The 144,179-nt window shown below is 42.9% G+C and overlaps 4 protein-coding genes and 1 long non-coding RNA gene across 9 annotated transcripts; 2 read left to right on the top strand and 3 right to left on the bottom strand.

Moving 5' to 3' along the window:
- Window positions 1–6,571: 6,571 nt before the first annotated feature.
- Window positions 6,572–11,329, bottom strand: LOC117731875. Of its 2 annotated transcripts, XR_004609565.1 has the most exons (4): window positions 11,219–11,329; window positions 10,356–10,524; window positions 7,898–10,233; window positions 6,572–7,077 (listed from the first exon to the last, which is right to left on the bottom strand). It is a non-coding gene; the product is annotated as an uncharacterized LOC117731875 (long non-coding RNA). The 2 variants fall into 2 exon arrangements; XR_004609564.1 differs by having other exon boundaries at window positions 7,898–10,524.
- On the top strand, window positions 11,293–17,003 carry irak4 (interleukin-1 receptor-associated kinase 4). Of its 3 annotated transcripts, XM_034534401.1 has the most exons (12): window positions 11,293–11,413; window positions 11,551–11,649; window positions 11,800–11,945; window positions 12,736–12,900; window positions 13,607–13,770; window positions 13,864–13,928; window positions 14,227–14,341; window positions 14,422–14,531; window positions 14,884–15,070; window positions 15,607–15,669; window positions 16,069–16,233; window positions 16,623–17,003. In XM_034534401.1, exons 5-12 carry the CDS (start codon window positions 13,639–13,641, stop codon window positions 16,683–16,685), a joined length of 900 nt encoding a protein of 299 aa, XP_034390292.1. In that variant the 5' UTR covers window positions 11,293–11,413; window positions 11,551–11,649; window positions 11,800–11,945; window positions 12,736–12,900; window positions 13,607–13,638; the 3' UTR covers window positions 16,686–17,003. The 3 variants fall into 3 exon arrangements, 2 of the variants coding, with proteins under 2 accessions (XP_034390292.1, XP_034390290.1); XM_034534399.1 differs by having other exon boundaries at window positions 11,296–11,649; XR_004609563.1 differs by lacking the exon at window positions 16,623–17,003 and having other exon boundaries at window positions 11,307–11,649; window positions 15,607–15,831; window positions 16,069–16,141.
- A 473-nt stretch (window positions 17,004–17,476) lies between these two features.
- Window positions 17,477–24,988, bottom strand: LOC117731874 (twinfilin-1-like). Its single transcript, XM_034534402.1, has 9 exons — window positions 24,869–24,988; window positions 23,112–23,192; window positions 22,780–22,958; window positions 21,701–21,796; window positions 21,401–21,505; window positions 19,461–19,586; window positions 18,819–18,969; window positions 18,584–18,705; window positions 17,477–18,192 (listed from the first exon to the last, which is right to left on the bottom strand). Exons 1-9 carry the CDS (start codon window positions 24,891–24,893, stop codon window positions 18,031–18,033), a joined length of 1,047 nt encoding a protein of 348 aa, XP_034390293.1. The 5' UTR covers window positions 24,894–24,988; the 3' UTR covers window positions 17,477–18,030.
- Window positions 24,989–26,900: 1,912 nt separating this feature from the next.
- tmem117 (transmembrane protein 117) lies at window positions 26,901–67,628 on the top strand. Of its 2 annotated transcripts, XM_034536138.1 has the most exons (8): window positions 26,901–27,279; window positions 28,856–29,163; window positions 45,246–45,378; window positions 54,801–54,900; window positions 57,576–57,673; window positions 59,930–60,089; window positions 63,244–63,373; window positions 64,384–65,045. In XM_034536138.1, the coding sequence occupies exons 2-8, from the start codon at window positions 28,884–28,886 to the stop codon at window positions 65,043–65,045; spliced, it is 1,563 nt and encodes a 520-aa protein (XP_034392029.1). In that variant the 5' UTR covers window positions 26,901–27,279; window positions 28,856–28,883. The 2 variants fall into 2 exon arrangements, with proteins under 2 accessions (XP_034392029.1, XP_034392030.1); XM_034536139.1 differs by lacking the exon at window positions 26,901–27,279 and having other exon boundaries at window positions 28,884–29,163; window positions 64,384–67,628.
- Window positions 67,629–74,864: 7,236 nt separating this feature from the next.
- Window positions 74,865–143,122, bottom strand: nell2a (neural EGFL like 2a). The gene is made up of 20 exons (XM_034535346.1): window positions 143,071–143,122; window positions 142,665–142,793; window positions 133,887–134,037; window positions 132,318–132,491; window positions 130,875–130,971; window positions 128,049–128,121; window positions 127,030–127,112; window positions 126,481–126,609; window positions 124,706–124,808; window positions 121,706–121,797; window positions 120,073–120,178; window positions 119,450–119,578; window positions 103,869–103,994; window positions 95,991–96,113; window positions 94,478–94,573; window positions 83,087–83,227; window positions 81,943–82,136; window positions 79,450–79,626; window positions 76,175–76,399; window positions 74,865–74,947 (listed from the first exon to the last, which is right to left on the bottom strand). The coding sequence occupies exons 1-20, from the start codon at window positions 143,120–143,122 to the stop codon at window positions 74,906–74,908; spliced, it is 2,442 nt and encodes an 813-aa protein (XP_034391237.1). The 3' UTR covers window positions 74,865–74,905.
- Between the last annotated feature and the right edge of the window lie 1,057 nt (window positions 143,123–144,179).

The raw sequence follows: 144,179 nt of genomic DNA, 5'->3' as shown, positions 1-144,179 counted from the left end.
ATGACAGATAAAGCACCGGTGGGTATCTCTCTCCCTCTTTTGGCCTCCGTCTCAAAACACCTCAATTTGTCCTCCTTATCCCCGAGGACCTGTGCGTTGGTTATGTGAATACCTGTAGATTGTGATGAGATATACTGTCTACGGCAGCATGAGATGCTTTGTCTTCATTGACCTGCTCGCTAACCCCCTTTGTTGAATAGCAATTGTCCAATCGTAGCTTTGAAACCATAGCTAGGCCCGGCAGGGCTGTCATGCTTTGGATTTCATCACACGTTGAAGTGATGAGCATGGGGCTATAGTAAGAGCAACATTCTGCAACTAAAGTGTCTGGAGAGTGGTTTCTTTGTCCTGGTTGACCAGCAGGTATACTTGAAACGTGAGATGACTACACAATGCCTGTGTATTGTTGCCTCAGTGTTGGGGGAGCAGGCCCTGGATAGTTGCCCAAGCAATAGTTAGTCTTCATAATTTAACGCTTTATAAGCATTAATCTAACGTTGCTGCAGGTTAAGCTTCCAAGGGTTACCATTTATTCTGATCTCACTTTTTTTCTCATCATATTGCACTACATGCACCACACGACTGACTACAAGGGCTAACTAGCTCTACACCGCAATACATGAACGTTGCTGCCCCTTTACTGATGTCTTCTACACAAATCATCAACAGGTGAGGATGCTTTTTTTCTGGGATATGGAACTGAAAGGAGGCGAGAGGAGGGATTAATTGTCCTGGTGGTCCAGCAGGTCTTCTTGAAACGTAAAGAGAGTTATCTGGATCTGGATCTGACTCTACTTCTCTTGCTCCTCTTCTAACTGTACTAGACGCAGAGGAAAGTAGGTGACCAGTGCACTACAGAGAGCTAACAGTGTTATCCAGCCTCCTCGATAGACTGGGTGTTGCATGGCCATCCATATTCTTGATGGATGTCGGGGAGCCTGCTGGACAAACATTCAACGTGATCTGTCAGGAATGGAAATGGAATGACCGTAACATTAATTCACCTGTAGTTTGGAGTTTCTGTGAATTGGGCCAGTGTGTGCCGTCTACATGACACCGCTTCGGAGAGTTTTCAGTGCATTTACCATTAATATTCTATCATACATTGTACATATTGTACTTATTCTATTGTAAATTATATTGGGTAAATAACTCTCCAGAATTCCAAAATCAGGCTTATCGAGTTAAATTTTATTTCACCTTTATTTATTTAACGATAAACATATATTAATGGACATTTAGCTCCAATTAAAATATATGTATATAGTTAGAAAACAGCAGATTAAGAGGAAACAAACCAGAGGAAATATATACATTAAAAGGTTCTCCTTACGGATTTTAGAGAATATCTATTGCATCCACGCAGCTATCAATTTAGAGGCAGCTGAGCCGGTGGCTAACAGCTAACGGTGCTAATAACAGCTAACGGTGCTGACAGAGCTAACAGTGACTGGGGGGCGGGTGGGGGGGGGGGGGGGGGGGGGGGGCGTGGGTACTTCACTGTAACTGTAAGAGTGGTGCAAAGTGGCTTCTGTGAGCTAGCTAATGGGACACAATCACATCGACTAAAAAGAACGCACAGAGAAGGTCGCATCACAACACACAGGAGGACTCCATTATCTTAGTAATAACTAGTCGAGTTGCAGTTTACATCCATGTATGTCTCAAGAAATCATCCCTTTAACGCTTCATTATTTTTATCTACGTAGTCTTGAGCTCTGTACAGACAGACGAATGGACACTGCTGTTGCAGAGGCTTAAAGAAAATACAAGATCATACTGACTTCTGACAATAATTCCTACTGAACATAATGAACAACACAATATCTCTTAACTTCACCCTCAGATGTCATGTAATCAGTACAGTATCACCAATGCACCTCGATAAACCCAATGATGTAGTCCAACCTGTGTATTGTTAAAATCATTTGAGGATCAGTCTCCTCTGGGCAGGATTTGCTTCTCACCCAGCGACTCTCATAATGATAATCCCAGGCCTGTAATCTGGAGGACTCAGTTTCCCAACAGTGCCACAGTCTGTACTTGCAGCTCCCTCCGTGGACTCTGACAGACTGACACTCGTCTTCGGCGAACACTTCTGCCTCGGCTTTTGATCTACTCTTCAATTATACCATGTAGCAATCATCTCCGCATCCCAAACATGGTGATTGAAGTTAAAAGGATTCACACTCATAATTTACCAACACACTCGGCTATGTTAGGCCGCCACATTTCAGAAAGCGGAGATTTGAGGGACTTTACAACTTTTCTTTTCTTTTTTTTTTTTTTTATCCTGTAATCTATAATTGTAGATATTTACTTTTCCGGTTAATTTCCGTGCCCTACAGAAGTACCTGCACTAGGCTACTTACTGTAAGCAGGACAGAGCGAGACAACGCCGTGTGTTTTGGTTTACGATGACACCCTTAGATTTACATGACAGCTAAGTGCTCGGAAATGGGGCCCCTGTGTGAACATCCACAAGCCTTCCTTTATGTGGCAGCTTTTTCCAAAGGTGCAAAGGGGAAGCAGGAGTGACTTAAAATCTATTGAAAGAGTCAGACCTCTTCCCGAGGGAAACAAGAGAGGGTTTAACATACAGAAATGCACATGACAGGATTAGAAACGTTGTAGGTATTGAGAGGATTATGAAATGTGTGATGCTGCCATTGATGCCCAGGTTCAACTTTGAAGGAAACAATAAATCTTTCTACGACATAGGTGCCATTTTTGTTTAACATTAGCAGGCTATATGACAACTGCTTAGCCGGCGGCTCGCATCGAATGGTGCTAGCAGCGCAAACAACAGCAACAGCGCTGGCAGAGCCAACGGTGTTGACCTGAGCTCCAAACAGTCTACACACAGGTTGATTTTTAAAACTGAGAACACAGCTGATTTTGATCAATTTGAACTCTCTGCCAAATTCAGGTTTGCACTTTCCAAAGTCCATATTTCAAGACATCACAAAGAATACATCACAAAGCTTCAAGGCTCATCCCAAAGGCCTCGAGAAATCTGGCTCTTTTTTGAGATGCCTATCCTTTGCATCTTTGTATCACATAATCCATTGCGATGTGTTCAGTTAGCTCGTGGACTGTTCAGGCGATCTTCGCCAGCTCCCAGATTCAGAAAATGTAATGTGAGCACATTATATTTACCAGATGTATAAGGTAAAAACACAAAAGCAAAAAAACAACTGGACCAATGGCAACGGTAGAACATTTGTGCAGGATGTAACTTAAAGAAAGAAGATCTGAAAACAGAGTTAAATTCAGAATATCCTAAACGTTATACTGCTTGTGCCGTTTTGATAGAAAATAAAGAAGAAATAACAGACTCTGCATGTGCTCGTGATGGGAGGCTGCATCAACAGGAGAGCCATTTATTTCTATATCTCGCACACATAACCATCCTGTCCACCATTGTTGTGCTGTTTAATCCATAGACTTAGTCTGTGCTCAATCCTCCATATCATCCACAGCCCCCTTTATTCTTATTTATAGTCCACGAAGCATTGCCACCAACTCACTATGGATAAAGGATAAATCCATGGGATTAGAATGATTCAGCATTTTAAGAGTGCTTTACAAGGACTTGTCGGGCGTTAACTCCGAGTGTAATCAATGCACAACACAAAACGGCTTTAGTTCTGGAGATTGGGAGGGATGAATCGCATGATGAACACTTACAATCTTAAATATAATGAATGGAAACTTGTGCTTCTGATGAGTGATTATGAGATTTATGATTTGACCACAAAGAACAAGCGGGTCGCTGAGGAGCTGGGACTTGGGTACTAATATTTTCTTTTGTATATCCGTTATTTATTACGGATAATGGAAGTAGTAACAGAGAATGTTATTCAAAGAAAGCATACAGGGTGGGCCTAATTCCATGACCACCAACTGATTTAACTATTAAGAATACACCTAAAAAGATTAAGATCTTTACATTTCTATAAATTGTGCTGGTACCAATTGGCCAGGACACATTAAACTGATATTTCTGGGTCATCTGCAAGTGAATCATTAAAAAGTATTCTACGCTGTATTTGTGCGACACATTATTTCAACTAGAAGAGCAAACATGTTTTCCAAAAGTGCTTGTCAACCTCTTTTTTTCCTCTTCATAACCTTTTCATTGGCGTAGCCCTTAACCCCATCCATCAACGTGTCGCAACAGGCTTTCAAGAACGAGTGAGGAACAAATAAGCTACGCATTGTTTTATAGCTTGAAGAATAAACCACCTGTGGCAGTCTTTTGTCATTTGTGAGCCGAGAATATTCTCAAGACCTCAAAGCTGAGGTCTAGACCTGCTTTGAAGTCTCAGAGGAGCTCATTGTGAGAGATGGGAACGACCACTCCATTCCGCCTTGGGTTATTTATCCAACTAAAGAGGGGTATTTTCAAGAGCATTACACGTATGACAATACAAGGGAAAAACCAAGAAAAGAGAGATCAGAAAACCTTCAACAAATTAGGAATTTGTAAACCATTAAAAAAAAGAAGAAAAAAAAAGAAAAACAGCTTTTGTATGTAGAGGCTCCTGCAGATTAGTGTACCAGCCCACCTGGGGTTGAACACCCTCTTGACATCTTTAAACATCTCAAAGAAAGTTCCTTGCCAGTGTTTTGGCATTTCTCATAGAAACCGGCATGGCACGAGAATGAAAAGGGGGAGAAACAAACTCAGATGTCAGTGACTTGACCCTTGACTCCTCGCAGCCCATCAGAAGCAAGCCATTGTCTCAGAGGGAAACCTCAGAAAATCATTTTTTAAATTGAGTAGCAAGCCTGTTTGTCCCCCCCCCCCAACTCATGCGTATCGAGGTTCCTAGTTGGTCGTCAACGTTAGCGATGGAAACCCATGTGCCGCGGGTCTCTTTGTGGCATTTGAAGCTATGGATTAGCACTGACGAGCGTTGGATTACAGGGTCGCGGCTGGGATGTCAAAAGGCCACGCTGGCTCCTTTCACCTCCGCCCTCAGTGCAGCAAACCATCAGTGGCAGGGGTTACCTACCATCAATGATTTGCTTCAAGAAGATCAGAAGGCCTTTTCAGCATTCAGGGTCAGTATTGACCTGCAGCAGCCCCCCCCCCCCCCCCCCATTCCCATGAATTACGCCCCAGCTATATCTTGGCGAGCCCACACAATAGAAATCTGGATCCAAACAATGAAGGTTATCGGCTCAACGAGAGCTTTGACCACAGGGAAGTGAGGCCTTGTGGCATTGTGTACAGACAATACATAGATACAGGTTTGTAGCAGAGAGACTCACGTTTATGAAGTGCAAACAATTGTTGATTAAAGTAAACAAAAGAAGTAAAGTATTTCAATCCTTTAGTTAAGTAAAAGTATTAATATCGCACTGTGAAAATACTTCACTACAACGTAAAAGTCCTGCATTCTAAATCTTACTCAAGTAGAAGTATGTAAGTGTTATTAGCAAAAGTACTATTTATTTATGTTTTATTATTTTTATTATTATTATTATTATTTAGTTTCTATATGCTGCATTCATATATTGCATTTTACTGCTGTGGATGTTGACGGTTGTGCAAAATATAACTCTTTTATATACCGTTATAAGTAGTTTAATAAACGGCAGTGCATCCTATTCTATAAAATCCTCTTTGTCTACTTCTCGTGAGCTCAGAAAAAAACTTTATTTTCAGCTTTGTTTGTCTAATCCAAATAGTTTATTTAAAGAAGTTGGAGAATCTCAACACATAAAGGAACACTTAATCTCTGTTTATCAGAAACATTCAAATCACCAAATGTGCTATTCACTGAACGGGGAAAGTATAAAAAATTTTTTTTAAAAGTGTAATCTGAAAAGTAACTAAAGTTCGCAGAGACAAATGTAATGGAGTACAATATTTACATCGGAGATGTAGAGGGGTAGAAGTATAAAGTTGCATTGAAAGTACCTCAAATGTGTACTCGAGTACAGCACTTGAGTTAATGTACTTAGTTACATTCCACCGCTGACCTATTATATCCTTCATTAGATCTGTATCGGCATCAAGGCAGGAAACAACTAACTTAAGCTAGACAACGTGGAAAACAGTGAGAAATAACCTTAGTTTAATAGGTTTACCAGAAAGAAATGGAGGTCAGGACCACGGCATCAAACATCTTGGATTAGATCCATTCATCTCAGTGGATTACCCAATGCTTGATGGGTTTTTAAAATTTTTTTATCATGAAACACGTCCACGGGTGAATGTGTCATCATACCCAAATCCTCCAAGCCATCACAATGTTCTTATTTTCTTCACTTTTAAACATGCATATGTTTTCAATGACAATACGCCACGGTCTGGGCTTACGACATTCAAGGCTAGCGTGGCCTTGAGGAACTTGCAGTCATCACAATTAAAAATGGGAACAGAGTGCAATCTCTGGCTGTTTTCATCGGATCGAGTCTATCTGACGTCTCTACGAAGACACGTTAGTAGTAGTTACAGCAAATGTACAATGTATATTATAGTTGCATCCCCCCCCCCCCCCCCCCCGCCCCCTCTCCCCCCCCCCCGTGTTTTAAAATGAATGAATGACCGATATAAAAATACAATCAATGCATCTCGAGGTGTGTGTCCATATGTCTTGCCGTGTTAGATTCAGGTGCTTGCGTGCATGGCTTAGTTGCATTGCACGACTCGTGGCCTCTTGCCAGACGTTCCAGAATACAGCCGACTAACAAGAAGCCTTCGAGCAGTGGAGATGCCAGGGGAGGCATTCCTCTTTCTTTTCTTTTTTTTGTTCTCTTCCTCATGCTGGTGCGCTCGGCTGGACAGATCATTTTGGGATTGTGGCCAGAGATTTTTTTTTGAGGGAATATGAGAGGGCAACCTCCTGCAATCAGGCAGTGTCGGTGACCACTCAAGTGCGACGCAACGGCGAGCTGCCACTCAAGATGCCGCCAGATCCTCCCTTAGATGTCGACTCCCGATGAGCTGTTGGTGTGTGTGTGTGTGTGTGTGTGTGTGTGTGTGTGTGTGTGTCACAGGCCCAGGGAAAAGACTGGAGGAGCAAACAGCTGCTACAGATATTTTCCTGGATGAGCAACAACCTAAAGAGGAGAAATGAGAACGGGCTTAATTTCTGACTCGAGCCATATTGCCTCGCATTACACGAACCACAGTCATTTGTAGGCTCTGCATAAAATTACATTTTGTTTTCGGAGATTGTTGCCATGTGATTGTTTGATCCATATCCGGTGTTCTGCAAGTCTAAGCATGTGTTAATGTTAATCACAAATGGTCAATTAGAGGAAGTTGCTAGCCACTACTGCCCTCTATGTGTCACACAGGTAACTACGCTCTTCTCACTGGAACAAAACCAGCACACTAAACATTGGACGGCGTGGTCGGGCTCTTATTGTAGTGTAAACGCAGCTGTGAATGTTCTGGTATGGCGATAAAGCCCATTCAAAACTAAAGCTAATAAACTGCTGTAGAATCCCAGGGGGTTTCCTTTAGAAGAAAAAAAACTTTAAAAAAAGACATGAAACTGACTCAACAGTGTTCCAGTTCGAGAGGAGACTCCCAGCAGTAAACTCTCAGTGTCCATCAGGGCTCAAAGCCTTGTGTGGACAGGCAGTGGGCACGCAGACATACATTGAGGCTCCTCTATGCGACCCCGGTGCTGGGCCCATACCCCCCGTTGCTCCTCTCTGTGCCCCCATGCGGGTCCTCCCATTCATTTGGCTCATTTGAATTCCGACGTGGGAGACCTCCGATGAGCCGGGTGAACTGTTACACGACGCGACGAGACTGCTAATTCATCACAGCGACTGTACACATTGCCCGTGTGGCGTTGACTCGTGGAGATAAACTCTTCTTTCGTTGTGTGAATTGAATCAAATATACGTCACATCGGGCACCACCCACCTTTGGATTACCTTCTTACTTTCAACTTCTTCATTGTGTGCAAAACGGAATATTTTGGGCCAGCAGAGTCTTTTTGAGGATTTGGGTTATACCTTTAAAAACAAAAAAAGGTCTTTTGAAAGATTGCCAGAACAACAGACGTGTAATGATAGTAGATGAGAGGCATGAAGCTGGCCTGTTGTGTCTCGTAGCAGCTCTCAGCTCATCTGTCCTCGTTTACGCTGGAGGGTTCCTGGACATCATATGACTTCCTCTGATCACTTCCTCCACCTGCAGAGTTTCTCCCTGGTGATTTAAGCCACTCTGGCACTTCTCCGGCCTGCGCTCTTGTTCCCAAACCGTGGGGGGACCTCCCTCTCCGCTTTCCCTCGCAACCTTCCTCCCACCTTTCCTCAGATCCTCTCGCCCTTTTTTCTCCACTCTCATAGGTATTGTGTGTTCTCTCTCTCTCTCTCTCTCTCGCTCTCTCTCTTTTTGCACTTTTCTGTTTTTGCTACTTCGTCTCTCTCCTCCCTCCCTCCCTCCCCATCAGCTCACTCCATCTCCCGGCTCACCACAGGAGAGCCCAGTTTCTCCGTGCTCCCCATCTCTGCGTGTGAACTGTGTGTGCGGCGTTGGGATCCTGCCAACAAGGTTAGAGGAGGCATGCAGGAGACGATTAGGCACTTCAAAGAATCTCCTGTGCACAGGTGTGAGGGCGATCCCACACCAGCAGATGCAATGACACGCACACACGCACACACACGCACACACACACACACACACACACACTTAATCTGAGAGCTCAGTGGCTTGTGGTCGCAGGTCCTCGTCAAACGTGAGGCCCCTTTGAAGGTCACTGGGAGACCAGGCAACATCTTTACATTACAAACATCACACCCAACTGCTCACCCCGTCTGGCTTGTGTTTACACCCCAATGTAGCAGACACACACACACACACACACACACACAATGCACCCACAAGCGTTCTTGTGAGGCATGATTTTATGATTATGTAGTAAACAACAGGAATAAAGAGGAGACACACTCTTGGCTGCCACAACTGCAGTAATGGCTCATTACGCTGTTCCAGCCAAAATAAATTAATTGCAGTTTGTTTACACATGTGGAGAAGTCTCCTTTTTATGTAATTCAGGCCATGTGCCTGCATTGTCAGACGATATAAAAAAAGAAAAAAAAAGTCCATTAGGGACTTGCGGCCTCTCTGAGTTTATGACTCACTAAAGAATTACATGAGAGCTTTTATGAGGCAGAGCATCATGCTTAGGGTCATCCACCTGAAACATAATAAGCAGGCCTGTGTGCCATGTGACAGTGGACTCTCTGCTTAGATCACCACTGTGTTTGCTCGAGGATGAACTGAAATCATGCTCGTTTGTGAAAAACCATATCGAAAGATCGCTTGTCCGACTTTCTTCAAAAGCAAACGTGTCATTAAAAGGATTGTTTTTGCGTGTGTTGTGGGGGCTTTTGTTCCATAAGCCATATGCTTTTGATCAGCGTTTTCCACTAACTTCATACTGCTTTTCTAAAAAACTAGCGCACAAATCCGTATTATGAAAAATACGGCTTTTGAAATTGCTTTTTGAAATTGCTTTTCACTCCATGTGCAGCATCACAGAGTGTCTTCGTTGTATTTCAATGCGTCTGCTTGGTTTATTTAGGTTTGGGATTTTAGCTGTGATTTCACTCAAATAAAATGCTTTCACATGGATCATTTTTTTAATATAATATACATCACACACACACACACACACACACACATGGAACTGATCGCAATTCAACAAACACTGTGTAAATAGCAACTAGTACGCCATAAACAGATCAAGAATCGCTGCTACACATAAAGAGTAAATGCACTCTATGCACTTTAGAGAAAATGCTTTCATTTGTTGGCGGATCTTTCATATGGGTTGGGTTTGAGGAGTTATTTTATTTCATGCAGCTTTAACATTTGAAAGAGGAGAATGAGTCAGGGAGGGTTTTCCGCTTGTCAAGTGTTTGGTGTACTTTGCCAGCATGGCCCGTGGTTTTAGCTGAACCAAGTGACCCGCTCAGGTAATAAAAGTACAGAGTTGTACACGTCTTACCCGTTTTTTAAATTTTTTTATATAAATCAGCCAATCATACAACTCAGGAAAGTACTGCTAACATAATAAGCAGAATCAAAGCGGTTCCAAAGTTTCATCTTTAGTGCCACAACTGTTCTAAAGTGTTACATCAGTTAGATTAAGTCTGATAATTTATTACATCGGTTTTCTTGCCGAAACAGCACAGCTGCATGTCCACTCTTCTTTCCAAGAGTTGTTTCACTTATTTTTCCCCCTCGTAAATCTGCATTGTGACGGAGTGAAAAGCAGGATTTTAGATGTCTTTTGCTGAACTAAAAACTAAGACCCGTGGCAACGATAGCAGCCTCAGCTTTTCTTGGGTGTGACGCATCAAGCATTACACACCTGGATTTAGGGATTTTATGCAGATCCCCTCAAGCTCTGTCAGGTTTGGATGGGAGCCGTCGGTGGACCGACCAACTCCAGATCTCTACCGGGATGTTTGATTAGGTTCTCCTCCCCACAGCAGGATGTTGCTGCCACCGTGCCTCCCCGTTGGGACGGTACACGTTTCCTTCAGACATGACAGGAGTCCAAATCAGGGCCAATCAAATTAAATTAACCACAGGTGTCCTCTAATCAAAGTGTGGAAACATCTAAAAAATCATCACCTGAACTAAATTATTTCCTATCATGGCAAAAAGTATGAACACTTATATCTCAATATGATATTTCAATATAGATTTTAGCAAGTTTGCAAAGTGTTCTAAAATCCTGTCCTTGTGTTGTTATTATGGGGTAATGAGTGCCTTCTGATGGGGTCATTCTGAATAATCAGTAAATGTACTTTTAATATTGTTGGTGCATTTTGTTACCAATACTTCATAAGTTTACTTAGACACAACATCTGAATCCTTCCTCCTCACCGCAGGTGCAATTAACACAAAAGTTCACAGGAGGACATTGTAGCACGTGTGGTATGGTTGCGTCATAACGGGTTTTGTTATCGAACAAAGACTCACACTTTTCACATTAATCCGCTTAAAGAAAGTACTGTCATAATAACTTGAAAAAATATCATAAACTCAAGGTGGTTGAAAAAGTATATTCCTAATGATGTCCACCAGAGGGCAGTGTCATACTTCAAGTAAGTTATGTAGCGAAGCACAAGATATATCTCTCTGTTTCTCTTTTTTTATTGTTCTGTTGCCTCCTAGTTAAAATAAAATAAATACATCTACAGGGTGTATTACAACTTGTGCTCTTACCGCGACTTCCGGTCACCGCTTGTATTTCCGCGTTGAAGGTGGAGACTAAAGTATGACGGGGCTGCTGGTGTTACGTTTGGGGAAGTTGCTCAATATGGGAAATACACACTTTACGAGACTGCGAGCAAAATATCCGTTTGCCATTGTTCTGCTTTCACTTAATGGCGGATAACTAACGCTCCTATAACTTGCGGTGTAAGTTGAATACCATGTCGGTATAACTGTCAGACAAAACACAAAGTGGGGTTGTGTACATTTTCTCCTCGTAGAATGAATAACTCAGTAACTTCCGCCACTTACATTCGCAGCCTCAGTTATAGTTTACGTCGCAGGTTGTCCGACTTTTTGGACCCCCAGGACCGGTGGAAAGATGTTATTACCGCGATACGGAAGCCGAGTGGCGATTTGAGGTACTCTCAGCTTCATGTCAGGTAGGTGATCCTAAGCCGGTGGCACAGCAGATGCAGATGTATTTATTGTTGTATTGCTTCAGTTTAGATGGAGCATGCTAGTATCTATCCATCCATCTATTTATCTATCCATCCATCTATTTATTTATCTCCTGTATTCTTAATTTCCAGGAGGTTCGAAGGCCTTGTTGCACAGGGTAAAAGTCCCACAGTGGAGCTGCTGGTTGACTGGGGCACCACTAACAGTACAGTGGGGGAACTTGTGGACATTTTGAGGAGTCACAAGTTATTGGCTGCTGCTAGTGTCCTGCTACCTGGTATTTTTTGTGTGAAAAAATGACAATATAAGAATCACAGTTTACATAATACGCCTATAATCCTATTTACAGCCAATGGTCACACTTACACTTACACCATGTTCATCAAAACAGACATCCAATCTTCTATTTTTCAGATACTTCTGTTCAATGATTTAAGTAACTAAGTAGACACATGTGCTTATCAAATAGATATATACTACATTTATTTGTCATGGACTCATCAAGTAGAAAAGGCTTGAATGTCATACTCAGGTTTCGTTCCAGATGTTCCATCTACAGTCTACAGGCAGGTAGACACACACTTTACTAGGTCATAATATGGACCTTAAAGGTCAAGATCCCAGTTTAATGAGATGCAAAACTACGACAACAATTTATTGGTACAACTTTACCATGAAAAAAAAGAACTGCTTTCATAATTGATGGCGGAAGAAATGAGAAAAAAAACATACAAATACTGAATATCCAAACAGAAAACTGACTTTTTTGGTGTGTCATATAATGAAGTGACCTGTTTCATGTGGGATTACACAATGACATACATTAATAGCCTACTATAGAAATAAAAAAAAAAGTGGGCGGGGGGAGTATTATATACTTAACATATACATAGAAATGCACATCATAAAAGCTTCTTATACGTGCATTATTTATTTGTTTGTGTCGGAAATATGATAATGTGTAAATGTCCATCTGACAAAGTAATTCCAACCATTTTAAGGTATTAAATCCACTCTCTTGAGTATCAACAAAATAGCGTGCTGTCTTCTGTTTTGTCCCCACACAGAGGAAGAGGCCGTCTCTCCAGAGACTCAGCCGGCCTCTCCAGCTGTGAAAACAAACAGTCTGCTTGAAACTCGACTACTGGAAGAGACGGAGACCCGGCCGCCTCCTGAACTCTCTGTTCTGCAGCCACAGATTCCACTGGAGAGCAGTGAGCCAGGACACACAGGTGGTGCACTTTCTTTCCCCTGCAAACTCAGTTGCTCTATATTTTAGGATGAATTTGCATTGAATATGGCTTTTTTTTATTTATTTACTGTAGTCGTGGTAATCTGTGTATGAGAGGAGGTTGTGAAGCATATGGCATTAAACAGACTGTCATTGTCAGTTGAAAACCTCAACTTCATTTTTGATTACCGTATGTGCATGTTTTGACTTTTATTAAAATATCATATCCCCTTTGTGTAAGGAAGAAGAATTTGGGTTGATAACATTACAACATAATAATAATAATAATAATAATAATAATAATAATAATAATAATAATAATAATAATAATAATAATGCTAAATTTAAAGTTACAAAGTGCGTTAGATGGGTGAATCAGAAAAAATATTACAGATAAATTACAAATCATACAACAATACAATGGAATAAAATACCCAACAATAATATAAGTTAAAAACAATAAGAATAATACGGAAACAGATAACAAGATATGTTTGAAATAAAGCATTGAGAGCTGGCATTTACTTCTAAAAGTAGTGGAGGAAGAAGCATTTAGATGTTTAACATTTGTTTTATCTAATTTCCGCAGAGGCAAAATGATAAATGATGCCGGTTCTGTGAGAAAAAAAAAATGGATGTTTCCAAGATGTACCAGCAGGTGGCAGCAATGGGACCTTTAACCACAACAGTTTCTGTGTGTCTCTCAGTCAGCTTCTCCAGTTTCTTCTACAATGAGCTGATGAGGATTACAGGCAATTTTGATGACCGTCCCATCTCAGACGGCGGCCGCCTACTGGGAGAGGGAGGCTTCGGCACCGTGTACAAAGGCCTCCTGAACGACAAGCCCGTTGCCGTGAAAAAGCTCAATCCAGTAGGTGAAAATATTGTCGTGCCGATATCAATACTCGATGCAGATCTCACTTAAATTACAACGTAATAAAAAAAAAATACCATCTCATTTAAGATGGACGACATCTCGGTGGACGAGCTGCGAGTGCAGTTCAACCAAGAGATCCAGACCCTGAAAGCGTACGTTTTGTCCTCTGTCCTCGTCCTTGTTCATCAGGTTGGTTTTGAGTGACTCACCGCCACCTCATAACCCTTTTTTGTTTTATTAGCTAGAGCAGACATGCTGCGTCTGAAAGCAAGACCTCCTTATCAAAGTGATGGAATTTAAGAGCGAGGAAGCATTAAAAGAGGTTTCCTCGAAAGGGCAGTCTGGGACAAACAAATACCTTCAGTTTTAATAAGGTCATTTCCCAAAATGTCCTATTATTTCTTTCAGCCCCAACATAAGTTAACATAATGATGCATATATTTCCCACAGGTTGAAACATGAAAACCTGGTTGACATGGTGGGATTTTCCTGTGATGGACAGCACCCGTGTTTGGTGTACGCCCTCATGGTCAATGGGTCTTTGCTAGACCGCCTGGCTCGCTTGGTAAGCACCATCGTCACCACACACTCTGACTTTCCAGCACTTAGATCACTCGATCGTATACTTTTTGTCCCCTTTTTCAGGAGGGAAGTCTGCCGTTGTCATGGCGACAGAGATCCTTGATAGCTGAAGGGACAGCGAGAGGCTTGGAGTACCTGCACAGCAACCATCATGTCCACAGAGATGTCAAGAGGTATATGACAGCCCCTTTTCCCAGTGGACGAAAAAGAAAAACACAAACTTACATCTGGCGTTTGTCTTTAGCGGGAAAGGTTACGATCGACATGCAATCCCGAGACAAATGACTCTGCGGTAGTATTTATCGGCCGTTCTCCTCCGCGTTCGTGACCTTAAATGTGACACCTTTCGCCCTTTTTAAATGATCTTTTTCGTAAAGCAATAGTTCCACATTTGGGGAATATACTAATTTTTTTTGGGGGGCGGGGGGGGGGGGGGGGGGGGAGATCGACTCCCACTTCACGAGGTAGTCCTGATGTTTCACGGCTCTCTGGGCTCCGAATGTACTTTTTCTTCTCCTTCGTCAGTGCAAATATCTTGTTGGATGAAACATTTGTGGCAAAGATCTCCGACTTTGGGCTGACGAGAGCGTCGGCCAAGCGCACGTCGACCACCATGATGACGGAGAGGATTGTGGGTACCCGTGCGTACATGGCACCCGAGGCACTCCGAGGAGAGATCACACCTCGATCTGATGTCTTCAGCTTTGGAGTGGTAGGCTTCCTGCAGACACACACACACACACACACACACTCACACACACAAGCGTGCACGCACACACAGACGGGGGATATTATGTCAGGAAAGGAGAAACTGCAACTGTCAGGGAAAATATAGAACACGACTCTGCAGTTTAGTTGGAGTGCAAAGTTTTATCAAAGTACTGACACGCGCATAATCGCCGGACATAAACATTACGGTGTACATTTCTTCCTGTTTGTGAAAATAGAGCTCTTTGTTACGTATCATCTGTCATTATTTTCTACTAAGGATTCTAAATCAATTGAGTACCACAGGTGTACTGTATTAGCAGCTGTACATATCGAATATATGATCCATTTTATGGGATCAGCAGTGTATAAAAGCACCTGACCTTCCACATAGTGCAGTATGTACAGCGTATATGACTTAGGAGGACAGCTGCGGAAACACTGCAGTGTCTGTGCAGCTACCTGGCGCACGCTGGAGGAACGGAGGTTTCCTGTCGTCCGGCGCCATGCGATTGACCCCCCGACTCTCTGCATCCACAGGTGCTGTTGGAAATATTGTCTGGACTCCCGCCAGTCGATGAAAAGCGCGAGCCGCAGTTCTTGGTGAGCGGCACAAAAGGGGCTTTCACTGCGTATCCTTCAAGCTACAGGTTACAATTACAGCGCATTAAAGACTGTGCATTTAATTAGCAAGGCCACATTATCAGTGAGTCACCCTTTTAAGAGGATTTGAGCCAGTTTCCTCTGTGCTGCAGCATCCAAATGGTAAAACACACATTTAAGCAATATTTTATATATACATAAATATATATATATATATATATATATATATATTTAAAAAAAAGAAAAGAAAAAAGAATATATATATTATATACATTATATATATATATATATATATATATATATATATATATATATATATATATATATATTATATGCACGCCAGTTTTTAAGGTCTGCCTTCAGTCACCTGTAGTGTGATGCCCCCGCCCCCTCTCCCAGATGGAGATGAGGTATGATATAGATGATGAAGACGAGGAGCTGACCTTTGAGGACTTCCTGGACAAAACGATGGGAGACTGGGACCTGAGCCAGGTGGACAGTGTCTACTCTTTGGCCTGTAACTGCCTCCACGACAGGAAAAACAGACGGCCGCTCATCAAACAGGTAGCGGCAGATTTATTAAGATGAAAGGTTTCAGCTGCTGCTGTTGGCATCGGCTCTTCTTCTTCTGTGTCACCTTGAGCCAAATAGCTGTATTGTCAGACCCAGGAGCACTCATAAATCTGGGCACATTTATCATTTTGGGACTAATTGTATGACAAAGCAAAAATATATTTGGCCTTCAGATGTTATGTTGTAGTTATTATTTGGTAGAGGGCCGATGTCAGGACACAAAGAACCGTGAAACAACAGTGACGAATACGAGAATAATAAATATAGCGTGAGATTTGCTTCGATCCTTTCTATTTTTCTATGTTTTCTGTATCTGATGTCAGGTTTTACTCATTTGTTGACAGTATGTTAGTAATTCATATTCATATCTGTCTTAACAGGTCCTGCTGGAGCTTAAAGGAGTTGTCAAAAGCATGTTGCTGGATTTTAAGGCGCAGGAATGAAGCGGAAAAAGATTTCTGAGCCCGCTTTAGTCACGGTGCACACACTGACAAATCATTTTTCTTCACAACCTTTAGAGAAATTAATGACTTTTTTACTATGACTGACCAAAAAGGTTTTTTTACATCAATATTTTTTTTTTTCTTCCTGCATTTAAAAAAAAAAAAATCTTGTTTTTAATGATTTACTGTAAGAGGAATGCAACTTAGTAACAGTTTTTCTACAGCATTCTGTGAGGCTATTTTGTCGGGCTTAAAAATACCGAAAGCAATTATTCTGTCATGTATTTATTGTCAAAGAATAAAAAAAAAATGAATGAAGCAGAAAATGAGTGATTTAAATATTTTATTTTTTTTTCTTTAAAAGAAAGATTTGTAAGAAAACAAATAAGACCAAACATGACTTTTTTTCTATTAGAATGACACAGTATGAATATAAAGGAAAGGATTTCCCCTTCAAATATGAGGTGAGCTTAGTAGTTAGCCTAACAATAATAATAATCAGTAGACCAGTGGATGTGGCAACATTTTGATCAAGGTACTTCTAGTATTCCCTTTCCTATCCGCTTGCTTCGCCCTCTTGTATGGGAACCAGTTTGAGTAGCTTCCTCTTAGTGAAATCTGACGAGTGTGGATGTAATATTTCTGGAAGTACGTTCTTTCCACTGTGATCCTCCCCGACACACAATCACCAGAACAGACCTGACTGCTTCTTAATCATAGAGCATCACACAGCTACAGTATGTACATATACAGCACTTGCATAGAAAAATAAGTTTCTCAGCAGATGATTATTTTTTTTTTTGTTCATGTAAACCACAGTTATATCAAAAAAGAAGTCAATTTTCCAATATAAAATGCACTGTTAAATCAATAAGACGCAAGTGGGATAATTATATATGTTCTGCTTTGGAGCACCGCGTCGCACAAACAGTAGGAGACGAATGTTCAACACATTAGACACGGAAACATTAATTGACATAGTCTTAAGGAATGCAAGTTAAGAATTTGAGCACGTGAACTCAAAATGAGGGATTTTATCATATTGGCGCAAGTTCACATTAGTCGCACTAACACTTTTTTTGGGACTCTTTGAATCATTGTAAATTAGTTCTTGCGACTGTGCTAACATACATACATATGTTTCCATTTGGCAAGCTACAAATGGAACTTCTGAAGTGTGACATTGCTCAGTTGTCCTTGGCGTGCATAGTTGGGTCTCTGGGGAACTTTGTAGTTGTTGTTGTTTTTTTTATTCTTTTAATAAACAAGCGTGTCAAATATGATTTCCCCCCAATCGCAGGAATGCTCCACTGTGCAGCGTGCTCCGGGGGTGGAGGTGGCCTGTTTAATCTTGCTCCTCCTCTGCGGGTGGCCGGGTGATGCGGCGGCCCCCCCTCTTCCCGGGGCCCTTGGGCTTGGCGAAGGCCTGCTTGTGTGCGTGCTGCTTGGGATGCACCTCCTCGTACAGGAAGTCACCAGTCAACTCATCCCCATCGTCGATCTCCAACTGTAAACGGACAAAGAAATATGAGACGCAGAATCGACTTAAACTTAATGCTCTTTTCGACAAATAAGCTTCTACCTTCATGAATTTACTTTCCCATAGAGGCTAATAGTTAAAAAAAAAAAAAAGCTTCAAAACAGTCAATTGACAATTAATTATCGAAATAGTTGATAAATCTTCCTTCAGGTGACAAATTGTTGCAGCTCTAGATCAAACACATGCATATACTGCTGACAAAGCACAATTAAATGATGAATTATACCTCATTATGTTAATTCAGAAATATTTCAAGATTTAAAAGCACGTTTTCGAGGGCTTAAAGTTTGTAAAGAGAAATGCTAAAGATCTGTGTGGTGTTGACCACGGTCTTTTATCATGGCGGAACGTTTCTCACCTTTTTCTCAATCTCAAGCTGGAGATCGTTCTCCACCATGTCCACCAAGGGATTTTTGCAGCTGGAATACAGCATCCTCTCTCGGATGCTGCAGTTGTACCCGGGCATAGAATAAATGAATACTGCAAAAGAAAAGAAAAACAATGAGAGGAGCGGACACAGAGTACCATTCAGAGTACCATAGAAACAACACAGCTGCGTGTTTCAGCCGTTCATATTAACGTAAACTATTCACCTGTGGACTGTAAGTAGTCGCCTTCGTGGGAATGTTTGTAGAGGAAGAAGTGGTAACGTGCAGATTCTTTAGGGATTCTCAATGGCAGGTCTTTCAACTCTGTCGGCTCAGTGTTGCACAACCGAATCAGCTCCTGTTTAGCGTCTACTTCCTGTTGACAAAGGAAATGAAAGGTTACTCTTCAGGTTGGTAGCTTGCACTTGTGACCAGGAAGTGCCTGCACTGAATTCCAGACGACTTAGCAGAATCTTGACAGTGAATCAAAATAAATAAACAAAGAAACAAACATCTCCCTTTGTTCTCAGGTGTTCGAGTTAAACATTTACTCATCAGCAGTCGGGAACAAAACATTCTGCCGTCTTTAAAAGCTTTTATGGATAACAGACAAAAAGAGAGGAACCGAGACAAAGCAGCGGCAGAGCCACAGCCGTCCCATTGTGATCGGATCTTGTGACATCAACCCTTTGAATGTCAATGAGAGGAACAAAGGCTTTTGGTGCAAAATGAGTAACTCATTGTGTTGGTCATTTCTATCTCTCCAAACAAAATATATAGGGAAAGACACGGAATTCATTTGTCTAATCAAATTATTGATCGAGCAAAGGTCACCTCCTCCGTAATGATTTGCTCCTCGGGACTCACCAGTTGTACGTAATTGATTCTTTTGTCCCTGAAACGTTCGAGCGCCGCAACCGCGTCTTTGTGAACGGGGAAGGCCACTCCCTGCAGAGTCTGCTGCTTGGTGTCCACACTGATGTCCGTCTGCACCTGAACACACCGCAAAACACAGACCACCAAACACAGTGCACTTTAGCTTTGCATCAGTCCGCATTGGACACATTACTGAGGATATTAATAAGGCGGATGAGTGCATTATTGGGCAAATATTGGCACGTAGGTGGCTTTTACATGAGTGCTATCAAAGATGTGGTAATGGGAACGTGTGGTATCCAGTGTGTGTTGTCTAACATGTTCTTGACTTATCGTGTTCACAAGCGTGTGTCGACATACACACACGCCACGGTACGACGGTACGTCATCGTGCCGGTGACATTATGTCATAATGCTGCGGAGGTCAGCTCTGATCTTTAAATTCAGTAATACGGGGAACCAAATCAATGTTTACGTCAGTGAGGTTTCCACTCATGATACCGACTTGTTTGGTGAAATACAATCTAAATTCTTCACTCGAGTTATCGGAAAGCGCAACAAGTAGCTGGAGGATTGCATGAGGTGTTCGTATCCGCGGTGACGAGGCGCCACGGAAAAGTGGAAATGCTGGGGGGGGGGGGGGGGGGGGGGGGGGGGGATTACGCTGATGGATTGCATCTATTTTTAGAGTCCCGTTCCCACAAAATGAAATGCCGTGCGAACATGATTGAGCTTCCGATGTTAGCTACCTCGCATACCAAAAAGGGATTGCGGTCCTTTTATCCATCTGCTTAGTAAAAGTCAGGCAGTCTCCGAGGCCCAGCAATGATAAATATTTCAAAGCCTCTTTTTTCATCTAGGCGGTACAGATTAATGCTATATTATCTTCCTTCAACAGCTGGTCAAGTGGGACAAACACAAACCTCACTTCACCATTTGCTCTGCTGCTTTTAAATGACCACACGTTTGGAGAGGCAGAGCACAACTCAAGGCACTTCCATATTTGGTAAGAAAGGCCGCGCTTGTTTGTGTGCGGCGGCAATTAGAATAGGTAGTTTCTCCAAAGAGAACAACAGTTTACTTGAGGTTCATTTATATTAAAGAGCCCCACGAAGCCTGAAAAGTAAAACGTTTTTTTTTTCTCCTTTTATCTTCCTTTTTTCCGTCCGGTGGAGTCCATGTGGTACGGCCCTAAAGCCCTTCACGTCATCGGCAGCATGCAATGGATATCACGTTACAGAGTTTCTTTATCTTATCACTGCAAACAACAAAAGGCAAAGAGCACAATGACAGAGCGCACCTGTGATTTTTACGCAAAATCACCGGCGAGTACTCAAATTTGCGTGTCGCTCTCCCGACATGGAAATAATAGATTTGAACACCCATAAAGAGCTCTTCTTTAACCACTTTGTTGCTCGGGCTGAGTCGGGTTTGTGAACTGTAAACAAGAGTTCTTGTGGAGCTGTGGGTGTGCGTGTGCTGGCTAAGCCTAATGGATTCCTCTCTGCCAACATCCTGCTGTTCTAATGCATCAGCATCTTTGCGCTGTGTTGATACTGCCGGGCAAGCATATGCAGAGGTGCACTGCCGCTGACCTTGTGCCGTTTGAAGGGACGCATCGCTGGCCTTCATTGATACTCCACGCCGCTTCTCATGCGATTCAGACCTCCTCGCACACAAGGAGACGTGATTAGGGAGAGAAGCCTGCTGGGAGCTGAGGTGAGCTATTTTTAACTCCACAGAAGCTCCAAGTCGAAGGATGACGTAGTGTCATCCCTTTTCAGAACGGAAACAGAGAAGCAGCCTAATCCATGCCCACATCGGGCCAGACGCAAGCCATACAACACGATGAACTCAAAATGGAAATGATGACCAATAAATAAAGTACAAATGTCTCGTCTGTGTGTGTGTGCGTGTGCATGTGTGTGTACCTCATTTAGCTTAATCTTTCTCAGTTCCTCCTCTGCAGCAGTGAGGGGCAGGGGAGCAGCCTGCAAGGTCAGATATTTCCTGTATCCGATGAGAGTCACTTCATCCTGACAGGAAACAGCACATTCACACATCATACAGCAATATAGACGGACTCATTAATACATCGTTTCTCATGTCAGTTGCCATAAAAGGTATACGACTGAAACTGGACTTCTGGCTTCTGAAGGTTTGGGACTGAAACTTGGGGCCACGAAAGAGCTTTTTAACATCAGTTCAAGTGCTGCTGTCATAGAACCAACCTTTGCGGTGCCGAAGATCTCATCCTTGATGAGCCCTCCTCCAAACTCCTTCTTCACTGTGGCTCTGGTGGCAGCATATAACATTTTATGTCGCACCTGTCGGAAAATATAAGACCGGTTGGCGAATCGATATATTTAGAAAGCTTGTCCACGACGTAGATCAGTTACCTTTATTCATGCAAACATTCTACACCCAAGATGCAACATCTTCACATGGCAGCAACCTTCTTCTTCTTTTTCTTCTTCTCTACCTCTGCTGCTGCATTGCAACATTTCATGATAACGGGAAGCCGCTCATTAAAACATTGCTCCACAGCACCATGACTGGTCAAAGACTCCACATGGGACCTTTAAATGCACATTGAAACTTTGTTCTTCTTTTTACTTAAGGCTATTCAAATAGTTTACTCAAATGAGCAGCAAGCACTGCAAGGTTGTGAAAGGATATTTGCAACTTCCAGGCAAGCCTCAACCTGAAGCACTCGGCTTTGAGCGAAAGGGCAGGAATGTTAAGCGCCGTTATGGCAGCTAGAAAGTGGATTCAAACGCAATTCCACCGTGCAGACACAGTGCCGCAAACATCCTGCGTGGCACTTTATTTCAGGCACGGATCTCTCCTTGCAACATTCCTCCCACCACTGCGACAGAAACATTGAGACGTCTATTCCATCGTGGCTATTTCGAATCGCGGTCACTATCCCATAAGTGGTTCAGCGAGTTTGAATGGGACTAAAATCCCAATGATTTAGGAGACATTGTACGAGTCAAGAACACGCAAAAACATACATTTGCATGACAAGGAAACCTAAAAGTTCAAAGTCACCGATGGGAGGTTCAGACCGAGCACCGTGTTATTTTGAAAAAGACCATAATCTCTACATTTGTTTAGATTTCAAGGTCTGTACGGAAATAATGAATGCACTGTTGTCCACATGTATCCAGTTTTCACCAGCATACACAGAATTGCCTTCCTTGATGTGGTCACCCCACCCATCTGACACTCAAAGCAGAGGGGGAGAAATGCTGGGAAGTATGGAAAACTATTCATTAAAAAGGCGGTCTGGGCTGGGTTTTCTTACAATGGAGGTGTCCGGTGACCAGGCCAGGAAGATCCACTCATAGCCCTGGTTGTTTTTGGAGTCCAGCCGGTACAGAATATAGCAGGGCACGTCGTCTTCCAGGAGGGGCAGCACCAAGGAGTCGTACTCCTGGTCCCACTTCTTTGACGCTTTCCTGGTGGTGTCCATCGTCAGTTGCTCTGGAAAGCAGATGTGCGCAAACAGAAAATTGTCAGCAGCGCACGGACGTGTTAACATTCTAACGTCATTCTGAGTACAAGACACACGAGTGGAGCGTTTTCTTGGCAGAAGAAGCTGTAAGCAAACATTAGGACTTCTGGGACACTACTCACCGCCATCGATGACAATCTTTAAAACTCGATATTGGTCGCCGCTCCTGGCGCTGGCAAAGACGTCCTTCACATCATTACCCGCTGAGAAAAGACAGAGAAGGCGTCAGTCTTCAACTATTCTAAATAGATGCCGGCTCGGCAACAGCACACTCTTGCTTACATGACCACTTTTAGCCCCTGGGAGCGAGTTTAACCCAAAAGGTTTTGTGAATTCTACTAACCTGTGAACACACATTATACAAAGACCATAGAATGAGCTTTATTAACTTGTATACTTCTAGATGTTGGCTTCAAACAGACTTTTATTTAGTCCTGGAACAGTGAAACGGCAAAATAATATATTGTTTATAAGTTGTTATGATACCCAGAGGGTTGTTGGGTTTTACTGAGGAACCCTTCAGTGGTACAGATGTGACTGAAGGATGACCACCTTTGACCCCAAAACGCAGGCACAATAAAACAGGTCACTACTTCCTATTCAAATCAGCATATTGACGGCAGTTTTCCTGTCTTACAACCCTACCAAAGCTGTGGATCAAGTAAACTACAAATATATTATATATTATATATATATATATATATATATATATATATAATATATAATATATATTTTGTTTTTTTGTTTTTGTTCTTCAGAAAAATCACACAGAAAGGAATCGTTTCCTATAACACAGACACGGATGTAAGCTATAGTGGTTAAATACCATAATACATTATATAAGCAGTTTTATCCACAGGGGCTTTGTCCCTTTCGAGCACTGGGATTAACTATAATTTTTTTTAAATATACATTTCTAGTCTAGTCAGCCATAGACAGGTATGTGTGTGTGTGTGATTGTAAGCCGTTTTAAGATAAGATACAATATGTACTGTATTCATCCCCAGGGGGAACTTTCTTTGAAGCAGCAGCAAACATGTTTACATATATACAATACAATAAAATAGCAGAGCATAATACAATTTTTAAATTTTTTTTTTTTTTTTTAAATGAAAGTGTTTTACTTACTTTGGCCCTGCTCTGCCCTCATGTAATAAATTATCTTAAGAGTTTGGGATGATATAAACTTAAGTCTGCTTTGATAACGTGACTGATGTTGACAAGGAAAAGGGGGGGAGGGGGGGGGGGCATAGGAACAACACAGCTGATTATACCCAATGCATTGTATGACAATGTATATTTAAAGAAAAACTATGTTGAATGAAGCATGAAGTTAACAGAAACGTGTATAATCTGCACATCTCCCCCGTCTGTCATTAAACTGACATAATGTGCACGTTGCCCTGCTGCAAGCTGCTGCTGCTGCCCGACAGGACGTCACGCCCTGCGTGTTTAGAACAAACACCGCGCAGGTATCGCCCGGTGTCTATTCACATCCGTAAAAGGGGAACATCGGCTGGTGTGTCAGGTCAACAGTTTGTTTAAAACCGAGGCGTCACCCGTTCATTCAGAGGAAGAGAGCTTCATTGTGAAACATTTACCAAGTAGCCGCGATTACGGTGGTTTAGAAACGAGTGGCTAAATACTCGGGGATTAGACCTCGCAGTCCTCAAAGTGCCCCAAACACACACACGCGCGCGCGCGCATACACACAAACACACGTATCGCGGTGGCTCAAAGCTAGCTACGAGTGGCGAGCTAACTTGACGCTAGCTTCTCGTTGCAATGAATTGTTTGCGGACTGTGCTTGAAGCTCGCGCCGGGAGTCGCACGCGCGCACGAACACACAGCGAGGGGAGGCATTGTAAAAAGCGTCTACCTTGAATGCCCGTTTGATGTGACATTGTGTCTCTTCGTCGGATAAAGGAGCTGATGCAGCTGTTCAGGCGAAACCAGGGCAGAGAAGCAGGAAGTGGACTACATCGACACGACCCGCCCCGAGTGTGTCGTCATCGACATCAAGATCACATGACACTGTCAAACTATGTGTTTACTTTTTTTTTTGTCATTCGTTAATAGTACTAGTTTTAATAGTCGACAAGTAATACAAAATAAATAAGGAGAATACAAATGTCAGTGGGAGAGAAAGTAGAATATTATATTAGTACTGCAGGTCCTTCCTGCTGCTGTCAGGCTGCACAACCATGCTCTGCTCCCAGTAGACAACACAACCGTGTGCAATATAAATACACTATGCAATAAGCTATTCTGTCTGTAGATATCATATTTCAGTTATTGTGGATTCTTTACTGTATTTGTATTACTGTTTTTTATTGCTTTTTTATAATACTTTATTTTTTATGATGTCTCTTGTTTGCACTTTACCATATGCTGCTGTAATCCTGTACATTTCCCCACTGCGGGACTAATAAAGGATTATCCTTATTTGATCTTATTTGATCTTATCTTATCTGATTTATATGGATAAACTTGCAAGAATGCATTTTGTTTTTGTAGCCCTTAGTCGAGAGGGGCCAAATAAAAAATAGTGGAGTAGACGTGTAAATGGAAAATACTCAAATAAAGTATCTACAAAATGTACTTAAGTTCAGTAAATATACGTAGAGACAATCCACCACGCAAATATAACTATACTGGGCAAAGCAGGCAAACGCCTTGTGACCTCGGACCCCAGGGTGACAAACAACCCCTGTTTCATGTGTGTCGATTGGTTGACCGTCATTAATGTAAAATTAGCTTAAGTGTATATTGAATACATTATCAACTCGGGTGGGTCCTGCCTTATTACCTAATAGTGTGGTCCTGTCTTTTAGAGAGGCCATGGGTCAAAAACCTTTTCAAGATTATATTTCAGTTTACATTGTGCTCACATGTGGCATATTCCTCAAATAGGTAGTGAGCAAACTCGATCAAACTGGGTAGTTTCCTGGATTCTTTGTGGCCTGGATTTTTTACTGTGACCGGTGATCCATCGAGCCCAACAGAGGTTGTTTTGCCTAGGGACCTTCTACTATAATAATAATAATAATAATAATAATAATAATAATAATAATAATAATGTGCTGCAAGAAGCTAACAAAATTAAGTCAGCAAGTAGTTTTATTTAAATCAATATTAATAAATTCATTTTAAAAATCGATAAACGATATCTGCTTTTAATTGCGTATGTTAAAATACATTATTTCTCGGCTCGGGTTTTGCTGGCATTAGCATAGCCTACAGTGGTATACTAAACATTATTAGATTGCTTCTTCACATATTTAACTGTGGTTGGAGCATGATTAAAGTAAGTCCGTTATTTTTCCGCTTTGATTTAGGTTCCTGATGTGTGACAACGGGGAGATTTCCGCCTCTCGTGGCAGCAGATCGCATTTGGCGTGAAATCCTGCAACATCTGGAAGCCACCGGGCTTCCTGCCTCTGCTCTATGTCCCTCCTACTCATAGCTCCACCTCCACGTCAATAAATAAATAAATGAATGAATAGATTTTACAGCAGCAAAATCATCCTGTCACCAGAGGGAATATCAGGTCTCTGGGTCAGAACCGGTCACAACGCACAGAGCAACACCGGAAACAATGTCGACCCGTCTTCAAAATACGAGTGCGAATCCTGTCATTGAAAAAGGAGCGAGTTAGTGAAGTCCAGTGCTGCTGGTGATGCTACAGCTAAAATTGACATTTAAGCATGCATGCATATCAAAGTTTAGAGTGCAAATGATCCATTGACGTACGTACGTAATACGTTATATTATACTGAGATAATAAGATAGATAGACGAGCCAACCTTACTGTCAAAAACAGTTTAGTTTTATTTTGAAAGGTGAGAGCGGAAGTTGTCCGCGTGTACTGTCTCTGACTTGACGCTGGTGAATAATGCGTGTCGGCTACATTGCGTTGCACAGATGCTATGCTTGCTGTGTGGAGCCAGCTATCTCCATCCGCCCCGCAGCAGCAGCAGCGTCCTGATACCAGCCCAGAAAAGGCACCGTTCTGCGGGAACCCGCTGACGAGGCGCCCGCCCGCCTGGCTGAGCTAGCCCGCCCGGGCGCATGGACGCTCCATCACAATGGCAGAGGATTTGGGGGTACCTCTGTTGTGTATCAACAACAGGTCGCGTGGATAATCCACTCCGCGACCCGCCCACGTCATCTCGCGTCTGGGATGATTAAGAGCGTCGCTGTCGGCTTGATGTGACAGGAGAGCCGCGCGGGACCGGGGCTTCTCGTCCCCTGGCTTGTCGAACCGAGAGCAAACACGGCGTGGAGCAGGTGCGTCCATGACGGCGACTGGGTGTGTGTGTGTGTGTGTGGGTGGGGGGGGGGGGGGGGATGTCGCCGGGGTGCATCGACATTAAAGTTGTGTAATCAGATAATTCCAGTCCAGCTTTGTGTTATCTCCTGAGATATACGTGTGGTCTGTCGGCCATGTGACATTTGGCGACGTCCCCTCTGACATTAGAGGGTGCGTGCGTGCGTGCGTGCGTGGTCACAGACTTATGCTCTTAGCGGGGCAGTCTATTCAGGAATTGACAGATCTGGCACGAATTGTGGGGCCGTTCAGTGCATTTTCCTGCAGCACTTAGGAGACTGTTTCTGTTGGGTCAGTCCAAATGTAATTTGTGTGGTTTTAGAGAGGAAAGCCGGGGAGTTCAGAGGATGTTATTATAAGCAGATGGGTGATAAGGAGGAGGCAGAATGGGTTGCATTCCCATCATTCTCTCCGCCATAGCCCACTACCACATGAGGCCTTTCTGTGTCGTGTTCGCATGTTCTCTCCTCCTGTTTTTCATGGGTGTCCTTTGGGTGCTCTGGCTGAGTGCCTCTCCATGCACGTGTGGGACTCTTCTGGCCTCCAACTGGGAGCAGGTTCCCTCTTTTTAATGGTTAGAATGGTAACCCGATGAAGACAAAAAAGTAATTTTGCCAGGATGATTTGAGTCATAATCCCACCTCCCTATTAGTGGAATCCCTTCGCTTTGCACAACCCCAAGGTGGCACATAATGACAAGACAAATATGATGCCATGGGAAATTGAATAGCCACACCGGGGGGGGTTCACTTTGGCGGCTCTATTTCTGAAGCTGTCGCATCATCCCAAAATCCCCACAGGGGGGTATTTTAGGAAACCGTGTCAAAGCAGGGAACAGGTTTAAGAAGTTGAGTCCAGCAAAGTCCGAGCGGTCACAGTGGGTTATACAGCGAGGGAGTTCAGGGTGGAGTTCATGGGTGAATGCATGTTGTTGGCTTTACATAATCCAGAGGGGTGGACTGTTGGGAAGTTACTCAAGCGGGGCCGCTGCTTGGCTGGTGTTCCAGAGCGAAGCGTCGGCGTAAAGCTGCCACCATATTTTTTTTGGAGTTTTGTTGAGGGGAGCACAGATCAGACAGGCTGAGAGGATAAGCCTCTCCAAAGCCAGCGCTTTGCAGCTAAGAGCTTCAAGATTGTACCTGATCCAGGTATGACACTCGCACCCCAAACCGGATTCATGACCGTCGGAGAATGAAGTCCTTTTTAAAGTTTAAACTTCTCTTGTTTTCAGAATTTGCCACCAGCAACCAGACGGATCGAGACCTCTCTGTCACTGTCGATAATCTTAGAGTTGATGGGGAAAGACGTCTCCATGGGGGTGCATGATTGACACTGGCGCCGATCGGAGTTTTTCTGAATTTAGCATAATCCCAATCTGCACCAAACCTCGGTTATATTCCTACCACTAATCTCAGTCTGAGGGATGTTTTCACTCTAATCTGCCCTGCTGATTCAAGTGTAATGTAATCTGACTGAAACAAGCACTCTCTCTCCTTTCTCTCCCTCTCTCTCTCTCCCTCCCTCCCTCCCTCCCAGGTGTAGTGTGGCTGGGGGGCTCAGCAGGATGGAAATAGATGCCCGGTTTCGCTACTATTTCCAGCACCCGTGGTCACGTCTCATCGTGGCCTACCTCGTCACCTTCTTTAACTTCCTCATCTTCGCCGAGGACCCCATCTCTCACAGCCAGACGGAGGCCCACATGATCGTGGTGGGCAACTGCTTCTCCTTCCTGTTCAACAAGTACCCGGGCCGCGGATGGAACGTCCTGAAAGTAATATGCTGGATACTGGCCATAATCATTGGCATGGTAGCCGGCAAGTTTATATTCCACCGCCAGCTCTTTGGTAAGTCATGCACACAATAATGCAGGGGAATGTGCAGAGTAATGTCTCTGCTGAGGGAGGGGACCTTCCTCCTGAGTTGTTTGTGTTGTGGCCGTTCACCAGTGAAAAGCACTTTCCACTCATACTCCATTTTCTTTTTCTTTTTTTTGTTGCAAAAAATGATGAAATTAAAGACAGTTCTCATCTTTGTATCTGTGCTCCCACATCCATCCTTTGGTTGTAAACTCTTTTCTGCCTTTCTTCTCACTTATCATCAGATCTGGGTCAAACACTTGCAAATCCTTTCGTTTGTTATTGCTCTCTGGCTCAAGAAGGGATGCGGCTTTTATTTATTTATTTTTATTGTCCAATCCTGATTATTATGATTTGATATAACATTTTCTTTTCTCCTCCACAAATGTCAGAAATGGTCAAATACGGCCTTTCCAAACGTTTTTTTTTTATTTTTGCTTAAGAAATACTCATAATAATAATAATATGACCTGAAATGACTAAACTGATTAATCCACTAATTGTTTCAGCTCTAGGTTGTATTAGATAAGTGAGGCCACTGTGAGGTTAAATCATTACAATTATAATAATATTCCGAAAACGTAACAAACTCTATAGTGTACATAAGCCATTTATCTTGCTGCGGAATAGATTTATTATACTGTACATACTGTATATCAATGCATTACGCATATTTGAATGCGGAAAATATTAGTTTCTGTGTCTGGGGAGAATGTTGACTTTGTTTTCAGGACTATTTTTCCCGTTTGTATCTGATTGGTGGTTCTTCACCTTTTGTGGCTTGTAACCCACGTTAACGAGTCACGATCTAATCACGCCCACTCTCCCGCTGTGGGCTGCAGGGAACAACACAAAGGAAACGACAACAACAAAAAACTTTATTTTAATCTGTTATTTTTGTTTAGGAGAGGAGTTTTAGACATGAGAAAGCACTTTGTGTCTGCACAATAAAAGAAGAGAATGATTTGATTGGATTTTACTTTAGTCATCTCCAGGGGGAAATTTGTTGAAGCAGTGGCAACACTTTTTTATACAATACAATAAAATAAAGTATAATGAAATAAAATTGCAGAATGATAGAGTATAATATACTTTATTTAATATCCCGCACAAGGATTCACAACAACTCAATAGATCTTTTTCCACTGGCAGACATTTTGACATGTCTGTGTGTGTGTGTGTGTGTGTGTGTGTGTGTGTGTGTGTGTGTGTGTGTGTGTGTGTGTGTGTGTGTGTGTGTGTGTGTGTGTGTGTGTGTGTGTGTGTGTGTGTGTGTGTGTGTGTGTGTGTGTGTGTGTGTGTGTGTGTGTGTGTGTGGGTGGGGGATTGGTGGAAATTAAAAGAACATTTAAAAAAAAATATAATAAAATCAATGCAGTAGAACCAGAGATATCATCTTTTTCATGAACCAGATTTTTTTCTTCTTCTTCCTGCCGCCCACGTCACGTCACGCTATTAGCCGGTAATGTGACCTCAAGCTGTCAGTCACTTGAGGCAAGTTTTCAGATGTTTTGCATTCACCCTGCGGAGCAACAAAACCCTTTGACACAATGTTATTTTCACATATGCAGTCGTGCTCACCAAGAACCGTAAACATCACTTTATTATATGCGTGACATCGGTGGAGGTGGAGTTCCCTTTTTTAATAACGTTCTTCCCGTGTCAGCTCACGAGTCTAAATGTCTTGTCGTGGAAAAGGAAAGTACTGCGCATCAGCAATGGCTTCTAAATGCAATGCGGCCGCTATAAATGAATGTTTCTTTTGAGACGTGCTTTTCCTGCTTTGATGGAGCCTCTGCAACACAACATCCATCATCACATCCGTAAGCCGCATTTCCTTCTCAAATGTCCCTCCTCCTGTTGTTCACTCGTTCCACCTCTCGCACCTCCTTGATGCATTACCTCTTCTCTCTCGACCTCCTGCCATCTTCCTCACCTCGCCTTTCGACCCGAGCCCTTTTCTCTCCGCTCGCTCTCTCTTGACAGCTCGACTCTTTCCATTTCACTCTCCTCTCACGAGGCCGTGACTCCAATTTCAGCGGCCCGTCATTTGTTTCAACTGCAGCAGTTCGCAGGCGCTTCCTTCTGAACTGACACATTTCATTTCCCAGTCACTTCACAACTCACTTAGGCCCGGATATTATTGGCCACCCTGGCTTATCTCTTTGGGATGAACCATTAATGACTATAATTGGAGAGCACAGAGAAAAAGGGGAGGGGAGGGGAGGGGAGGGTCTGGTGCTGAGTGATCGTCTTTTCTGAGCGTAAATAGAAAGCCACGAGTGCATGATGATACTTTCTGCAAATACAGAATCCTCCCGGAGAGGGGAAATGGCTTTTGAGGACCGTGGGTCTGATGGGACCAGCTGTTCTGTCTCCGGTTGCAATCGTTTTCATTGATTATGATGTTTCCTTTCTTTCGAATATATATTCCTGTGGATCGGGATGACCCGTATGGGATTACTTGATGCATAAAAGTGTTTTAAGGTTTCTGGGGGTGAAATGGAGATTTATGAGACTGAAATAGAGAAATTAATTTGACGTAGTTTTAATTAGTGTGTGCGTGTGTATATATATATGTATATATATATATATATATATATATATATATATATATTTAGATACAAAATGTCATGGCCCATACAAAATTGCTAGCGTCATGAGAATCTGGGTTGAGAAACACTAATATATGATGTCAGTAGATACAGTATAAACTCTGAGAGTTCGCTGACCCAACTTGCAAAACAAAATCTCACTTCCGTCTGGTGTTATCTATCCATGCATAGTTTTAAGCTTCTAAGAAATACACTTTCTTCCTTGGAGTTAGATGGGAAGACAAGATATTTAAGCACTTTAACCACAAGGTCGGTGGTTCAATCCCTGGCTCCTCCTTATGTCGTCGAGCAAAGGACTGGGGAGTAAATGTGAAGAGACAAGTTATTGTTCAGACATCTATGAGATCAATAATACAATTAACTATGCAGATGCATGACAAGTCACCATTAGAGCTTGATGAGGATGTTTTCATTTGTTATCATATAGGAGACCTGCCCGTTTTTAAAACATCATTTATATGTCCCGCTTAACACGAACAGAACACCAACACTGTGCAAGCCGGAGAACCTCAACATACTACTGCACACTTTCTCATGTGCATGACTCGCGATAGTAACAGTAGGTGCTTCATCACATGTAGCAGCTCTCAGTGCGGTGTATCTGGATCAGGGTCTAACCACTTACATTGGCTTCAGGGTACAGAGGACAGAAAAAAGTGCAGCTCATCCTGCAGCCAGGTACAACTAATGCACTTCAACAAGCCTCCAAACAGATGGTGTGTGTGTGTCTGTGTGTGTGTGTGTGTGTGTGTGTGCTGTAAAAAGGACAGATGAAGTGAATCTCTAGTAGAGAGGGAAAGGGATTGTTGAGAGGCGGGATGTGCACAACATTTCAGTGAAGCAGTTATGTAATCGTAACCCAGGTAAGGCATAAGCTGTGCTGGAGCGCCGGGCCCACTGTGATATCTGTCATGTATTATGAATCTGTCACCCAGAGCCCGCATGGCCCACCTACTGCACATCACGATGTCTGTACCGATTGCCCTGCAGACCTGCACCCGCATATGTAGGCCGCCAAGTGTGCACGGGAACACTTCTGGATAGTAAAGATTTTTTTAAAAAAAACACTTTTAAATGTTTTTTTTTATGCCATTTGATTAATATATATCACCTCGTATAACCCGGAGTAATTTTCCCGCTCATTCTGTTTGCAAACTGTGGAGACAGACATTGTTTTTGAAAAGCTGACACATCGCCTGCATCATCTATCATTTATAAATGGCCTAGAAAACATTTCACAGGGAATTGCACCACCTCCTCCCTCTAGCGTTTTTTAGCGTTTTTCCTTTTTTTTTTCCTTCTTTTTTTCCTTTTTATCCCGTATTCGGCACAATATACCATTTACCCCTTCAGGATCTCGCACAGATGTTAATCCAGTTGTCGCATATAACAGATTCTTTGCAATCCTTGTATTCAGTTGTGTTTTTGCCCTCATGTTGCTATTTAGAGTTGGCAGAGGTGCACGGTATTGTTCTCTGTTCTCTTGTTGACGAATAGCTTGTGACAGATTATGTGATTTAAGACTACATTTGAGATTCAAGGAACAACCTATGCTGTTCCATTCAGCCACTCAAGGCTATGTGTGATCTCTAATGGGGTGGGCCGTAGCCAGTGACTTCTGGTCATTCAGAGGGAGACTAGCTGTCATTACACATTTGCATTCAATCTTAGGTCACTGGGTTTGTGAGCTGTCCAGTTCGGGTTTGAATGTGGTTTGTTTGCGTTTAGCCGTGGAGGAGGTTGAGACACTTATTCCAATTTCAAGACGTGGACTCCTTTTGGGCCAATCACGGGCAAAGACTTTGCTGTTCACGTTTAGTGGAGGTGCAGTATAAGCACCATCTGATTCTACCACATGGCAATCGTATGAAAATGTTCTTTTAAAACAAAAATCTGCTTGTGGCTTCGCACAAAATAAAGACGAGTAAGTAACAATTTATTAGGCTTAATTTGACTGTAAAAGTGAGCCTGGAAGTTAAGTAAAAAAAAAAATCACTCCTCGCTCTTACAAGGCTCGAATACTACAAAATAGATCTGGATTTTGAGAACGTTTTGAAAAAGTCGATCTGGGTTGGCAGATGTCGAGCTGTTCCGTAGTGGAAGTGACAGCGAAGGAGGCTTGAACCTTCACTGACAACAGCCACGAGAACATCAAAATAAGAGCGCTACAGGTCAAATGATGTGCAGATGGAAGATTTGAAATCCATTGACGTTGAAAAGATATCCAACCTACGAAAGTTAAAGGAATAACTTCGCTTAAAGAGTATTACCAGTATCGCTTGGCTCTGTCCATGAGATTAATACTTAAAACAAAAATTAAAAAAGTCTAAAAAGGAGTTTTCTATATCAAGTTATATAATTGATCAGCTCATTGTCATTATGCATGAACAAGAACAACACGTGTCGCTCGCGACCTGATCTGTACATCCTGCCCAAATGGTACGGCTAACGTCGGCAGAGGTTGCATTGAGTTACATTACGATGCGTTCAAGCTCTATTCAGTAAAAATTTGTGTCGGGCAAAAGTCAATTTTTACTTTATCATAATGTCTTTGAAAGTCAATCTTGTACAATTTAATTTTTGGATAGCGAGTTCAGATATCGGTAAGGAAAGAAGAAGGAAAAAAAAGTATTGAATCATCTCTATTAAAGAGTGAGCTTTGAGGACGGCTGTGTCCCTACTTGAAAGAGCCAAATGAGAGCGGTATCGATATTTCCCAAACACATTCCTTTAAAACTAAACATTTGAACATTACAATTGTGACTCATGAAATCTTAGTATTTAAGTCTTTTTTTTTTTTTTTTTTTTTGAGAGCAGTCATTACTCTGATATCTTTTCTTTGTTGTCACCAATAATCTCTCAATGGGGTCCTAAAAACGAAGTATTTTACCATTTGAATTGATCAATCAGGTTATCAAAAATTAAACATCAGTACATTTATCAGAGACGTCATATTTCTAACAAGTGTCTCTTACATAACTGCTTGGTCCTTCTGCAGTGGTGCAGCACCACATAGCAACACAGCTTTACACGGTAGGCCTACTCTCAGTAAATAACTATCTCACTGCCCATCTCCATAATTGGAAGTGAAACTGCTTCTCATTTCTTTCTCCTGCTGCCTCAGTCCTTAGGTGAATATATTATGCTAATATATCTCTCTCCAAGGCGTTGCAACTTCTAAAAGGTAAATTGAAGGCTAATTCTGAGTCTCGTGGAGCGCCGTCCTAACCGGATTAGACCCTCCTTTGCATCTTATTACAGACACTTACATTCAATCAAACGCTGACCCCTCATCTCTGCTTGGAGGAGTCATTTAAGGCTCCGGAATAGCACGAACGGCACAAGGGGACGGTGATGGTAATGTAAGAAAACCGTTGAACACGGAGCTGTTAACGCCGTCGGATTCTCTGCAGAGCTCTGCGTTTGTGTGCGTTAAGGAGTGTGAGATATGTCATTGGTTGCTCTGTTTTTGGACAGCCTCTCTTCCCCTTTTGCCTGATCTTGATGAGCGTAGCCTGCAGGATGCCATCTGGGTTCTGTCATATGTTACTGTGCCACGCAGAGGCTGTGTGTGTGTGTGTGTGTGTGTGTGTGTGTGTGTGTGTGTGTGTGTGTGTGTGTGTGTGTGTGTGTGTGTGTGTGTGTGTGTGTGTGTGTGTGTGTGTGTGTGTGTGTGTGTGTGTGTGTGTGTGTGTGTGTGTGTGTGTGTGTGTGTGTGTGTGTGTGTGTGTGTGTGTTGCTGTTGAAGGGGAATTAATGTCTGTCTATTCATACTGCTGTCGAAACAATTAGTCTTTCAATTTGTCATCGGGGAATTATTCAACAAGGATTATGATAATGGAAAACATTTCCGAGTTACAGCTTCTCTGTTTGGGTTTCATACCATTGCACATTGAATACGTTGTGGTTTAAGAGAAATGAAAAACATATTTATAGACATCACTATGGGCTTTAGGAAACTGTGATTTTTGACTAAAGTGTCAATCGTTCAAGATAAAAATGTAACTGATCAATTGCTAATAAAGAAATAATGATTAGTTCCAAGTTTACAGTTCTGGTCACAATTATTGGCACGCATGACATTTAAGTACATCGTATAGAATATCTACTGAAAAACAAATCTAGTGAAACAGCTGGTTGGTCTGTACAACAAATGTAATTGTTAAAAAACAACTTTAAAAACTGAGAAATCGCCGTGACCGTGTAATCACTTCATTAGCCAACGGTTTTAAATCCTGATCTCAAATCCCATTGAGAATCGTTGGAGAGCTGAGATCTGCCATGAAGTTTGGAGGCCAAAGAGTGTGCAACCAAACATTAACAAACACGTCATTTGAAAAAAATATTTGTTAATTGTTTAGTTTTTTTATCAACTTCTTTGGACCTCCTAATAAAATATTCTGAAGATACAAATGTGGTACATTTCCAAGTTGTGCAAAAAATTTCAAGGGTGCCAATAATCGTGACCAGAACTGTATGTGGTGTGTGTTTTTTGTTTGTGGAAGGGAAAAGCTAAAACCACCTCTCTGTTGTCATAAACACCAATACGTGTTGAAGATTTGTAATCTACCATTACGTCTGTTTCAAAAGTAACTCAAATATTTAACAATATTTAATATCATTTCAGTAATGCATCATACTGAGGTTAAAAGCCATTTTTAATCCATATTTAAATGGGTTCACATAAACATAACTCACACATTTCCAGACATTAATCTTCAACTACAATTATCTTTATTATGAATTATTCTGCTGAGAGGGTTCAGGCTTATCCTTTCATAAATGTCTTGCCAATAGTTTCAGATACATTTTCTGTTGATTGACATGAAACATTTTTTAGGCACTACATTGAGGTATATTATATCTGTACAGGGCACCTCCAAGAAATCCACGAATAGCAATGTCACCCGGTCTGATCCATACAGCTGTTCAGCAGTTATAATTATCAGCCTCATGACTATTATTAGTGGCAGTGCAGCTTGAATTTATACTTCCGTCTTACTGTGCGAGGATGTTGACGTCTTTGAAGATTTTGTGTGTGGTTGGATTATTATCTGGAAATCCAAACCATACAGTGGACATTCCTATAAGGTGATATTTGTCCGATGCGTTTTGCACAAAAAAGTAGAATTGTGAAAATTAAGTTTCAAATCAAAGCTGCTCTAATCACCATTTTTATATTAGCAATAGAAAAAGAGTGTAATATGAAAAGACATTATTTTGGTTTTTACATTTGCTAACACGTCACTATATCAACTTTAAACGATGATAATAAGTCAGTGTTGCGTTCACAGCGTGTTGCACTGCCCCCTGGGGGCCACGAGCGTAACCAGCGCAGTTTAGTTCTTATCTTGTGTACAAATCATTACAATGAGGTTAAATTATTAAGTAAAAAACATTTACATTTTTCACCCCAAAAATGCATTAGTACTATTTCATAAACCATCAAGATACTTTTTCGTTGTCAGAAAGACGTTATCAATACACTTTACTTTAATGTCCATGTGCTTGCAATAAAGGATAAAACACAAAGGTGTTTGCACAGCACACAGGAGAGGCAATAACTCCGAGCAATAAGGACGAGAGCCACCAAACAAAAGAATCCAGCCAAAAGGAAATTGCTTACTCCTGGTCTGGAGTCGAGCCATAAATAATAAAATGAACTGATCTAACAGGCCTCTTCCAGGAGCAGCTTTCCCTGGTGCAGTGGCCCAGTGGCCAGCTCTCTGTGGCTGGACTCGACCTGCCGTAGTCTCCCCGCGGTGGAAGTTCTGTTGTCAAGTTTTCCCCGGCTCTGATTTATTGTCCAGACGCTTTTAGTTACAGAGGAGTTCAGCTCTGGGGTCGCTAGTGGCCGTAGTCATGGCTATTCCCTAACCACCCTGTGATGCTGCGGCCCAGTCAAGGTGTGATGGATGGGGATGCCACAGTGGGCACGTGCTAAGATGCAGGCAGGGCTCAGGCTCTCTGCGCTCTGCGTTTGTGTTTGAGGGATCAGGATGTTCATTAGGATCCCTGAGGAGGGCAGGATTGTTGTTCTGATGCTTCAAATGGAAAAAAAAGAAGGAGAAAAAACAGGACACAGAAGAGATGCATGCTGAAACCTAAAATAGATGAAATGAAAGTACTACAGAGCAGAGCTGGCCCGTGACTGTAATAAAAAAAACAGTAATTGAGATGGAAACATTGCGCCATCAATGGTTCAAGAATCAACATGGCTATTGATGGTATTCGCTGTTTGTCCAGACACAAGCCATGTTTTTGTTTTCCAAAGCCCAAGATTTACTGCTCCCATTGTTCATATTTTCCATCTCCAGTCCAAAACAGTCAACATATTTGAAGAGGAGGTTGCTTTTGATAAGCCTATGACAGGAGTTAATCCCACCAGCTATGCAAATAGATAACAGGGCGATGTATTCGTTCACCTGTGCTTTCTGGTTATGATACAGGTGCAGATGGTGTTTGTCGTTTTGCCCCGTATGAAAGCATCTGCACCCCTTTATTCAAATTACCCCTTTAATTTGTTACCCGTCTGTATGGGATTGAGCAAATGGGTACACGCACACTTTTTGTGTGTAGAGCTGAAATCATTAGTCCATTAATAAGAGAAAAATTAATGTGCAAATATTTTGACAATCTGCCAATCATTTTTGTCGTTCATCAACCAAAAGAAATGGCAAACATTCATTCATTGATGCCAGCTTCTCAAATGTGAGGATGCTATACTTTCCTCTGCTTTATATCTTAAAAGATTGAATTATTTCGGTTTTCGTTAGCCGGATTAAAACATAGCAATATGTTAATGTGAACTTGGTCTAATATTAGGAAGGGCATTTGTTACAATCTTTGACATTATATTGACAAAACCATTAGTCAAGAAAATAATCAGCAGGATAACTGTTAATTATTTCCAACGGTACCTTTTTATTAATGCCTTTTGACAATATTTATCAATTGGACTACAGATGATGATTTATGTGGTAAAGCACATCTGAGGGTGCAGAACACTTCATGTCATCAAGTCCAATACATTTGAAAAATTGAATTAAATGGTTTTATAATGCAAAACTTTCCATGGTGAGGTCAAACCCAGATTGTATCTGATTATTTATCAGCCACGGTAGTTTCTTTTTGTCCTTCTCCATGCCATGATATATGTATCATTAACGTCTGGCACATGTCTAACAGGAGTCAAGCCAAAGTAACTAGCCAAAATGGCCATGCACTCAGTCAACCAATCACCCCAACCCTCCTGCTGGCTCTGCAGCACAGCCTCCGGTACCCGTCTCTTTTCAAGGCCAGCAGCTTCCTCTGGAACTGCTCACTAGCCACAATGTAGAGCACCGGGTCCAGGCAGCTGCTGACGCTGCACATGGCCTCAAAGAGCTCAAAGGAGGCGTAGAGAACGTCGGCGTTAGACGGAGTGACCCGGTCATCGATCCTCATGAACACCAGGGTGACGATCATGACGTGGTACGGCACGAAGGAAACCACGAAAACGAGTAGGGCGGCGGTGATGAGCCGCAGGGGCTTCCCCGCCGCCCGCTGGTCTCCCGTGGGCCTCCTGCACCTCGGGAGGCGCCTCAAAACACAAACCGTCTTTATGTAAAAAGCCAGCATGACGGCGAACGGCAGCAGGAATCCGCCGATTGTTCTGACGACGGTGATCGTCTTGACGTACGCGAAGGGGCCCCGGATGTGGTCCATGCAAACGGTGGCGTTTTGCGGCCGGCGAATGGCGAAAGTCGTGAATAAGTCGGGGATGGCACTCAGGACCAGCGCGGCCCACGCGCAGACTGCGCACAGCTTGGCTTTACCCACGTGCCACCAGCGGCGAGAGCTGATGGGGTGCACCGTCCCGACGTAGCGGTCGAAACTGATCAGCGTGAGGAAGAGGATGCTGCCGTATATGTTGATGTTGAAGGAGATTTTCTTGAACTGGCAGAAGGTCTGCGTGTCTTTGAGGTGCGGCCTCTGGACGGTGAAGTATAGGGTGAAGGGGAGGGTGAGAATCCAGGCGGAGTCGCACAGGGCCAGGTTCAGCAGGAAGAGATGGCTGGTGCTCGGGGTTCTCCTGAAGCAGGAGTAGTTGATGATGGCCGCTACGTTCCCCAGGATGCCCACAGGGAGGGCGAAGGAGAAGAGAACCAGCAGGATGTAGCAATACCACTGGCCGTTCTCAAATTGGCTGCAGAATACTGTTGACTGGTTCAGGAGCTCTCGAAGCACCTCTGGGATTCAAGGACAGGAGTCAGATTTGCTGGTGTATTATTATTATTATTATTATTATTATTGTTAATACCTCAGCATCTTAGTAAAAGAGCATTTTAGTATTGTACTCCCAAAGAATTGGAGGGCTTGTGAGAGACAAATTACTTTTATGCAGGAGAATGGAGTTAGCTGTGCACCCGATCATAGAGGTGCAATTATTTTTTACGTTTTTATTAAACCGTAACCACAATCGTACCTGACGTTAATAAAGTGTGTTTGTTATGTGCAGAAAATTTACTTTTTGAAAACATTGGCATCACTATATCTTGACTTTTAGTTCCTAGTATAGTAATACGGTTAAAAATAACTGGTTCCAGCATTTCCCATAATTAGTTTCGATACCCACTTCTTTCAGACTTTGTGTTTCCATAGACTGCAGAGTCATCTTTGTGTCTAGAAAATGTATCTCGTTAAAAATAGACTCCAGAAATCCAGTCAAACAAGAGTGGCAGTTTATTTTTAACTGTGAAATAAGGGTATGTTAATGCATACAATAATTCAGATCTGCCAGGTAACGCACAGACAATTCTATCAACTTATACTCTCTTTTAGGTGAGCCGTTTGGCACTACATCATTTCTGCTATTTAAGTTCTATATGGCATACTCATTTGAGTTGGTTTAAATAAGATTTTAATAACTTCCAGAATGATGCCGGTCTCACTCTGCGTGATTGAGTCTGTCAGTAAGCCCTGCTGTCAGACAGTAGTTTAGGTAAGATGTGCTCACCCTCTCTCTCTCTCTCTCTCCAAGGGCCCTTTTGTTATTTACTGTAGCTATCGCTGTGGTCTCAGAGCGCCATCCAGGAAGCGAGAGCTCGACCGTCTACTGCGAACAACGAAAAACCTGAGGACTCTTGATCTATCGCCAATGTCACAGATAATAAATCCATCCGACCTTTTTGCACATTTCAACCTTCAGCACACCAGAAAAGGCAAATGTTTGATGTCCTGTTGCGATTTAAGGACTTTTTGTTATCGTCATACAGCTACACAGTAAGTATAAATTTGTCGCCAGTATAAGGGTATTGTTGACACAGTAATTACATTTAAACAGTGGTGTCAGGAAATTGAAATAAAAATGACAATTAGAACAATAATAATGATAGAATAACTCATAATTAAAATAGTAAAGTGTGTTAGATCCTTATTGTGTCATACATTATCTGGAATAGTGAATGGTTACCTCTGTTTGCCGTGTCAGACGTTTTGAGGGGCGATATCATGATGAATGGAGACGGTGATCACATCTCAGGTCGCCTTCACGCCTCCTCCGCCAGCTGTGTGCTTCTCATCTGTCAGGAGCTACTGCTGCTGCACTCCCCTACGTGTGTGTGTGTGTGTGTGTGTGTGTGTGTGTGTGTGTGTGTGTGTGTGTGTGTGTGTGTGTGTGTGTGTGTGTGTGTGTGTGTGTGTGTGTGTGTGTGTGTGTGTGTGTGTGTGTGTGTGTGTGTGTGTGTGTGTGTGTGTGTGTGTGTGTGTGTGTGTGTGTGTGTGTGTGTGTTACAGGAAGTCACTGTTAAAACATCTAAGATACATTCAGTAATTGCTTGTCTGTGTGCTCCAGGCTCCGGGTCTTCTGTGTGCCCTGTTGGTTGATGACTTTGTGATCTCATTATCAGACGGGTAACCATAACGTTGGCAGTTTGATTAACGGAGACAATGGGAAATCCTAAAAACGTTGTAATGCACTTGTGAATGACAGTGAATTTGAACGTACACTCAGTTGCCGGTGTTTTTGTTACACCGAAAAAGGGATATAGCAGTGAAGAGTGGTGTTTCTGCTATTTAGCCAACCCTGCTTGATATAAATAGGTGGGACAAATTAATAGAAACACCTGTCAATATAGTGCAAAAGAGTTAAAAAAACAACACAATGATCATACAATTTCAACAAAAACTGAACATTATAACCTTCATGAAACTCTGATTTATTGCAGGACTTTTTTTATTAGACTGCATTAGTAAACGGTATAGTGTACCTAATAAACCTGTCAGTGAGGGTATAAAAGGCACTCAAGCCCCAGCTTCTTAATTTAAATACTTCTGTCACTGGGTTTGTAGGTGCTGATTTAAACAAGTGTAATCTTGTTAAATATTGTGTAAAGTTTATATTATCGTATCTCGGCAGCTGCTTAGCCTAAAGTATAGAGTGTAGACTAACGTCTAGAGATTCTTCTGCCACTGCAATGTAAACGGAACAAACAGCGTGCAATTTAACACTTTGACCTATTTTTTTTCCAATGGTTTTTCTGTTCATTGGTTAATTCATTGTTATTTTGAAAGGGAATTGTGAACGTGATTTATACTAAAATGGCAGCATTGCGTTCATTAGTATCAACAGAAATGGGCCGTTGAGGCTATAAAGTAGGCCACATTTATACATCAATGGAAATAATTCCCAACACTGCGTTTGTTTTTCCACTAATGTGAATCATTTTGACAACTTGACACTTGAATTCAGACCCAGATGTGGCGTTCAGGTGTCACAAGAGGTCCCCGACCTCAAATGGTCCAATGCTTTTCTGCCCAACGTCTACGATCGTACTGCGTGTCCGTTCATCACCACTAGATGGAGACACGGCTACATGTTTGATTTTCATTCAGAAGTGGATATGAGCTCATCTCAAAACAGAACCCTATAAATAGCTTTAAAGGAACGATTCTGTAAATTACGGAATCAAACTGTAATTGCATTGCTCGTGAGTAATACAGCAGCCTGGTCCAAGTTAGTGGGGGCCGTTTGCAGTGTGGGTGAGTGAAAGTGAGAACGAGATAAAACATATGCCCCTCATAGTTTGTTGTGTGCCAGTGTCTGGTTGTGGCTTCCTTGTCAATGTGTGTTGTTGTTGTTGTTGTTGTCGTCGTCCCCTGCTCGTGAATCACACCTTTTCGGGCTCCTCTACTGCCGTGAGGTGCGGTGACTCAAACGGCTTGGCTGAACAGTCTTGAATTACCCCGCTAGTTAAACCCTGCCCACAGAGGCTGTGAGCGGGCGGCTGTGCCACTTTAAAAGTCAGATCTGCCGATACACACTGTGCTCCTACATCTAAGCCATGGGCTCATTGGCACTTGAGGCAATTAAGTTTACCCATGCAAGTCAATTCAATTATGCATCTGTGATGAGCCCTGAAATACCACCGAGCAAGACGTATGGTGTGGCCTCACAACCAGCCACCTTGCTTTGGCTAAAACACCCTCAACATGTATGGTTAACTTGTGTTATTAAGAGAATATTCAACTTTAATACTCTCTTCTGCAAAGCTCACAATCAGTAAGCAACCAAAGGTAAAACTATCACCGCAGACGGAGCTGTCGTTCAGTAAGATGGAAAGGCTTCGTCTGCGTAATATATTTAAACCTACAACAGGAGGTCCATTCATTATATCTCCTCATCTCCATAGGAATATCAACATCTTTGCTTTTATGTGAGCAGTGAGAGAGAAAAAAAAACTAAAAGTGAGCAAGCTGAGATTGAACAGCATGTAAAACTATTGGAGAGTGAACCAGCCAGGCTGTAATGGGAAAATAAATGGAGCATTCTGCTCTGCTGTGTGTGCGTGTGCGTGTGTGTGTGCGTGTGTTTGTGTATGTGTGTGTGTGTGTGTGTACACACAATGAATTCTCAGAGGAGCTGTAACTCAAAGAGATGCTGACTGAGCTGGAGAAGAGAAAAACAAAGAGTTGTTCCTGGGAAGATGGCACCGGATCACAGCTGAAGGAGAGCATCAACGTGTGTGTGTGTGTGTGTGTGTGTGTGTAGACAGTTCAGATCATATCAGGGAGTCAAGTTTTGGCCCCAGCCTTTCCTTTTAATAGTGGGTATCTGCCAATAATGAGTAGATACTTATATTTATCTCAATGTTGATTCAATATGTATTCACCACATTTAGATAGCAGGTGTAGCCCTCTAAATGTGGCCCATCGGATTTTAAGGTGCTACTTGATCCACATAAAGACCCAATAAAATTCATACGCCTTAATTATTAATACGGGTGAAAGTTTAACTGGGAGAATGAGACCTGAAATTAAATGGACTCACGCGGCTACAGAGCTTGGAGCTTGGAGTACAGCAACAAAGTTAGTGAGTGCGGTTTTGAGCTTTCGATTTGAAAAAACAAAATGGTAAAAGTGGACATAACCGTCGGAATATGATGAATAAAAAGAATGTTATTTGGATATATCTCCGCCTCCGTAGCTTAAATGTGGACCATTAAAACAAAACAAAAAAGAAAAGTCTGTTTGATTTGTATCCATTTCATTTGCAAATCCTATTTGACCCAAGTCTGAGTGATGCTGGTGGTAACAAACACCCTAAAGTGGATTGCTTCTGTTCCACGTCGCAGTATTGGAGGTAGATCAAGGACTGTTGCATTAGGCGATTACATTATGCACCCCTAATTGCATCACACATGCTATTATTCAGATCGCTCAATAATTTATACTTTACTTATGTAATGCTTTTTCATAACGCCACCCTGACTAGAAAAACATGTCCCCAAATTAAAGATATAAATAGGCTTTTGTTTGCCATAAGGGAACCAAAATAAAGATTAGTCTGTCATCATATTTATAGCTAGCCACGGAGGCGCAATAAGCACCAACTGCAGTCTTTTCAAGGTACAACAACAAGCGAAAAGTCCTTGTTGTCTTCGCCAGCAGAAGAAACGCGCTTGTGTGAATATGCTTTCTGTGCAGAGGCGCGCACATCTGAATCAATCTCATGCTCTGCCGGAGAGATGTATCTCAATAATTTGATTGCAAGCCGGGATTGTATGAAACAAAAACAAAAAACACCACGGGTCACAATTAATTTCTCTAATCATGCAATAACTCACATCACGAAACAAACGGCGAGCGTTAATCCACCGACATCATGTCCACAACAGATGCATGACATTATGCGCATGTGGGAATATTTTTTTGTCTGTTGGGCTCGGTGATGAAATGGTGACAGTCGGAATTGGTTCGGAAAATAAGACAACCGCTTGGAAATGACGCCTCCGAAAGTGGTCTTTCATCTTAATTTCAGGGCTTAAAGGGCACGTGTCTGACGCAGGACGACATTATTGATCTGTGTGACTAATTCTTCTGCTTTCATCTTCATTTTCGTGGCCATACATGTTTGACATGCTGTTTGAACCCCCCCACTGACAGCAGTGTCCTTGTCATGCCTCCTTTTTTTAGGTCGATACCTGCGCCTGAAAATGTTCCGCGAGGATCATGGCTCCTGGATGACCATGTTCTTCAGCGCCATCCTCTTCCTCTTCATCTTCTCACACATCTACAACCTTTTCCTGCTGATCGCTGGGAGCATGGAGTAAGCCATTCAATCTCTCTCTCTCTCTCTCTCTCTCTCTCTGGCCCTTTTCCCTCATCCTCTGCTTCCCATTTGTAAGAGCCACTGTACGGCGGGCGTGATTGATCTAAATGTCTTGCCTGAACAGAGAGTCAATGGCAGTATGATTAATCAGCCCGGACTTTAAATCACAGGTAGGCGCAGGCAAGAGGAAGGTGGTTAATCCTGAAAGATCACCTTCAGCATCCCATGATCTTGACTGATTTTGATTTTTGACCAAAAAAACCATTGATTTCTTTTTGCCACAGCTCTCCCAGCTTCAAATCCCTTTTGTTTTGGCTCCTGTTGCCCCGGCCTACCTGCTGAGAAACCACTACGCACTGCAGCGCTTGACACACACACACACACACACACACACATCAAGCCAGTGACAGGAATCCGTTTATGCATTTGCAATGTGTCCGTCTAGAGGTAGGAAAACATGCCCTTGAAGCCAGCCAGCCAGACACGAGGTTGCCACGAGGTGATTTACCATTGTGTGTGTGTGTGTGTGTGTTTGGGGGGCTGTAAACAAAAACAAAAACAAATTGTGTGGCAGGTGTCTATTCAGGTACAAGGTGTAAAGAGGGAGGCCGTGGCTGTAATGGGATCTGTCCATACAGTGCTGCTGCTTCTCCAATTAAACAACACACATCAGACTATCCATACCGTGCAGGCAGATGAAGGCTATTAGCTTGCAGGCAAGTTGTGGTGTTTTTCTCTGGCCAGAGGGATGCGTTTGTGTAATCAGGCCCATCTGTCACTCCGGCCGGCGCGGCGACACCGGCATCCATCTTGTCCCTTCTCTCATGGTCGGCCGAGAAGAAGGAAAAAGACCCGAGCGGAGAGGTCGCAGGTCCGCCGAGACGAGGAATGCTGCTTGCTCAGGGAAAAGTTACATTTGCAGTCGCACCGAGTGCATCCGTCACAAAAACGACTTTTTTTTCTTTCTTATACCGCCTCTCATTTCTGCCTTGAAATGCCAAGAGAAAAAAAAAAGGGGGCCCATTTTGAGTTTTTTTTTTTCCCCCCCTATATGACATTCAGATAATACTTAAGGAAAAAATAATGAGTCACTCAGGCATTTTGAGAGACGAAGATGAATAATTTACAGCACCATATATCATTTATACCCATCTAACATGTGCAAGTCACTCTGCTCATATTAGCCGCATCACTTGTCCAGATGTAAAAAGTAGCAACCGTAACAGCCTATTAAACAATTAAACTGGGGCCCGCACGACACTAACACTCAGCCGGGGATTATTTGCTCTGGATATACGTGGAGCAGCGTTGTCGGTTATCCGCCAATGTAAGGCGCTCCCCGCAAAGACAGATGGTGCTGTTGTAAAGCGAGTGAGCCCGCCGCTGCCAGGACACCTGGTTCTTTATCTGCACTCCAAAAGCCCTCTCCTCTCTCCTCCCCCTCCCGTACCCGTCCCGCTTGTTTCCTTTCTGCTCCGGCAGTGTGTCCACCGAGGACCCGGGCCCTGCCAACAACCATTAGTGTTCACATCTCTGTTCAAGACCGACATGTAAGAGCAATGTTCACACTCTGCCAGGATGCCCCTCGGAAGACCGTCTCCTCGGCTGCGTTAGCATGAATGCAGCAGAGTGAGCGACAAGGGGGGGGGGGGGGGGGGGGGGGGGGGAGGGGGTGCGAGAGGATGGTGAGTCCGGGGGGGGGGGGGGGGGTCCAGCCCCGATGATGCAGTGAAACTTAAGTCTTTTGATCCATGTCCAAAACCCCCATTTGCATCGCCCCCGACACCACTCCAACCAATCCCTCACCCCACAGCAAGGAGGTTGTGGTTTTCTCTTTCGCCACAAGCACAAAGGGAAAGTACAATATCCCTTTGTGACTGCAGCGTGGGAGTGGATGGTGTTTCTCCTTTTTTATTTGTACCAATAGAACACGCCGCTGTGAGCCATTATTACTGCCAAGGGGTTTGAAAGGGTAGGTATTGTGGCATCGCTGGCTTTGACTTCTAGCCATGATGGTGCACTGCAGGGGGATGCTCTTCTGGTGACTAGACAGTGCGACCCACACACACACGCACACACACCAACCACATATTGTTCACGTCTCGCACCTTGCTGGGTTAGCTGGGACGTGTATGGTGTATGATGAGAGTGAGAGTATGAGTTTGTGTATGGGGGGGGGGGTGTTGGCGTCTGTCTCCCTGCTTTCTCCCTGACCCCGATGCCCTTCGCTCATTAATACGCTTTACATTTCTTGATGCATTTCTCAATATCTCGAGCTTGATTTAATTAAAACCCGCGACACATCAGGACTGTAAACAATCACCGATAAGGGGTCGCCTATCTTTTCGGATGACACGTATTTATTCATGTAAAAATGGATTCATCAGAGCCGTTATCGCTCAGCTCCAAGAGATTTCCCAGACTGCGTAAACCTTACACATGTCCAACAGTGCCAATATTTAAACGGCCTCGTCTAGGTCAACAGCTATCAACCTGTTACCTGGCTCGTATCATGGCAGAGAAACAAAGCCTTTTTCATCGTGGCACCCTGGGAGCTGTAAGCCTCACTTGTTACCAAACCCTCACATCTGGGCTATTTGCATTTTAATGTAACTGTCAGATTAGGAAGGGGGCTGTTTGTGTGAAACCAGGGGAGTGTGACCGCCCGGGGCGTTTGACGGACTTCATGAATGTTTGGTCGCGCCGCACGATCCCATTCCGCCATCTTACGGCGCCATTACCAGGCGAAATCGGCCCCTAATTATACGGCGTTATTTAATTAAGGCGGCCCACTGCGCGGTGTACACATTAATCACGACTAATTTAGAGGAAGGGGGTGGTAAAGGACGTGAAGGTGGAGAGGGAAGGAGGGAGGGAGGGAGGGAGTTTGCTGGGATGTAATAGGGAGCCGGAGTGGGCCAGTAAGGCTGTAAAATGACTTCCATACTTCTCCTGTTACCCAATAAAGAGAATGTCAGGAAAGGGGGATGAGGGGGGGGGGGACGAGGGGTAAGCTGAGCGAGGGGGTGGAGGGAGGTTTGCAGCTGGCGGATATCTTTGATGAGGAGCAGGGACAGATGGATGTGGCATTTGACTACAGTGATACCCTAAGTGGGATTAGACCCCATCGTATGAGGGCAATTGTTTACTTTGTGTACCATGATCCTTTGTGCCGAGTGCATGCTAGTCCCCCTCGTCTGTCTGTTTGCTTGTCTGGCACTAAGCTGGGGTAATACCGTGAACAAGTCGATTTAAAAGGCTGAATGAATGGCACGTTGTGGTATGTCGACGCCTCCTGTTGCATGCGATCCCACATGGGATTCGTAGTTTTTTTTTCTTCTCTCCAACAATGGGTTCTATGATCTGGCTTTTTTACTTAATGCCGAAATGTACGCCAAACAAGCACTCTCTGGGTAGTTTTCGATATGCACATGGGCAGCGACGCGTGACACGGGATTACTTTTCAGTAGCGTAGGTGGAGGGATAACAACTTGAAATTCAGCAATTCGGTCTGTTCGTTGTGAGTCGACAATGTGTTTTTGGTCTCTGTGTCGGCAGCGGACAGACGTGGTTTGTTGAATAACACAATAAGGATTTATTGATTTTGACATGACCCAAATTTCGTGGTTTATCCCACTCAATTGTGATATTTCTCTTTTTTATTATTATTTATTCTTGTGAAAGAAAGTGTAAGCTTTTGGAGGATTAGATAAAACCACAAATATTGTGTTCGGTCTTAAAAAAAACAATGTCAGATTACAATTTTTTTAATCATTTTTGTTTAATCAATAATTCAAAGAAAAAAGGGTGGGAGTACAAAAATGATCATTGTCTGCAGCCGTGAATGAAATAATTCTTCCTAATTTCTGTGTTTGAGTGAACTGGTTTGCTTGTCATAATATTTGGGACAACACCAATAGATCGTGCTGTACCACACAGCGTTTATTATTTAGACTCGATATAGAAACCTGTTGCTGTATGTAAATCGCAGCAAAATGTTTAGATTCATTGATCGTTCCTCGCCTTCCTCGCCTTCCTCTCTCACACTTTCACACACCCACACGCTTACTTCTGCTGTCTTTCACACTCCTACGCATGCACGTTTCCATCGATATCGTGGAGAAATGACTCATTACTTATTTAACGAGTGTTTAGTAAGTGTAAAGCATTCCCTCCTGAAGTCATTTTCTCATCTCCGAATACCCCTGAAACAGACGGTGTGTGCTAGATGAAGCGGTGAAGTCGGTCATTTCCGCTCTGATTTTATTATCCTGCTGTTTTCTGGGACCGAGGGGAGGAGCATCCGCTGTGGCTGCAGCACCAGGTCCTCCTCATACCTCACTGTCACATAAAAAAGGAACGGCCACATTGTAAACAATAAACATCACAACCTTGGCGGCGGTGCGCGTCCACCCGGGAATATATATACGATATGTATTATATTAGAGATGAATGTAAGTGTGTGCGTATGTGGAAGGTGGGGACAGCAGGCCAGATGGATGGCCCATGCATGTGTTCCCGTTAGTGTGTAATATCACACTCTCTTCACCAGTACTATTGGGATGTGATAAGATCCCAGTTCCAGTTTTTCAAAGCTTCACATTTTCGTTACCCGTTGTCGAAAAAAGGCTTTGAATTTTAATGTTATTGTTGAAAAAAATATAATTTAAAAACACAGTGTTTTTTCTGCTAGTGATAATGTGTGTAAAGACAAACATATTTAAGGTAGTTTTTTTTTCTTTTTCTACAGTTAGTATCTTCAGATTTATGAAACAAAGAATATCGTATTTACGTGAGCAAAATCAAAATGTTCTCTTAGCATAACTAAGTGGTTATTATTGTAACCATGATGAGAAAGGTCCCCTAACCTTAACTGAGTACTAATATTAACCCAAACCATGATGTTTCCCTGAACACAACCAAGTCCTTTTGTGCCGAAACCAAACCTTGAAAATAGCCATTGTCGCATCATAAAACAGATTTATTTTTTGCAACAGTGATGTGTGACTCTTTTTGAAAGGCACAGATAAATAATGTTGTCCTGATAGGGGTGTCAGGTCAGAAAGCCGCTCTCTATATTGTTCTAAAATGACGTATTGTGTTGTTAAATTTGACAGAGGTTACTAGTGTGCTTGTAAATCAATGTAAAGATACAGGGAATACCTGGTTTTGGACCTTTCTGGAGGGCCTGAGACAGGGCTGCCCAGGATATTGCCCGATGGCGTTCGCTCCTGCTCCTGAGCTAGGGGAATGATAAGAACTAAAAGACTCAATCTCCATCCAGTATAATGCAAAATGTGAACTCATTCCGTGCTGAGTGATGAATTGAGATTGAGGTACTAAGTTGCCTTGATAGATGCTATAGTGATAGTGAAAAGAGTGCATATTGACAGCTTTATGCGCCCTGGTAACTAATGCTGCTCAGTGTTATACTGTATATATGAGGTTGTTGTGCGTGGGTAGGGGACAGGCAATGCATTTCAATGTGGAGCCAGCCAAGGTTGCAATTTAATGTTCAAAATGAGTCCAGCCTTTACAGGGCACAAGAGGTCACTTAGTTGCCACGGTCACTAAATCACTGGCTGCCTGACAGAGAAAACAAGATTACACAACCCTGCATGAAGGCATATACGTCCAAATGGACAGTGAAAAACATAATGGGAATAATAATGGAAATCTGAGTATTGATGACTGAAGTTCTGTTTCATAATTAATTTAAAAGGCTCCCATGGGCCTTGTAAATCCTTGTGTTGAGAATTTGATAAAAAATAATTAATTAAACCATAAACTTTTTTGAATATATGGAATATTTGCAAGTGCTTGGTTTATTGCAAAGCACGACATGGCCAAAGTGTGTTTGGCACTACGCTCGCAGGTTGTTAAAGATAACTGTCGGGGAAAAGCTTTCAAAGGTTTATGTATTCAAAACTTCTTGACACGGCCAATCCATGAGTCCTCTGTTATGGGAAACTGCATGGTGTCATGCACCCAGAGTACGGACACATGTACAGAGGATCTACTGCGTTTATAGTTTATGATGCGTTAAATATCAAATATATAAACACCAAATCAATGGCAAACAAGTTCGATAACTGATTAAGCTTCTGATGAAGTGAAAATCACAGACATTGGCATCTCAATGATGATTTATATCATTGTCAGTGGTATAAGAGCCGGAATAAATTGTCAATAATTAATCAGCAAACTGAAAATAAATGGACAGTTTCTTTCAGTGAAAACGGCAAAACACAGTGCATACGGGGAAATTATTTGTTAAAATAAATTGATTATTTGGGGTTTGGGACGGTAAATCAAACAAAACAAGCTATTTGGTCTGACATTTCCTTTTGGATGGATAAATCAATGAACTAATCTGCAGAATTATCAATCATAAACATGATCTTTAGTTGCATCAGTGAGTTAAATATCTTTGGGGGTTTGGACCGATGGTCCGTTAAAATGATTTTAAGACATCACTCTGGGCTTTGGGAAATTGCATTTGGGCCATTTTCCAATGAACCAACAGATTAATCTATACAGAAAATAATCATTAGTTGCACCTTATTAAAAAGCAGCATGCTCCAACACAATAACACAGAATTACTGCCCAGTGTTTCAAAACTTAATATAAAACAATATTCAACTGATAAATAATTATAAAAAGAAAAAAAACCAATCTGGTGCACAGTAGGAGATCCATTTGACTGGAGTGAATATAGATGGAAGAATTACGATATGAATATGTGCGGTAATAGCTAAACAGAGTACGACAAGAGGAGCACTGGAGGAAACTGAAGCTTTATCAAACTCAAAATGTACGAAGTTTGTCCACATGTCGCCTCATCCTCTTCTTCACGTGGCAGTTGTATTGCTGAGAACCCAAAGACATGCAGAGCAGGCCCTTGAGATCCTCTGGACATATTTATTAGTAGTGCAGAACAGCGTTTTGACTAATAACTGATGCACTACCTAACGGCGCACTACCATATTAACTGTTACACCGCTGAACTGCATGCTGGTTGCGTCCCACGAGTCCAAATAATATCCAAAGAAAGCGATCTTACAGTACTGTCTACAATATCTAACCAAGCGATCTCATAACCATGTCTTCTTAGCACTTAAGATAATTGAAGCAAAAAAAATAATAAAAAAACGCAATGAATGATCCTGCAGATGACCACTTTAATGTAACAGTTTAAATGGCCTTTCTCGCTGGTTAATGTCACACAGGGGTAATGTCCAAACTCATAACTCTTTGACTCTGTACCCTCTGTAGCGCAAAATTGTAATTTCTTGCATGTGATGGAACAAGACTTTGAAAGGCATTGAAATGTCCTTGAATATTTTGTCCGAACAAGTGTGGGAGACCTGATAACATTCCACAGGGGGGTCGGAGCCGGCTGAGCCGGCCGTGCTGGCACTGGCACTGGCACTGGCTCGACGATTAAGCCACGGGGGCCATTTTGGGCATGATTATTCATGGTGCTACTGTACTGATGTTCCACTACACTGAATTCTCTCATTAGGTCATCCGGCTCTAAAGGCCATCACATTTTCAGTCAGCATGAATAAGTCAGAGAGTTCTGCCTCTGATCATGCAGTTAGAAGAGTTCCCAAACTCATCATAGGTGCTCTGCAAAAAATAAAACCATCTCTTTCAGCACAGGGGTAGTAACATTTGCTCAATTAAATATGTGAGAAGGGCAGGGGTTGGGTACTTTTTCTTTTTTTGATTTAAAGCCTATAGCATGTGGTGCCAGACAGCATTTCCAGAAGTATCGATCTGGGTTTCGCTGCGGCTAAATGACTCCCAATGGGATCTCCTTGGTAACTGGAGCAGTGCCAAGCCGCTGAATGTCGAGCTGACTTAATGCGGATATAAATCGCCATTCCAATCAAGGCTGTTTTTATTTGCAGGCTTGAGCGAGGCAATACGTCACCTGCGGTAGTGCACGTTCTCGTCAATAACACCCTGTCAAATCTGTGAAATGCACGCTGCATTGACGACACGTGATTTATACTGTTTCCTTCCAAGGAAGAGTATTTTGCACGCAATTGCAGTCAACGGATAGTTGACATTTTGGGTCACCGGTTTGCCACAATCCGTCATCATAGTTTTGTGTTGCCCACGAGCATTTATTATGCTTCTCAGGTCGAGACGCGTAGATAATGGGAAAAAAGGCACGAGCAATTAGCATTAATTAAAAATGAACACCTATTAAAGCTGCTACGTTAGCGAATAGCTTAAAAAGATTACCATCCATTGCTCAAGAGATGGCTTGGACCTTGTCGACAACGACTCATTTACAAAGTGAACAGCACGCCAAATAGAACTCCTAATGCAATCAGCTAAAGGAGAAATGAAAGTGAAGCATTTATAGAGAGAGGGAATTAAATGTGTACGCCAGCAGGTTGTAGGTTGAGTTTCCAGAGCTCCATTGTGCAATAGAAAACATTTTCATTGGTGTCTGCTGGCGGCCAGAAAATGACCCGGGGAAAACAAAGACGAATGGAGCCATTGACTTCAAATACAACCCCTTGAAAGCACAGCCAGAGCCCTATCCATCGCCGTCTATTATATTCATGAGTGTGACCTGTAGGGGGTGAGCCGGGGCTCGAGGGGGAGGTGATGGGTGCCCACCTGCTCCACTCAGCTTCTAAGACACTGGCTGCCAGGAGATCAAACAGGCCTCCTCGCTCCCCTCTGTTCTCCTCCTCTCCCCGGCACGGGTCCCATATAGGAGGCGACTGACCCACTTTTACTCCCTCCCTGCGCTATTACCTGGAGAAAATGGAGTGATGTCGCGTTTGTGTGTGTATGTGTGTGTGTGTGTGTGTGTGTGTGTGTGTGTGTGGGGCTGAACAAAAGCTTCTCTTCTTCACTTACTGTACAGAGATGAATGCGTCGGACTCCAAAGAAAGCATGTCATTTCTTATCCCATTCTCTCTCTAATGGCACGTCTTGACCTAGTCTATGTTTTGCTTCTGTGCTGCTGCAGAATCAGATCTAGTGCATTAATGTGTGTGTGTGTGTGTGTGTGTGTGTTGGTCTCTTTGGGATGCCAGTGTTGATTCGAAATCAACTAGACATGAGACAAATTTGCCCAACAAATGGATAATTTGCCCAACACTACAGGACCCAACGAGAGCGGTGATAGTGCATAAATTCCATCGCGCTGGTGTAAATTGTTTGCGATCCTCAGGGCTTTACGGAAGGTAGAGCCATCGCTCATTGTTTTCCTAGCATCAGATTGATATTGATTGACTCTGACAGCTTATCATGATACTTAGCGGCGGCGACCACTCTCCCTCTATCGGCTCGCTCCGCGAGTCTTGTCGCCGCCTTCCTTTTACTACCCTCATAACATCTACTTCATTTTATTTATGTCCTTTTCACTCTCGCTCTTCGCTCCTCACAGGCCTCACATGGTGACGGACTACATGGGCATCAGGAATGAGAGCTTTATGAAGATCGCTGCGGTGGGGACGTGGATGGGAGACTTTGTCACCGCCTGGATGGTGAGCTTCCAAAAAACGTTCCATACGTTTGCATTCATGAAAGAAAATGTGACATTTTAAAATGTTTATTTAAGCAATAAAGTACGAGAGGCCGTACTGTATCGTCAATAATGTCCTGTTCAAGGGTTAGGTTGTTAAGCTCGATGCGTAGCAATGTAAAATAAAGTACACCCCGTGACTCACTCTCAACCAATCAGAATGCTGGATTTCATCTACCCGTATTATAATTTTAATTATTAAAAGGACTGATATAAATTGATCTTTGTGTGCGCCATGCTAGCTGCAAGGTTTGGTAATGTGCAGATATTCATGGTTTCCAGATGATGAATCCTAATTATTTTGGTGATAATCCCCTAATGTACCATCCAGTTCCAACAGGGCAACATTTCCACTTTGATTGCTAGATAATTCTTAAATTCAATAACCCTTTGCAATAATAAAATTATTGCCGCTGTTTTTGAGATAAAAGCTCACGTTGAAGGTGCTAAACATGCTAAACAAGTACTGTTATGAAAACAGCATTTTTTTCTATCACTAGAACTAATAGAAATCTTAAATAGAAACAGTAAATTGCTTTTATTCAAAATGTAACTAACAATAAAAAACAATAACATGCACAGTAAATGTAGAGAGCAAATTGATAAACTAAATGTATATATTTACATATATTATCCATCCAAATGGCGTGATCATAAAACACATCGCATTCTCAGACGTGGTTTTAGTTAATGTAGCAAAAATAAAACCACGTCCGAGAATGCGGAGCCAAGTCTGAGAGGGTGAATAGGAAATACCTTTTCAGGGCCAGAGTACCATGGATATACATCTTATGAATTAGCAACAATGGCAGTCCTCTGCTAGCTCAGGCCAAACTTACATTTAATATTGTTCAGCCACAGTTAATTAATAGGTATGAAATCATCTGGAAGATACATGGTTTAGTCATTCTTCACACGCTCCTATACGAGGTCCGATGCATTCGCTGGCCGTGCCGATCCAGTTCACTCTGCTACCGAAGTTTGATCCTAGATGGGTCAGAGGAAGCAATGAATGCACGGGGAGGTACAGAGTATGTTGGAGGAGATGCACACCTCTGTTCATTTGTCAACATGAAGAGAGGAGGAGAGCTCCAGCGGGAGTGGACTACCTGTGGTGGGAGGAGTGGGGCTCTGGCACCGAGATGCACACAGCTGAGACAACTTGACAAGATCCCTCACTGGTCACATTAGTATTCTAGAGGACATACTGCAGAGAAAGAGAGCGGGTGGAAGGAGAGACAGGAGGAGGGGGGGGGGGGGGAGAAACAGAGGTGATGGGGAAAGGGAAATGAAGAAGTCTGGTCAGAAGGGAGGCAGGGGAAGCAGCAAGTGAGAAGGGAAGGTGAATCAGGGAGACAGGTGTGTGTGTGTGTGTGTGTGTGTGTGTGTGTGTGTGAGAGAGAGAGAAAAAGTTGGGCCAAGTCAAAGTGCTGATTCCAGAAATTACCCACAAGGTTTTTTTCCATTCGATTAATTCAACAAGGCACTTTGAAGATGACCTCTGTGTGTCCTCCGCCTTGCAGATTTACAGTGTGTCTTCACTTGTTGGGCGAACAGGAAAAGTCTGTTTTTTTTCACAACGCTGCAACGGCAGAAACAAACTCCCAATACTTGATGCCTGATTCAATTCCTCCATTTCAGCATGAGCAACAGTAACGGCAGCGAGGCGCTTTATTGACAAACTGACTTTACTCCTGTGGCTCCGCTCACAGAATATAGATACAACTCCGTCTCCACTTAAGAAAGTCCACTATTTATTATTAGTAATGGCATTAAGATGAATAATTTGAAAAAAACAGTGGAAAGACAGGTACAACCGCAACATTAATAATAATTACACAAGTCAATATTTATTGAATTAGTGTTTAACCACAGATGAAGCCTTATTCAGTCTCAATTATTTAATAATTTGAACATAATGTATAATTAAAACTGTTTATAATTCAATTATATTGGTGACCAGAAAGTGTATTAATTCATTCCACTTGGTAAACACTGTGTTTTTCTTCCTGATTTGTACATGCACTACATAACCAAAAGTATGTGGACACCCGTAACACCCATGTGTGATTGTTAAACATTGCCATTTCAAAACCACAAGCACAAATACGCCACGATAACAAACTACTGTGCAGGCCAGTCGAGTTCTCCAACACTAAGCTTGGAAACCTTTTATTGTGTAGGGGCATTCCCATGTTGAAATGGGAAATAGCCTCAACAAAATGTTGGCCTCAAAGTTGTAATTACACTGTTGTCTGAAATATTATTGTATACTGTAGCTTTAAGAAGGGATATTAAGAAAAATATGCGTTTTGGCTAAGATTCAGATGAGAAGATTAATACCACTCTCAAGCTTGTCCATTAAATATGAAGCTATGTCTGGAGAGGGGGAGCTTGTAAAAGCACAACTTTTCATTTTTTAACTTGGGTTTTTTGCGATTCTGTTTTTGCACTGATTACATGAACAAAACACAACGTGTTAATTAGTGTTAATGTATTTGTTAATTAGTTTTATTTATATACAGAGCATTACCTTTATACACAGTGCACCTGTTTGCAGTCTTTTTGGAAAGCTAAGCTGAACTGGCTCCTCTACATGCAATCATAAGTCATTCAGTAAATATTTCCTTTCTGCAGGTGACAGATATGATGCTCCAGGATCAGCACTACCCAGACTGGGGCAAAGCAGCCAGGAGGTTCTGGAAGCAAGGCAACAACAGGATTGTTCTTTTCTGGTACGGTGATAAAAAACACGATATATATATATATATATATATATTTTTTTTTTTCTTCCAAGTTCCTGTGTCTTGGGTCTTTTGTTGTTCACCAACAAATAGCCGAAACTGTACACACACTGCACTACAACGCACACAGCGATCAACAGGAGAGAATCACTAATCATCAGGGGAACAGACTTCTACCTGGCACTGGCGTTCATCAAACACGGTTGTAATAACAATAAACATTTTAAACGGTAATACCAACTTTAAGGAATTATCTTAAAAAAACGTGAATCTTTGTCTGCGTGCCCATAATACAATTTCTAAAATGCTTTATATATTCCTAGAAGGCCGTATGTGTGTGTGTGTGTGTGTGTGTGTGTTATGCAGTCTCTCCAGCCCGTTGCGGGGTTACATGCAGTCAATAGCCGCGGTAATCTTGCCTCACTCAGTGTCAGCACCTTTAATTAGAAGAACAGGGTGGAAATCAATGGACACAGCAAGGTCAGGGGGCGAACCACAGCCCTGCCTTTTTACGTCTCGTACCACAAGCTGTGACCCTTAAATAACTGCTAAACAAATGCCCGCAAACCATGTCTGATGTGCCCCGTTTACGAGACGGCCAAGTAGACGCTGCCGCCTGGTTGGACGTATACATCACGCCGCCGGCGCACGGTCCCCGGGGCGGTGTTCATTCACCAAAGTGGCTCAGTGCTGTCAGTCAAACGCGACATGCGAAACGCCTCTCCGGTGGTTCACTTTGGGGTCACGGTGAGAAGAGAAGGACGCGGGGGGAAGAGGATACGGCTGAAAACGGTTTGACTTCTGTTTGAGGTCGGGACATAGACGTCTCGTACGTCAAAGACCGTTTGCCACGCGGTGTGTTTAAACATTTCCTTTCGCACAATTGATTCACCTGCGATAAGAATGCAAGCAGTCGAATTGTTCTGACTTTTTTTTCCGACAGCCCTTCATCTTATTGACGGGTGCCCCCCCCCCCCCCCCCCCCCCCCCCCCCCCCCCCTTCCCCCTCCCCACCCCCGACTCACTCTGTCCCAATCAATGGCGGATTTGCTGAAGCTTTCGTTTGAAATTCAGAGCTTGAAATATGATTAATGGATACATCTTGTCAATATGCGCTGGAGGGGGTTGTGGCAAATTGTAAAAAAAATAAATAAAAAAGAGAGAAAGCGTCCCACTGTGGAATAATAGAAACCTAAAAAAAAAATGCATCTCCCTCACAGCTGAAATGGAATCTGAGCGCTGGCATTCGTTATCTGCAATGCAGCCAGCCGATGTGTGGACGGCAGAATGCACACAACGGCGCGGCAGTCGCTGGGTGACATTGAGACACAATGCAGTGTTCTCAACGGGCCTCTCCTCAGATGCCTGAGACGTTTCACAGTAAAACAGTTCATGCAGAATTACAGCAATGTGACATAAACACAATGCCGAGAGTGTGAAAGATCGCAGGGAGAACGGAAAAAAAACACACACACACACACACAGAAAATTTGCTGCATGCAGGTGAATGAACTAGTTTGGCTCGGTGTTAAATATGGAAATACATGGAAATATGTACGCAGTAGGGTTTTCGAATTGCATTGTCTCTGCATCCACAAACAGGCACCGTTTTCTTTTACGCACGTTCATCTTCCCGGAAGCTTTATCTCCTGCCATTTTTCAAAATCCAGGTGAAAAGTTGTTGTTCAATACACTATCGAGTCCATGAAAAGAGAAAAGGAATTCATCTGATTTATCTTTTCTTGTATTTGGCGTGGGCGAGGAAGCGGAGCTGTTTGTCTTTCCAGGATATACACAATTAACTGATCACATCACGTAGTAGACATTTTGAACTTATATTTAAACGTTTTTTTTTCAAGGTCTTGTTCTTTTGAATGTGCCTCGTTCATTGATTTATCGCCGCTGCTTCCTTTTTCTTTTGTCTCTTTGCCTCTCTCTCTCTCCCATCCTTCCCTTTACATTCCCTCTCCTTGTACTCCCTCTCTCATCCGCTTCTCTTTCCCCCTTGCCTCTCCTCTGTTTCCTTTTCCTTTCTTCCCACCGTCAACTCATCTCTTGTCCTCTCATCTCTGGGCCTCTCCTGACTTTTCCTTCTTTCCTTTCTTCTCCTCTATTTTCCTTTCTCTTCTTACTCTCATCTTCCTCCTTTTTCTCTTCTCCTTACCCTCTTCTCTCCTCTCTCATCTCTCCTTTTCTTTTTCCTTCTTTCCTCTCCTCTCCTCTCCTCTTGCTCTCCTCTCCTTGCAGGACAGTGCTCATCTCTCTGACGTCGGTGGTGGTTCTGGTCATCAGTACTGACTGGATCAGCTGGGACAACCTGAACCGGGGCTTCCTGCCCAGCGACGAGGTCTCCAGGGCCTTTCTGGCCTCCTTCATCCTGGTCTTCGACCTTCTCATTGTCATGCAGGTAGACCGCTCCCCTGAGGCCAATTAAAAAAGGGAGCTGGGAGGTTTCTTGGCTTACTTCCCTTCCCCATCTTGCCAGTTCCTGTCCCTTCCCCCCTCCCTCCCCTCCCTCCCCATCTATTCATCAATGGGGCACTGCGGCACAGAGCAGCGAGAGGGGCGTTTGATCACTCTCAGTTGGCACGGATACAAAAGCATGCTCACACACACACACACACACATATATATATATATATACACACCCACAAATACATGGATAAATACAAACTGTTGTTTACTCTTCTACATCTCCTCTCTTTCAGTCCCTCCATCCCTCTTTCCCAGACCTCAGCCATGAACTCACCCTTTCCTCCTCCCCTCCTCCCCTGTGAGCCACGTTTGATTTCTTTAATGATGACTCACAAGATTGGAGTTTTTCCTCACTTTCTCTTTCCACCCTTCTTTTCTTTTTTTTCTTTCCCACCCGATGTCCTCCCTCCCACGGCAGAATGTACATCAATAAAGCCTGTGTCAGTGGCTCATGAATATGCAAATGCATTTGTCTGGACAAATAAAAAACAACCACATAACTGTATTGAAGAGAAAGAGTGGGAGAAGGTCCTCTTATAGTTTTTGTTCACGCCTCTCGCCATGAGCCAGAACCGCGGGCCAATCATATATGTGGCTTGACGGCGAGCCTAATTCAACACGGCCTCTCCAAATACTTAATGGACATATTTCACAAGAGGCCTTGTTGGTGGGTATTTGAGGACGCGTTACAAGACTAATATTTGGTATCTCCTAAATATACGTTTCTACTCTGTGGATGCTTATTACTTCGAGGCTGCACGGGAGAACATCTTCCAGCATTGCAAATACACCACTCCACAGAAACCTGGCGAGCACACCACTATAATTACCATGGTAATACGTACTGGAACTGGAGTTGGAACTAAAAGGGATTCCTGGACTTATTTATTGAAACAATTCATTATTTTAAGGAGTGCTTCCGGCCGCTCTGGCCAGTAATTACTTCACACTGTGGTGTTTTTCTCATTCATTTACTCGATGATTGTGATTATGCAGATACGGAGGAACAGCTCAGCCCACTGTATGCGAGCGTTTCCTCACAGAAATGCCGGTGTCTCGCTGAGGCCAGCTTTTTCCCAGCCTTCTGGAGACCCAAAAAAAAAAAAGCCACTGATGTGATGTGACACGAAGGACACATTCCCTATTTTGACGTCTCCGTTTTGACTCCCCCGAGACTCCCTCTCCCTCTCAACGTTGGCGGTACATCACTTTCCGCTCGCGTGGATTTGTTTACAACTTCTCCTTTTCTGCACAGTGTACAGCGAGCACATTTACCGCCGTTATTTATGGGTCAAGTTAGAGCGCGCTGCTACGCGGCCCGGCCACCGGCGGGCCGTCGCTACGTTCCACCAGTCAACAGGAATTCATCCACGAGTTCAGCCGCCCCTAAAGAAGCTTCACCCCCCCTCCATTTTAGAGCACCGGGTGCCAGAGTTAATCTCTCACCTCCATGAGAAAAGATGCTTGTTGTTGTTCTCAAACTAATTAATACACCCAGTTAATGACCTGTCAGGATTTGCCTCCAAGCTGGGTTTTACTACTTCCATAGTTTCGTGTATAATTGAACCTTTTTTCTTCTTCTGCATTTCCCAGCTGAATGTCATAATTTGCATATTAGTATACACATTTACATATGTGGATGATGTGCCGATACACACTCCCAGTGTACTCTCCATATATATATATATATATATATATATATATATATATATATATATATATATATATATGTCTTTAGCAGGGACTAATTATTTAGTGGGAGGGAGACGCATGGATTAGATGCCATGCCTGTTAGTGCTATAGCAACAGATACTGCAGATATGGAGGAGGAGTGGAGGGGCTTAATTAATATCCAGGGGGCCATCACCAAGCTGTTATGGTGCTCATAGATAGTGGCATGGGAGACTCTGGATCACATGAGGATACAGCAAATGTAGACATGCGGTAGTGTGATGCAACAAATAACGGGTAGCGAGGGGAATTGGAGCTAATGAAAAATGAAAACAGCTGAAATTAAGCGTACTACGTGTTTTCTTTTTCTGTAATAACGATGATAAAAGCTCATTTACAAGATGAGTATAAGAAAATGATTTTTAAAACATTTAATTTTCTGTGCCATCAGTCTGTGTGATTTAAACAAAACAAATAGTTTTATTGGTGCCATTTTAATAACACATTTTCATAATGCAAAGTCAATAAATTAAGTTACATAAATATATATATATATATAAAAAGATATTTATTCACTAGAAAAAGCCTATGCTTCTCACAATTATGGCATGAATAGACATTTACTTGTGTAATTGAAGGAACTATTTCCAACAGATGTTACAAAGTAATGTACAGGCCCCAGAGGACTTGCAAGTCAGTATTTTGGGAAACAATGTAAGAAGCTGCATAAATTATTAATTTTCTTTCTAGTTTCTACATTTCAGCACTGTCCAGTGAAAAAACTTCAAATGTTGGTGACTTTTCAAATAAACTGAAGAGTTAACGGTTCCTTTAGGTGTTGGGAGAAATCCATCGTTTTCACAGGACACGCATTTTGAGAAAGATATGCGCTCAAAATGTTCTTAAAAAAAAAAAAGTAGATCTTTTGTTTGATTTTAATTTCTTTATTTTTTGGGATACCTTATCAGGAGTCGTGACTGCCACTGGCACGTAACCACATACCAGCAAAAAGAGCTAAGGACACCACAGGTCACGGGCAGCCTCTTAATGTCAGTTCGGGGTGCCTCTTCCTTTTGACAAGTTGAAATCCCAGAGCGCATGAGTACAATCCACAAGTCTGTAAACGCACCGTGTGGTCTCCAGTTCACGGCAGCTGGCATGTTTGACCTCCAGTCGGTGAACGAAGAGACTCCACAGAGACTTAATATCAGCTGATGGGAGAAGGTTCAGTGTTCAACACCCAATAAAGCACGATACGTGGCTTACATTTGTCACGCCTATGTGGTTATTTAAATCTGTTCTTTGTTCTACAGCTGCGGCTACATTATCATAGTCGCTAGATACATTTTTATGCCAGCGTGTGTGTGTGTGTGTGTGTGTGTGTGTGTGTGTGTGTGTGTGTGTGTTTGTTTCAGGACTGGGAGTTCCCTCACTTCATGGGTGACCTGGATATGAATCTACCAGGAATGTCAACAACGCACGTCAAGGTCAAGCTTCCCGTCTGCACGAGTATCTTTAAAGAGGAGTACCACATTCATATCACAGGTACAGGCTGCTGCACACATCTCATTGCTTCATGACAAGTACCTTCAGCATTACCAGATACTTTTTTTTTTTTTAACTTTGTCAATTGTCACTGATTAAATTTGCAAAAAGAAAATCAAAAGGTCCAAAAAGGGAGACAAACTTATACTTTGGCCTATTTTGCAGTTGATTTGCGAGAAAAAAAAAAAAAAACCTGCTCTACTTTTCCATGTTCCTCTGAAGGGATGGTTAAACCACAGCAACCATTTATAATACATGTGTACAGCTGATGTGGCACACAGGTGGCTCCACCGCTGCAACTGCGTTGTTCCTGTTCCTCGTGTTCCTCCCCGCCGTGCGAGAGACTCATCTCTCATCTCTGTCTTAATGTTCTCGGGGAGCGAGTGCGTTTTCCCCATTCGGATTCGTCCTCCCGGTCTCTCCATTTTGTTCCGCTGCGTGCACACGCCGACTCACAACCATAAAGAGAAGGCAAAACCAATGTTCCCGTGCTAAATGTTAAGCTGTTCAAAACGCTCAGTGATTCGCGAAAGGTTGTTAACCCTAATGCATTGCATATCCATTAAGCATTATGGAAATGGCTGCGGCGCGACGTGATTGGTTTAACTAAAAGCGTATTAACGGCGTATCCCAGGGGAGAGAGGAAGGGAGAGGTGTCACGTACACCGGGGGAGACATCTGCCTGCTATCAGTCAACCTGGGGGAGATGACCGTCTCATGGTAATGTAGCGATCTCGTTAGAAGATACCGTCGAGGAAGTAGCACCTACAAATGGATCGGTGTCTCAATGCATGGGCTATATGCAAAAAGGGGAGGGATTCATGATGGATGAAGGTGACATCATATCCATCTGTCTGACGCTGCCCTCTAAATCAGGTTTGGAGTAGGCTTGCGCTGCCCATCAATCCGCCTGTCCGTTTAATGATCAGTGCGTGCATGTTTATTCTCTGCTTCTCTGTCAAAGATGGCCTCGTTTTGTAATCTAACAGAAGTCCCGCGTCTCGTTGCAGGCAAGTGGTTCAACTACGGGATCATCTTCCTCGTGCTGATTTTGGACCTGAACATGTGGAAGAACCAGATCTTCTACCAGCCCTACGAGTACGGTCAGTACGTCGGGCCCGGTGAGAAGATCTTCACGGTGGAGGAGCCGGAAACCCTCCGCTTCTTCAACCGCAGCACCCTCACCTACGAGTGGCGCTGCACCAACATCAACCCCGACAGCAACTTGTCCTATGTGGAGCGGGACATGTTCCTTCACAGCCGCTACGCCGGAGGCAGCCTCGACGTCAAGTGCCTGGCCTTCATCCCGAGCCTGGCGGCGTTCCTCCTCTTCGGGTTCTTCGTTTGGTTGTTCGGGCGCTTTCAGGACAGCGAGACCTTCCCGGAAAACCAAGACAAGACGTACGAGAGGATAAAGAGGAAGTCGCCGTCGGAGTACAGCAAGGAGATGGGCGTGACGCCGGAGGAGGTGCACATAACCATGAGCGACAGTCTGAAGCGAGCGGGAACGCCCATGCTGCTCTCGGTGGACGGGCCACACTTTGGAGCGACGCCCTCGACGCACTCGACCATTTCCACGGAAACCCAAGAGACGCATCCGAGCATTGTGATCGACAGCGCGGAGCAGGAGGAACCAGCCGTCTCTTTTGACGTCCATAAGCTCTCTCCGTGACCTTATGAACTCCTCAGACTGTGGACAGGCTGAAAATGAGAGCTCCGGGATCTTCAACCGTCGCTTTTTTTCTTCAGGATTACGACCGAGTCGACCGTAATTGTTCGTGAGATTCAGGAGAAGGACGACGTAAACGTGACGCGATTCGCGGTTGCATTTGTTCGATATATATTTTTGTAAAACGACTCTTTTTAAAAGCCTCTGAAAACGGCACTAATTCTTATAACGGAACATCTTTTAAAACCGAATGCAAACTTTAAATTGACGTGGTGCTCGCTCAGATTTTTTGCATTTTCATAATTCAATTTTGTCACGAGAGAAACTATTGCGGTGCCTATAACAGAGGAGTATTTCTACAGTCTTAACACTGCAGTCAAGTGGATTTTATTGTATCACTGCTACACTAGTGCCTTGATATGTCATTCAGTATATATTACTATAAGCAACACAATGGAAGATGTCCTAGTAACAGTCTACTATATTAATGTCTTATATTTGCTTTCATGTCACACAGACAATTGTTACCTCACTTGATCCTAAGACTTTATCATTTTTAATTTATTCTCGCGTGACGTTACTCTGACTCTCACTTCTTGTTGAAATGACATGATAATGAACATCAAAGTACTTTGATGACTTATTCATAGGCCATCGCTTGATATTAGTTGCAGAGATAATAAATGCAATCAGCTCCGATCAAATAGCTAACCAATAAGCCACTTATGTGGCTGCTGCACCTGGACTGAATACCAACAGAGTCAGAAAGGTGGTTTCGCCCTTGGTATAAATATGCCATTGAAGTGCAGGGGAGGCTTCTGCTCCAAAGCTCAGGGCTTCTTTATGTCTAGATAAACCTTAAAGGTTTTAGAAACAGGTTTGCAGTCATGGTGAACGTATGGAAAAAGTATTTATTTTGAAACATAATCCAAGTGTAAAAAAAAATCCCTGATGTTTAAACGCAACTGAAACCTGCAGCATTTATTGGCTGGCTTTGAAAGTGTTCACTGCCAAAGACTCTTTAAAATGCATACTTGTATACAGTATTTGGAGCTTGAGGTCCAAAACGGTATGCTCTTTTGTTTTTGTTTTTTGAAGTGCAAATACTAACTCAATTATTACAACATTACTAACTGCTCTGCTTTGTACAAGTTTGGCACATTTCAGTAGGTACTTTGCATAGAAATTGGACCAATGATACCAAATAATACAGTATTTTGAATAGATATATTGCTGCATTATATGTTATGCAAATAAATTTAACAGAGATATATTCATGAACGACAGAGTGGAGTGTTCTTCCATCACTCTGCATTATAATGGACTATAATGTGCTATAATTTCCTGGAAAATGACTTTTTCCCAAAAGATTTATCAAAAAACAACCACATACTTTGCTCCATAACAACCTACTTGTGAGTTTGTTCAACATTATAATAACTATATGTAGCCTGGTGGGGGTGCCACCAGAATATTTACAGACTACTGCAGTCAATTTTGTTGGCATTTATATACTAAAGTAAAATCATATTGATTAAAAGATCAACATTTGCCAATTAATTAGTTTATATTCTGTCTTTAAATTATGTAATCACAAAATCTATTTAATATGTAATATGTATTCCATATACTTACATGTCTGCCTATCATAATGCTTCGTCTGCTGCATTAACATTTACATTTTTCATCTCAGAATTGCATTTTAATTGAATATGTCTCTTTAGAGCTTCGCGATGTGTAAAAACATCTTGAAGTTGAATCCAAAGCAGCAGACAGAGCTTTGATTGGCCAGCTGCTGTCATTGGCAGGAGGCGGGTCAATCAGAGCTTCTGCTGCTGCTCTGGGTTGGTTTCCGTTTGAATTTTAAGGTGGCACACTGCTAACATGTTTTTAAATAGTTTATTAATACATCATTTAAATGTTCCTCTAATTCATTAATGAATAATGTATACATTACAAATGTTTTTTTATGTATTCATTTATTTTTTAAATATAAAGCTACACTCCGTACTCTTTACAGGGATTCCCTGTGCGTGTCCGTGCGTGTCCATGTGTGTGTGTGCGTGTCCGTGCGTGTGTGTGTGTGTGTGTGTGTGTGTGTATGTGTGTGTGTGTGTACAACACAATGTGGAAGCAGAGGTGTCTATTTATGTCTGTAAAGGATGTTTTATACTTAATAGTGCATGTTGAGTGTGTGAATGTGTGCATGTGTGCACTGGCGGCTGGCGAAGTGCGTAGATGTACTACCACACTTGTTTTTGACAAAGGCCATTCTGTGAAGAGGTCAATTTATTTAGCATAATTGGTTCTGTAATTATCCTTTTATACATTACAGCTCTACGAGGACTTTCGATTTTAGTGTCTCACCAAAGGGCAGAACCTCTCTGGATTTAAGGAGGGTCTAATCTGTTTGTAATGTAATGTGTTTAGGTTAAAAGTGAGGGTTTCCTGTGTTGTTGTTCATACTGTTTTTATTGAATCGCGTCGCAAAACTGACACTTCCTTCAGTTCCTGTGCGTTTGTGCTTATTTTCCTTAAGGCGCAGGAAGTCTCCTTTCGATGTTTGCTCAGTGTGCTGTGTGTCTGTTGAACCTCGTGTTACCAATAAATCAATACATTTGTTATAATCTTTATTTTCTTTTGACTACTTTGTGAGATGCAATAATTATCAGAAGAAAGTTGCTGATCTGTAGGGCGAGAAAAGTTCGAAGTTGGAAATTGTTGCCAAGCAACAGCACAGGTCAAGCTTCTTGCAGCTGCTGACCCAATTAATATGGGAGATATGAGAACTAATGATACTATCTACACAAGGACACTTGAAGATGTAGCCTGCGTACACATGACACCAGGCTCAGATTAGTATGAGCCCTTCTCTGGGCCTGTCTGCGGTTTTGATTTACGCCAGGGGGAAACAATTTGAATTTGTTATGTGTTTTTTTTTTCTCTGACAGGATTTGCTTACAGGACATGTATTCGTGTAAATGAGTTATAGATTGGATTGAAAATGTCTGGGGAAGGAAAAGTGAACAGAATTAGTTTCAGGCAGTGGTTCTCAAACCAGGGTTGGGAACTCTCCAAGGCATGGTTGTAAAACAAAATAAGGGGGGTGTGAGATAATTAATAAGATAAACCATAAGGGAAAAAAATGCTCTACTACAGAAAATGACTATTATTGTTGTTATTTCTAAGGTACTTCAAAGATGTTACTATGTTAGCCACGTTAAAAGCATGCCTATGTGCATAGAATAGATGGTCTGAAAATGTGAACAAATATTCCAATTTTTTAAAGATATTCCCATTGCCTAAATGAAGAATCCTAACGTTGTTGATCCCCTGACTTTCACTCTAGTGCCACCTTGAGGTTGACATTTGTAATTGTGCGTGTAATGAGGCATAACAAATCAATTAGCTTTGTTTTGCCATTTGGACGCTTGTGGACTGGCTCTACATGAATCAGTTAGCTTAATCACTGTCAATTTCAAATTCAAGGTTCATTTATTGTCAGGTTGCACAACGAAATGCAGATGTAGATGTCCCATCCAGACCCAACTATGCTAACGGGGCTTAGCTGTACTTTGTATTCAGTGCTACTTAGCAAGTGTTAGCTTGCTAACCTGCAAAACTAGGTGTTGAAAATCATTAAACCTGCTAAGCTGACAAGCCTAACCCTAACATTTACATTACATTACATGTCATTTTGCTGACGCTTTTATCCAAAGCGACTTACAATAAGTGCATTAAACCATGAGTCCAAACTCAGAACAACAAGAATCGAGAAAGTACAATTTCTTCAATAAAGTATAACTACAAAGTGCTTTCAATGTGAGCATGTTAGCATGCTGTAGTTAGCATTTAGCTCAAAGCGCCACTATGCTCTCTGTATAACCTCAGAGGGGTAGCTAACATGACTCTTGCTTCTTGAGAAAAATCTAAGGATTTTCCAACTGAAACTGTCAAGAAAAGCCATTTTTAGAACATACCTTACTAGAGATTTTATAGCATAAAATATCGAAAAAAAAAGTTATAGTATAATGTGTCATAACATTTTTATAATACTAACTAACTATTTTTTATAATAATGTCAACAGTTATAAAGTATGTTATAAAAGGTTTTTAAAAAATCGTATAAGAAAATCATAAAAAATCGTAGTATAGTATGTCCTAAAATTGTAAGTGTCATATATATGTCCCCAAAAAAAATCAAGACAAAGTCCTCTGTTAGTTTGTCAAATAAATGTTAAAAAATAAGCCCTGACACATTAATTGTATAGTAAGTCAATAAAAAGTCACAGTATATATTTTGTATGTATGTATGTTATGTTATAAATGCCATAAATAGTCATAGTATGTATAATACATTTATGACAAGGGGCTGCAAGTAGATATTACTTCCTTTTGAAGGGTTGAAAACCAGTGATTAAAGTTAATATTCAGAGGAGATCGCTATTAAAGACTAACCCTTCACCGTGATACCACAGGTGAATCTCTGCAACGGTTCATCATCACTAAACGAGTCCTCTGAAGTGTAGCTGCATCCGCACTGAACCCGACTTCACCACTCGCTGTAAATTATCCCTAATAGGAACTCAGTCAGCTAGCTAGGTGCTTTGCGTGTTGTATTATGAAACAGCACAGCTGAACACCTGAGGTCAGTTGCTTGTTGTTTTTCTGGGGAAATATATTTCACTGTCAGAGAGTATTACCCGTTTCTTCCAAGTCTGCCATTGGGTTGAGAGATGAGATATTGATTTTTGGAGGAGCATGCAATAATTGAGAGAACACATCAGAAACGATTTCCAAACACATTTGTGTGGTGTTGAGGCCTTATGCCCATGTTGTGTTAACAGGGTATTGCCCACCTCCTCAATGCATGCAGGGAATGCACTTTGTGTTGAGAGCATTCGTGGTTTGACTGCATTTGGCTTTTAATCACACAAAGCTTCTTTTTTTCTTTTTTTTCCAGATTTGTGGGTCTTTCTGGAGGCCTTTTTGAAACATTTCACAATATTCACAAGTTACTCTGTTACCAATGTCTTCTAGTACCAAATCAAAAAAAGACAGGAACTATGCTTGAAAAATCCAACTGCTCTACGGCTATATATAAACCAGAAAAGTCCCCCCAGGCGAGGCGAGCCACAGCTACAGATCAACTGCAATCTCCTCTGTCTTTGAGCTATCCTCCAATTAGATCGGTGTATCATGTCCTGGCATGGCCCATCACTCTGTGCTGACAGCTCCGTGACTCGGGGAGACCCTGTGAAATGTATCAGTGCCGTCAGTCCCAGCCAGCCAGCAGGTTTACCCCCTCAGTCCTTCCACCGAGCCCAAGATGGTTTCTGTCCCCAGTGGCCACGAGGAGGGAAACATAATTCCTCTCTTATTCCTTCTGCAGGTTTCTGAGATCTTACAGAGGAACATGTGGGCTCAGCTATATTTCTTAACATATCCAACTACTTACTTGGAGGACTGAATCCCCAGACATGGGTTTGTGATAATGATGTCTGCCTTAATATTCTATATGGGAGAAAGGGGATTTGGTTTTATTCTAATTGCCCTCAGTCAAATCAAGTGAAGAATATAATGATGACTGGTGCGCTGCTGGAATGCTTTGTAGCAGCCAGTCATAGAATCCACTGTTTGAAAAATCCAGCGACTTTTCAATCGTGTATTCATTTTATTTGAACTGGAGCTTTTTGTGTCATATGTTTGGAGCGGCCTAGCCCACAAGGCTACTAATGAGAGGCTGTCGGACTCATGTGTAGGACTCACAAAATCAGACATTTGCTGTAGAATTGCAGAAGATTTTTAATAGCATTCAATATTTCTTTTTTTTTGTGAGCGTTTAATTTAATTCTTTACTTTAGAAATCTTGATGTAGGACTCTGAAGTAATAATACAAAAAAAATACACACATTTCAGTGATGTGAAATAGTTTGGACAATGAAGAACAAAATGTAGTTTGAAATATCATAATATAACAATTTTATATTATATTATAACTCAAGGTCGACTCACTCGCTTTTATCTGTATCTCAGTCTCCCTCAGCAAACTACATATTGTTATGTGCATTCTAAAAATAATCAGACAATGGTTAATTGTGGCTTTTCATAACTTCAGATTCCTCCACTAATAAATAATCATATTTTATATTCTAATAAATCTCTCTTTTCAAGTATGATATCAATTGAAACAAAGTTATGGGTCAGAGTAAGTTGCAACAATACTGCCCGTTTGAGGTTTAGTAATTGGGAATAAACACAAATTGCATCCGACGCTGATGGAAAGGTCATTTATTTTGCAGCTATATTTTTTTCTTAATGGTGCTAAATGAAAAAACGCAAGAAGTCATTACAATTCCTCCTGAGGGGGTCATAAATAGTTGTTGAGGTATCCCACCAAATAACAAATATATCAACCTCATGGTGGCCCTAAGGGGAAAAGCCAGGGGATCAACAAAGTCATGAGGATTCATCATCTGGGAACCACGTTCTGGGGATATTTTAGTCTGCACCAACCAAATGTCCATCCTTTAATACCTGGTATTAAAAATACAGGCTTTACTTGTATGACTCACATAACGTGAGCTGTTCATGAATCCAACACAAAATCTGCTTTTCAGACGTAACATCAGGTCACATACGGCAGCAGAACCATTTGATTTGTCCTTCTTTAAATTTGACTAATGAAAACATTTGCCACGTTTACGGATTACAGAAATGTAAGCAGGGAGAATCAGTGGCCTCCTGCTTACTTTAGCTGTAGCCACAGTTAAACCAGGGACACACAGCCGCGTATCGGCACCGCGGGGGCCGCACAACATTTGTACTTGTCTGCGTTGTTTGTTTGCGTACAGACAAACACGGCGATTCCCTTATTGTCCTGGCTGAGGCTCTATATGTTTGTGCATTCAAGTCAATCCTGCACATTTCTGTAAACTGTAACAAATAAACAGAGTTTACACTGTGATATGAGGTAAATATTATACAAGTAAATACTTGTTCATGTCATCTTCCTATACTTACCGCATATTTGATAATTGTCAAGAGATTGCACGACCCTGTTCCATCCCGCTCTCTCCACAGAGATCTCTTTAACGGCGCAGTGAATTTTACAGACCAATTTAACCCATTTGAATAATGGAAGATCTCTGAAAACATAATGAATGTTATAAAGCACACTCCTATTGCATGCTAAAACAGAAGTGACTTTTCTCTGTTGCCTGGCTTCGCCAGCCACCATCACAATGATATGTGTGGTCATTAACGGTGAATATAGGACAGGCAGTAAAGTGGACTCCCTGTGGGTCCCGGGCATCTGTTGCAGAGGGTTCAGCACTGCCATGGAAAATTGGACATTTAGGAGCCAGCTGGAGGACTAGTGTGCCCTGCTGTGCCACCACTACTCAGGTGCCCACTGGCTCCATGCCACCACCGGCTAGAAGCCACTGGACCAAAGCAGGCCAGATGGTGCCCTTGCCAACCTACAGGCAGCCGCTGCCCACTGTCCACTGCCCACACCCCTCCTGCTCTATCATTCAACTCAGGGATGAGTTTAGTCAGGAAAAAATCTGGAGGTATAAAGTTTTTTTGGGGGGGGGGGGGGAGGAAAAAAAAGCTCAACTGAGCGGAGAGTGCGTCGCAATGAAAACGGGGCCCCCGCTACATCACGTGTTTGTTAATGTATGCAGCTGCAAGGGAGAGTCGGAGAATCAGTTGGTATGGGAGAGGATGCTCCGCGGGGAAATAAAGCCATCTCAAGGCTGAACTCATTTGTCCGCAGCTGCGGACTGATAGATAATTATATTAGGAGCTTTAAGTGCTCTTCTGCGATTCAGGTATTACTACCATCTCCAGAGGCACAGGACAAAGTAGGGAGGAGAGGAGTCTGCGTGCTACAGTGGTCCTTCCTCTGCCTCCAAAGATGCGTTTGTTGAAGTGTATTCAACACAAGGGGCACAATTTAAAATCAAAGTCATGTAACAACATCAGTAGTATTGAATCTAGGAAAGACACAAATTTGATTTGGCTTATTCAATTTGCAGAATCAATCAGACCCTGTGTATCGCCCAGGTTAGTGTCTAATGGTGGAAGGCAACATCTCAGCAGTATTGATAACCATTTTAAGAGAACACTATTAATCTAGTGTGAGATTACGGGTGGTACGTGTAAAGCACGGGGTTCATCGTAAGCTAAAGTACAGTTAGCCCATTGACACATCCGATCCAGATTTTTATTAAAGTTGTGTGACCAAACAGTAGTTTCGTATTCATATTGTGCAAAGAGTCAAGCCACAAACACTACACATACTCCTCGATGAATATGATATAATAATGTTTTGTCAACTGCTAATTCATTTGAACATTTAAGCTCATCTCAACAAACAATGAGCCATGTACAGCTGTGGAGAGACGTGTAAAATGTTAAGGTAATATAAATACAGAATACATTAATTTCCCCATGATACAAGATAAATGAACAAAATCAATACGGTGTTGTTGGAAAAATGTTGAATTGAGGTGAAAATAGTTTGTATGTTGTCATTTATCAGGTCAATAATGCAACTTTGTAACTATGTTATCTTTTCCAAAGACTTTGGTTTTGATAATGTGCAATATTCTGTTTTTAATAAAAGTGAACTCCGTATTAAACTTTGATGAATCCATTATTTACACGTACCCTTTATAATGCACGCCTTAAAGTACAACCCTGAACCTGATAAAAAACTGTATTCAAGACCACAGAACCAAATATCCATATATTTAGCCAATTAAATGAGTGCTGATACTCCAGTTTTTAGCTTTTGAATGTCTTTGATTTATTTAACTTTATCAATTTGGAGGATATAATTTGTTGTGCTGTTAAACTATATTGCATTATACAGAGGGGTGTTTCTGGTATTTAGCCATCCCTCATTGATATAAATGCGGTGGACAAAATAATAGAAACAGGAACATTATAATCTTCATAAAGGTGGGATTTATTACAGGACTGTTGTATGACACCTGTTTTAGCTAGGTGTACCTAATAAACTGGCAACTAAATGTTGTCTTCAAACACAATGAATATACACTCATACATGAGCCAAAGACAAGAATTAAATGTAAATGGAAATACTTTATTTCACTATTACACAATAACAAGCTTGGAAAGAAAAAATTACAAAAAAGGAAAAAACGGAAACAAAATGCTACAAAGCACATCATAATATAGACAATTCATAAATGTGGCAACGGAACCTTAAGCTAACTGCCTTTACTCTATCTAAGGTTGATCATCATCACCGAGAATTTTAGAAATCAGCAAAAATGTTTTGGACATCAAGCACAGTCATGCCAGTAATAGTAATATCTTACAGATTTATGTATCGATGATGCAGAGTGGAGGAGAGTGATCCTTAAAGGTTCACGCTTTAGTGGAGAGACAGAACAAAGAGAGTGGGTTTGAGGAAACTGTAGTCCATCATCTGTTTGGTACGATACGGGTCTGCTTTTGGTATAAAGAGGAGTTTTGGGGGGCCAGACGTGGGTCACAGAGTATTTGCAAAAACACTCTTAACGCTCGACGTGCACGAGGTGCCAGTTGGCCGGGGTTGTTTACAAAGTAGAGCACACAAACGGAGCGAGAAATCATCAGAAAGTACCTGAAGGTTACATTTTGACACGTGTCTGTATTTGACAATGTGACGTTGTATAAATGAGACTGTTTCGCCGTCCCCCATCCATCTGGTTCAGCAAATCAAATCCTAACAATGCAAACACTATCTGACCTACGCCCGTGGAGAGGACAGTGAGGAGACATAAGGGTGGTGTTACTTTGTTTTTTACATGGAGAACACTGTACAGGTGCCTTCAGATCTGCCGGGACTAAAGGCACATGGGGTCCACTGAGCAACAGATGTGTCCATTCTGGAAGTGAGAAACAAAGACACATGTTAACGGATCATCGTCACACTTTTAACACGTGAAGCCCAACGGTTCATATTTTCAAGGTGGCGCTGCAGTATACAGATTGCGTTTGGCATTTACGGTTCCTCTGCTTGTCATTTCGGCACCAACCGATCCAAAATGGAGTTATTCTACTGAGAATAGAAATCTCAAGAGTCATTTCGCTTTTTAAACTATGGGGAAGATGAACGCCCTGGATCGCTAAAGGTTCGCAGGCATGTGCTAAAACTCTCCAAAATCACAGTGCTATGAAACTGACTGCACCTGTTCAAAAATAATAAACCCACTCTCGTATATTTGAATTTAATCTTTGACATTTTTTTTTTTTAAAGATAGCATATATTTAATGGCTGTCATCATTTTTGAAAAGGTGTAGACATCATCGTCAGGCAGGCAGAGAGACAATATTCCATCCCAGAAACTCAGACAAGGGAGCCAGTTTCTTTGTGGATTAGTCCTGAAGCTGAGGCAAACAATTAGTGCTCACAATTGTTAATGAAGAGAATATTCGCCTGCATAGTTTATTTCTCCAGTGATTGTTCTGTGCATTTCACACGATTTAGTTAGTGTTGGACAGACGAGTCCAGACTTTATGCTTTATGCTGCTAGCTGTAGTTTCATATATAGCAGACAAAGAAAACACTTGTTAATAACGTGTAAATTGTTCCCATAAAATATCAAACTTTCGAAAGAAAAGTTCACAAATGGAACATCACATCTTATGTGTTATACTCTCTGCTCTTTATTGTGCTTTGGAACAAAAAAAGCACATTCTTGGATCACAAGATTTTACATTTTCTGAATGAAAATGAATATCGTATTATTTTTTTTTTATCTCTAGCCAATAACTATCACGTGGATATATGTGGGAAACAAAATAGCCTACTTATTTCATTTTTTTAAAAATATTTGGTGAGATCTACCTGTGTTTCTACCTGCAAAACCTTTGTGTGCAGATCAGATGCAGCACACAGACAGATGAATCAACACCTACGGACATGTTTACCCCCACGTGTAATAAATACACGCATGCGGTGTCCAAGATGCACAAACTGCCTCCCCAATGCAAAGTCTAGACGACTGACAGAAGGTTATCAGTCTCCGAACCATTTTTCTTTTTTTGGTGTCTCGCCTGCCACTGATCTGTAATTTGCCGTTTGGAGGCCGCCCGCGGGGCCGGTGCCTTACCTTGCACTGGCACAGGGTGCACTCTGTGCCATGTTTGATCCAGGAGGAGCCGCTGAAGCGTGAGATGTCGTGCTCGTCCGTGCACGTCTTGGTGATGTCGTTGCGGATGGTGTCAGCCTGGCAGGGGTCGGTGACACAGCGGGGACAGCACTCGCCCTCGGGCACCACGGTAAACTCACAGTCCACGGGCGGGCAAGGCAGAGGCCAGCAGTCCACCTGCCCCTGCTGCACGGGCGGAGGCAGACAATTTGAGAAAGATGCACAGACCGAGGAAAAAGAAATAATAAAAAAATCACATTATCCAGCCCTAAACAAGTTATTCATGCAAATACACATATTTCTCATGACGCTGTATATTTGCACGCTAGGGGGAGCGTCTCCACTTGATAATGAAAAAAAAAAGTTGTTAAGGTACCGAGAAAATATAGATGAGCAGAGCAATCTTCCAACACAGTCAGCAGGTTTTTTTCCTTTTCTTTCTTCTAGACAGTAAATGCTCCAGCTTTTTAACGGACTCGTCCTCGTCCCCCACTCTCATTGCTGCCGCCGTATTAAATCTCACAGCAAACCTTCAGCCCAGAGAGCCTCATTGGATACTGTCATGTTCTATCGGCCTGAGAAAACAGGTCATATATATATATATATATATATATATATATATATATATATATATATATATATATATATATATATGTATGTAACTTTACACATCATAACTACGGTACGCTATACCATTCTGGCCTGACCCACTTCTGCTTACACTGCTGTCCACGAGCCTTTATGCTTCACACCTCTTCTGGTAAATGAAATACGGGCCCAGACTCTATATATGTTTAAGCACAGACGCAGACACAAAAGGCATACACACATTAAGTTACAGGAGGCTTCCTGCAAGTGTACCACCGGGAATATTTAATATCGCTGAAAATTGTCTGGCTCAGCATTTTAGAAATGTTGTAGTAAATTAGGCCGGCTATAAAGCTAAGGCTCACGGAGTGCTAATGCCCACTCCCTGCCTCTATGTAGCGTGTAAACATTTGAAGTGGGAAATCCCCCCGAGTGGCACTCTTTGCGCTTAGTCGGGGGGGGGGGGGGGGGGGGGGGGGGGACGTTAAGGGGATAAGGGGATGTTATCACCTTTGTCTGTTTATGCAGATTATGGCCTATGATCACAAAAGGCGAGAGAGAGATTTGCTCTACAATCAGCTTTTTTATAAAAAAATCATTTCCCACAGAGCGGTGCGTCGTGGCAAAACTTGATCAACCTAAAACCGAAGCCGCTCTTTAATCTCTTTTGTGAGATTTTTTTTTTTCTCATTTCAATCTGGCTTTGCATTCAGTGGTCACACTATCTGTGATTTAATCTCTTTCCTTTTACCGAGACAGATGTAAGGATTCACGATGTTGTCACAAAATGCCTCCAGTGTATTAAAAAACTGGTGACATTTATATTATGCCTGGGAATCAGTCGGCATGTCATCACGCTCTTCCTTTTATAAGTGCGACCTATGGTGAAAGAAATGTGCTTCTTTGATCCACTGGGGACTTAACAAAATAGCAAATCAAAGAGGGCCCATGTGGCCCATTCTGCAAAGGCCACGTCTTGATTTCAAATGATTGCACGGTTAACGGAGAAGGATTCGCGTCTGGCTGCCGTCACTGTGTATGTTAAGGCCCCCCCCCCACCCCCCCGCTGAGCCTGGACCGCCATGGATCTGCATTCAAGGTTCATTTCACGTCCCCTGTCACGCCACTGGAGCCCCGGTACGGCATCGCACGGCAGCCTTCTCACCCCCCACCGCGTGGCTGCCGGTCTTTTGCTTCCGCCCGATATGTTCCTGTCCATCTGTAATCAAGTGTGTGTCTGTGTGTGTGTGTGTGTGTGTGTGTGTGTAGATGACGAGCGTGTGTTGTCGTGGTGGACCGCCTGTCCGTGTGGACATGGTGAACACCCTGCACTTACTCGTGTTTGGATACTGCATGTGTGCGCGCCCGCATCCCCAAATGTGTTTGTGTCTGTTTGTGTCAACATATATATAAGTGCCTACAGTGTGCACAGCCTCAGCCAGAGTGAAGCCTGAGCGAGCCCGCTTTCAGACGACTCTGCTTCCCCGCTGCCTCTCGGCTGAGCGGTGATTTCCAACCTCTTGTATAAATGGCCCCGCTGAAAGAAATCTAAAAAGCAACCCTCAGGTCCGGGCATCGGGACAGCATTATAATGGCAGAAGGTGGGGGCGGGGGGAATGGCATTAGTGTTGCTTCTCAGACCATAAATCTGTCAGAGTGGAGCCAACTTATATCCTCCAGTATGGTTGTAGCAACAAAAGGGGAGAAATAAGACGGGAAAAGGAGTTGTAAAGTGCTCGTCGGAGATCCACCCGGGGGGATGATTTGCGAGTCACCGAACAGAAGGAGTGACACTCGTGCGGCGGTGGTGGCCAGTGACGGTGTGATAGAATGCAAAGGATGTGCATTTTGCATTTCATATGCATAATGGCTATGTGGTGAGAGAGGCGTCGAAGGTAGAAGGATTTACGGTTTCTGTCAGGTTCACTGGGAAACGCTTATGAGATGCTTCCCCCCCGTACAGGCTTGTTATATTAGCGCTGTGGAAACCGCGGAAAAAAGGTCAACACGGCAGAAGACCACCGAAGGAAATAGTGCTCGTGTTTTACTCGCAAAGATTTATACGATGAACAACCATGTTGTTTGGTTTTTGTGTGAGGAATAGGATGGCGTGGAGAGAGGACAGTCGACGCCACGAAAAAAACACACGTGCTGCAAAATACTCATCAATCAACTAAACCTTCTCGGAGCGTTACAGCTCCCCCTCTCCAGCCACGCGCGTTCTCTCAACCTTGGACGTGCCCTTCAAATAAAATGTTCCATCACAGCAGACAACAGCGCAGCAGAGGGTCCTTTTTTTTGAGTTCTTTAAAATCTCACTAATCACTCACTTCTTTTTCTCCTGCCACGAGTTGCAAAAGCAATCTTCCTTTTCTCCTCCCTGCAACCTTTTCCCATTCCCCTCCTATAATCGCTCCCCATCTCCGAACCACGAAACTTCTCTCTTTCGACTTTCTTTACACGGCGCCTCTTTAATTTGTGAGCATTTCCATGGAGACTGGAGTATTTGTTCTGTTCCTCGCGTTTGCCCAACCGTTGGCACAGCGATGAGTGCTTACGGTGCAAATTGCGTCGACAAAAAAAATAAATAAATTCATGCGATGTAACCTTTATGAGCGTGTGGGGGATGGGGGAGGGGAGATACTTACCAGGCACTGGCACTGCTGGCAGTTCTCCACCCAGGTGTCCCCGCTGCCGTAGGTGAGCAGGCCGTTCTGGTGCAGACACTGGCTGCTCAGGCGAGGGTCGCACTCGGGGCAGCAGAACAGGTCGGCGTTGGGGTTGTCGCAGTCGCACACCATCCTGCGGCACATCACCTGGCCGGCCTGGGCACAGCAACACGTACGTATGCGTCACGTGATAAGGCACATGCACACGCGTGTGCAAAGACGAGGCCATTTTGTTTGACGGGATCGTTAAACATGTATGTTGATCATGAATATTGTAATACATTTTTTTTATTTTTTTTATAAAAGGCTGTGTAGCCTAGCAACTGATCTGAAGCGCTGTTTTATGGCTTTTCAGGGTCCGAGGGAAAAAGACACACGGGATTGAAATATATGTAATGAACAGTGAAGTTCCTGATCACCAGTGTGGCGTTTGAAGAAGTGCTACTGGGCTGTCGAGTTGTCGCAGCGACTTAAGGTTCCTTCCACGTACAAGAACCGCTCCGGGTCTGAATTCAACTCATTACCTTTGTCACATAACTTCTCTCCCACTCACGTCTATTGCTGCCACTTGCAATGTGCAACCGTCGGAGGAAATACAGGTAGAAATGTTCGTCCCAGACGCGTGGACAAAATGAGTTGATAAATCAATTAGTTGATTGACAGAAAAGCTATCTGCATATTTATTTTCTGCCATTTTTGTCCCTTTATTAGATTATTGGCAAACAATGAGAGGAGAGAGAGAGAGATAGAGAGATAGAGAGAGAGAGAGAAACATTTATACCTGTAGTTTCTTCAAAGTCCAAATATTATTTTGGACTGTGTTTCTTTATTGCTCAATCATTTAGGATTCTGGACCACTTGTTCTGGAGCTGCAGTAATTCTAATTAGTTTCTGTAATTGTTGTATCCCCTCTGCCAATTAAATAAAATATTTTAGAAATTAGCTTCCCCACCGATAGACGCACTCGAGCACCAACCCCCCCCCCCCCCCCCCCCCCATCTGGTGCTGCAGGCAGATTGAAACAATTAACTATTTGCATTTTGCGTGACCTCTGACTTTGTCTTCTCCGGGATGTGACCTTGGTTTGCCCCTTCAGTTAGTCGCAGCTCTCCGTCTGATATCCAGCTGTGTCCGTCTCAACAATAACATGTTTACTGATCTGCTTCTTCAATCACTCAATACAAATATGTTTGACAGGCAGCTCCTCAATCTCTCAAATCAATTAATATGACTCATTTAATTAAGGAGCCATTTCTGCCCTGGTCCTTTGTAATCAAATGAATAATTTGTTGCTTGATCATTCACCACCGACACTAATCCACTATAATCACCTTCCACTATTGCCAGAAATGCTGAAATGCAAAGTATGACCGGCCCGTGACCTGATAATCATGGAGAGAAAATGTGTTTTAAATGATGGAATGAGTGTTTTGGACCAACTGATCCCAGATGCCTTGTCACTGGGGCGTCAGAAATCAATCAAAGCAACTACATTAAAAGCTTGAGTCACTCTGGTCCACCTTTACAAGTCATTCCATATAGCTCACGTTTCCATCTGCACTCACTTTTTGTCTTTTAGTCTTTACACATTTTACACATTTGTTTTTTTAAAAAGGCAAAAGGGTGTAGACGAGGACCGTCTTTCATCACCGCATTCTGATATTTGGAAAAAAAAGGACTTGGCCCAAAGGGGTCACCAGTGACATTTGCACTGGGAAGGTAGGGCATTCACACGGCGTTTTGTAGAGCGGTTTAGCTGAAAAGCGCTGCCTTCTGTGGGCATCAAACCAAAATATGAGGTGAAACCCGACAGTGACCGAAATATTGGTAATAGTTACCTCTGGGGTCGTCACTACGAGAGACCCTTTATACGTTACGAGCCATCACCCATCGTTTAATTTAGACTTTTTCCAGATAACTAAGGCAAACTGGAACCTGAGGATGTCATGGGTTTTAATACCTTTTACATGAAGGTGGCACGACATCGGTCTTTCATGCCATCTTCACGCCACAAATAAATAAAAACTCTTTTTTTTCCTTCTTTTTTTCTAAAGATCACAGATTGGTTCAAGGGCAGCATTAAGACGACAGGACAAAACAAGGTGACTTTGTTGCTGATTGGCACTGTGGGAGACGTCATCACTCATAGAAGAACATACCGTTTGTTATTCTTTGTTTCAACACTAAAATAGCAGCGAGAGAACAAACAAAGAACGGAAAACCGTAATCCTAGAGCAGTCTGGAGCACATGCAGTAATAGAGAGAGGGAACACCATTACTCAACTCTCTGTGGCACTGGGCACATTTCTTCTGTTTCTATCCGCCTCTCAATCCTTTCTTATCTCATCCATCTTTCCACTTGTCCATCTCTGTCTATTCCGGTCAGTCCATATACCGCTGCGTTGGCTTCTCTCTGTCTGTCTGTCTCCACCCCCTCTCTGATCTACGTGCCCATCTCCTTCTGTTTCTTACCTGGCAGGAGCACACAGAGCACCTATCGCTGTCCAGCACCCAGATCTGCCCACTGTGCTTGACCTTGTTGTCATGGATACAGTCACCGGTGCAGTTGTGGCCGTGAGGGCACCGGCAGTCGTAGCCTCCGTCCAAGTTGAAGCACACTGTGTCGTTGGCACAGGTGTTCCTCCCCGATTTGCATTCATTAATATCTTGCGGGGGAGCAGAACAAAAAGATGACGTCATACATATGCAGAGTGCAGAACCACAGTTTGTTTATGCATGGCTTGTGGAAATGAGGATTTTTTTATTACAAGCCCCGTAACATTTGCACCGGTAACATGGTGACAAGGCAAAAGAGCATTGTCATTACAGAATGTACAGTACATCTTGGTCCTCTTGCTCCATGCACCCCATAAATTGCAGCTCAAATGCAGCTGTAAAATGTAGCAAACCCCAAAATTTCAGATCTCGACCCAGAAATCTACTTTTTGTCAAATTATAACTTTGCTTTGTGAAGCTCGGGCAGGTATTTTTTGTTTTGTTTTTGAGAGCGCCTTCAATGTGCCTTTTTTTTTTTGTTTGTTTTTTACTGCTTCTGGCAAATCACACTGACAGGCAAGAGGGGGGTCAACGAGTTGAGCAGCGCTGCTATTGTTACAGGCAACGGTTGGATGTTGCTGTAGATGGAGGGTTTCCATTTTGACAGGTGACACTTCTCCTGACAGGCTGTATCAGAGAGAATGTTACAGAAAATGAACAGGCTGCAAAAAAGCTCACTGTCGTCTGTTTACATAATATATTATGTAAAAAAAGGGGGAGAGGAAAACAAACTGATAATGACACGCCTATCCAATCACAGCAATATGCACAGGAGTATAACTGAGAGTTACTCACATCAACAAGTTCTGTTTAATTAAGAGGCACTATTTTCACTGCTTGCTTCTGTAATCTCTCAACTTTAAATCTAGAAACCAAAGATCTTTTTTTTTATCTGAGATGTAAAGTCAGGGGACATTTAATGGAAAATAAATTAGGTGTTTTCTAGTAAAGTGGCATTGTGGAGCTATAAGACCCAAAAACGGTCATATTCTTGCAATGCTAAAATCTATGAACCAAAATGTAAACCTCATTTGAGTGTGAGAACTTTCAGACCACTCACCTACGCACGATTCCCCACTGGCGGAAAACAAGCCGTTGTCATGGTAGCCGTCACGGCACTCACAGTGGTACCAGCCGGGCAAGTTGACACAAGTGGATTTACTATCGCACTCGACAAAGCCGTCCGCACACTCATCAATATCTGAAGAGAAGAAGAATAAGACATCCATATACAGTCGCTATCTTGTTGCTTTCAAAACATGCTCTTTACAGCAAATGGGCTATTGAGCTCCATTCTTGCCCGATAGGCATTTTCAACACTGACTGACTCAAAATTGATACAACAACGTGTCTAGCATTTGAGTGAATCTAGTCCGTAGGCTTCATTGATCAAGCACAGTTGCATAGCCAGAGAACAACATATGTATCAATAAAAGATAGCAGGGAATGAATGAATCTAATATAACAAGCCTATTCTAAGAAGCCAGAGATTTAAAGGGCTCGCATTTTTTTTTTCAAACACGGTCTAATCCTCAAACACATGCAGGCGAACAAAGACATTCTGAGGTGTGTGTACACTTTTACTGAACTTTACTCGGACAACAGGAGTTAATGCGAGGTGACGTGCGGAGAAGCTCATCAAAGGGCTTTTAACGCAGCTTCTCACACATCCTGTGGGCGGTTGTCAATAGATGGAGCTCATGTTTGTTTTCACAGAGCTCCACTTAGAAATATCCTTGACTCTGCCTCCTCCTTCAGCTCTTGTCTTTAATAAAAAACTTTGATTACATGCTCTGACGCGCTCCTCGCTGCATTTGTTTTCTTCCCTCCGCTTCTCGTTTTGACTCTCTCTCGCTCCCCGTTTCTGTTGACAACGGGCCGACATCCTGCCCTTTTATTTCAACAAGGGACCGGGGCAACTTTACTGCAAACGTCAAACCGAGAACTAATATAATATAATTTCCAACAATGAGCATAATAACAAACAGAGAGACGGATCGCTCTGATATTTCAGCTAACATTTAATTAAACTGAGGGCCGGGCCCACACGCGAGAGGAAATAAAGCCTGTCATTATACAGTAGCGCTAAATGTGTTAGGCCCAGACATGCACCGTGATTAAATGTGTCTGTATGGCCTGTGATGTTTAGTTTTTTTGTGCATGATGCATGATGCTCTGCTCTCATTATTAAAATGGCAGTGTGCCGCGTCTGACCTTCTCCACATCTGCCTGCAACAGTATCCCCCACAGAGCGACAGACAGACGGGTCCGTGGTCCCCCACCGCCCAGGAAGTAATGGGATTAAGATCTATTGGCTAATGAGCCCACAGCCTTTTAATAGAATTTCTGCAGCAGATTAACTGTCGATGAAATGTCCGGCAGATTATCAATTAAAAAATGACCCGCATTTGTCTGAGAAGCAGGTTTGCTTAATAAAACCCTCCCCATGTCTTCCAGATCGCTCTTTTTCCAAGTGGCAGACTTTAAAGCAAAAGCTCACATTTGACTAATAACATCAGTTTGGTGAGAGCAGAGCACCTCGTTTTCTCCCCTTGGGTCAGCAATGCTGGGTTAAAAGGGCACAGGCTTGAAAATCTACAGCAGATCCTCTGAACAAGCCTATCTCCAAAAAAAGAAAAGAGATATGAGCTCTCTCCATTCCTGAAGAGAAACATCCAATGCTCTTTGCTGCCTGTGACTTCCAGTGTGATAAAAGTCAGCAAAGGGAAAAGCTGCATGATGTCTGCCGGTATATTAAAAAAAAACTAAAAAACATTGACGCTGAATTTGTTTGGATCATCCTCTTCTCCCCCATAAGGCTTAATGATCCTGTTCAAAGTACAACTGAGCAGTCGGATACTATTTATAACTGATGGTGAAGGGAGTCTAAAAATATGCAAATAGCTATTTTCAGCTATTTTCATTCAGGTGTTTTAGAAACTTGACTTGTCGTGGCTGTAACAACAGAGGGTTACACCCTGAGCAGAAAGATTCACCGTTTTTCTCTTTTATATCGAGCCAAAACTGTCAGCTTCAATTATGGCTCGTTGCTTCTCAGCCAGCTGTCAAATCAGCTCCTAAAGTGCGGCGGCGTTTTAAGACGACGGAACTCACAGATGGCGCACCTTGGCCTGGACAAGATTGAATGTGTGAGGGACAGCAAGGATACAACACGCTTCCAAAAGTCTCGCCTTCTCTTTTTATCGCCTGGCGTAAATAATAATGGAAGATCATTGTAATCAAATCATCAACGGTGACAATCAAGACGAGACCCCCCCTCCCCCCCCACACTCCTGAAAGCTCCATCTCTACTGAATCGCGAGGCTCCAGCTTCGGTTGAATCGCAGATGGTGGACGGCACGGTATCTTCCCTTGTTGAATCATGGTCATGTTTTTCTTAAAAAAGAAATACAAATAAAATAATACAAATCTGGCTTTTCTGGATCCATCCCCTGGAGAGGTCAAGGCCACGGATGGACATTTATTTGGGAGTTATCTTGCTGACTGAAAGATGTGGAAACTGAAGAGAGAAAAACCTACACAAAGAGAGGTGGTTGAGGAGGAGGAGGAGGAGGAGGAGGAGGAGGAGGAGGAGGAGGAGGAGGAGGAGGAGGAGGAGGAGGAGGGGAGACAATGAGACCGACTCGTTATCCTGAGTGGCAGCCTGGAATCAAGGGCTCTATTAAGGCAGGACAAAGTGAGGACTAAGCAGTCGGTCTTTCTGCACCCTCCTGGGCTTGTTATGCCACTCGGCCACCTCCTCCTCTCTTTCTTCATCCTCTGCCTTCGCCTCTCCACGTGTTCCCCTTTTCACTTCGAACGGCTATCCCTGTCTCGGGGCTCAGGCAAAAAAAACAAAAAACAAACAGAGGTGACCTCGTCGTCACCTTCCCACACTGCTGCAGTTTTCTCTCTCTTTGAGCAGAAGGAAAAAAGGCAGAGTTTAGAGTTTAGCCTGGCCTGCCCTCTTTTTGTCTTCATCCGTCCCTTTCATTGTCCCTGCTCCCTCCAACCCTCTCCACTTCGCATCCTCGCTTCCCATCCCGACGCTGGATCGGTGCAGTTCTCTGCTTTTACCCCGTCATTCTTTCCTTCGCTTCCACCATTCTCGCCCCACCCCCCGTGTCTTTTCACCTCCTCTGACTGACATGCCCTGTGGGAGTTGCGGTGCAGCTCTACGGTGTTGCACCGCCGTTACCTGCTACCGCACGTACGTCTCCCCTACAGGAACCTGATTCAAACTGATTTCCATTCCCATAGAGGTCTACCTGGTAATCCTGACAGGCACCAGGAGTCCTTATTCAAAGGCGTCTCCGGATCGTCACTGAACCTTCCCCTCTGCTTTTATGTCGGATGCCATTTAACAATGAATGGATTGTATGAATTAGCAGAATTTGTCATGTCACATCACGTTTGCAACGACGCCTGATAAAAGGCTGCAGAACCTTTAAGTCGATATTAATGTGTACAAAGCTTTTATCGGCAACGTGCGACAGGGTAAGAAATGGATTCCAGATCCCTGCTCTTTAATGTACAGTACAGTGTAATTGAGTGATTGTCACTGGTCCTCAGTCTTCATTAAGAGAACGAGCGAACTCAAGTAATCAATCATCACGGAACCCGAGGAAAATTGAGTTACACACTGGGTTCCTGAAGATGAAACAGACACTAAAGACGCAAATCCATATCTGCAAGCACTTGAGTGGGAGAGTGGATGAGTAATCATGGAAAATTGAAAACAAGCCTGGTGAACAATCGGTTGCTGCGAGCGCACACACAGAACGCAATCGCTCTCCATCGCTGTGAAATTCCTCCACCCTTGAACCGAAATCACCATTCGTGAACTGGTGGAAAACATGTAAAAGGGAGTTTCAGCACGGTTGCCGTGTTTCTGGATGTAATGACGTTTAATCTCGAAAGCCCCTGAGAGAGAGAGAGAGAGAGAGAGAGAGAGAGAGAGAGAGAGAGAGAAAGAGAGAGAGAGAGAGGGAGAGAGAGAGAGAGAGAGGGAGAGAGAGAGAGAGAGGGAGAGATCATGGTGTCGTGTTTTCATCGCTGCCGCTCAGAGGTAAACACCTGTGACTATTGCAGTCAGTCAGGAAAACTGATTTGTTTTCTCACTAAAGACAAAGGCGAGATATTAATGTTTTTTGTTGTTGTTTTTGTCCAGTTGGAAAGGGGCTATAAGAGGAGCACCGAGAGAACCGGACATTTCACGTCCTACTAATTAGCTATCAAGCCTGCAAAAATATGTTCGCAGTGCAGAATTTTACTCACAGACAGAGAAACTGGTTCCATTACGAAAACAAGAACATATATAACATTTCCACCTCTGGGCTGCTGATTTTTTTTTTTTTCCTTCTCAAAAGAGAGCACGGGACGTTTAATTTACAGGGAATATCTGTATGCTGCAGCAGAGAAGGGGGAGGGGGGGGGGGGGAGAGAGGAATTGAATTTTCATTGGCCTTTAAAGCAACGTAGATGTTCGGCGCGGCAACTATATCCCTGGGAGATGTGTCATTTAGGTAGACGCAGCAGGTTGCGTTCAGCTCGACGACAGCTCCGGCCATTAGCAGGGGCCTAATTAAGACACACTAATTAGGGGTGATGGAGTGAGGGCTTTGTGAGGCCGTCTGTAAATAAATAACGAATACATAATCACTATGCTTAAACAAGCCGCTTGAGCACCAACAGGCACAGGCCCCCGGGCCATGTGGGTAAATGTGGGAGCAAAGGAGGGAGAGCGTGAGAGCTGCAGCGATGCATCATGGGAGCTGTCAGGGAGCGCAACAAAAATGATTCCGTTTTTTAAAATATTCACTACCTGTGCCTGAGAGTCGTGTGGGAGGCTGGCGCCCAGGGGAGATTTCAACTCTGATGAGGTTGTGTGTTTTTTTTACTCGCCTATTGCGTAATACACGTTGTGACTTTTCTCGAACAGGCCAGTTGGCGATGCGCGTGCAGCCGACCTTCATCTACTTGAATAACATTCCCCATGACTACCTGTACGACGTTTCATTGGCCACTTATCTTCATGCTCGTGTGACTCCGGCTGTCTGATTCTTTGTCTATCTGTTGTTTTGACTCAACAGTCAGTCTGATTAGTTGTTTTTTTTTATCTGTCGAGTCTGTGTTTTTGTCTCAAACTCTGACAAGTTTCCTGGAGCTCGACATCAATGTAAATGAGGTCTGAGGGAACAAATTGTTTGTCTGGCCCTGTTCGCCTCTCGGTCCTCGTCAATAAGCCAGCGGGACCTCACGGCTCCACATCTCACTGCCTTCAAAGCTTCTTCTCCCATCCGCCTCCCCATATTCTTCTACGCTGCTATTTCTCCCCGTTTCATTTTTACATCTTATGATAAATCACCTCTGTCTTTTCCTCCCGTCTCATTTCCTCTCATCTGCTACGTGTTACCCAATAGTTAAATACCCTCTGTTTCTCTACCTTACGTCCTATTCAAGCTGTGCTTCTCTAACGTATCTTTCTTCATCTTTCCTCAAAGAGCGCAGGGAAATGTAAAGTTAAAGAAAGGGTTCTAACGACTCATTGAATATTGGATGAAATATGGACGCTCTGGTGAACAGGAGCCATTTTGCTTACGCAAACAAAACCCTCCGCTCTTTAGATCACATCTCTCAATCACAGTATCACTTCAGATGGAGAAAGTGTGCTGGTATATGATCACAACTTGAGAGAACGAGTTCCTTTTTCTTCCCAATAAAACGTGGATTCACAGCGTAGGTGTAAAACCCTCGGGGTCTCTGATGGTGCTCTCGAAACGTAACCCCTACAGGAGTGTGTAGGAGTCACCTTAAATTGTGTCATTAACATTGAACATACAATTATTTTATCTTTTCCTCCTTGTCCTTAAAAGATCACTGTTGATGCTAAACTAGCCTCCCTGTGATTCGGTGACGCTGATGATTAAAAGTCCTTGTGAGGACGGATGAAAGGGAGAGGTGTCCATCCACAGGGTCTGATCAAATGCTCTCCTCCCTTAAGCAGCCCACTGCGTCCTTTGAGAAGCCTGCAAGAGGCCAGCCAAGGACAGCAGAGAAGGCTATTAGTTATAGAGCCGACAGCGTAGTGACAGAACATTTTAACTCGTGGCAAAGCACCCTAACACGCTTTTGGGGGCTTTAAAGGAGCAGATAATGAGCTGAAAAAATTTATAAAATACACATGCTATCTCCCACCATTCTTCTTATAGAAACAGTTCAGCAATGCAGTGAATAAACACACATCTGAGGCCCAAACAGATGTTATGTCCAATTATTTATCGGCTGGTAGAAAATCTTCGCAGTCCTGGGGTCTGTTTCCTAAAAGCATCACAAAGCGAAGATGATCATAAAACCCTCGTTGTGAGTCTTCGTACACTTTTATTTTCTAAAAGCATCGTAACTCCTCAGACTCGTAGATTACAACTTTGCCCTGCTCAGGTGCAACGGCAACGTGATTTATTGAGAGCCTTTACGGTTTCGCTTTATTTAATAATTTCGCCTATGCTGTTATCAAGACGACATGTGATTGTGGTGTTTTATGCAACACGAGTGAATGTCTTGAGCCAGTACATAAATAAATAGACCTGGAGGTTTAAAAAAAAAAAAAAAAAGATATGGAAAATGGAAATTACTACAGAAAAGAAGAATTTCTTTAACCTGCTTTTCAAGGACATAATTATAAAATCGTTGATTTGCATCGAATGGCCATGAATTGTGCATGCTCTCAGAATTTCCAATGCCTCTTCTTCATTGGTTATGCAAAAGCACCTTGTGTAAAGACATCCAGAACAACCTTCCCAATGATGTCTACATTACATTGGACGGAGGTGTAAAGCTACCGGAACACAAAATGAATTAAATACCGTATGTATTTCATCAATATTATTCAGTTTTGTATTTGCCTAAACTTACACCTTTAATATTATATTAATCTCATCCTGCCACGTTTCTTGTTCTTTAATTCTCTTGCTTTTAGTGAGTAATTATCCACATAATTTGAAGCTAGATTCAATTTGAAGATATTCCCTGCAACATGAACGCAAATGAAACGGGATACAAAATAAGATTTACAGCCAACTAGTATATTGACTGCAACGTCAACAACACGAGTTGATTTGACCACATCAGAAAAAATTCATTTACAGGTAAGTAATCAATCACACAAAAATAATAACCTCACTCGTTATGGCTGGCATTAGAAAACACGTGTCGGTTGAAAAAGAACCATCAGAGGCTTTAACAGACATTTAGTTTTGACTCTGAAACATCCTCATAGGCAGAGGAGCCAAACTGTATCTGGATTCCTCCAAGGGAAAAAAATGGCAGCCCTTTTTGCTTAAAAATAAAGCAATATTAAATAAATAAATATTGCAGCATTTGCCCATCTCTCACCTAAGCCATATAAGGAACGGAGCTAGCCGAGGCTACCACATTGACTATGCGGCATGTTCGGGGCACATATTACATGGCTGGCCCTGCGTACATTCATATCCACGACTGAAGCGTATGTGCCCTGCCGCAGCTGTGTGCTGCATAATTAATGACGTGTCAAGAGTTCTCCACTAGCTGGCGTCTGTCTGTCAGCAACGCGTGTACCCTGTCCCTCCCCATCCATTCCCCTTGAATGGTAATGACTAGCCACCGCGCGCACACGTACAGTCCCAAAGAAGAGCTCAACTCAAAACCGAAAACACATTAACGCGCATCCTCATAATTGTGCATGTGTGTGTGTGTGTGTGTGTGTGTGTGTGTGTGTGTGCGCGCTCACACACAGGCGTGCGTGCGCCTATCCGCACTGCCTTGAAGAACTCCTGTTCGGTGTCTTATGACAGGCCGTCAGTCTGCTGTTGCAGCAGCAGTAGTGCCGGAGTCCCTGGGGAGGCCTCTAAAAGCTCACAGGGTTCTGGGGGTGGGGAGCCCAGACTTAGTGAAAGCTTTTCCATGTTCATCCAAGCCAGCTCCGCTTCTCCTCCTCCTGCTGCACCGACTCCACCGGCCTCATTCCGCAATCCAAATGCAGAGAAAACCCACTAACCCCTTGCCCCTCACCACCCATCTCTCTCTTTGCGTTTTCCCCATTCCGTCGCTGCGTCTGTCAGTTTTTCCCAACATCTCTGTATCTTCCTTTCCACTTCACCTCCTCTCTCCCTCCCTCCTGGTTGTTACTTCTCTTTCCTCCCCCTTCTGGAATCTTGCATCTGTCACTCGCTCCGTACGTCTCCATCTCTTCTCCCCAAACTGTCATCCTCACCCCCCCCCCTGCCCATTGCTCCCTGCCCATCCTCCCCACCAGCAGAGCAGCATATCCAACAGTACATTAACCTCCATACATCTCTGTGAGCTTCACCAGTAGACACTGCCCTCACTGGGAGCTCCTGTCACACTGCGAGGAGACAATAAGACACACTCCCCCTTTCACACTGACTGAATCCTGAAGTCTCTAAACGGCGCCAGAGGCTTTAGCCCTGTAGCACGGGGCCCTGATGGTGGTCCTGGACTACGAAACCTGAAGAGAAATGTAGCACATGAGGATGGAAGCTGTCACTGAGCTGATGAGATTGGGAAGAAGTCACAATTGTGAGAGGGAGGAGAGAGATGCGCACTGAAGCAGCAGCTGTGGTGACAAACATCGCCTGAGGCATGAAGGAGCGTGCGGGAGATTCGGCGTGCGCGTGAGCACTTGTTTGTGTTTGCGTCCCTGTACCTCGAATTCTAATCAGCCTTAATTATGAGCTGAGGGGAAGCCCCTCATGGTGTGATTACGAAAGAGAAAACTACGTAGAAATGGGTTTGAAAACAGTTGTTTTTTTTCCGTCGCAATGAATGGAGAAAAGAACCTGTTTGAGGGTTGGTTCATCCAAAACACAGTCGAACATATCGCTCACTTCTAGTTCAACGCTTCTGGAATCATGCTGGTTCACTTTCCTGAGAAAGAGATGAGAAGATTGATTGATATTTTGTATGTTAAATATGGCGCTGTAGACAGGAGACAGTTAGCATATAGCTTAGAGACAATTGGCTAACTGCTGACCTCGCTCTTTCAGAAGGTTACTAGCCAAGTGTAAGAAATGACTTGCTGGAGTCACTGGTCACTTCACTGGTGCCAGGCTACCTGTTTCCACTTTCTTTCAGTCTTTATGCTAAGCTGAGCTAAGCTAACTGTTTACTGGCTGTAGCTTCATATTGCTTTGATCATCAAATTAACTATTTTTGGAGACTATTCTTGCATTAAATGAGAACGTGGGATTTTTTAAGGGTCCATTACATTGTCGGGATGCCAAACTGCTTTGTGAAAGTGAGCCCCCGTACAGACATATACACATAAGGGTGGTACAAGGTCAAATGGATTGTTTTAATGTTGGGAGCACCATAAACAGTATTTAATTCACCTGCAATAAATTGGGGTGAAAACGTTCACAGTTACAAGTTTTGAGAATTTCCCAAAAAATAAATAAATACATGAGGCAGCGATTTGACAGAAATGTTACACAAAGCAGGTAATCGGTGTCCACAAAAAAGGGGTATGAATAGGTCAAGATACTCTATGTGTATAATTTATATGCATGTGTCTCATTTCCCTTAGCTGTGACACTGTGGGACAATTATTGAGTATTTGTGCAATGAGGGAGCCAAATGTGACTGAAAATTCTAAGATGTATAATTGAAGCTTTTAATAAATTCCCTTGTGTGTGCGTGTGTGTGTGTGTGTGTGTGTGTGTGTGTGTGTGTGTGTGTGCGATTGTTTGACTGGTATGTTGGTCCTGTTCTTGTTTTTCACAAAGTTACTTCAATAAGGGCTTTTAAAATTCTGTACTTTGTGTGCTTTGAGTTTTAAGGGAATTCATTTTCTTTTTTTGTGGACAGAGATATCCATCAATTTAGAACAAATACCTATCTAAAACCTAACCTTGATATGATTGATGTGATGAAAATAGAAATATTTAAAAAACGTACTCCACAACAAAGAAATGTTTCCGACCAAACGTATTAATTTGTAGAGCTTTTCAGCTACCGGACTGATGAATAGAATCGGCTTGCACAAATCTTTCGTACGTTTTCAAAGATTCCTCCTTTGATGGACATTTCTGTGTTTTTTTATGACCTGGGACACTCACAAAAGAGAGTAAAGTGAGAGAGGGAGACAAAGAGTGAAAGGCAGAGTACTCTAAAACACTATGGAAGGTAATGAAATGTGTGATTGCCTGGTCCACGCCATTACTAAGGGACGAGGTCCTCAGAACCCTCTGCTGCAAAACGGGAAGGATGATAAGTCATTATGGTGAGGTGCGTTAACACTTTCTCAGTAGCTTTTTACACACGCACACTCACACGCACACACACACACACACACACACACACACACACACAGAGACACACACTATTCCCCTTCCTCAGATTCTCAGAGCAGCACCATGAGGAAATTCATTTACTTTAAGGCGAGCAGTAAAAAGGACGCCTCGTAAAAAAATAAAAAAAGGTCCTTTATGTGCAATCAATACCCGAACCAATGAGCAAGCAGAGAAGCTCCGTTGGCTTTGCTCAAACACACGCACGCACACACACACACACACACACACACACACACACACACACACACACACACACATACACACCGAGAGAACTGCCATGACTTTCTATTAGCTCGGCCGCTTGTCTCCTCAAGGACACCCCACGAAAGGTTCAAACGGGTTATGAGAAAGGTGCTGCTGCTATAGATTAGACATATGGCGGCTCTAGCACAACCACCAGGATGACAGCCTTTCTTGGTTTACTTGAATCACCAGCACTGCAAGAGAAAACACACACACGTGAAAAGGATCCAAAGTCTGGAGCCTTATCACAACGTTGTGTTTGACAGCTCTCCGTGCATGAGGGCCAGCAGTGATACGGTCTTTGCTATAAACACAGGCTGACTTAATACTCGGTTGAGCTATCCTACCCTATTGGATGTTCTGCCTCGGGAGTTTGTGCAGTGGTAATTTGGATGTGGCATGGTGCCTATAAGGGGAAAAATGCCATGCTGATTAATACGGGGTAATTCCCATACTGCTGCAACTGCAGTTCAAATCCTCCATCGGGCCATTGGAAGAGGAACAAGCTCATTATTCACCATGGAGTGCAAACCCACACAGGCAGACGCACCAATGGACACACACACACACACACACACACACAGTGAATATAGCATATATATGATATAATATTGTGAGCACTGAAACATCTCAGCGTGTACCGATGTTTCGCTGTCAGCTGTTTTGTCGGGGGTCAGCAACTGCAATCTTAATCACCGTTCTACTGCTCTTTTCTTTTGTCCTTCTCTGGAAGAAAATAAAACACTTCCTCTCTTTATTCCGCCTCTTCTCCCCGTTTCTCGTCCCTTCGTGCACATTTCAGTCAAAAGGTCTTCGTGGAGCTATTTTTGAGGAGTGGAACTGAAATCAAGGCTTACCTGTCTCGCATCTCTTCCCCGTAAATCCCTGCTGGCAAACGCAGTTGTTAGGTGAGACGCAGGTTCCCCCATTCTGGCACAATCCGTCACACATAGCTAGAGGTAGACCAGACGAGGAGAGCCATTACTCACAAAGATTAACGAGCATTAACTATGTAATTAGACGAGCAGCAGCATATGTATTTGCATACAGAATAAGAGCTAATTTGGTGAGTTGATTCATTACCAGGCTCTCGCGATATTATTTCGCTTGATTAATGCATCTCACCAAGGTTAATTTTAAAATGTTCATTATCCATGGATAGACCGTTAGTTAATGTGTCCCCGAAACACAGAGACGTCATTGAAGTTGACAGAATGCAATGGAAATAAATGAAATGGATACACAAATTACACCCCGCTTCCCGAGAATAAAGAATAAAGAAAGATGCCCCTATCCAGTAAAAGGAGCAGCGCAGAGTGCTTCAGATTTTGTTATGGCGGCACTCCAACAATTCAGTAATGTTGATTATTTGATTAACAGAAGAATGATCGGTAACTATTTTGATAATCGATTAATCTCTTTAATCAACTCTTCGTCTTACTCAATAGAAAACGGAATCATTCTAGTTTCTTTTAGCCTGCTGATTGGGGAAAAGAAGTCATTTGGCTTCAAGAAATTGTGAGAGAGAGAAAACAAAAACGGTTCCCACAGGAAGATAAGTACTCCCGATGACAAGGAAAGGGATCTTTAGTCGGAAAATAGCTGCACTTCCCGTTTATAAATAGATTTCTAATCAAGGGATTGATTAACCGGCTAAGGTCAAGTCAATTTTCTAGTAAGAGCATAGATTACAAATAGAGCAACGCACAGAGAGAAGCTCTCATTAAACCTGGGTCACACAGGGTATTACCACATCATGGTTTTCATAGTGGGGATATGAGGTTGGGGAACTAATTTGAGAAGATTCGCCTATGGAATACGGCTGAAATAAACAAACTGCTCACTAGAAATATCCTTAATTGGGACGCTTTTGCAGGCCATGACTGAATTATTTTGTAAGATTGTATGTATTTTGTATTTTTCACAGATTACATGGTGCTCAGTTGAAATGGTTCCCTGTGTAAAAGGGAAGGTGGTCACAAAACCCCAAAAATTACATCACACATACAGTGTAGAGCCCTGTGTGAAGCAGAATATTTAACTAAAAGTCAAAAGATATCTGTGTGCACAGTTACGTTTGGGTACATTACAGTGAGCTAGGAATAGGTGTGTTTCATAGCCTTCCCATTTCATGTTTTATTGCTCATTATATGACAATTTAAGGATGCCACGTGTGAGCAAAATGTCCTTCATTTCTGATAAATTCTTCTGTATGGATGATTTCTTTTTATAACTTGAGCTATTTCTTCTCCGGAAGAGACCCTTTTTTATTTTATTTTTCGGGTCATATTTTATCTGTAGAGGAAAGACCTCGCTTGTCTGACATATGTTTCACCGCGGCGATTATATTTTGAACAGGGTGCTGCTTACCTTTGCAGACCGTCCCGTTGCCAGTGTAGCCCGGCTTACAGGAGCAGCTGTGGCCTCCGACCATGTTGAAGCACAGGGCGTTCTCATCGCAGTTGTGGAGCCTGCTGAGGCACTCGTCATGCTCTGGAGACAAGAAACCACACAGCAAACAAGCTTGTAAATGTAAATTCTGACAAAAGCAAGTAGAAAAAAATTAAACATCATTATCCTCCCATCTTCACACGTCCATTATCCAAATAAACAATAAGAAAAACTCAACGTTTTTTCCTTGTATATGTAAGTTATGATCGACCCGGCTTGTCATCTGTTTTACTTTCCATTAAGAAAAGCGATTTGAGAGTCAGTGTTGGATTAAATGACTTGATAGGTAGACAGCTCCGAGTCCGGTGACAGACAGCCGACTGGAGGACGAGCCGTTTCTCTATCTCTCATCGCGAAAAAACATAATTTCAGATGTTTTCCTGTAGTTTCTTGTTCTCCTTTTGGCACAATATGCAGCATGGATTGGTCTCAATTACGAAACTGAGTTAACGACTGACAATGCGCTCCTGCCCATACATGCGTGCAGTAATGAGGCGTCACATTTTCGCAGTCACGAGCCACTGGTCTTTAGTTTGAGTGTTGTACAATGGCACAATTGGCCATTAAGTACCAGGAGAAATCTTTTCTGTGAGTTTCACACAAGCATTAACGAAATGTCCCCTCAGGACCGCGACTCCCGAGCGCTCATCACTGGTGCTGCTGTGGAGTTAGTGCTATGGTGTGTTATGAATATCCCACTGACAAGCTTGACTAATGGCTACAGCCCATGACGACATGCTGCATCCAGCTGGAGAACAAATCCCTTCACCTCTATCTGGAGAGGAGACAAAAATCAGGTGGTTAAAAATAAATTATGTAGTGAAGGCCCAGAGAATAAATCGACTCCTAGAAAAATCAAACAATCGTGTCATGCTAACGTATAAAGTCAATATGGAGAAAAGCAGAAAGCAAGCCCAAACAGCTGCAGTGTGTGAAAAAAAAGGAAAAGCAATACTCGGTGACAGAGAAACCTGAGAGACAGTTACAAATTACAATATATATTTTAGTGGTGTAAAAAATAGGTTGATACATCATGATGGAACCATAAAGTCAGATAGTATCCACTGAAAACAGCACATGAAAGGATTATGATACCGGGTGTGGGATTATAAATTCATACAGTGTACATTTTAATGTTTCTCCACAGAGTAATATGTGTTTCTATCACAAAAATTGAACTAAAACTGTTCGGCGTCTTTGTTCCCATAATATCCTCATGCAGGATGGATAATGCAACCCAAATAATGGAAAGTAGAGCATTAAGGCCACAGGTTGCTAATGGTGAATCAAACTTCATTTTTTAAGTGGTCTTCTTGTCATTATACATCCCATATCTTGTGTTACCTTTAAAATACAGAAGTGTAATGAATGATAAAGACTCTCACACGTAATTGCCATTTTGTACAGAAGGGAACAAAAAGGTTTATTATAAGGAGTATTATATAAGCTTATTTAAGCTGCGAGGGAGATGTTTTCTTATATTTTTATGATCAGAGCAGAAGAAGTGTTCCTCAAATGTTATTGTCATGAAAAACATGATCTGATTCCTGTGGATTTCTGTTACCAACTCCGTTGCTGTGTTTCAAACGTGAGTGCTCTGACTTACTGAACCATCCTGGCCTCATTTTGGGGCGTCCATGTTTGTTTCCGTGGTGAGATGTCTCATATGTTTTGATTTTTTTAAGTGCCTGATGCAACCAAGATACGCTCACTGCAAAAGGGATGGAAATTCTCTTCCGATGCTGGCTCAAAATGTAAACTAAACAGGTGAATAATTGTAAATCATTGAATGTTTAATCACAACGGCAGATCGTTATCCCTCTGAGACACACGAAAGAATAAAAAAATACTTGACTATGACGTGTTTGGAGATTCACATAAAGAATGCTTTCTGATATACCGAGCACCACGTCAGCTGAAGTGCAGGAAAACTTTCTGGACTTGTTTTAACCTTCGGAAATCTATCTTGTGTAAAAGCTCTGTATCCCATCAGGACCCAAAATGGACTAAAGTATTTGGAAAACATTTAGTAATTCATTTTTCTTCTCCCCATTTCGTATTACCATGTGTTTACAGTGCGGGGAGAACTTTCAAAGGACACGCAGTCAAGTGAAGCTCTTAGAAAAGGTTAAAACTCTTGGAAAAACACGAAGAGAAAGATTTCACTGTTAATCTGGGAACAGCGGCTGGCACTCTTTCGCATTATTTAATGGAATTTCTTGGCCACACTGCGCCTGGCAGGGAAATGAAATACATTCTACTCCATTTCCTCTCGCACATTTTGTTCAGACATTAAGCAGATCTCAGGAGCCTTGCTCAACCACAGAGATGCAATATGTTTTGTATGCAGTACATACATATTGGTACATTTCCCACAACTTGGGGCTTCTTAAATGCATGCACGTTCGAGGACTGAAAGAAGGCACCTGAAAGAGCGTGCGGATCAGGAATGCGAATGCTTGTTGCAGGAGACCTGAGCCGCATCATCTATTTCCCTGCCATCCTCCAATCCATTATATCTCCTGAACAGACCGTGGGCTCATCCAAATTGAAAGTGACATTGTGATGAGCTCCGCCATCGAGGGTGTGATGTATGTGTGTGGTGTGAGATGGATTGAAGGGCACTTAGGAGGGCCCGCTGCTCGGCTCCTGTCGCTGCATCGCACTCCCGCCTGCCGTTGGGCAGAATTAAAGTCGGCTCATGGGTATATAAAGACAGTAAGGAGGGCACAGGGGAGAGGAAAGAGAATATGGTCCTTTTTTTTTCTTCTTCTCTTCTTCGCAAGGTCACATCTGCCAGAGCAAGGGAACAGCCAGCCGTCAGTCTGGACAGACACGGCAGCAGAGCCGCCAGGTGTTCTGTGTGTGTGTGTGTGTGTGTGTGTGTGTGTGTGTGTGTGTGTGAGACAGGTATTTCCTCGCTGACTGCTGCTGCTCGGGCTTGCTGACAGATAAACAATCAATTATGAACAGTTTGTCACCAGGGATCTCTCTCCGGAGCATAGCTGTTTCTCCTCCTGCTCGACTCCTTCCACCTTCTGCCAAAACAACAGCAGCCTCAGCGAGGTCTGACCTCAGGCTGCTTTTCCTGAAAACACCGCAGCCTCGACTTGAACTTCACATATACAAAGCCTGTAACGGACGAGGCTCTCGTGATACCTTTGTCAGGGGAAACTAGTCTGTAAGGGCGACAAAGAGGATGGGAAATGATACTAAAGCGCAACACGGTGACAGATTGCAGTGCATAAAATTCTGATTGTCTGGACAAGCGATGCAAAATCCAGCTGTTGTTTTCACTCGGACAGTTGGTGGCGGTAACGCATCAAGACATTTAGCGATGTGCCAATGAAGGAAAGTACGAAGAAAGCTTCAAAACTCGTAAAATGGATATAAACAATGCAGGTTGTTGTTTTTGTCCTCGAACTGGCTCTGCAAAGAGAACATCCATTTAACCTGTTTATTAGACATCAAGGATACACATAATGGGTTTTGGTCAGAAAAAAAATGTTTGTTTACAAGAAAACTCCAAGGAACACCTTTTTTAATGCCAAATCTTTAGCAGCATTAACTTCCTATCAGCTGCAATTAAAGTCCGACTGCCCATGCAACGCTTAAATCAGAGCCGAAAAACGGAAAAAGAGGCACAAAACTCTGTTTATCCGACCCCCACCTGAGTGGTCAGGCTGAAAGTCTTCTTTTCTGATCTCTGTTGTTGTCAACCCCCCTGCTCCACCTTTGGCCCCTGTCCATCCTTTCATCCCCTTCTGCGGCCAGCCCTCCCTCCATGCCTCTGCCTCAGGGGCCCAGGTCTGGTTATCACAGGATTAGAACAAGGACACACACCCTGCGTACACACAAGCGCACGCATGCACATGCACGCCTACCATATACGCACACCTCAGGACAGCCTTCTGTAATAACATTCAAAGGACAACCAATCCGCTACCTTTCATGGATTAGCTGCTAATCTCACAGAGCAAGCAGCACCTCGGGCTCTTTGGGGAAAAGACGAAGAGTAGGAAGAAGGGGAGGAAAGAGGAGGAATCTTGACCTTCAAGATCGAGGATAAAGTGTGAGTCAAAGAAGGGGGCAAAAGAAAGTTTAGGATGTTTCTTTCGCTAAAGGCTCCACTAGAACCCGTGGCGTGCCTGGACATACATATAATTTAAACAAGTACATGAAGTCCACGTGTTCCCGGTCTACCACCAGCTGGGATCTGGACCTGCCACCCCTCTCGCTGCAGGTGGTCTTGATGTAAAATACAGACTTCTGTCTGAGCTCGCTGACCCCCTGACAAGCCGAGGAGAAATATCGGGCTCCATGCAGTTTGTCCGGGCTTAAATCTGCGGATCAGTCCTTTAATCCACTATCCTACACATAAACACACGAGCCATGAAATGAACTAGTCAACTTAATCCTCTTTACCGGGCAGACGGGTTCTCATACGACACTGTAATGCATTTGGAAATATGGGACATCAATACTGGGACATTGTTTCTGCTGAATTTGCGACTTGTTAATTGGTGAAAGCCATTGAGGATGATAAAGATGCTCGTACATCATGCGAATGTACAATGTCAATAGGTACTGAAGAGGGCGGTTTAATGTTTCCTTCCACAGCTGCAATATTTCTTCCGGGCAACTTAGTGGAATCAGCACTCCCTTTGGACTCTTTTTAAACAGAGGCAGATGTTCAATCGCTATTAATAAACAGTAGATTCCTGCAGCTACGAGCTTAGCACCTTCCCTTTAATTATTGTCAATTGCTGCCTCCAGAGAAAGAGAGGTAACAATAAACTGTCATATTAACACGTATGAGAACAAGCAACCTGGTGAGTGTGCCATTTTTATACATGTTGTCCATCATTCCTGTCAGGTTGAGAGGTGATGTGTGGCTGTAGTATCGAGCTGTATGTGATGCCGGCTGAGGTGGAGCTGATAGTCGAATAACTCCGTCGGGAGACTGCGATGGCAATTTGACTGAAGCAGGGAAAAAGTCATTACGTCAAGCCACTGCATAAGCCTTGGTTTAATCACACAAATTGACTTTTATAAGGAGACGCGTAGCTGTGTATTCCACCACAGTGACTTAAAGGCATTTTAATAGGAAAGTACATAAAATCTAGTGACATAGTTTAATCCACCGGGTTTGAGGGCATTAATCTTCATTGTGAATCACAGGAATGAGCACACAGTGGAAGAAAGACAAATGAGTAAAACAATAAAATTTGCCCGCAGCTCAGAAGATTAGAGAGAACACGGTGAGTGAAATCACATAAGGTACAGTGGCTGCTAAAGACAATATGGAAACGACTGAGTAAGCAAGGAGGGTTTCTTTCTCTGAATAAATCACAAGAGCACATGAAAGGGGATGAAATATCCTTTCCTCAAGCTCAGTGCTGACTTGTTTATGCTTTTCAAAAGCCGGCTCATAAAAAGACACAAGTCTCAAATCCTTATAACTATGCTCTATTATTTCCTGATTTCTATTGACAGGGGAAGATGGAAGCTCTACGGGGGTCCCAGATGTAGCAGGAAATGGGAGTTTTCACCGGCTGTTCGTTGCGTTGCTGAGTCTTGAGGCTTTATTTCAAACTCCAGTGGCACGGCAGGAAGGCTGTGGGCCTAAAGCCTCCGGCGCAGGCGGCGGCCGGCCCCTCCACTCCGCTGCCTCTGAATCAGTTTGCATTGGAGCAAATTGCTTTTTTAATTACTGACACTGAGGAAATGTTGCACGGTCCCTCCTCCTCGGAGATGATGCACACGGGGAGCTACTTAGCAACGTGCTTCATAAGCTGCAAACAACTGGTGAGGAATGAGGCGAATGTATGAAAGGATATTATTGGGTTATTATAGATGAAGGATGGAGACATTACATTATGGAAGGATGACTGACTCAGATATGTGATGTAACTTACCCTACGTGTGGTCCTGCAGTTGGCATTATCATAAAGCCATAACTTTAATCAGACGCTGTGCTACAGGTCGCTTTACAATATCTTTACAAAGTCATTCTGTGTTTCCTGTCAAATAGTCATGGTTCCAACCCCAGTGACCCCATGGTTGCAACTCTTTTGCATTTTGTAATAAAGGATACACTATTATTATTATTATTATTATTATTATTATTATTATTATTATGATCTTTCCACTATTGCTCTTTATTAAAAGGCATAAAATATCAAAAATAGAAATCATTAAAAAAAAACGATATTCTGTCAAAACCACAGATGTAGGCTGATTTTGAATACCAAAACAATAGCATGAGGTGTGTTTTAGCCAATTGTCCTGATCAATCAGGAAGATGAACATGGGGCTTTTCTCTCATACAGATACACATTTGTTTTTCTACCCGAGCCTGATGACAAACTGGAAGAAGCTATTATGAACAAGCGGGGCTACTTCCACAATCACCCACAACACAGACAGAGAACAAAGGCCGTGAATCGTCCACACAATTATTTTAGATTGATTTGGTTTGCTTTTTGAAAAAGACTTTGGTTTTGACTTTGATCAGAAACAAATGGGTCTGCCGCCTCCACTTAGTCCCTCTGTTTCTCAGGTTCTCAGTGGCTTTCTTCCTCCTTATCACACAGTGCATTCACACACCAGACGGAGGCTGTCCACTCTCACACACACACACACACACACACACACACACACACACACACGGTGGTAAGTCCACACACGCTTGTACACTTCCAAAGAGGCCTGAAGTTAATCTATTTTTTTTTTCTTAAAATTTTCAAAGCATAGGGAATCGCGTTTGAAAAGCTCACAGTTGCAAATATATCAGATAACATACAACTGGCTTATCTCAAAACTAATAATAGAGTTTGGAGATTCATATTAGTACTTTGTCGACCGAATAAATATTTGACAAATCAACATCTTTGACAAAGCAGGGAGATAGATGTGCTTGGTAATCTACAAAAATCAAATGCAACCCAAAGTGGATTCAACCCTTTCTCTCACCGCTAAATGTTTTTTTTTCTCTATTGCCAGCTCATGCTGAATCACAAAGTAGTGGCTGTTATTGATTTGTGTGTGCGTGTTAATGCGACGCTAGTAATCAGAGCAAATCCAAAAGGAGAAAACCAAACTGAGACATTCATCCCGACGCACACCGAATAAACAGACCGTGCATCATTATCGGGTGACAGATTCCCAGACGAGTGTGTCCAAGAAGGCGGCTAATGACGAACAGAAAAAAGGGAGAGGAGGCGGAGCACGCGGCTAAGATTCACAGTGTGTTCTCCAGGTGTTGTACGATAACCATGTCTCTCTGTCGTAGCATGCTTTTTTTCTATTACACGGCTTCCTTACTCTGTCTCACACTGCACTCTGATAACTCACTATGTTTATAACTGGATGTGTGGCTGCCTCTTCCTCTCTCTGTCTCTCGACGTCTGTGCGTCTCTTGGCTGCAGAATTTATCATAATGAAATCAAACATCATCCTCTAGTGTATGACTAAAGGCGCTAATTAAATCATTTCCATCTGGCAGTAACCTACCATAGGTAAATAAGTGCTTTAAAAAGCCAAGTGCAGTAGACACCTGCAGTGAGGGCATATCTTCCTATTGCATCTGTTCACACTTGCATGTCTCTCCTCGTCTCCACACCCATACGACACACAACTTATTCGTGTATATACTTCAAGTCCGCCGGCGACTCTCTTGCACAAAATGGTCGCTGCGGAAGCTGAAGCTCACAAAAGCCGGGAAGACAAAAAAAAAAAAAAGAGTGTTGTCTCCACTTGATTCCAGCTCGCCAAAAGGTCAGCGGAGGAACTCACCTGTGCAGGAATAGTCATCGATCCTGATGTAGCCCGTATGGCAGATGCACATGAAGGAGCCGGGGGTGTTAACGCACATGGTGTTCTCCCTGCAGTAGTGCTTCCCCTCAGCGCACTCGTCAATATCTGAGGAGAAAACAAGAGACAAAGAGAGAGCACAAAGCTGGTTTAGACGTGGTTTGCTTTAAGGTCGCAATCAAGTGCAACTTACTTACTAACCATGCTATTAATCAGGATGCTGCATTGATAGCTCAAGCCTCAAACCTCAACTTCAGAGCCTAATGGTCGATTTTGATTTGCTCCATATTCTTCAAAACCTCTTTAGCTGAGTGACGTTAAATAGCTTCATCAGCTTTCCCTCTAGACACATGTTGATAAAGGCCTCGTTATGAAGGCAACGGTAATATGTTGTATTGTTGACATTGTGTGCAACATTTTGATGTTGCATAATATTCTCTACACCGTGACACAAGAGCATCCCATGATATACAGCACCATGCTTCCTGGTAACTTGGAGAGAGGAGTGGGAGTCCAGAATTGCTGTGGAATGAAAGTTAGGACTCACTTCAGGTGACGGCCTGAATACATTTGGAAGACAGCCACCAAATAATATTTTTGTACTTCAGCTGACAGTGTTAAAATGTTTTAAAGGGACAGATGACGATGAGGAAAAGGAGAGGCTGAAGTTAATTGTACAGTAAAAAGTTGTAATTTGTTTAAAATATTCTGATGTGACAAACATTAAGCCTATTTATCACATGTGTCGATGTGCATGTTTGTTGTTGTTGCACCAGCTGATTACAGATATAAATTAGCCGACTGGAGCTTATTGTCTTGCTGGGTTCTACAAAGTTGGTTGTTGTTGTTCGGGAGCTTCCTGAATTCATCAAAGACGATGGAGCGGGCCATAATTGACTTTGGCATTCATTAAATTATAATTACAGATAAGACGACATTAACATGTAGTCACTGCAGATTTCTTGTAAAAGAAATGATCCGGCTTTGTATGACTGATTTTCACAACAAGCCCTCCAGCAGCAGGACAACATCATTTGTTTGTGCCTTCCAAAATCAGTACAAATCACAGATAAATACATTTGTTTTATGATCTCCCGATATGATGATATGATGATAATGCTATGGTTAAGGTTTGGTTAGATTAGCGAGAGCTCATGGCCTGGGTTATTATAACTACTTCGTCAAGGATTTAGGGAGCTTTATCGCCATGGTTACAATGATTTTAGCCAGGCTTAAAAGTTAGTTGAATATTAGTTTCCTGTGTTAAAGATGTTTTACATAATCAACTGAATTACTCATTTGTTACCTTAATAATTGCTTGTGTCAACACAAACGTTATTTTTGTGAGGGCACTCTTTTTATCACGCAGACTACCTGCACAGCAATGTTACGGTGACATCCCCCCCGCATTATACCGCGGCTTAGTTCGGGTGTCTTTCACATCCTGGGAACCCCCTCATGCCCGAGTTGGTTCTCGCTGAAGAAGGTTGCTTAAAGCTTCCATGCAGCCAGTGGGGAAAGGGCTATTTGTCTTCATCAGAGGGAGACAGAGGTCGAAAAGCAGAAGGTCCAGGAGAGGCGGGCGCTGAAGCACTAAAGGTTGCGCCACTCAATTTCCAATCTATACAAAGTAAAGCACTCCACACAGCGGCTCCACTGCTCTGCTCCCGTCTTGTTTCCGGTCATTCAGCTCATCAGTGTGCTTGAGCATACTTTAAATTGCATAAGCTGTAAATAGAGAGTGTGTGTAGAGGAAGAATCACGCCACTGGCAAAGTTAATCGAAAAAAGACTCGCGCTGCACACTGCACGCAGGTGTTTTCAATTATACCGGCTGATTATACACCGAGGCTCAGTTGGGCAAAGGTTTGCTGGGACTTACATGGGGTCACCAAACAATCAAGCATAGTCAGTACCTTATCACACAGTTCTGACAAAGAGGTCTAATCAGGCATAATAAGTGAAAACACCTGTGCACGGGTGTCCAAGCCCTTGTGTGTGTGTGTGTGTGTGTGTGTGTGTGTGTGTGTGTGTGTGTGTGTGTGTGTGTGTGTGTGTGTGTGTGTGTGTGTGTGTGTGTGTGTGTGTGTGTGCGTGTAGGTGTGTGTCATGTGTTTCTGGTGTCCCTTTATACAGTATTTGTTATAGTAAACCACCTACACTTTTTCGCTCATCTTGCCTGATTGGACATCTACTCAGGTGTGTGTGGCTGAACACAGACCATGCATCAACTCTCACTCTCCTGTTGCACCTGGTAAAGTCAGACAATCTGCTTCCTTATGACCTCTGTGGTCAAGTGGTTAGAGGGCCTGCTCACCATTCATTAGATTATCGGTGCAATTCCAGCTTGGCATTTTCTTTTTCCTCGATTTCCCCGATAATTAGTAGTCTACACTGAGTTCGGTGTTCTCAAATAATTCAAAGCAAAGCTCCATCCAATTTAAACCTGACCACAGGTCGAATCAGCCAGAATATCTGAACGGAGTCCCAATGGACACTGACTGTTTCATGTGAAAAGGTAGTTACCATAGCGCCCACCCAACTCTGCAGCTCAATTCAGCTTTGTGCTAAGACACTTGTGGTAAACACACTTGAGTCTCACGACTCCCCGTTTATAAAATCGTATTTGGTTTCCAGATAAAACAGTGTGTATCTCCTCCGCCAAACATAAAACAAAGGAAAGCGGAAGTAAATAAGTGACTAGTGAAGAAAGTGGAGTAGAGCAAGGGAAACACTTGTCTTTGGTGACCCAAACAAGACCTAAAATGCAACCAAATAGACATCAAGTGGCAGGAAATACAACTCTAATGGGGTGCTCATGTAGCCTGTTATTGGACTGAATTGCGTTCCATGTTGTTGCACTAACCAATCAGAAGAGAGTGGCATGTCTGTCCCACCAATGTCAATGCATTGTCTGTGACCTGAAGTTGCAGTTGTGGTTGCAAAGAGCATTTTTTCACAGAAATGTGTTGATTGAAGAGTTATTTCTCTAAAATGCAGCGCTGTTGATGGAGAGCTACTTATCTATGTAAGAAGATATCGTTCTCATTCTCTATCCTTTAGCTTTGATTAGATTAAACCATCAATGGGCACACCACCGGATCTACTGTATCTGGATCGCTGAACAAATCTGTGGGTGGCAATTCAAAGGTCTGGAACAAGCTAATGCTAATGTTGCTCCGTCTCTGCTGGATATGTTATGTGGGCAATTGTTTGCTAACGTGTTAGCAAACAACTTGCCACGCCGATGCTCTATCAGGGCTGTGTTTCCATGAGATTGCTTTAAAGGCTTTCGGCATCCGAGTAATTAAAACTCAGTTAGTGTAGCTTTAAGAATCTCATTTATTAGATTGTATTTCTTTCTTTCTCTCTCATGATTCCATATTTGGATCCATATTAGCTGTTGCCTTAGCAACATCTATTCCTGGGTTCTAAACTGCATGCCAAACCATTAGACAGAAGACGCACTTGCCAGGGTAAACAAAATCATCTTGATAATGTGATGCAACCAAATGCAAGTCGATGCAAATCCAAGTTGATCGAAACAAACCCGGCTGTGTAACGAGCTCCAAGGCCTTGTTCCTGTTGATAGCACAGGTCAAACACGGACACTTTTTGAGAGACAAGGCCCATAGTCCTTGACAATTGACATATTTATTATTCATTCACGGTATTCAGTGTCTGAAGCGCGTAAGAGGACATTCACCCCTGAATATGTTCTGTGCCAGGTGCTTTTGCGAAGAGCACTTGAAATTGAATTTCAATAGATTTGCATTGGCATTCACTCGGCTTGCATGTCCTTGGATAGAGAACCGCCCAACAACACATAAACTAAGAGCTGTGCACCTGCCTACAACTGCATTCACATTACCTTGGTCTTCTTCCTTTCACAGTTTTATCAATACTTGCTGCCTCCTGCTATTCAAAAGCTTTATGGATAAATGTGACAGACAGACAATGGCCACGAAAGTACACGTGTCCTTCACTAAATGAATGGAGACTAATTAAACCCTGTGACAGAGATGTAGAGAAGGTTGGGAGAAAATGGAAGAGGAGAGGGAAAGGGCAGCAAGTAGGGCAGGTGAGGAGGAGAACTGAATAAGAGACAAAGACAGAGTCACGACAAGCTTCACTGTAGAGCTCGACTGGGAGATGAGACAGCCGGGGAGAGGGCGAATGACTGAGATAGTGAAATGGAGAGAGATACAGAGGGAGGACAGAGTGGGGTGAAGAGAAAAGGGAAGGCAAAGTAGTGGATTAAACAGAGAAAGATGTGGAGTGAGAAAGAGCCAGTGTGAAGAAAAAGTGGAAGATAGTAAACAATTGAGATTTAGATGGCGGAGGAACAGAAGAGGAGAGAAAGCAGTGGAAGGTATTAACTGTGGCGAAAGAAACAGGCGGTAAGAGAACACATTCAGTCCGTCCGCGGTCGCAACGGTAACCTTGAGCGGAGGTCTAAGTTGACAGCTCTCCCGCTTTGTGATTGGCCGTCCGCGCTGCGGCTTTGATTTAGAGCCTATTAGCTGTAAGACACCATCCATCCCACCACCAGTGACAGCTGTTACATTTGCTAAAACAATATGTTAGGAGGTGAGATGATGAGGGGCATTGCATGGGGGGAGAGCGGCCATCTCCGTCTCCATTAACGCACTCCATTTTCTTGATTGGCCTGTCACATGGACACATGTGATGCGCCAAGCAAAGAAGGCTGGCTAAGAGTCAGCAGCGGCTTTCAATTGCCGAATGGAGTGCTTTGGGTTAATCTTTAGCCACAATAGATGGATGGAAAAAAGGCTTTCTCAACTACTGAATCAATAGCAGTCATACTTGAGGAAGGCGGGTAACTTTGTGACAGAAAACGTCCTTGTTATGCATAACGAGGGAGGGCTTTTAGTTTGTGCTGTCAGACAAAAACCAGAGCAAGCTACAGCTACCTCATTCTAAATCACACCAGCATTTTTAATATCACTAAAAAGTCAGCAGTACAACACACGTTTTTTAAAACGTGATGACTAATATTAGATTTCCAATCTCTTTCTCTCTCTACACAGGTTCCGGCACACCCTGCATTTCTGACCCCACGCTGTGTATCCCTGATGGGTGTGGTCAAAAGCGCTTTGTGTTATCCCTGTTACGACATCAAGCGGTGATGTCACTGCATCACCGTAGCAAACTGAAGGCCTTCTGCTTGTCGTAATCCAAACGGGCGAACATAATGATAAAGAATATTGCTAAAGAAACATATAATATGCTGCTGCACTGAAGAAAAAATACCATTATGGGAGCTGTAGCTTTTTAATAAACAACTGAAGCATCGTTTAACTCTGTCCTAATCCCAATCAGGTAAAAATGATAATAAGCAAGTGATCTGCACTCGGTTATGTTATAATATTAACCGTTGAAATAAATCCTTGCAATTAGACGGCCTCTAGTGCTGTTGGACCTAATGTATGACAACCTGGCATGTAGAGCTATTCATCCATCTGCGTATATTAAAATGAATGCTATACATGCCAACTTTTGTTCTATCGTTGGAGGTTGTGACGCTTCATTGATATTTCTAACTATAAAAAAAGGGAATATGGGCTTATTGCTTGTAGTTCCTAAAAGGGAGCGTCCTCACTATCTGTGTTTCATACTGCAGTACACCGCGGTCTGGGAGTCGGGAGATAGCGCTGGCATTGTGTCTGGATGTCCTACAAAGACACTCGGATGTGTGCCGTTCCACCAGTGGTCTCTCTCGTTCTCTTTATCGCTCTTTCATTCTGTCTTTTTCTCATCTATCCATCCCTCCCCTAACCCCGCACGCTTACTCGAGCAGATGGTTTTCAATAAAACGGCAGAGGGGCGAGGTTTGCCAAAACACTGTCTGATATTCTTCAGCAGCCAGTTCCCTCATGGACAGATAGCAGTGAGAGGAAAGAGCAAAGAGACAAACAATTGTTGTCCCTGCTGGCCGAATAGTGGCCCACTCAGCAAATAATCTCCACTGTTGGCCTCGGCTTGTAATGGGTGGAGCAAGGTGACGGAGACTGTTACTGGACGCCTCTTTGGCTTTTAAGGGAGTGAGTTACAGTTTATGGCTTTTTACGTGTTGAATTTGTATGTGATTTTCAAGTCTTTGAAATACATTTCTTGGAATAATGGAACAATACTAGTAAAAATGTATGCAGTACATGTGTTGCTTTAAGCCCTTGTTTTTAGTGTCCCAAGAATCGTATCTTGATAATATGACTGCAGCTAAAGGTGGAAATGTATACACACTACACATGTAGTGGCTTTAATAGCACTTTAAAAGAATAGTTCAGGAGTAAGATGAGAAGATCGATAACGTTCTCATGTGGGTGAGGTACATATGAAGCTATACAACCAGGAGATGGTTAGTTTAATTCAGCAGGAAGACTGAAAGCCTGAAAATGTATTTTTCTTGGCCAGGCAGAGTGACTTCCTGGATGTGTCACATTGAGGCCACTCTAATGAGATTTAGAGGTGCTGGTGGAGCCATGCTTGCTGTTTACTGTCATTATGCAGCTGAAATAAGCTGGCTATAGCTTCATTTAACGGACAGATAGATACAAGTGTGGTATTGAAGCAAAGAAGCTTTTTTCCCCAAACTGGTTCTTTAATATTCAACTGTAATCATTTGAAACAGGGATACTACACACAGAAATCAAAGGATTCAATTAGAGTTGCAACAAATCTGAATCCAATTTTTAGATGATTCATTTAACTTTCTTTTTTTCTATTTGCTGAGGAAGTACACATTTAGGACTATTAGCATATTGTGTGGCTCCAAGTTGCATTTAGGGTGTGTCTGGGAAAAACAGCGAAATTACTCACATACTTTCCTACATTCAGAAGAAAATGGCTTTAAATAACAAATGTGTAGCTGTTTTTTTAAATCAGATTGATCCTTTATTGTAGAAATCCTTTGACGCTATTATCATTTTTGTGTGAAATAACCAACAGCTCAAAATGGGTTTCTTTGACATGTTGCATAGTTTATTTCCCTAGTCGTTACCTAAACACGAAATGCATGTTTTCGGCATGTTTTCAACTTACCAAATTGAACAATCACTTCAAAAAATAAACGGCCTCACAAAGACCCCAAACAAATGTGCAAAACCTCACTGCCAATTTGGGCAGAAGCAGGAGCCAATTAAGATGACTGAGTGGAAAGAATCCCATTAGGAAGCAGCAAGAGTGACAATTTGCATACTGAGAGCCCCGTCATTGTCTAAATACCAGACACTCACACTGTGATCAATCACTGTGAACACTTAGAAGTCTGCTTCCTGACTTAGAACAATGAACATCAAATAAGGAAAAGGTGGAAAAGGAGGTGCTTTTGTGTGTGTTTGTGTGTGTCTGTTGGTGGCATTGCAATAAAAGTGTGTTACTAGTTGTTTCTTGTCATGGTGTGCACACAACTCTTTGACACATGACAGCCTGATAATTTCCACATAAAGTTCCACCCAAACTGAAAACCCCCTCGTGGATCCTTCTCTGCAAACATCTAGCAGCCCTTTAATGACTGCGCCGAGCGTTTGTGTGTGTGTGTGTGTGTGTATGTGTGTGTGTGTGCGCGTGTGTGTCCATATGTCACATTAAACATGCACTTAGCACACTTCGATTTGGCGCGCCTTAAATGAAGCCTGCTGCATCCCATATAGAGCAAACTGCCGTGTGAATGGGATTTCGCTCTCCGTCACGGCTTTCAATAAACTGGGAAAGAGTTTCCAGCACGCGTTAAATTGATAGAGCATCATTATCCATCACTCGCCATGGACCATGAGCAGTCTCTAGACCAGAAGTCTAGACGATGAGTAACACGCAGCACCGGCAACGTCTATCTATTTGTACTGAAAGAAAATCTTCTTTTTTAATTCTATTACGAATATCTTTTTATGCTGGGTTTTTATATTGCCTTGCGCCTTTATTTCTTTGCTTAAGATGCTTTGCATGTTGTACAAATAAACTTTCTTAGCCATGACAGGATCACGTTTAGTTCAATGATGTATGTGTTGCTATGTATTTTTTCCCTCTTCTTTTGTTATTTTTGCATTGTCTTTCTTTAATGACACTTCTCATTGCTCATGCATTTTGATGTAAAGCAAACTGGCTTTACTTGTAATTAAATGTGTTTCGTATATAAAATTGCCTGGCCTCCTGTCATCGACATCTCTATTGACTTTTTTGAGGATATCTAGAGCAGGATATTAATTCAAATAAAACTCAGTCGAGGTGATATCTTTTAATCGTTTAATTAATTATTTCATAATTTTCGTTTCCTGTTTCTTACTGTGTGGAATGCAAGAAAATAGCTGGGAGAGGTTAACCATCAATTAAAGAGCTCAACTAGTTTTACTTTATAGAAATTAAATCGGATTGGGTTGTACACATCTTGATGAATTGACGAGACGTTGTAATAATAATGTATTCATAGTAATCGAGCAATAAACAAAAAGAAAAGAATATTTGGATTCTTCACTGAAGTAAAAAAAAAATACCACAATGGAACAATTGCTACATTGCAAATACCTGAGATTTGTACTTAAGAGCTGTACTTGAGCAAATGTACTTTGGTCTTGTGTCAACTTTTATCATAACATAAAGCGTGCAACGGCCTTATCGTCCAGCCGTCATGGATGTGAAGAAGAAAATTCCTTTCCGAGTGAAGAGCAGACAGTTAACTAAGTGTGATCCCATCAAGGAAAAGGAGTCGAGAGGAGATGTCTGCCTCGTGGCATTTGAAGGATATTGGTGAAGCAGTAATCAGATACTGTTATTTACACTGGAGGGGACCGTCTGGATGACGGCGGGATTGTCTGTCTTGTGTGACATTTCAGCGGGGTCACAGAGGTGAGGTGTGTATAAACACACGCAGCCAGTCAGAATGTGTGTGTGTTTGACCGCGTGTTTATATACGTGCGTGTGATTCATCCCAGTGTGTGTTTGTGTGTGCGGGGTGGGGTTGGGGTTGGGGGTGGCATCTCGGCAGTGATTTGGTTTTGGAGGAGGCCGTGCTCTTCAGTCAGTGCCAATTAGCCTGCTCCCACCTTGTGACATTCAAAAGACAGCAGTGGCAATCGGATCGGTCTATGTTCACACACGGTATGCTGACACAAAGACACACACACAAAGACACACACACACACACACACACACACGCACACACGCACACACAGCCGTGGCTTACAGGCGATACAAACCTCACTCTGTGTGCAAGCAAGCTAGACTTCTTTTCAATCCTTCCTCAATTTTCTTTGAATGTTAAGACTAATCCAAAACCAACAATGACTTGATCCTTCTAACAAGTATTACCTGAAAAGCCAAAGCCTGATTTGACTTGTTCATCTGTGCCATAAAACTCCATTGTGGTCCAAAATCTATTAAAAAACACTCCACTGAGCTCCACACACAGGCGACGCGCTGGCTGACATGTTCCTTCATTACAATGAACATAGGCACTGTAGTTAACTCCACCAGGTGTCAGCCCGCAGGGAGATCATGTGCTTGTGTGTGTGTGTGTGTGTGTGTGTGTGTGTGCGTGTGTGTGTGTTTGTGTGTGCGTGTGTGTGTGTGTGTGTGTGTGTATGTGTGTCTGTGTGCATGCGCTTGTGTATCTGTTTGTCATCAGATAATTTAACATACGAGTGGACCAATCAGCCTAAAAAGTAACACCACAAACACTATTCCATTCAACTCCATTGAACTGTGGAGGCATAAATCTATCTATCTATCTATCTATCTATCTATCTATCTATCTATCTATCTATCTATCTATCTATCTATCTATCTATCTATCTATCTATATTTCTCTTTATCTATCTATCTTTATCTATCTATCTATCTATCTATCTATCTATCTATCTATCTATCTATCTATCTATCTATCTATCTATATTTCTCTTTATCTATCTATCTATCTATATTTCTCTTTATCTATCTATCTATCTATCTATCTATCTATCTATCTATCTATCTATCTATATTTCTCTTTATCTATCTATCTATCTATATTTCTCTTTATCTATCTATCTATCTATCTATCTATCTATCTATATTTCTCTTTATCTATCTATCTATCTATCTATCTATCTATCTATCTATATTTCTCTTTATCTATCTATCTTTATCTATCTATCTATCTATCTATCTATCTATCAATCTATCTATCTATCTATCTATCTATCTATCTATCTATCTATCTATCTATCTATCTATCTATCTATCTATCTATCTATCTATCTATCTATCAATCTATCTATCTATCTATCTATCTATCTATCTATCTATCTATCTATCTATCTATCTATCTATTAAACTCTTATCTATTGATGGATTTGTTTAAATTTGGTTTGGTTCACGGTCCCTGAAAAAGCGAGTTAGTAAAATAACACGCTCCACACATTATATCAAAATAAAATCTTGTTGCATACTTTGTCTCTTTCTTTTTCCTCGATTTTACAGGATATTATTTTGTATTTCACATTTCCCACATGGATACGACACAAAACACCCAAACAGCCCTTCGTATTGAGCAATCCTGACGGAGACTTTCTAAAGTAGGGCATTTCAGAACCAGACAACAATGGGAAATGTCTCTCTGTCTGCAGTCCTCCACAATGCCGAGATGAATAATAGTATTATCTCAACACATTGAACTATGCTGATTGTTCAATTTAGAGACAATCACACAGTCTGTCACTTCTCCACTGCTCGCCCCTCCGTCTAATTCTGTCCCAAACACACGCATGCATGTTGCAAAATAGGCCTTCAGTCTGACTGCGTCGTGAGGAGGAGAGGATGGAAGAATTTAAGAATAACTGGGCTCTTTTTTTTTTTTCTTCTTCTGTTGGAGAACCCACACGCTCAAACGCACGCATACACAGACGTGCACCTGCACACATACACACAGAGACTTACACAAAGGCAGGGCTAGTATCCCCCTGAGTTTTCCCTACTGCTGCTTCTATGAAACATTTACACAGAAGTGATCTCATCGTCTATTTTGAGCCCATCTCTGACCTAGGATTGTTTTAAAGAGCTAGTATCTGTCTCGGCTTTTTTTTGGTGATGTTTGCCTTTACTTTTGAAAAGAGGGAGAAGAAGAAAAAAAAACGTGTGCAGATTTTTAAAAAGAATATATGTTCTTTGAGGGCTTCGTTCTTTCTGCTTTATGATCTCTCTGCTGTGTTCGACACACACAATTGCCTCCTAGTTGGACTTCTCATCTGGAGTCACAGCCGCCGCTGTATTGAAACTCATCTAGAATTGAAAGCAGACTATTTCACTTATCTTTCTGTACATCTCGACGTAGTCTACCTATTACATGAAGACGCCCTCTCCATGTATCCTCCATGTTTTGGCAAGACAGTTCTTTCATTTTCAACACAAAGCACACACACACACACACACACACACACAATCATACAGTAGAAACACAGAGAAACACATAAAATCAATTGCTTTTAAGAGAACCCCATCAGTAAATTGAGTCCATTTCAGGTTTCTCTGTGCAGCCTGTGATACAAACACTGGCTTTCAATTTCATAGCGAGAGTCAGGGCGGCTCTTGAGATGAAGAGTGTTGATGTCGGAGGCACAGGTCCTTAGTTTCACACTGGTGGTGGCATGCGTCGCTCAATGCTTATTTCCACCTTAATAAACCATCTAAATGTCCTTGGATATTGCCCATGTGATAACGTTGATAATAATAAAAAAAGCTGTAAGGATGCTATTACAATATTTTCTCATAGTTTTCAGTATAATTTCTGGGCAAAAAACAATGTCAATGTGGGAGTGGAACAAAAATGTAGCGATGAATCAAGAACAATTAAAAGTCAGACGTATAAAATATATAAAAAATGACGTACAAATATTGATTAGTGCAGCTTTAAAGTAAAAGGAGCAACACTGCAAGGTACACAACTGAACTACATTACAAATATGATACCTGCATATTCAAATTGTAGAAGTAGAAGTAGGTATTAATCAGCAACATGTTCTTGAGTATTCAGAGCGAGTACTCGTGCAGGATGTCCCCTGACTGATTGTCATGATGGTCTCATCTGGGTGGGCAAATTCGAGAAGATGTTTTAATTCCTATACATCCCTAGATTATGAATTGATATGATGGGCCTTGCCGACCGGCAGCTTATTAGCAATCATCATACAATAATAGATTCCTGCCGTTCAAAACGGGGGAACGTGCCTTCCCTGGAAATCCTCTCTCTTTCATTACATCGTCTCCCTGGAGCGTGTCAGGACTACTGGCCACCCAAAGATGCCTGCTGGAAGCTCCCATGTAGTGTTTGAAGTAACTTCTATTACACCGGGATATTTAAGATACCTTTGGCAGATTTACAGGTCTATAATGTATTTTCTGAATAAGGTTATTTTTTTTACTAGTTACTTCCCCCCCCCCCCCCATTATCTTATTAATTTTGTCTAGAGCCAAATTATATTCTGAAGGAAACAGGAGGTGATATATATACTTTAGTGCAATCTGTCAACTTTAGTCTTTGCCATGTATCATATAACACAGCATAGTTTACTTGAATTATAAAAAGATATCAATATAGATGCAGGTTTTGAATCCAAGTTATGCCAATGCTTAATTAATAGAGTTGGGATTAAATGACGTGCACTGTTTTAAATGTGTAAACAGACACGCCTACATATACCACACTAGTGTCTCCTAAATCTCTCAGTCAAAAATAGTTTGTGTCAATGTGTTTATGATCAGCTGCATACCAAATATGTGTCAGCACATTATCAGGACAATGCCATTTTTCACTTGCCAATGTGTACATATCTTAACTTCAAAACCACAAAACGTTTATGAAGAGTTTAACACATTGTTTTTATTAGAATTTTAGGTTCAAAACGACATCACTGTTAGGATGACATTGCGTAATATGCAAAGGCACTAATAGGGCAAAATAACAACAAGTTGAATAGATATGAAAAGCCATCATAAATAATTTATTAATATTAACCGTGTGAACATTTTAGTATGGGTAAGGTTTTGCTCACTGAGATGGTACGGATATCATATATAAGCAGCATTTTCAAGTTGTTGGTTGAGGTGCAGCTTTAATACATTATTTTGGCAAAGCATCATATTTAGTAACAGATGTTTTGTAGGTAAAATCATAATCTGCAAAGTAAATAGTAGGAAAACAAGGACATCTGAACATCTGGAATGCAGTGGTGTGTACCATACATAGTAAGATCAATTTAATGAATATGAAATAGAAGAAAAGTTCCACAGAGTTGTACTTCAGCACCGTGCCTGAGTAAATGTTAATTACTCCCCCCCCTGTCTGAATTATGTTTTTTAAGAGATCATGGTTTAACAACAGCATGCCAGATGAGGTCAGCATTTGCCATTCGAACATCGCCGACAACCAACAGCACAATTTCCCATTAATTCAAAACAGATATTTTCAATTATGCAGACTCCCTGAGACTCTCTAATTACCTGTACAACTGCTCATAACCGGAAATTAATGTGAGCTCTGCAGCAGCTGTGAGCTACGACTCGTTCATTTAGCACCGCGGATACAGTAGCAAAGATCTCTGGAGCTCGTTTGACGCTGACGCGTCATCTTGATCAAGGTGACAGAAAATGTATTACAGGTTGTGTGTGTGTGTGTGTGGACTGTAGATAAAAAAAAAGACATGTACTCACAAACAGATGCTCTAAAACGACGCACACACAATGCAGAAGGAAGATCAAGAAGAAGCTGTATATTGACGAGGCGGCTGTCAAGGTCCTACGCAGAAGATTGAACAACTTTGATGCCACGTCTGCTCATTAGACGCAGTTACGACATGATGTTTACTGCATATCTTACTGCGGGGATAGCATCGGGGATGATAAAGTCATCACTTTTTAACGATGCATCTGGTAAAATGCCGTCAAGACGCGAGAAGAGGAATTGAGCCGAAGCGCCGTCAATTTAGTGAGTGAATGTTTGAACTCTTGAGCAGGTTTTTAATAGCTTCACCATCAACGTGAAATGGCCTGTTCAATGAGGTGTGGAGCGCGCTCTCCAACCGTGTAACGCGGGACATTCAGCAGGCAATCAAGTAAATATTGTTTTTAAAAAAGAGAGCAATGCTGGTATAATCAATCGCATTGTGTTTCACGTTTTAAAAAAAAGTGCAACGTGGTGACATCTGCATTCAGTAATGAATGACCTCACTGATGGCGGATGGCGTGATTATACTCAGTCCCCCTGCATAGTGACACTATGCATGCAAACATAAAGCCCTTGAGCATGTTTTTATATCACAAATTGATCAACTGACTGAAAAGGGAAACATTAATCGCTAAAAAAAAAAAAGTGTTCCGAAAAGCAGTTATTGCACGTTGTGGACACACAAATAATGAGGGGATTACAGTCTCCCATCACAAAAGGATTATGTGATAACAGCATTAATTCAACAAAGTGTTTCCATGCGGACTTAGCAAATGTCTACATTATTTAGCAATTCAGTGTGTACGTATTTTTTTTTGGGGGGGGGTTAAAATACAATCAAACTAACAAAAGCAGCTCAAATATTTAAAGAAAACATTGTGATAAAGTGACAAAGTTGTTTTTGAGGGAATTCTTCCAGGTGTCAGGTCAGGCAAGAACAAATACACATAACTAAGATTGTGTTCACTGTGCCGGATTATCTACCTTGGGCCTGGAGCAAGTCTACGGAAGCGGCTTTTCTAATGTTCCAAAAGGAATAGCAGAAAACACTTTCTTCTGAAAGGTGTAAAATAAGCCGTCACATCTCCTACTATGCTTACTGTGAGACGACCCTGGCAGGGAATAAAAGAAGCAAAGCCGTTTTATATATTTTCAAGGTGAGGGCAAGGTGAGGGCAAGGTGTTGTTAGTGGTTACAAGGGCACACGTCTAAAGGAAAGAAAGTCAGAGTAAGCACGCACACACATATAAAGAGTCCAAGGTTGATGTATATTCACCTCCCTGACCCCCAAACTCTGACTAGTCCACCATGTTATTTTAAAATAAAACATGTCTTTGCATGCATATCTCTCTCTCTCTCTCTCTCTCTCTCTCTCTCAACCCAACTGGTTGAGGCAGATGGCTGTTTCTTTTCTTTCTGTTAAAGGGGAGCTTTTTTTTTTTCCCTCGCCCAGTCCGTGCTCGTGAGGTAACGTAGGGTTCCTGTAAAAAAAAAACATATGAAAAGTGTCTCGCGATAACTTCTGTTATGATTGAAAAATGAATTGAATTGAATTGCGACTGTCTTGTCAAAGATCTGCGTGTTATCCTTGAGCTCATTTAAAAAAAAAAAAACTCAATCAGCACTCAGAGTGTTATTACATCTGTAAATTCTTCTGCGTAAAAATAATTACATTTGTCTTTTTTTTTTTTTAAACAATTTCCTCCCAAAAAAGCCAAGAGCAGGTTCCTCCCATGACCCCTTTTGATGCAGCCCGGGCACGATCACAAAAAGAACCACCACGTGACCACTCTCAGAAGGCAAATAAACTTCTGCTAAAAGTCGGGGGGTTGTTATTCAAAGCCGTGCCATACCTTCACAGTAGGCGTTATCGTCTCGCAGCGGGCGGAAGCCATCCTTACAAACACAGCAGTCACCTGCCTCCAGGTTCACACAGTCGGAGTGCTCCACGCAGCCGTGGCCCTCTGAGCAGAAGTCATGACCTGCAGGAGGCCCGCAGAGGAAAAGGTTGAGACCCGGAGGAGAGAAGACGAGAGGAGTGATGGAGGCGCACAGGGCCAGTGGAAAGGTTATGTCACAGTATCACAACCTTTACACTGAGCGGCCCATACTGGGGCTTCTTTCCAAGTCATATCAGGGCAGAATTACGCTAATTTGCTTTATTTCCCATCTGTTACATCTGACTTCATGATCTTAAGGGAAATAAAAAATACAATATGCCGTTTGAGTCCATTTCCTAAGAATCTTTGTATTGCTGCCGCTACTTTACAGGCGACCGTTGTAAAAAATGTAACCACTTGAAAATACTCATGTTCCACCATACGAAATGAATGTCATAAGTAAGTAAGGTTTTATTTATATTGCACTTTTCACAGACAAAAGGGTCACAAAGTGCACAAAGTCGTCAATTAAACTCAAATTCACAATAACATAAGGCATAGAAGCAATGTCGAATGGGATAATCTTTCCTGCGTACCTCTGCAGACTTTGCAGCATCTGTCATTCAAGGTGATCTGCTCCGACTCGGCACAGTTGAGTTCGGGACACGGCTCACTGGGGACCAGGCGGCGCATGCTCCTGTCCTGTGATGGGCAGAGAAACAAATCCTCGTGAGCTACTTCTTAGGTCCACTCTGACCCCCCTCCCCCCCCTTCCTTTGCTAAGGACCTGGATGTAATTATAAAGGTAATTATTCATCTACCGTGTTTCCTCTCCCCCCCCCCTCCTCCCTCCTGTGTGTTCATTACAAACCAATTACTCGTTGGTCAATAGCAATTCTTTTCCAAACTACTTCTGAAGGGAAATGGAAGCAGCCTTCTTCTCTCCTCCTGTTATTCTCAATGATTTACATCAGGATTCACGATGCATCTTTATTATACAAACATTGAATCCATCTCGTAGATTATCCCTGCATGTGTGTTTAGTGTTGAGTATAAAACCTGATTAAGAGGGTTCCTTTTTGCCCAGCATGCCTTTGGCAGGTCTCTCTAATGATCTCATCCGTGTCCCTCTGACTGATGCTAATTTAGAGTCATTAACACCAGACACCGTTGGACAAAGACAATATGCTTTTTCTCGCTATTTGTGGTGGGCAAATATGTCTGCAGGGATCTGTCTGCAGGTCCAAGAAATGTCACAGTTCATAACGTATGTTTGCATGAAAAACTTCCCCTAAAAGTCCCCAAAACAACTTTCCAAACAAGCTGTACAGTCTACTTCTTGCCACCACCCCCCCCCGCACCAAACGTGCTCTCCTCCCCCCCCCCTTCAGCCAGCAGGCAGACAGAAGATCAGAGGCGGGACAAGCAGCTGTCAGGGGAAGACTGCCGGAGTCTGCAACAGTGGACTGATTGACAGCACACCCCATCCCCATTTCTTTGATCTGCCCGGGACTGCCAGTCAGTTAACTGGGACTACAGATGGGCCAGGTGTGGGCAAGCAAGCCAGACAGCTGTCTGAAACTGCAGATTCTGATGGGGGCTTTGCAGAATTCATGGAGGGGCTGGTTGGTACAATAGAGTTGGGTGATTAAAAACTTCAAATCACTTTCCTGTGATTGATTGGGCCTGCCAGGCATAATGTGATCAAGTGAATTACTCCCAACAGAGAGCGACCCACCCATCTGGTGCGTCAGGCAGACGAAAACAAATAACTCGGAATAATTGGGGAAATGAATATGGTTCGGGACCCCTGTGGTATCTGTGGACTGGTACTGAAGTACGGCTGTGGCATCCTATGATTGACAGGTGCACGGCTCTGGCCTCTACAAATGTAAAGTTAATTAGGAGGGATTTGGCCAATTTCTTTACATTACAAAGAAAACGCTGACAGGCCAGATCAATACAATCTAGTGGACAATCTTGCATTCTGGCTCATTGAGGTTTGATTTATGCTCTCAGGCTTGCCCAAAGTAGCAGTGGAATGAGTATTTAGTGAGCTGTCATGCACCGCTACGTGAAAATTGTTAGAGTTGAAGTGCTTGGTTACATGAGTTACTATGGTGTCTCTTCCTGCAGAGGATTGATAAAGTAATTTAGAATACGTATGTGTTTTTTTTTTTATGTGTGTGTGTGTGTGTGTGTGTGTATGTGTGTGTTGACATGACTTACCTTGCATTCAAACAGCAGGCACCTGCCAGAGGAGTCCCGCACAGCCTTCTGATCCCCTTCCACAAGCTCTCTCCCACCAAACAAGCAGACAGCTGGTTGGAGACACGGAAAACATCATCAGCGTTATCACAAATAACAATCCTACACATAAAAGCACATTGCTCCCCTGAAAACACGTTTCATTAACATCATATTCAACATAAAAGATGTATTTCTCTCTTCTCACGTTCATTTGAAATGCAATCCATGAAATAGCCTCTTTAAAGATATCTGCAAGTGAACGCTTTTAAAAAATGCACACTGCTATAAGATGTTTTAGATGTTTAGATATTATGTGAGCTCAATCTGCATTGGGGTTGTTTATCTTGAGAAACTAGCGAGACTTTAAAAACTGTCCAACTGAAAAACCAGTGCAGTCACCAAGAGGCCACACAGACAGCCCTTCAGGCCTCTCTCCAAAGCCACGCCCCCAAAATGATCATAATGAAGGTAAACAAAAAAATGATGGATATTTCTAGTACTCACAGCTGTTAAGCTAGCAGCTGGTGGAAAACCAGCGCAGATATGCAGGAAGGTAGAAGCCCGTACAATCAATACAATGAAATGATTGGACGGACAGGCACAGCCACAGTCTGGGCATTTGATTTATTGATCGCTGACGGGATGTAAATTCTGTCCAAGCATCAGACCTGGGGTGACGGGGGCCTTCTCCATTGCTGGCCCCTCCCTCTGGAACTCTCTCCCCCATCACCTCAGACATTCTCCGTCACCCGCCACTTTCAAAACAGCACTTACAACCCATTTATTTTAACCTGTAATACCAGTTTTTAATTTTGTTTTTCACTATTGTCATCTTTTTTGTTTTGTTGTTGCTTGTTTGTCTTAAAATGTATGTGTAAGTATATTTGGGGAAGGTACATTGAACAGATGAATCCCTTTTGTCCATAAAAGGACAAAAATGATGATAGATACCTTGTATTTCCAGATTCAAAAGTAAGGCCTTTGTATTAATATATAAATTTACTAAACAATACCAAAAAAAAGAGCTCATTTATTGATTTATAACCTTAATCTACTCATAATCAATTATCATTACATATTTTCTCAAGCTATCTAATAACATATTCTCATTATATACATGTTCATCCCACAACACCCCCCCCCCCCCCCCCCCCCCCCCCGCCGATATATTCATATTCATACAAATCTACACTCCTACACTTGGTTGTGGACACGAACACTGGCGGAACACCAGGAATCTTATCTAACAGTTCTGTTTTACACGTATGATATAATCTGTCCTTGTTATTTACAGCTTTGTTTAAGTCCTCGGCTAAATCGAGCCAAACCAAATCAAGCACATCAAACTCAATTAAGCGTGATGAAATAATTAACATGTGGAGCGAGAGAGGGCGCTCCTCACTTCGGTCGCTGAGGAAAAATCTGTTTCCTGTTATTCTAAGGGGGGTGGGAGGGGTGGGGAAATAGTCACATGGGCAGAAAGTCGGCGTTGGATGAGGATCCGGGGTCGGAGGAAAAGAAATGATTGACACCGCAGGTCAGGCCCTGTTACAAAACAGTGAAGGTGCTTCTGAAACAGCCATGTGACGCTCTACTTGACAGACTATTAAAAAAAAAAAAAAATATATATATATATATATATATATATATATATACACACCGGTATATATAAACAGACTCGGGACTCCTCCCTGCAAAACCTTGCGCTGCCAGATAAGGCTTTAATTTGGAGAGCGAATCGTGTCTTTGTAGTGGGCAAACTCGCGGCACTCTTCTCTCCAAAGCCGGAGCATGCGTAATTAGCTGTGTGTTTGTCTACCTCGTTGGAGATAAGTGAGCACAAGGGGTGTCGAGTTGAAGGGGATTACCAGCTACGTGTTCATGTTGGTGTAACACGGAGTCATACTTTTAAAACCCCTGGCGTTGCAGCCATGACCCCGTGGGTCAGTGGGAAAGATGCTGACGCGAGCCGATTAGAATCCAAGACCTATGGTTCCTCGCTGATAAAGACTTAAATCGGGTCTATTATTTGCTTTGCGAGAGCAGCGGCGGCACCAGCGAGTGGGAGTGTGTGGTGAGAAAGTTGTCGAGTGAAGTCAGCTCGCTCAATCTGTGGAGAATGATATACAACGGAATATTATACAAACATTAAGTACCATTCATATGGTCTGTAGCCCTCTATAATTCACAGCGGCGGACAACCTTATGAATACGGAATTACGCTAATTCATTGTCTTCGTTCTATTCATTGACAGACGGGCCTTTCCACCTTTTTGAAAAAAAAAGCTAATGCGTCACATTTATTTGAGTTTCATTTGGGTTATTACCAGAAGAATGATGGGGTGAGAAAAGCTAATATCCTCTGAATATCCATTTTTATTGAGAGAATATGAGATGCAGAGCGCTGCGGTGAGGAGGCTAATAAGAGTTCATTGCCGAATCTTGTGGCAGAAAAACAGACCCTCCATGTAGCTGTGTGATGAAACAGAATTATTTATCCAGCAAGAACATATCAGAGCTCAAAAGTTAGAAAGCGGACATTTAAGAAGACACTATTGACACTAACAGTGTGCATCATTTCAGGCTTTTAGCATTTCTGTCGCCTTCACTTTTCTGAAAACCTCAACATGTCTGCCATAAATAGGAACTACTTCACGTCACATGCAGCGATCCCAGATTTACTGGCTCATGCCCGTGTGACCGGTGGCCATCTGTCTTTTGAAGCCCGCTCGTGAATAATTGATTGGTCCATGTATATGCAAAAGGATGGACTCTTCTCAAGAGACATGTTAGGAGGTAGCTTAGCAACACAGCAGAGCCCCGGTCAATTGTCAGGCAGCCCTTGTGGAGGCGTGATGTGTGCTCTAAATCCGGCGCCGGTTGTTTTTTTTTCGCCCGTGTGCGTGCTTGTTGGTGCGCAATTGTGTCCATGATTGTGCGAGAGGAGGAGGGTGATGAGGTTAAGGGTACTCCACTCACACTGGCACTCCTTGCAGCAGGCCCCCTTTACGTAGGCGGGCGCGGTGCCCGCCGGGCACCGAGACGGAGGGCAGGAGATGGCGTCGCACTGCACCGTGCCATTCTGGGGAGAAAGAGAGAAAGACAACAACGCTGTTTAAAGAGTGACTTCTATAGGCCCGACGGATACGGCAAGGTTCGGGCTGATGTTGACAAACTCTACACCAATATCGAGGAATTAAATCTGATGATACTTCTACTGATGTTTTCACAGACTTGATTTCAAGGACCCCATAAAGTTGGTGATTTCATCATGTTATGTACAGTAGTGTCATGTAAACGAGACACCGTTTCTAAACAAAAACTGCAATTTCTTCTCTTTTCTTCATTTCAATTTCAGCATATTAAATGTCGGTGTGACCGGGCACCCTGACAATCTAACTCTGTTGTATTTTGTAAATATGCTGGAGGGGGGAAATCAAGCGTATGCTTACTCTCTAAAGCGGTTGACGCCCTCTGTTGTAAAGCTGCACTAGCTTTCCACAGCAACCTGTAAATCCAATATATTTCAATGCTATCTCCTTTTCCCTCGGTTGTGCCTTTTAATTAACATTGCTTCCACGGATGAAAGCTCTGTGACAGCAACATTTATGAACCTGATCCACATAATTGATAACATCTTAATGCATGGCCTTTGAATTTTAAAGGTCACAGCTAATTGCCACACATAAGGTAAGGAACATATCCTATCTAATTCCTTAATTGCAGGCCAGGAATGGCAACACAACGTTTCTGGCGAATGAAGCAATTTCATTGGATGAGTGGGCAGAACAAATCCCTGATGATAATTATCATCTGTCAAGAGCAATTAGGTGCGGTGCACTGAGAGATATGTGATTTCCTATTTTTTTGCATGTTGGGTAGTGGTGCGCGAAGGCTTCTCATTGGCTGGTTGGAGGAGTTCAGCTCTGAATGAGTTTCACGTTCCAGAGCTGAGGAGACTGACAGCGAATGAAATCTGTTTGCTAATGTGGTACAAGGCCCAGATTTCCAATCGCTCCTAATTCTCTTTTTGGCAATTATTCACACTTTATGTAGCACAAAGTAGACCCTTGAGAGAGCTGAGCATTACTAAGCACTGTTGTTGATGCGTCTAATCCTGGGTACTGTGGAGGTTTTCAATACAGTATATTTTCTCGGGTAACTGGGGCAACCCGCCTCGACTGCTCGGAAATAATGAGAGTACAAGCCGTCGACAATGGGGCCTCTGCACTCTGCACCTCTACTCTACCAAAACACACCCACACACACACACACGCCCCCACCTTCAGACACTTGATGAACAGGGGAGCGAAACAAAAGCCAAGACCTACAATGGGAGCGACGAACGTGAAACTGTAAAATACACGCACAACCCAACACACGGTGTTGCAGAGATGATGAAAAATGCATTCTCCCTTTCTCTCAGGCACAGAAGACACACACACACACACACACACACACACACTGACAAACACACATATCTTATTTGTTTTATGATGCGCTCACACGCCTGTAAACATTTATGTAGGCATGCAACAGCCACACAATCACACAGTTTGACAGGCACATAATTTCAGATTCAATATGTTCGCACACACAAATACACACACACACACACACTTAATTAAAATTGAATGCCCTTCCTTGCTCCTTATAACTCTAACATAGACGCCCAAGGACCAAGTGTCCACACACACACACACACACATGCACACACACACACACACACACACAAACACACAGGGGGACCCCACCGTGCATGTGCAGTTCTTGCAGCCATCTGTCCAGCCATCGTCCTCCCTGTAGACGACCCCCTTGACGCTGCAGGTTCTCTCACAATAGCAGCCATCTAGCCCATTCATCTTCTCCTCCGCCCTGGACAGCTGCTCACGCCATCCCCCCCCCCCCCCCCACCCGACCCCACAAAGAACAAAAGGCAAGAAGGAGAGAAGATGAGAGTCAGCCTCGTTGTGTGTCTATATTCACATGTAGAAAGCAGAGCTTCAAAAGCAAACCAATGGCATCACAAAAGTAAGTCATTAGGCACCATTAACCTCATTTGCACACAGTTACTGCATCAGAACAGAAAAGGCTTCAACAATAGCCAACGTCTTATGTTAAGATGTCACTGACCGCCTGTTGCTAATGTCGGAAGCACATTGACAAGTGGATATTTTATGCAATAGCAAGATTTGTAATCGTAACAGTTCATTGAAAATGGTGATTACTGTTATTTTCTTAAGATAATACTATATTTGTGCAGTAATTGTCAAATTAGGAGACATTATATCACATTACATTACCTTGCTGGATGTTTTAGCAAGGATATCCTGCAGCTCCATGATTTTCTGCACAAGTCCGTGGAAATCATTGCAGGTTGGGCATGCTGGGATACGAGAGACAATACGGCACACGGTAATTTAGTACCCAGAGAACAATTACCTTTAATCATGGCAATTCATGATAATTGCAAAAGAAAATACAGTTTTACTGACAGAAACAAGTATGCGCATAATTATTTCAATAAATTGTAATTATTATTAATTTTAAATGAAATATAAACTTGAAAACTCAATAATTCTGGCATAAAAAAATGGTCTACAGCACAAATATATATATATAATTCTACCATTTTATTTGTATGTATTTATATACTCACTGCTCGCTGCAATTTCTCTCTTCCCTTTCTATTATTGTAAACATGTTTAGAGGCGTCCGCTCTCCAAGTGGAACTCATTTCATGTAAACTGCAGTAAGCAGTGTCCTCTGGCTACTTTTGGATGAGTGAGGACATAAAATCTGTGTGAAAATCATTTCAAACTGTGAAGTATTTGTGTGTCTTCCCTGTGAGCCGGGTGAAGCGCTTTATCTGCAACCAACTGCACAGCTGCATAGTTAGCATGAGCGACAACGGCCATCACGGGGGGACAGGCAAAGAAAATAGTGCCGCGTGTCCAAAAATCAGCACATCGATGCCAAAAGTCATGCTGAAGTAAGATTTTTATGAATTAATATGTCTTGAATGAGTGGGATGGGTTCCTCGGACAGGTCAAACTTCAAGAGACCGTTGGAATTCTCCCTTTTCAGAATTGATTTGCTATTTATTTATTTACTATCTATAAGTGTTGACAAGGGAAAAATGTTTTCTCGATTGCGGAGCTGTTTTAAAGCGTTTTTACTCTTGCGAGTATAGCCTTTTTCCAGAATTTGAATACAAAAAAAAACATCAGTGCAATCAAGTGCCTTGCCAGAGGTAATTGAAATCAAATGAAACACTCAATGACATGTTTCTTCAATGTGATCGAGAAGAAGCTGCACTCACTTCTGTTCAGATCTGGACACTGTGAGATGTAACCCTGTGGCATCACCAGGATCTGCACGTCCTGCATCACTCCCTGCAAACACAGACACACGCCAAACATTTCAATCAAGGGGAACAACAACTTCGAGGCAGGCAGGTGGGCAATAAAAGGGAGATGAAGTATGTTAATGTGTAGTAAGTGGATAAGGACCGTGAGGGCCAGTGGTGTCTAAGTGGGCTTATGGTACATTTCCCACATTAGATAAGATTGCTCCAAAGGAAACGCAAACACAAAGCCTACAGCCCTGTTTATGAGAGCCGTGGTAACGGCTGCAATCATAAAACAGAACACAGACAAACAGCTTCAAATCCAAAAGTGAGTGCAAATGTACTTTTCTGGTTAGTTGTGAGATAATGCGTCTGCTCGGTTGTCGCTCGGATGAATCATCTCATAACCGGACACCAACAGGAAGTTAAGTGACCCGGGGATGTCGGAGTTTTAGTGGGGGGATGAAATTTGCTTTGCTTTTTTTTTTTCTCAATCTCCTCTGATAAACATGAACAGGAAATACAGATTCTATCTGATTCATAACACTCAATTGGTAGCCTTGCGTTCTGTGGCCGAAACACATGCACGCACCCTTGTACACATACTATATGCACACGGATACTCTGTCGCCATGGTAACCGAGGCCGGCTTGTTCCTCGAGTGGATTTATTTCCCTTACACAAGTGGAGCTGTGCAACTTAGGAGAAATTGTTTTTTAAATTGTCTTGCCTCTTCAATTTACCGGCCATAAATTTAAAATCATGCAAATTTTATTTGCTGATTTTTCACGGCAACGTGCTGAAATGGAAGCAGATTGAAGTTGTGAAACTTGTAATGAAACCATAAGACGGTGCAACACTATTACTGCTTTTAGGAAAGTTTAAACGACAGTTAGAGCGTCCTTAAAAACTTTTAGATTCCATAGGGTCACTTACAAATGGAGGTTGCTGAACAGAGATAAGGAGCTGTCGATTATATAAATAATAAATTAGATCTAATTTTTCCTGAACAAAGATTTTGATATGATATCCGAAAAATCTACGAGCTCATGGTCAAATGCAGATCTATAGTATATGATGCCGCAGATCACATTTGATTTGATAAATATATGATTACACCCCTGAGTTTAGGATGAATAAATGAAAATAGTTTCACGTTTTACAAAAAGAAAAGAGAATATTTTTTTGAGATAATTGCAATAAGGAGAAATCAACACAAGATACAGGATTGTATTACAAATAAAAGAATTGTAAAAAGTTTTTAATGAACTACGTGACCACATGTGTTGCAATGCGCCACTACAAAAACAACCAGCCGCTAGACTTTGCTTTGCACCTCGTGGCGACTGGGGAAAAAAAAAACCCGACTCCTTTTGAGTGGGTCCCTCTGTGTCCGCGACGCTCCGTTTACTGCAGTCTGCAACGCAGGAACATGTGCGACCGCGACGGTTCTCCCATCTGTACCGGAAATGTGGATTTGTGAAAAACAAACTATGGTGGGGATGAGCGAGAGCCGAATCACTTCTGTTGCAGTGAGATACATTTCCCGCTAAATGTAAACAATCATGAGCCGATAAACGCGATGGCGATGACGTCAAATCTGATTAGCGCGTCTCTCGTTGTTTCTCGTTGCACTCGGGGATTGCCTGACTTAAAAGGAAACCGTTGTCAGCCTTTCCGAGTTAGGATGTAGAACAATTGCATATACAAATCCACCACAAATGACACGCCGCTGATGAAATTCCAAAACAGTGCCACCAGATAAGTAAGATAAAATGCATTTGGCTCTCTTACGATGTGCGGGAACTGCAAAGAAGATATTTATTGAGCCGCGGAGCGGCGGTGCAGATATGCTCAATCTGATTAAAGTATTTACTATTACTGGTTGAGCGTGTGGTTTTCTCGTCTTCGGCTGACACCCACGTACGGACATCGACTGTTTGTGTGAGTGTGTGTGTGTGTGTGTGTGTGTGTGCGTGCGTGCGCGCGCTAATGAAGCAGTGTGTTTTAAAAAGGAGACGTGCCTTCCTCGCAACTAATCAAGGCTTCAGAGAGTGGCAAGGAGAGATGCTGCTACGTGACAAGATTAGTGAGAGACCTCCAAGGTTTCTTTCATCTACCAATTAACACGGCGGAAAAACTGAACGGCCAGGAAACAATGTGAGAAGCATTACCACACGCACACATACCTATAAACTTCACCATCAAACACAGAGCCGGTCACTAGCAGGCTGATTAAAAATGTTTTTATAGCTGCAGGTATGCTGACATTTTGGCCCCAACATGTCTCCCCAGCTGGGACATTTTAGAGAGCAGTCCAGTCTGGGAGAGACGATATACGTCTCCCTGCCTGATAAACAACACTATAGACTAAGTGTAATGAGCATGGTCCAGAGGCTATTTAATGATTTCTCCCAAATCAGTGTTGTGGCGGTGCCTGAGATAATTGCACTGGGCTTAGCAGGCAGACTAAGGGAGAAGGAACAAAAAAAACAAAAAAAAACAAGTAAATTCCTAGGGTGGGCACAACAACCCTCAAATTAAAATGGTAGGCTTTGAGAAATGCCCGCAGTTAAATCCAACGGCGACAATAAATACAATTTTAAAAAAGAGTGAGAAGATAAAGTAACAAAACGAGTTTGAGTTTTGGGGGGGTGGGGGGGTGGGGGGGGGGGGGGGGGGGGGGTGCAGCTGAGATGCACTACTCGCTCCCGCCATCCTGAATCGTTTATCACAGATCGAGACAGGAATCAACGACTCCTGCTCCGAGAGGGACGACGTGTGTGCGCCCGTGCTGACCTTGAAGAAGCCATGGGCAGTGTTCCTCTGTCCGAGCCAGAAGGAAGCATCCTCCGGTATGTCCATGTACGGGGCTTCCACGACCCGCTCGTAGATCCTGCAAAAAAACAATACGCAATGGTTAGAAGTCTTGTGAAAGATTTTTGCCATCGTTTCTTTCTCACCTATTTTCATCATCAATTTAAAGAAACAATAACCCCCTGCACTGCAGGTCCTGCCCTGTTAAATCCTACTTTTAACTCTTTCCCTGAGGACGGTATCGATAGCCACATGCCTTCCTTGATACACGCGGAGCTGCCGTCTGCTCCTTATTTTGTGCCAGGGAGGATCTTCACCCGTAAACAGTGACACTCCTTTCATGCAGCAGATAAGCGTGGCGATGCCCGCAGTACTTATTTACACCTAATAAATACCAAATAAGTTTCAGTTTCATGTATGTTGCGTCTCTCATCGCTCCTATTCTCTCGATCTCTCTCTCTCTCTCCTTTCGGGGAGTTGCTGCGTTTATACTTCAATGCCATGAATTTATTTTTCCATCCCTGGCAGAAAGGGCAGTTCACCAAAGCAGGGCAGCATCAAACACCCGATCAAGAGGAGGGTAGTGAAGGAAGGTTGTCTGATGTGAGTTGACCCCTTATTATAGATTACTAATGCAGCTTTGACCTGTGGAGGCTCAAAGGGGGTGTAGGAGACAAGGACGTATAGTTCCTCAATGGCTTCCCCCCCCCCCAACAACGATGCAACTGGCCAACCCATTCTCATACTTCATGATAGTTTTAAAATTGCCAAAATAATCTAGCCGTTGCATTCTTTGTGTGTACTGTACGAACGGGACTAAGCTGTTAATATCTAACTTCTAAAGAATTGCACGACAATGATGAATGAACAGGAGTTTCTACATTTGCATTACAGTGTTCCCTGCTGAAACGTTTACATCGATACACTTTGTTTTTGATTATTTTTACCCAAAGACGCTTGGAAATTAAATATTTAAACTTTGATTAAAAAGAGATGCTATGTGACGATCGTTTAAAGTAGGGAAGCACCGATCCATCCTTTCCTTTCCTGATAACAATTCCAATATCCCCAAATCAGATTTATCTGCTAATAACTTACCATGTGGCTTACCGTGACTCCATGTATGTAGCTGATAGTGAATTTTCATATTGACAAAATAATGAATTGAATGTGAATCGATAAGGTCACGGCCGATACTCGATCCGCCTAATGAGGTCAGTCTCGGGTCTGGTACCAATATGTGGGATCGGTGCATCCCTAATTTAAAGATATCTATTAAAACAATATATCTAACAAATAATATCTGCATTTCAGTTTAAATTAGTTTGGCCTCAGAAATTCTCCCAAACTCCAACCTTTCAATTTCACATTTCACTGTTGCATCTAAAATGTAAACATACGTGAATTCCTCCCCGGGCATCTCACCTGTTGCAGTCGATGTGCAGTATGACATGAGTGGCGCTGACGGCCACGGAGACCTTGTGCCACTGGTCGTCGGCCAGGCTGTAGGGGAACACCTCCGTGTGGGGCTGTTGACCTTTGGTACGGTAGTGAAGGCGCAACTCACTGCGCTGGCCACTGCTCTCCAGCTCCAGGAACCTGCAGAGTCAAAGCAACCTACTTCTAGCAACAGCCACACCATGACAGTTTCTCTGAGGGATGGCGCAGTCTGTGCACGTTGCATCGACGTCACATTACTAGAACAGAAACCTCCTTTCTGTTCACACACACACACACACACACACACACACACACACACACACACACACACACGCCTGCGTGCATCAATGAGGGTTTAAACTGGGGGCTCCACAGTGCTGACACGTCACTCGTTTTCCAAGCAGTGCACTCACATCTCCTCTGATATGCAGCACCATTTAGAATTTAATCACACCACTAGTCAAGCATTATGGTACTATGTGGCTGTTGAGTGCAACGTTGGCAACAAGCGACAATAGGCCACAAGGAGAGGTTGGTCTCTTTACATCGGTGTTTCAGTATTCCAGCACAATGCCCTCTTCCGCACCACCGAGATTCACCCGGCATAGCGACACTAATGGAAAGAGCTGCCGATACACACCCATCGGCTTTGCCTTTTAAAGACAGAGTTATTTAAACTAGAGAGTCGTTTGCTGTAAACATTATTTAAAAAGAAAAAAATAGACCGACCCTCATGCAAGTGTAGCAATGGATTGATTTATCTGCATGCCAAATCTAATCGATTTACTCTCCCCCAGCCATGCGTGCACATTCACCCCCGGCTCCATGAATGCAATGGCTAACACGTCTGACTCTGAATTAGCCCTTTCCATGTTTCCGAGTGAAATCATGCGCCGCTGCTTTGTTGCATCTGAATGGCTGCGCAAGCTAATCAGCAGCGGGGGAAGTCATTAACATCCCTGCGAGCTCTCTTCTCAGGACTGACTTTAATGTACAAACTGTTCAATCAACGCATTATGTGGATTCAGATTTGCCGTTCTGATCATCCAACGGCTCAGCTACCCACTAACTAATGGAAAACATTAGCATGCTAACCGCAGATAGTGTCTCATCAGATTTTGATCCGCAATTCCAGGCTCAATGTTGGATCGTTGATGGACTGTGAATAATAAGTTGCCACGCTGGGTGATTCGCTGTGTTACTCGACTGGTGTGTAAAACATCTAAATACTGATGAAATACAAATATTCAGGTTACAATCAACACATTACAGACTGCTGATAAGACAAAACAGAGGCTGGCTCTATATTTAGAAAACAACTTCAATTATGGTTCATCAGCAGGGCTTTCAAAAGCAGCTTTACAGTGCTCCGTGTCACATTTTGGGCTCTAGTTCTGTCTCATACTGCAAACTTCAAACTGTGCACGTTTTCAAAAATAATTGTATGGAATTGTATGCAACACTAATTTGGAAATTTGATTGCTGTACATTCTGCAAGTATATCCAAATAACCAAATGTGGTTATATTTTGAATGTATTTTGAGCTTATCGTACCTGTGCTCAGAGTGATGAATGGAGAGGATGACCCCAGAGTTGAGGTGATCCTGTTTGAGGGTCGCCAGCACCGTAAACTCATTCTTGCCTCTCAGCTTCTGGACCATTTGCTCTGAGACCTCAGCAGGAGCCATCACTTCCCTGGCAGACCCTAGGATGAAAACAGAAATATCAGATATTATGTAAATGGGTCCATTTATATAGCGTTTTCATCCAAAACGCTTTACAATTGGCCTCTCTTTCAGCCATTCAAACACAGACACTCATATACAGATGGGAGCAAGCCACCATTCAAGGTGCTGCCCGAACCAGCTGGAGCGATTTAAGGTTCCCCATGTGGAATGGTATAGGCACTTTCATCGCTATTTCTTTGTACTGTCATCTGTATTATTCACACCATTGAGAGCAAGTCCCTAATTGAGATGGTACTGACATTTTAGGGACACAAGGAAACAGGAACATTTGCTGTGCAGGACGAGAGACCGTTTGGCCAGAAGCTGTAAATATTTGATGAATTCACATAAACTCTTGACGAATTTGGAATTCATAAATGACAAATCAAGGCCGAACCCGCTAAACCGCTTGCTAAAACATCACATGGCTCGGTTTTTTTTGCAAGTCAGTTGACCATTTTGATCTCAAACCTCTTGCGATAAAAGGTTAACGTGACCTCACTTCTTAAAATAATGATGAGGAGGTTTGTCTAATTAAGGCGTTAGGAAACTAGAGAGCCACTTTGAAGCTTCCAGGTCATTTAACTCAAACAAAACTTGAAGTCATCCACTTGATGAAGCGATAACTTATTGCTCCCAAATATGGTACCCGACATCTTAGCTTGTATCAGCTTATCACAAAAATGGTATCAGTGGATCAAAACTCTTTCTCGTAGGACCACAGACATGAAGCGAAAGGACTTAGGGAAAGGACCCGAAAGGCTGATGGTGCTGGTTCTGTGTAGTTAGCTCGTAAGCTCCCGTTTGTACCCCCTTCTTCCTCTCCAACTCTACACAGACGTCTATGCTACTTTAATGGAGGCATCAATAAATGATGACATTTCTCAGAAGCAATCACATCAAAGAGTTCACTTCCAGCTACGGGATGCATGAAAGATGCCCTGGCACACTTAAGCGCTCCAGGAAGCTAGCGTGGCAGCTTTTCCTCAGTGTATTAAGATTACTTCCAGCCGGTGGGTAAGTAACAAATTAACACAATGCAATGTGAAAACAGCAAGCAATGTCATGAACTGGCAGTAAGAGTGTACTCATCGGTTACATAGGATACGATGTTTTCATACTTTCACTCTATCTCTATCGTGCTGGCATTAACCTTTACACGATTGGAGGCTTTGAAGCCCATCGGGGACATATTTTGAGTAATTTCTCTCTAAACAGAAATGTTCACTGGATTAGAAGGCAGTAGATGCATTGCCAGTGGAGTATGATTCCCAGTGTCATTGGCTGAGGTGGGACAGATGGTCCAATGACTGCAACAGGAGTTCGGCCTCGCAATAATCTGCTGCCATCAACAGATCCCACTTAATAACCATGGCACCATGTGACCACTGTTGACAATAATCTCAGAAATTATAGGAAGTTATTCTTGTTTTGATCCCAATTACTGAATTGTAATCAAAACTACAGTTTGGTGTCTTTTATTTAATTAAATTAAAACATTTTGTAGAAAGATGCTCTCTGCTGTTAAGTAATTTTCCAGATTTTGAAGCAAAGATTAAGCTCAGTCACAAACAGGATTTACAACGTCTATGACTAAATGAGCTGGTCAGTCGCCATGTGTTGACCAGAAAGTACGCTGGATATCTCAATCCGGAGCGAGATTAGCACAGGTGGGAGCAGGTGGTCAGGGCGGGGGTCCATTCGGAGGGGAGGTTTGATGAGGCCGGGGGGGGGGGGGGGATGGTGAGGACTGAAGATTGTCTACCACTGGGCTGCTCCCAGCTTGGCGGCCATGAGCCTTTGATCTATGAGTGGATGACTCTTATCACCAGTCGTAATACTTTGAAGCGGAATGAGGTTTGCTTCAGATGGGACTTTGGGGAATTGTGAGGGTGGAGACATCTTCTCATTCAGATGGAGTGATGAGAATCGGTCTGTGTAGGGTTGCCTGTATGAAAAAGCACAATGATCTCAATGCTGTTGACAGGCACTCAACGAGGATTAAGACAGTTATAGCGTTCCTAAAATCATTCATGAAAGAGCAGCAGTCGATGGGTTTGTAGGGAGATATAGTCCAGGATTCCCTGTCTGCCAAATCAATGTGGTCCTGCTGTGGGGGCCTTTGGTCGATTATCTATTGGCAGGCGCCTGGGATTGGGGCAGCCACCTGCTCCTAACTACCACTCTGATGTGAGATACTGACACAAAATAGCTTGAAAATGGATGAATCTAGCACATACAATTCCAATCAGCACATTTTTTTCAGCACAATAACACTGCTCTTGTCGTTTATCCTAGTTGTTTACAGGCTATGCGGACCAGCTGATCGTGAGAAAACTGTTTTTGAGACATACAGAGTTTTATCAGCTGACTGGAGATCTCTAAAAGCCTCGGGCTCAGTAGCATCCCAAGCAAGCGTAGCTTTCAGCTATAGCCTAATCTTATCTCCTGGGTGCATTGTGCTTTAATGGTTCAACTCAGGCCACGATTTCCATCCCTCGGCTTCATTCCTAATCTTAAAATGTCGTCTTATTTTGTTTGACCCCCTCGTACCCACACAGCTGTAATCCCCTCACACTCCCATCACTGCGTTCTCATGGACGTAGATTGGCAGCGCTGCACCAATCCATTGCTCACACATTCAGCATTTAGAAAAGGTGCCCTGCAGCACAGCTTGAGAGTCCAGATACACCCAGCTTTGCCACAGTCCTTTTCTCGCACACTGCTTTCACTTCCACGTGTGTTTACAGAACGTGCTGGAACACGGTAGAGTTCCTCCCCTTTTTTCCTCGAACAAATAGAACATATTCTGAAAAGGACAATTCCGAAATATATTTTTATGTTAATTACATGTTTGAATTTTAATCTAATTGGTACTAACAACAGCAAGACTGAAATTAGATAAGACGATCAGACACTTTTATCTGTGTGAATAATTAGGACTTTCCTTCTTTGGTTTCGAGTGAATTTGCCAGGACAAAATAACACCTCCTACCATCTTTGCAACAACTCTTCAAAAACATTTTGCAAATAAAGCCATCTCCAGACCAGTTACGAGTGAGCCATGAGATGCACTTACACACACAGAGCCAAGAGGCGCCTGAATAATAAACACAGTGATCCAATCAGCAGAGGAAGGAACACACAGGGTAAACCGTCCACCTAATGTTTTTTATTTGAAAAATGACAGAGCATATTTCAAACAACACATTTTATCTGCCGGCCTGAGTGCAGAGAAGGATATGCGTGGGAGGTTTTAGGCAAGAGGATATCTCTCCAGAGGGATTAGAGTAATGATAAACTCTCCACCGGCAGCAAACTCCAAACCCTTCATTACTGTCAACACGGCGCATATACACAAACAGGTGGAGGTAGGCAACACGGACAGACGCACACACAGACTGGCCCTACTGCATTCAACATTGAGCCAATAAAAAGAAAAAGACGAGCACAAAGATATGCAGAAACATGGGTCGAACACAAAGATGGATGCAGACACACGAGCAACTATCCCCCGAAAGCCAGTTCTTAGAGCTCCTGAATATTCCACCCCGCTCAGTCAATCTGCATTCGGCTGGCCGTCTCCCCCCACCGTGTCTTCACTCTCCTGGAACAAATACAAAACCTAGCCAAGGGCACCTCCAGGACTGCTTTGGCCAGCAATTTCTCCCCAATTCTCAGATCACCTCCCCAGTGACCGCCTCTGTCTGACATTCACACGTACACAGAGCTAATGACAGCCTTACGGCCACCCCAACTGTATAACTGCCCAGGAGGGAAAAGACATATCTCCATTGGTCACCGGAAGCTCCTGTGTGGCACATAGGATCAGGCTTGCCTCAGAAGCAGCAAGCACAGCAGACTTTGACCACAGGGAGTTGGGCATAATGTCAGTCAATAGTTTGGAAACGCTGGGTAACTTTTTGGGAAACGCAATAGAATAAGCTGGAAAAGAAAACTAAAAACAACAGCATATATGGAAGGAAGTGGGATTATTAACTAGATGGTAATGTGATGTCTGTCAAAGCTCAACCATAAGGATACGGCAGATTACTATGTTGCCAAGAAAGAAATCCATTTGATCATAGAAAATTCTTGAAACAATGAGCCTCCGCACACTTTAGAGCCTCCTGTTTAGGTCAATCCTAAAGCAGTACTTGCATGCCTATAAGAGCATCGACCATACTCGCCCCAAATCAATGAAAGTCATTTTAATGAGAGGATAAAATGCCATTTTGAATTCTTCCTTTTGCACAAAAGTACTAAAGTTCAGTCTAAACTAATGTGAGACTTCTTCAGCCTGTTACACACATCAGTTGGGTATCCTTCAAATGTTACAGTCCTTTTTTTAACCAAATTATCACTTTGTGTAACCATCCCTCAGCAAGGAGACTGAGGAGGCACAAAGGAGGGATTTTTCATACCAAAAAATCTGTAACTTTGGAAAACCCAACTGATGCAGACTGATGCAGAAATGTCAGCTTCAGCTCAACTTTGGAAGGCTTCTTTACGCAGAGCAAGGACTGTGGATTTCGTACATTGATATTGAAGGGCTCCCTTTGCAGCATGGCCTGGAGCAACCAACAGTCCTTTAAGCTCTTTGCCATCAGGATCGAAAAATGTATATCCTATCGCAAGGTTATTTGTTTTCATATACGTATTCCGTATTCCTCGGCTGAATTGAAGAAACAAGAGCTTCGAGCTGCTTTAACTGGAAATAGTCAAGACTAAAGGATGGTGCGTGTGTCTGAGCAGAAATTGCCTAAATCTCCAACAATACTAATGAAAGTCAATTCTCTCGTCATGGAGATTACGACAAATCCTGTTGTTTTGGAGGGAGAGGGTTGAGAGGAAGAGGCATAGCTCGGGGTTTGGAGAATACAAATGTTAACTGAAAAGCTTTGTTCCAAACTGGCGGCTAGGAAACTTAAAGCTGTGATCTTCTCCAGGAAGGTATCGTGTCGAACGACAACATTGAGCTACATCTTCGGCCAGCGTTTAGTGCCGTTTGTGGATCAAGTGAGAATATCTTCGTATTCACTCTTTTTTAATGTCTCTCTTTGCAAGTCACTCAATTTTATGGAGGGTTGATGCAAAATCACTCCAGTGTTTGTCATTATTTTTAATTGTTTAAAGGCCTAGATTGTTGTGCTAAAAAAACAATCAGACTGTCTGTGCCCATTTTACCCCATTAGCAAACAGTTTTCCTTCGCTCTGTGCAATTATTCACATGACACGAGCACATTTCTCTACATTACGCCGCGTTTCAAAGTGCATTGTGCAACAAACCGCAATGAGAGAAATGACAAATAATAATTAACATGAACGATCTACTGTGAGATTCATTTGGTGGCGGTGGCTCTCATTCAAAGCACCTCACGGCATAAAGAGAGCGTAAAGTTTAGCATGAATGTTACACCAACCTCTTTCGGCAGTGTTAATTACCGTATTGATTCCTGGAAGGTAAATTCCCATTTTGCTTTCTTCTCCTTCCTTTGAATTTGGAGTTTGCTACAAAACAGCTCCCTCAGAATCTGCTCAACACAGTACAGGACAAAGTAGTGAAGCTCTCTGATAGAGATGCTTGAATCTGGCCCTCGACAGAACTAAGCTGCCCTCCCACCCATTAGATTACATCCTTCTGTACAGCCCAATACTCCAGTGTATTGTGTAGATTACTAGCAAGTGTGGCCCCTACAGTGGGAACACACTGTTACCATTCCTATACAAACACGTTTTCATCTGTGACACTCACATGAATGCAGGATAACAAACTCGCATTCACACACAGTGCCCTCTGTCTTCCTCCCTCCTTCACACACGTGGTGTTGCTGTATTATAAACGAGTCTCTTCCATCCTGTTACACTTCAGTGTCACTGCATTCGGGGACGTAATCACCACAACATGCACTGAAACACCTCAGTGGCAGCGTTCAAACAGTCTGAGCAGGAGCATTGCCTCTGATAGGGTCGACACACACACACACACACACACACACACACACACAAAACACAGCTCCGATTACAGGAGGGAAGTCCTGCTCTGCAGCTGGAAGGCTGCTTCTAGCAATCGTGCTGTTTGCACTTCGAATGAGTTTGGTCCGTGTACGCTCGTAGCCAGACAGGCAGACTGTGTTGGTGTATGTGTGTTGGGGGAAGGGATCCCCCCCCCCCCCCCCCCCCCCCGTGCTTTTTTTTAGAGACAGATAGATATCTGGATGTCGAGATATAAAAAAAAAAAAAACGATGGGGGAAGTGCTAATGATGTGGTGATTTTGTGGCGTGGCTGAGCATCACCTGGCATCAGGCCGTGAGAGGAGCATAGCCCGGGGGGCTTTTCTCCCTCTCTATTGTGCCCGTCCCTGAGGTCCACCTATCCTAATGCCATGCAATGTAGCGCTGACAGCTACCTACGAAAGCATCAGCAGGGGTGCGCTAAACAGCCCCCCCCCCCCCCCCCCCCCCCCCACCCCTCCCCCCCCCCACCTCCCACTGCTCACTGCTCTTCCCTTTCTCAGATACACACACACACACAGAGATTTTTTAAAAAACACAAACATACTGTGGCAGACAGACCTCCAAAGATATAGTGAACAGCAATGCGAAACGCCACATTTGCTTATCCACACGTATACACGTTTCTTCCCTGTGAACTACACTCTCCCCCTGCTTCTCTTCTCTTTCAGCTCTCAGCAGCTGCCCCTCCTCCTGCCTCCACCCAGCACCCAGAGATAACAGCCTTCCCTTCGGGCAAGGCAGGCAGGCAGTGGAGGGGACGGCCATGGATGTGTTCTGCCTGCTATCTAATGAGCGTCGGAATGTCACCGAGGGCCTATCTGCTGGTCCCAGCCAGCCAAGCATCCATACATGTGGAATCAGCACAGTCTATCAAACAGCTTGCAGACAGCTCTGCTCTGCGTTTCACTCCTCTTCTTTCATTCTCTCTCTCTCTCTCTCTCTCTCTCTATCTCCCTCAGTCTTCCTGCATCTTTACAGTATGTGCCTCTCCCCGTCTATTTCTGATCACAAACAAGCAGCAGGGCCTGGGTCTGCTTTGCCGGTGCGCCTCTCCCTGCCTCCCCCTCACCCACCGTCGTTGACTTAACATAGACATCCCAAATGAGGAATGGAGGCGAGCTCTGCCATAAATAACGCGCCTGCTTTCTCCGCCCGGGTAACTAGCAAAAAGGTAATGCAGGCAAATAAGAGAGCGTAATGACGTCGAGGTGCCAGGCGCGATTTTCTTTTCGTGACAACAGCCAGTGGGAGCTTCTTTCTATAACTGTCTTTGTTTGTCTCATTCTCTCCCTCTCTTTCTCCAAGTCTTCCTTGGAGTCTCTCTCCCTCCCTCTCTCTCCCTTGCTTGTGCCGAGGCACTTCTGAGTGTTGTCTGCACAGAGGACATCAAATGGGCTGCCTTCACAGAGGTGCTGCTCCATGCAGAAGTGCTGCTGTCTCAGCGGCTGTGCGGGGAGATGAGAAGATATCAGGAACGAGGAGAAGAGAAATGTCGACAAACGATCGTGGTCTGTCCCGAAACAACCTTGTTACTTTTGGGGACATGATGTGGGTCCATGTTGAGAGTGTTGTGAAGATTTTTGAACGTTTTGCCACGTCTTTGTTTTGTTTTTTTTGCCACTGATCTCCGGGAGCCAAGAGCAATTCCCTCTGTTGATACTTTTGGCTGGGTCGTGATAGATCTCCATCCCTGTGATGGGGCTGTTAGCAGTCTCATCTAGATTGTAATGAGTCTGACATCGAAAATGATAGAGACGCAACACTGAAAAACAGTGCATATAAAAGTCAAGTACGACCGCAGCTTTGACACCTCCATTTTCCACAGTGCCATTTACTAAATGCCATAGATAACATAATTAATTTAGCCGACGCACGCACGGCCGCACGACTGACAACGCGGACATCTGTGTCACTCTTCCACCCATTCATATTTGGGTTACAGAGTGTCAGTGTTCAGACTGCTTTAACACTCCAGAAGATCACCGACGTGTAAATTCGAGCGAGGGGCCCATTCACTCGCAACATACATCTCCGTGAACACAGGGTTTTGTCCCTGCCTAATCTGATTATGCTAAATCTGTCTGTGATTCTTTGCGTGATTCAGCCATCTCTTTCCCCCTCTGCCCACCCCACTTTTTTTTTTTCCATGAAGACCTAACATCTCCTATTGTTCAGGCAGGTGGCAGTCTGAGGCCCCCCCCCCCCCCCCCCCCCCCCCCCCCCCCCCCCCCCCCAAGCTAAGTCCCATTAAGAATACCGCAAATCCATCGCATGCTGCTGCTGACAGTCTCCTGCACAGTTAGTTGTGCTACGGACAGTACGAATCAAATACAAGCACAAGGGCGACAGCATTATCAGATGGTCTGATGATTTTCAAATCAGGCACCCCACAAGTTGTCTCAACAAAATGTGAGAAGGACAGCGGTGTTTGTGACAATGACTTTTCAATAAAAAAAGCTTTGGGCAGCTTTGATGTCTGGACACATTTCATCTTCCATCTCCGAACAAAAATACAGGGAATGTGTGTGTGTGTGTGTGTGTGTGTGTGTGTGTGTGTGTGTGTGTGTGTGTGTGTGTGTTACTGTACCTTGGAAGTGGAACGCTCTAGACTCGCTGTGGAAGCCCTGGACCTGAGTAACTCCATCAAAGCCTTCTCCAAGCGTTAGTTCATCAAACACGCTGATGCGTAGGGCAGGGTCGACCCCATAGCCTACAACTAATTTGCAAACACAAAAAACAAGAGTGTCATTGTTGTTAGCGGGCAAGGACACCTGTGATGGTATAAAGACAAATCAACCTGCTGGTGTCACAGAGAAGAGATGGGAGGTTACTGCACTGTGAACATGCTGCTAGATCAAGTAGGTCTGATTATTTATGTCAAGCAAATTATCTTTACAAAATACTGAATTGCATTATCTGTATCTCATCTTATCGTCTACATGTTGCAAGAGGAAATCAGTGTGACTGAAATCAGTGACAGCCCTGTGTCCTACCTGAGGAGGCGCAAAACACGCCGAGAACCAGAAATAGCTGTGATAATCCCATGGTGAATGTATAAAAAAGAAAAAGAAAATTAGTCCATGTTTTGTCCACTTCCGAGAGACAAGTGTTGTTCAATCACATGCGAATGATGTGTCACCCTCGCGCAGAAGGCTATCACCAATCCCCAACGCTGAGCGGAGGCATCATCACAACTTTAGATGCCCAATGGTGCAACAACAACAACAACAAGAACAAGAACAAGAACAACCCAAAAAAAGGAGCAAATCCGGCCAGAAGAAGAAGGAGATAACAGCGTTTAAATTATTCCATGTGACGCAAGGTGTGCGCCATCGGCACCATCGGCGGCACAGGTGGCTAACGGAGGATGCACAAAGCGAGCTGCCGCTGCCTCACCAGCTGAACAGACGCTCCTACAGCAGCGTGAATGGGGAGCTGCGGCCGCGGAGGGAGGAGTGGAGAGAGGGAGGGATGGAGGGAGGGAAACATGTCGAGGAGTCGGGGAGAGAAAGAAGGAAGGACAATGAAGCCCCCTTGTGGCCTGAGAGGAGAAAAGCCTTGACGAATCCAAAATCAGGTCACTCGTATTGATTGCAACCACGCCTAGTTTCTAAGAGAGGGAAATTGTCTCCATGCCCCTCGATCCCGGATGGGAAGAATGGTTGTCGTAGGGGTCGATAATTTCCTGGAAAAGGTTTCCTGGAACTACTTGATTTGGCTCAATTAGATTAGAGACACAGAGCACAGAGTTCATTCATTCCAGGTAAATGCTAAACCATAACCACCAAGGTTGTATCTCAATGGATGTCATCTGGTTAAATAAAGGTTAGATTAATACATAATAAAAGTGTGCAGTCTGTCTACAGGCAAGCATATAAAACAACATATATGAATGATTAAGTTTCCAATCATATTGGAATGAGAACAACTTTAAATTAAGTGGTTATTTGATGAAATGCAGGCAGAAATAAACAATTTATATTCAACACAGGACAGTGAATTGAACAAACTGAAATAACCTACCAAATACGTGCAGCACTTTTCCCCCCATTAACTTATAAGGATGTTATTAGGAAAGATGGAGTCAGAGAATAACACTTTC

Source organism: Cyclopterus lumpus, chromosome 6, assembly GCF_009769545.1.
Source record: "Cyclopterus lumpus isolate fCycLum1 chromosome 6, fCycLum1.pri, whole genome shotgun sequence".
NCBI lineage: Eukaryota > Metazoa > Chordata > Actinopteri > Perciformes > Cyclopteridae > Cyclopterus > Cyclopterus lumpus.
This window is presented reverse-complemented; position numbering and strand designations above follow the sequence as displayed.

Coding starts and splice junctions, on each gene's coding strand:
- irak4 (XM_034534399.1), top strand. CDS start 11,489: ATGAATAACTCAGTAACTTCCGCCACTTACATTCGCAGCCTCAGTTAT. Junction 14,342..14,421: donor TAGACCGCCTGGCTCGCTTG/GTAAGCACCATC, acceptor CCCCTTTTTCAG/GAGGGAAGTCTGCCGTTGTC. Junction 15,071..15,606: donor ATGTCTTCAGCTTTGGAGTG/GTAGGCTTCCTG, acceptor CTGCATCCACAG/GTGCTGTTGGAAATATTGTC.
- LOC117731874 (XM_034534402.1), bottom strand. CDS start 24,893: ATGTCACATCAAACGGGCATTCAAG. Junction 21,797..22,779: donor GGTCACCGGACACCTCCATT/GTAAGAAAACCC, acceptor ATTTTCCGACAG/GTGCGACATAAAATGTTATA. Junction 18,193..18,583: donor AGCTTGAGATTGAGAAAAAG/GTGAGAAACGTT, acceptor GTCCGTTTACAG/TTGGAGATCGACGATGGGGA.
- tmem117 (XM_034536139.1), top strand. CDS start 28,884: ATGGAAATAGATGCCCGGTTTCGCTACTATTTCCAGCACCCGTGGTCA. Junction 54,901..57,575: donor ACTTTGTCACCGCCTGGATG/GTGAGCTTCCAA, acceptor TCCTTTCTGCAG/GTGACAGATATGATGCTCCA. Junction 63,374..64,383: donor GTACCACATTCATATCACAG/GTACAGGCTGCT, acceptor GTCTCGTTGCAG/GCAAGTGGTTCAACTACGGG.
- nell2a (XM_034535346.1), bottom strand. CDS start 143,122: ATGGGATTATCACAGCTATTTCTGGTTCTCGGCGTGTTTTGCGCCTCC. Junction 124,809..126,480: donor GCAAGAACTGCACATGCACG/GTGGGGTCCCCC, acceptor CTTTCTCCCCAG/AATGGCACGGTGCAGTGCGA. Junction 94,574..95,990: donor CAACGGGACGGTCTGCAAAG/GTAAGCAGCACC, acceptor GTCTACCTCTAG/CTATGTGTGACGGATTGTGC.